This window comes from Ochotona curzoniae, unplaced genomic scaffold, assembly GCF_017591425.1.
Source record: "Ochotona curzoniae isolate NIBS_2020 unplaced genomic scaffold, NIBS_Ocur_1.0 contig_3520, whole genome shotgun sequence".
NCBI classification, from domain to species: Eukaryota; Metazoa; Chordata; class Mammalia; order Lagomorpha; family Ochotonidae; genus Ochotona; species Ochotona curzoniae.
In genome coordinates this window covers 3,062,392-3,189,780 of record NW_024465894.1, presented here as the reverse complement: position 1 = coordinate 3,189,780, position 127,389 = coordinate 3,062,392, and the positions used below count along the sequence as shown (strand labels likewise).

The 127,389-nt window shown below is 48.5% G+C and overlaps 1 protein-coding gene across 4 annotated transcripts; it reads right to left on the bottom strand.

The window, feature by feature from the left end:
- Positions 1 to 5,964: 5,964 nt before the first annotated feature.
- ZFP64 (ZFP64 zinc finger protein) lies at positions 5,965 to 67,639 on the bottom strand. 4 transcript variants are annotated; one of them, XM_040981294.1, is made up of 9 exons: positions 67,455 to 67,639; positions 63,824 to 64,063; positions 52,570 to 52,731; positions 51,037 to 51,099; positions 48,043 to 48,294; positions 15,731 to 15,883; positions 15,163 to 15,225; positions 9,441 to 9,692; positions 5,965 to 7,131 (listed from the first exon to the last, which is right to left on the bottom strand). In XM_040981294.1, exons 1-9 carry the CDS (start codon positions 67,498 to 67,500, stop codon positions 6,434 to 6,436), a joined length of 1,929 nt encoding a protein of 642 aa, XP_040837228.1. In that variant the 5' UTR covers positions 67,501 to 67,639; the 3' UTR covers positions 5,965 to 6,433. The 4 variants fall into 4 exon arrangements, with proteins under 4 accessions (XP_040837228.1, XP_040837230.1, XP_040837227.1 ...); XM_040981293.1 differs by lacking the exons at positions 5,965 to 7,131; positions 9,441 to 9,692; positions 15,163 to 15,225; positions 15,731 to 15,883 and adding an exon at positions 41,450 to 43,405; XM_040981296.1 differs by lacking the exons at positions 48,043 to 48,294; positions 51,037 to 51,099; positions 52,570 to 52,731; positions 63,824 to 64,063; positions 67,455 to 67,639 and adding an exon at positions 20,151 to 20,253.
- Positions 67,640 to 127,389: the final 59,750 nt, after the last annotated feature.

Below are 127,389 nucleotides of genomic sequence, written 5' to 3'. Positions count from 1 at the left end.
GACAACCCAAAGCCTTGGGACCCTGCATCTGCGTGGGAGACCTGGAAGAGGCTCCTGGCTCCTGGCCTCGGATTGGCACAGCTCTGGCCGTTGCGGCCGCTTAAGGAGTGAATCAGCAGATGGAAGATCTTTTTTGTCTTTCCCCCTCTCTACATCTGACTTTGCAATAAAAATAAAGAAATCTATTTTTTAAAAGATGTATTTACTCATTAGAAAGGTACAGCAACAGAGAGGAGGAAGAGAGAATCTTGCCATTTGTTGCTTCATTCCCCAAACAGTTGCAGCAACCAGATGTGGGCCAGGCTGAAGCCAGGAGCCTGCCTTCCATCAGGGTGTTCCCTGCGGGTGGTAGGGGCTCAAGCATTTGGGCCATCTCCTGCTGCTTTCCCAGGTAGATTAGCAGGAACTTGAATGGAAATGGAGCAGACTTGAACAGGTGTCCATATGAGACCCAGTATGTTGATCCACACTCAGCTATTCTGCATAGAGGAACTGAAGCCACATGACTATGAAAACAGGCAGCAGGCCAGCTGGTGGACCCTGGCTTAGACGGTTGGGCTCCAGGTCCCTCCTTCCCTGCCATGGGGCTGTAGAGTCATGAGATCATGCTAACCCTTAACCCAAGCAGGATGTGCAGATTCATGGAACAGATTTGGGCTCAATCTAAAGCCTGGAGTCAAGCCCAGTTAACCAGAAACTTGCTGAGTCCCCTAGATAACCATAAGTGAGAAAAATAGCCACCTGTTGTAAGATCCTCAGATTTGGGGGCTGGTAATTCATGCAACATTATCTCAGCAATAGTTGACTCATCAACCATCTGACTCTCTTAGCCAACAAGCGTAAGAGCATGGCACTGCACAGCTGGAGCAGCTCCTCCAGAGCATTTCAGGGCTGGTGCACCCCTCTGCAGTTCCAGGAGGAGGACTGCTAGCTTGTTGCAAATAGTCTGACAAAACCAATATCTGTGTTTTTAAAAAGTGCTTTTTCATTCAAATGGAAAGGCAGAGTAATGGAGAATAAGACACAGACATCTTGCAAATGTGGGTTCACTCCTCAAATGCTCTCAACAGCCATGGCTGGGCCAGGCTATAACCAGGAGCCTGAAGCTCCATCCAAATCTCCGCTGTGGGGCAGGTAACCATCTGCTGGCTAATGGGGCATGTACTGCTGTGTAGATGGGGTCAAAGTGGAGCTGGGACTAGAGGACAGCACTATAGCATGGGTGCTGGTGCTCCAGGCAGCCAAGCAAACACTGGGCCCGAGTGGGATTGTGCTAACAATCATGCCCACAGGAGGATGGGGGAGGGGGAGATTTACTGCTTCTTGGCTTTCCCAAGAACAATTTTTAACCTCCAAGTGACTGTCAGTGTATCTACTTGTCTCGGGGTGATCACACATGTAGGACCATGTCTCCAAAGAAACCGCTAGGACTCTCACAGGAGCCTAATATTGCAAGTCCATGTCAGACGGAGCAAAAGGAAGGGAGGAGAGTGAAAAGCTTTCCAGTACAAGATGGAGTGTGCGTGTAGCAAGTCGGGGTTGCTAGAGCATGGGCCTTGCGGCATGTGGGAGGGACCCTCCCCGCAGGCAATGGGAAGCCCTAGCGAGGCGTGCTTGGGAGCACACCCTACTGATGTCTGCTGACTCTGCCTTCAGGAATCTGAGCTGCAAGGTGGACCCAGCATTCCCTAGTGCACAAAGTTGGCGGATGGAGTCAAGGTGTTTGGGAACAACAAGAACTACTATTTTTGGCAGCTAACTTGAGAAAGCCACCCATGATGAGAAATATTAGTAAGACCTTGTTAGTTTTTTTAAAAGATGCACATACAAGGCCCAGGACTATTTCCCCATTATTTAATGACACCTATGATTGAAGTTTTCTTCTCATTCAACAAGAGACCTCCTTGTTCTTGGGGAAAGAAAGAAAAAGAAAACCTTGGACTCGGCATGATAACCTTGTGGGGCTAAATCCTCACCTTGCATGCCTGGGATCCTATACCGGCACAAGTTCATACTTAGCTGCTTCACTTCCGTCCAGCTCCCTGCCTGGCGGCCTGGGAAAGCCGTAGAGAATGGCCCAAGGCTTTGGAACCCTGCACCCATGTGGGAGACCTGGAAGCAGGTTCCCTTTTCCTGCCAGCACAGAGGCAGTTCTTGCTTTGTTAGTTCTGAGCGGCCTGCTGGAGGAGATGGGACGTTTGAACGGGAGTGATTCCCATTGCTGGTTCCTCCTAACCCAGAGCCTGGCAGTTTCATCTCAGCAGGAGTCCCTGTTGCATTCTTTTCCATAGCTTACAAGTGAGGCAGCAAAACCTGTTTTTTTAGGGAGGGTCTTTCCTTCCCTGTCAAACATGGCTGCACTGGGGTGGTTGTTGTGGGGCAGTACATGTGTCATGTAGCTACTTGGGACACTTGCATTCCTTCTCAGAGTGCCCAGGATGGAGTCCCACCTGCACTTTCAACCCAGCTTCCTGATAATGCATCTGAGAGACAGCAAATAGTGACCCAGTACTTGGCTTCCCACCATGGGAGCTCCGGACTTCAAACTGGCCCAGTTTTGGCTGTTGTAGGCATTCGGGGATGGACGATCTCCTCTGATAAACATATTTTCTAAACTACTGACTGCATAGTTTGTGGGGCCTGGTGCAAAATCAGAGTGCAGGACCTCCTCATTTAGAAAGCACAGATTTCGCAACAGGGACAGCAGAGCATACAACCAAGCAAGAGGTCCGCATGGCAGCTTGGGTCAATTGCCCAGGAAGACAGGCCTGCTCCTCCCACTGGTGTAGGCCTTGCCCAAGTTACACCACAGTCACCTGCACAACTGCAGGAAGTGGGGATGCAAGGGCCTTTTCCCCAGAGGCAGATTCCACATCTAAGAGCATCTTAGGGTCCACACAAGTGTGCTTGGCTGTATACCACCTGGGAAGAGCACAGGTAAGACCCTGCTAAGACACCAACACTGATGGGCAGAACACACTGGGGCCAGGGATGCCCCAGCAGAGCATCTCCAGCCACTCCATGCCTGCTCACCGAGTCAGCATCTCAGCTGCTAGGAAGTAACCGCAGGCCTGCTTTCCAGCACGCTATGCAAACAGGTGGCTGTGGCCCTGAGCCGGGTGGAGTGCTGGAAGGTGTGGGGGAAGAGGGGTGGGGGGAGGTCTCACGCTTGGTCATTCTCACCCCCTCTACAAGAACAACAAGAAAAATTGAGGGGGCGGGGAGGGGACTCTTTGAAGCCAGATGTTGTCTTTAAGCCAGATTCCTGACACAGCCCACTTTACAGATAGGCAAATCTGCAGCTCAAAGTCAGACAGTATTACCCCAAGCAAGGTCTTCCTAGTGCCCTCTTCAACCTCATCAGCGTGTAACACAAAATGGTTTTCCCCAACAGGGGTTGAGGGGGACGTGGGAGCCCCATTGGTTAAAAGGTACAGAGTCTCAGTGTAAGTTCTGGAATTGTTGGGCACAGCATGGCACACAGCCTGGCAGGGTTCACTGGCACCCATCATGAGATTTACATGTGCAGGCGAAAATCAGAGTCACCAGATCAAATGAAAGCTTTCAATATTAAAGGTAGTATGGCTTCTCTAGGGTGGTCTGCTATTCCTCTCCAGACTATGGGCCCTGGGGCTACATGGCCCAGGCTGGGACCTGTTCTTCCAGGAAGCTGCTGCACTCCCACCCTTCAGTGTCCACCTGCCACAGCCCTGGGGGACAGGGAAGAGGCAAGGCGAGGCCAGGCAAAAGCCTCAGGCACATATTTAAGGCAGGGCTCCAATCTCAGGGATCAAGCTGAAGCAGGTTGTTAAAAGGACCCAGGGGAATTAAATGAAGACCAGACCCCACTCACCTCCCCTGGCCCCAATCCTAGCCAGCCCACTTCCTATCCAACTCGGTTTAGACAAAGTGGCTAATCCACTGGATCACTGTTCACTTTGATTTTTAAAAACCGAGCCTTAAGATGTTACAGCTTGTGCCCAAGGCAGGTGTCTCACTTGTGGGACCCTACCGCCAGTCCTAAGTGATCCTGGGGACTAACACGCCTGGCTCCAGCAGGAACCAGGGACCATCCTTGTCCCTGGAAGGACACTGAGGGACATGTTTCCACTGACTGTGTTGGACAGTGTCTGGAAGCCAGCAGATGTGAGCATGGGAGCTAGGGGCTGTCGCCAGTCTCACTGCAGACGGCACAGCTGGTTTTTATCTAAGCGAAGATAATGATGATGCAGTTTTCCCTCTGCCTGACCAGGAACTCCTCTGCAACCTGGCATGAAGCAACACCTCCTTCCCCTGGCCTCAGGAAGCAGTTCTTGGTTCTTGCCCCTCTTGCCTTTTATGGCTGCCACTTACCCAGGGCATGGCAGCCCAGCGTGCCTTGCACCTTCCACAAGGCAGCTTCTCCAACCCCTTCTCACAGCTGTCTCATTCCCTGGTTCGGTGGAGCTAGCCAGAGCTGAGCGGTCCTGCCTCTAGGCGAGTCTGCATGGCTCCTTGGTCCTACCCAGAAAGCCTGCCGATGTGTTCTGGTGAATCTGACCTGCACACTTGCTCGGCAGCGCTGCCCAGGGCAGTTTCCTGGCTTATTTTAAATCTAATCACAAAGGTGCAGCCAGTCCACCCTGCAGTTTCTGGATTTCATTCAACTCCATCACTTTCTCATTTTCTTGCTAAAAATGGGGCAAAAAGGGCAAGTTTCCTGGGACCAGACTTCTCTCATGACACCAGACCTCCACCTCCCAGTCCCCTTATTATGATTAAACAATTCATCCTCCTGCTGATAGCCTTATTCCCCGAACCACCCTTTCGGCTCCATGAGAATCCGGTCTACAACACGGCTCCATCACCAAGTTTGAGGAATCACGCCTGTCCGCTCCGACCAACGTGTCCAAAGGTGAGCAGCAGTGGATGACAGAACTGCAAGTTCATGGCAATGCAGTGAACCTCAAAACCCAGACCCTGCTTTCATTGGATGCACGTCTTCCAGGTTCCTGAAGACCTCAGCTCATGGGATGCACCTGACCTCCACCTGTTTTACTGGCTGCAGAGCTGAGCGATCAGATACACTCCATGGCCCTGTTAACGCCTGTGATACTCAACAAGTGGTCCCAAACCCTCCACTCACCTCTGTTGACCGGTGGTCCACACCAGCTGGGCGCCAGCTACCATGCTGATTCCAAGATCCTGGGATCCACAACCTGCTCCTTCCACAGAGGCCGCGGTCATCCCTGCCAGCTGGCTGCGCTATGACAGCACAGCACTAGGGCCAGCGTGTGACTCCCACCTGCGCATTACCCTGGAGACTGGCCCTTCTGCCACGCACATGCACAGAAACCTGAGTAAGACCAAGGCAGAGAGGTAGCAATGGGGACTCTAACAGCACCGCCAGCTAGGAGCCAAATCCTTCCACCATCCAAACCCCATCTCCCCATAAATAGCTAAGGGCCCCCTGCTGCTTCATGAACCAAACAGCGCCCTGCGTACTGCCTGCAAAATGTGCTATACCCTTGTTCTTATTTGCTAAGGATGGGTCTACTTTATTCCTTCTGAAAACATCTCGGTTTAGCTTGGCGAGGGCATAGATTTACGCTAAATGAAGGCAGCCTTGGAGGAGCAGAACAACTCCGGACAAGCATACAGCCACTATGGTTCCACAGCCTCCTGAACTCCAGCCGGGAAGATGGTTGCACTGTTATGTGTGTGCTGGCTTGGCAAATGCTAAATGCAATCCAGAATGAAAAAGATGCTGGCCCCACACATCGCATCTCTCAAAACCAAGCCCAGGATCCACAGGCCTTATAGGCTTTTTCTAATAGTTGGTGGTAGCTTAATCTTTAGCGCCATCTTTGGATCACTTCACGTTACTGGCAGTAACCCACTGAGAAGGCATTGGGGTGTGCTGAGGGGGCGGGTGTTGAAGGGGATGGAGAGCTGACCCCCGTTTGCCCTGAAGAACCATTTTATAGATGTCTGTCTTTATTGTCAGACAGCAGGTGAAAGAAACCACACAGAGGTTTAAGGCGAACCCTTAACTACCACCCAGGTTAGGGGATACAACTCTTTTCGGTCCTAGGGACCCCCTTTCATGCCCCCTTCTTTGTGCTAACTCTTCCTGAATAGACACGTTGGTGAAGTTCTGGTTCCCCCGGCATCTAACAGGTGTAACAGTTGCATGAGTTTAAAATGGAAACCCATCACACTGAAGCTGTCCCCGTCAGATGCAGGTAATCCAAACATCGATGGCACAGTCGGCTGCTTGGGGAAGTCACGCAGGGAGCTGGATCCATGAAGTGCCAGCACTGTGTGGCACTGGCGCCCATCCTTAGACCAGAGCTCTGACTCTGGCCTGGGAGTCAGAGCAGCCAGCCCTTGACCCGGCTGGTCACCGGCACTCTGCTGGGGTTGCTGGTAGCTGCCAACTCTCTAAGGTTGCCTAGAGGTCCTGGCCGGGCTCCGGCGGGGTCTCGAGCTGCCCCACAGACACCAGGAGGCCTGGGGTGGAGTTGTCTGGAGGGAAGGTGACCAGCCCCGAGTTCTTGCTCTCGCCCTGCTCTCCATGTTGCTTCCTGTGGCACCTCAGAGAGTCGTCCCTGACGAAGGAGGCACCACAGGTCTCACAGCGGAAGGCCCGCTGGGTCACTATCTTGGCCATGTGGGTGCCGCTGTCGTGGGGCCCTTCCTGGCCCTGCGGGGCCCGGTTCTCAGTCTTGGCCTCGTCCCTGTGCACCCTGTCCAGGTGTTTGGCCAGGCTGCTGGGCCGCTTGGTGTCGAAGCTACAGAAGTCGCACTTGAAGGGACGGTCCTTGGAGTGCACCCTGCTGTGCACGCGCAGGGCGGCGGCGCTGGAACAGGAGTAGCTGCATTCGGGGCACTTCTCGGGGTGGGCGGCCTGGTGCAGCCGGCTGTGCCCCAGCAGGTCAGCACGGTCGCGGCCCTGGAAGGCGCAGTGCAGACACTTGAAGGTGTGCTTGATGCGCACGTGTGCCTTGAGGTTGGCCTTCATGGTGCAGCGCACGTCACAGAACTCACACTTGAAGGGCTTCTCCCCTGAGTGCACGATCATGTGCCGCTTCAAGTCCGAGCTGATTTTGAACTTGGCGCTACAGAGCCAGCACTGGAAGGGGGTGTCCCCTAGCAAGGGAAGGCGTGTTTCCATTAGAGCAGGTAGGCAACACAGAATGCCCCCCAGACACATGCCAGCACCCCCGGTTGCAGCAAGGTGATCCAGTCTTTTCAAGCTCCTGGCATCTACCACCTCCTGTCTCATCAGCTCAATCGTATTGAGTCGGTACTGGTACTCCCATTTCCCAGATGGGGCAACTGAGGCCCAGAGAGGTCACTATGGGACCTAGCTCATTCTGGTGGTCAAGTCCACATGCAACTGCTTCAAACAATGCTGAGATGCAAGGACACATGCCTGGCTCTGCTACAGGCACCTCGGTCCTCTGTCTGTGGGCTGAATTTTATTTATAAAATGCACAGAGATGGCAGCGGGGGCAAATGCCAGGCTGTGGCCTCCTCTGACTCAGTGCCTTGGTGGCAACTGCTAGGGTTCTGCAGCATTGGCTAACCACTCCAGAAAGCCCCTACACCTGTCCTTGGTCCTGTCCCCTCCGGCATCCGGGTGGTCATGCTGTCCACTCTTCTAGGCTGAGCACTTTCTGAACCGAGGAGTCAGGCCTGTCTGTGCCAGCTGGGCAGCTTGTCTGAGTATCTGCCCCGCCTCTTGCTCCTCCTAGCCACCTCCCGTGTGGCCTAGGTGGCTTCAGTCTTACACTGAGGTCCGACATTTCCTCTCTGTCCTCTGAATGCCTGCATGGGAGTGACCTTCAGATTTCTACTGGAAAATCTCAGCTACCAGTCTACTATTGGGTGTGTGGGGGTCACCGGATGGCATACCGGAATCACAACGACCTCCCTAAAGGGTCATTGCTTGTGTCCACACCGTTTTAGCTTTTTTTTTTCTTTACTACATTGCGCATTTCTTGAGAGAAAGAAAAAAAAATCATCATCTGGCATCATCCAGTTTCTTAATTATGGATCCTTTTACATGGGATCATCAATGGATTTTTCTGCGTTCCTGACTTACTTCTTCTCATGTTATCATGTTCTATGGTCTCATCCAGGTGCTTGTCCCTGATGCAGTCCTAGTTGGCTACACTCTGGTATTCGCACATCAGAGTCCTCATGCCAGACTGCTTTCTCCCTTGTGTTGCTACAGTCTGTCTTCTAGTGCATTCCATCAGCCTGGCATGTGGGAGTAAAGGTGAGTCCTTGTTTGGCCCATTCTGCTCCCATCAGTAAGAGAGCTTAGCCAAGCACAGAATTCTCAAGCCTAGGTCACTTCCCAGTGGCTGAGATGGCCAGACGTTCTCACCGGGGCAGAGCCTCCCTGCCCACTGCCTGATGAAGACTGCCAGAGGTCCTTCCATTTCCTGGTCCCTAGGACTGGACGAGTCTCTTCCTCCCCAGATCTAGCCAGAAGCCACATTTCCGGCTGTTTCTTCTTGGTCCTCTGCTTTCTCTCCTAATTTCCAGAAAAATTCACGAAGTTGCTAAGTAGTGATGCTAGTTTACATTTCCTTTTCTTTGTTTTCAGGATCCCTTCACAGGAGCTACTCCCGCCAGCGGGCAGGCACCCATTAGAATGTAACCATCCTCGTCTTCTATCCAAGTACTCTCCTACTTCTGGGATTGCTTTTTGATAAGACCCAGGGCACTGGACACCACCCATTCTCTGCAAATACCAGAATTGCGGGTGGACTGTGTTCGGGAAGAGCAGATTGGTTTAAGGACCGGATACAGTGCCATGGATTTCACTTGTTACTGCTGGCTGGGCTGTGCGAGGCCCCCAGAGCTCCCAGGGCACGACCCACTGCAACAAAGCCTGGCTCACAGCCCTGTGGCCACCTCCACTTCGTCTGCTGCAGGCCGTATTCAGTTCTGTAAGCCAGCATATTCCAATCTACTTGCCATCTTCCATGATGAACTCACTGAGAATTCTGAGTCTCTAATATTCCAGTCCCCAATTTTTCCACCCCAGGATAGGTTCGTTCTATCATTATTTCAGCTGGGGCCTCACGGCTGGAAAAACCTCAAGGACTACACTTGTGATGACTTGCAACTGAGTTTGTCACATTTCAGAATTAAGCTGGGCAATCATAGTGTGAGCTCCCCAAAGACCCAGTTTACAGCCTTTGCTTCCTGACTTACATGCTGGGTTCATTTTCTGGCTGTGCTCCATGTGGTCAAGCCATAAGCCACACCTGCCGGCTCATCCTGTTCCACCGATGCCCTGTGTCCTGGCTGCAACCAATCAACCCAACAAGCATGAACAGCACTGCACCTTTACTTCTGCCACCAAGTCACTTGTGTTTCAAGGACATGAAAAGCTAAGAAATCAGGGAAGCAGGCCCCGAACTCCCGGGCCAGGGACTCACCAGTGTGTGATCGCAGGTGCACGGTGAGCTGGCTGGAGTTGCGGCTGGCATAGGGGCAGAGCTGGCACTTGTACGGCCGCTCGTCGGAATGTATGCGCAGGTGCTTCTTGAGGCTGCTGCTGTCCACGGCGGCGTAGTCACACAGGTGACACTTGTGTGGTTTCACGCTGGTGTGGCACCGCATGTGCATGGTCAGGTTGTCCTTCCGGCTGAAGCACTTGTCACAGAACTCACACTTGTGTGGCTTGTCTCCTTCAAATGCACAAGGATTTGAGGTTGTAAAGTTTCTCAATCCAGAAGGGCCACACAGAGACTTACCAGATTGACAGCCTGGGCATATGGGTCAGCTCCCTCCAGTCTAAATGCTCAAAGTAGGAAGATACTAAAACTGAGGCTTGACACTGGGGCAAACGAGAAGGAATACCAAATCTCAAGGGCTCAGAAATTCTGAGGAATCCTAAGGAACATGTCAGACAATCAGACTGATGGGTCAACTGTTTTTTGGGAAGATGGATGTGGTCTGAGAAGTATTCGAGGCCACAGATGGCAGGTGTAGGGTGCTTGGACAGTCTTTCCAGTTCTCTAGTCACTGTTGATAAACCACAGAGAACAAGAGTGGGCAACGTCTGGGAAATCACTGGGTCTAGCCCTGCCAAGACTACCGCAGGTGAGATTGAAAATTCATTACCTGTGTAGCAGGCTAATGTCTAAGGTGATTATCTTCTCTGGCCTGAGAACAATGCTATAAATATCCAAATGGTCTTTGGCAGAAGAGAGGCCCAACCCCCAACACAGGTAATGGCAGGCTGACCCTCCTTTGACACTGCCAGGCTGTCAGGGAAGAAAGTGAAGAGGCCACAGGAGTGTGAGGGCACTAGGACTTAGAGGCAACCCAGACAAGAGGATCCCATGCCCAGGTTAGGGCGACCTTGCAGCGTGGTCCTTCTCCATCTCCTGCCACTGTAGGCTTATCCTATCCAGTTTTTTTAAAAAGCAGCATTGGGCACTGCATGTTAAGGTGCTGTGTGTGATGCTGACACCCCATAGGAGCGCTGCTGGCTCAAGTCTTGGTTGCTTCCTTTCCAATCTAGCTATCTCGTAATGAAACTAGGGAAGATGGCCCAAACGCTTGGTCCCTGCACTCACATGAGACACTTTGAAGGAGCTCTTGGCTCCCGGCTTTGGTCTGGCCTAGCCCTGGACACTGTGGCCATCTAGGGAGTAAATCAACGTATGGGAGATTTCTCTAACTCCACTCTTCATATAAATAACCTTAACATTAGAGCACCGGGAAGAATTAAAATTATAAAAAAGGAGAACTGTGGTATCAAAATTAAACTTCTCTATTAAATACAGGCAAGCAGAAGGATGTCCTATAGACGGACGTCGATACTGAGGGAGATGTGTCACACAGCTGCACAGGCTTGCAGGATGGCCAGTGCCAAGAGCGACGCCCTGATGTAAACTATGGACTTGTCACAGTGCTTTCATTCACTGTAACCAGCGTTTCCTCTTCTGGTGGGACATGCGGATAACTGAGAAATGGGGCCAAAGGATGTAAATAAGTCTTTGTATTAGCGTCCGGCGTGGTAATCTATTGGCTAAGAGTCCTCATCTTGCATACACCAGGATCCCGTATGGGAGCCAGTTCATGTCCCAGCTGCTCCACTTCCCATCCAGCTCTCTGCTTGTGGCCTGGGAAAGTAGTCGAGGATGGCCAAAGCCTTGGGACCCTGCATCTCCCCAAATGGTCATAAGGGCCGAAGCTAAGCCAATCTGGAACCAGGAGCCAGGAGCTTCTTCCAGGTTTCCCACACCAACATTAAATCCATGAGCTTTATGGGGCTCAATAAATTAGACCACAGTCAGGAGCCAAACATAGGAAATCCAATCATGTTTTCTGATGATCACCCACACAACCGAAAACCAACCAAGGAAGCCAGGATCAAGCATTTGAGCTCGGGAATTTATCTGGGGGTGCAGCGCAGGGCATCAAATCCCTATGTATGCGAAGACTGGAGTCTTCTCCACACACGAGGGAATTAGGAGCTGTCTCTTTCCACTCTCAGGATCAAGCACATCGGACAGACAGCTCATCCAACAGACTAACAGCAATGTTAGTCTTCCTGACCAACAGGAAGGAACCAACTCGAGCTCCAATACTATAAACAAGAGGAGGGCAGCCAGCAACCCCTCCCTCAAGAATGTTTTCTTCTTTCTGGAAGATTTTATTGGAAAGGCAGAGTTAGAGAGAGAGAGATCTTCCTTCAGCTACTCACTCACTCCCCATAGGACCACAAGCGCCTGGGCTAGGCCAGGAGTTTCTTCTAGGTGCAGTGGCCCAAATGCCTGTCAAATCCCACTGCTTTGCCTAGACGCATTAACAGGGAGCTGAACCAGAAGTGGAGCAGCTGGGGCTCAAACTGCACTCATAGGGATGCTGGTGTCGCAGATAGGAGCTTAACATGCCATGCCACAACGCCCAGCCCCAGGATTCATTTGACAACTGCTTCCACTACATATCAGAGCTCCATAATGACTTAGTCTCCATTCCCAGGATTCTCTCAAGATAAACAATTTATTTTTCTGAATTTGGAGGCAGGGGACAGGGTGTGCCGACAGTAAACTTAGTGGTGATTTGTGACTCAATATTTCAGCCAATTAAAATTGTAGAATTGGGGTTACACTGTAGCATAATGCATAAGAATGCTGCCAGAGGTACTGGCAACCCATGTGGGTGTTGGTGGACTTAGAAGGCAGCAGAGAACGGCCTAAATGCTTAGACCCTTGCACTCATCTGGAGACCTGGAGGAGACTCCTGATTCCTGGCTTTGGACTGGCCTAGTGCTGGCTATCATAGACTTTTGGGGAATGAACCAGTGGATGCAAAATTTGTCCTTTTTCTTTTTTTTGAAGACTTTTTTAAAATTGATTTTTATTGGAAAGTCAGATATACAGAGAGGAGGAGAGAGGAAGATCTTCCCCCCAATGATTCACTCTCCAAGTGGCTGCAATGACCAAAGCTGAGCCAATCCAAAGCCAGGAGCCAGGAGCCTATTCCGGGTCTCTCATACGGGTGCAGGGTCCCAAGGCTTTGGGCTGTCCTCAACTGCTTTGCCAGGCCACAAGCAGGGAGCTGGATGGGAAGTGGGGCTGCCGGTATTAGAACTGGTGCCCATATGAGATCCTGGTGCATGCAAGGTGAGGACTTAAGTTGCTAGGCCACCGTGCTGGGCCGTCTCCCTTATCTCTGTAACTACTTTTCAAGCAAATAAAAAAATAAAAATATTTATATGTGAGATTTAGATTTAATTAGCATTTTATTGCTTTGAGGTTATTTTTAAATGACAGAAATCTATGCATATCATGGGCTGCAGCAGCTGGCACTGGGCTCCAAAGCAGAAAGCAGAAACCCAAGTACATAAGCCATCATGTCCTGGTCCCCAGTGCACCTGCAGGCAGCTGATTCTAAGCGGAAGAGTGAAGCAGCGCTGCCTCTCTGGCTGTCACTCTGACACCAGGTACAGGTGCCAGGTAACTAAAGTCACTGGCCGACAACACCTGCAAATGCTCTTGGGCCTTCCACCTGTTAGGACATATATTTTTGCAGGGACTACCTATGGATATAGTTCTCCAATGGAACCAATGGAACGTCCTTGCTGCTATCTTTGACTTACCATAGTTTTGTGTCTTGAAAATTCTACTCTAGGTTATCAGGTCAGGACTCTAACTGGCACTCCACATGGGGTATTGGGGTCCCAGGTGGTACTTTAACCTGCTGTGCCACAGTGCTTGCCATAGAGAGGACTTAAAAAAATAAATTTTATTTTTGGTGATGTTTTAACATAGTTGAGAAGGAAATATACCATGTAGACCACTGATTAGGTTGGGAAGGTCAAGGTATAGGGGAAAGCGGTTGAGACAGTTACTTCCAATTTTTTTTTTTTCCTTTCTGTTTCTGGGGAAAGGAGGGGGCCACTCCCAGCATACTAACCACTTCAGTACCCAGGGATGGGAGACAGACACTCGATGCCATCCTAGCAGCCCTGATGTGGAACATGTTTCAAGAGGACTTCTTTTTGAAAGGAAACAGTTTTTAAAAATTTCACTCAGAAGGCAGCAGGATACAGAATCAGATACACAGATTCCCCACTTGCGGATTCACTCCTCAAATGCCTTCAAGCAGCTGGGGCTGGGCCGGGCTGAAGCCAGGAGCCTGGAAGTCAGCCAGGAACCCCCCTGAGGGTGGCAGGACCCAAGCACGCATGCCATCAGCTGCTGCAGTTCCCAGGGTCTGCATGAGCAGGAAATAGGATCAGAAGCAGAGCTGGGACCAAAGGGGTAGACAGGCATCTGCAGCAATGTCCCCTTCACTGCACTTGTCGTGAAAATGACTATTTAATACTGATAACATGAGAAACCCATCTGCTGCCACCCAAGGTGTCTGGCCATCCCCAAAGCATGCACTGATGACCACATGGCGAGTTCAATGGGGCCCTTTTCTCGTGAGGCACCACCTGGATTAAGAACTCACACTCCATTTGTGTTTTCTCTGTATTTGCATTTATCAGATACTTACTCAAAAATGAACTGCACACAGGCTGTTACTCAAGGAGAACAATGTGAATACTGACACAGTAACATGTGGGCTGCCTAGGACAGGTTTTCTGGCATCCCTGCTGCCCGAGCCTTGCCTGAGAGGTAGCCCAGTTTCCACAATGACCCATCCCCTGTCTGCATTCCATGGCAAGGCTCCCCTCACACCTGATGCGACCTGCTAGTGCTGTGTAGTGCTTCAGTAGAACATGTAACACAATACCTGCCCATCTCTGGGTCAAGCACAGCACTGTGGGCTCTTGGAATCTGATAGATCCTGGCTGCGGGGCTACCCCATGGGCTGCAGGATTCTGGAACTCTTTTGCCATCACCTAGCAGATGGCAGCAGCACGGCCCCCATGGAGAATGGTTACCTGTCACCCCAAAGTCACGGCTATCCACTTGCAAGTTTTCCAGCCCACCACATTGGTAAAAAACTTGTCTTTTGCCAAACAGCTCCTGACACCTGCACACAGCTTGCCAGCATCACCATCCCGGAGCCTTTGTGGGTCAAAGAAAGGATCAACTGTTTCCTCGCTGAAGTACCTTGCACGACATGCCCACCCTTCTCCTGTTTCTATAGCAACATGCCTACTTCCAGCAAAGGCTTCTCCATTGCACAGGAAGCTCTATCCCTCTCAGCGACAGGGCACCAAGGTTTTAATCAAGACAGCAGAGCCATTCCAGCACCTGCAGCTGCTCCCTTCCTAAGCAGTACTTGAGGAATAACCCAGCGACATTTAAGCCCTCGATCTGATGCTCTGAGAGCCAACACCCAATGCTCTTGCTCGCAGAGGGCAAGTGCAGGAGGGTGGGTGGCAGTGGGTGCAGAAGCTGGGCGATGCAGATCCCGGCTACACACCAGGACAGCCCTCTGCTACAGCACGGCTTGTTTCCCACACTCGGGCATCTTTCTGAAGCAACTTTTGGCTCTCCTCTCGGACTGCGAGAGCCACAGGCCTCTGGGTGGCCCATCTTCATCTCCTAGCCTTCGTACCCCCCTCACCTATGCCGAGCCCACTAGACCTGGTGCCTGTGTTGGTCCAAGCCCTCTACACCCAGCAATTTCTTCACAGCCATTCCCTGGCTTCTCCCTTGGCCATCGAGCCATGGGACAGACACCTACCAGTGTGGATTCTCAGGTGACGATCCAAGTCCTTCATGCCATGAACTGTTTTGAAGTGGCAACCTGGGGTGGGGAGAGGGCAACAGAAAATATTGCTCTGAAACACCCAGACTACTTCTGACTTACAAGGGTTCAAGGCTGGACTTTGTGGTAGGGCTTTTCCGTTTTCTTTCAGCATGGCATTCACTCCTGTACATCAGCTTTTGAACACTTTAAAGCTGGCTTTATAGTAAAGATCATATTCCACAACCTTGCCCAGTTGCAGGCCAGCACAGGTGCCCTGTGTATGTTTACGGTGGTCTGGGCTAAGCTACTCAGGTCAGGTGTATTCATTGCGTTTTTAACAGGTATTTTCAGCTCAGGATGGGTTTACTGGGAGGTGACCCTTGTAGAAGCTAAGGAGATAAGGAGTCTCCACTGGGAGAAATTGGATCTGTTGTCCTAATGGGTGTCAGGCAGACATCTGGAAGCTGGGAAGAGCTAGAGGCTGTGTGATGCCCACAGGGACACATGACGCCCACATACCAGTGCGCAGTCCTGGGCAGCGGTTGGCCCCTCAGCTCCTTACCTGGGTAGCAGCAGTTAAACGTCCTTTCTCCAAGGGTCATGGTCTGCTCTCTCGACTCCACAGCCACAGCAGCAGCGGGAGGGGCCTTCTCTGTCTTGCTGCTGTCTGCAGAGGGGCAAGCTGACTTCGGGCCATCACCGTCCATTTCTGAAGCTGAAATTGAGGCGTCAGATTTTACTTCACTTCTTCAGCTGAACTACCACGCAAGTTTTAGAATATGTAGGTCAAAGGTTATCTTCTGCTCCCCATCCACCCATCCTCAAAAAAAAAAAAAAAAAAAAAACTGTAAAAACCGAAGGGACACGTAAGAGACTGTCATCCAGCTGTGAGGATACAATGCAGTAAGCATCTCTACTTCCAGACAAAGATGGACTCCCAATGAAACTGTTTACTATATCTTGACAATAGGATACTGGACTGCCATTGTCTATGCCCACAATGATGGACATATGACTGTGTATGAAGAACTATACTATTTCAATAATATTTGAGAACTCAATGAAGGTGGGAAGGAATTGGGGAGGGAAATCCCAGGCCAATGAAACTGTATCATAAACTGACAATAATAGCACTTCCTAAAGCACACAAACACCTGGCTTTTAAAAATGGTGCCCAGGGCCCAGCAAGATAGACTAGAGGCTAAAGTCCTCGCCTTGCACGTGCTGGGATCCCATATGGGCATTGGTTCTAATCCCGGCAGCCCCACTTCCCATCCAGTTCCCTGCTTGTGGCCTGGGAAAGCAGTTGAGGACAGCCCAAAGCCTTGGGACGCTGTGCCCACGTGGGAGACCAGGAAGAGGCTCCGGGTTCCTGGCTTCAGATTGGCTCAATTCCAGCCATTGCAGCCACTTGGGGAGTGAATTATCAGATGAAAGATCTTCCTCTCTGTCTCTCCTCCTCTCTGTATATCTGACTTTCCAATAAAAATAAATAAATCTTTAAAACAAAACAAAAACAAACAAACAAACAAAAAAACGCTGCCCAACCCATCACAGGCAAGTGTGCTCATAAAACAAAACAGGTGAAGAGGAATCCCAGAGCTGCCCTCAGTATCAGGTAAGGCAGAAAGCGGCTGTCGTGGCACTCAGCACAACACGAGGCTATGGGAATGTCGGTGCTCCGTGTCTGATCGGCTCTGCTGCAGTTCAAGGACAGGCAGGAGACTGTGCAGAGACAGGAAAGGAATCCCAGAGATGTACAGATAGCTCCCTGCACGACCGGGGCTCATCTGGCTCTCGTTTCAAGTACAGTCAAGACCATTTGAGCAACGAAAACCATCAGCCAGGCGAAGAAGCCACCTGGGCATCTTAGGAAGAACTGGCCCCTGGATTATAGAAGCTCAACAACAATCCAATGACCCGTCCGGGCGCGCGTCTTTGCGCGTTCGCGCCCCGGGGACGCGTGCCCCGGCGGGCGACCCGCGGGACGCCGCGGTGTCGTCCGCCGTCGCCCAGAAAAAATAAAATAAATAAATAAATAAATAAATATAAAACAATCCAATGACCCAATTAAGAAATGGGCAAAGAAAATGAAGATGCATTTTTCAAAGGAAAAAATATCAATGGCTAATAAACACTTGAAAAAATGCTCAGGATTGAGCTCGCTAGCCATTAGGGGAATGCAAGCAAAAAAAAAAAAAAAAATCGCCCAGAGGAACTATTTCACTCCTACTGAAATGGCTGTTACCCCAAAATAAAAAAATAAGCACTGGTGAAAGCACAGAGAAAATGGTACTCTACGCCACTGCTGGGGGGGATGCACAGCAATATACCCATTATGGAAGACAGTATGGAGATGGCTCAAAAAAACAAAAAACAGACCTACAAGTGACCCAGGTACCCCCTCCCCCTTGGGACAACATCCAAAGGAAATGAAATGAGCATATGAGAGAGAATTGCATCCCCACGTGTACCACGGCCTGGTTCACAAGCAAGGACACAAAACCAACCCAGGCACTCACTGAGGACTGAATCAAGAACACGTGGTATGTCTAGGTGAGGAATAGCACGCAGCCCTAAGAGTGAAATCCCGACACTTGGAGCTGGAAACCATTATGCCAGGTGACATAAGCCAGACTCAAACACCTCACTCTCTTACCAGTGGGTTCTATGTCAAGTATAAAAATGGTGGATATTTTTTACATATATATAAAAGCATACTTCAGTACAAGACAATTCTACACACTTTCCCACACAGCTGCGATGAGCTCAGGGAACCCCCTACCCCATCTAGATTGTGCTTCAAAATAACCCAGAGTTGGGGAAGTAGTTGGTGCCAGGAGAAACAGGGGTCTGAGCTCAGGTCAGCTCAGCTCCAACCATTTGAGGCGTGAACCAGTTGATAGAAGATCTGTCTCTCCTTCTCTCTGTAAAATCTGATCTGCCTTTCCAATAAAAATAAATAAGTCTTTTAAAAAAAAAGCTACTAGATTCTCGGTGAGGGGAATGTGTGCTTCTACTGCAGCGTTAACACAGGCAAAAGGGAGGGTGGGGGCTAAAGTCATGAGAAGCACAGCCAGCAAGAAGGACTGACCCAGACCCACCAGGGACAGCTGGACAGGAGCATCCCACAAACTTCCTGTACCTTAGGCAGAGGCTAGGGAACAGACTGGAAGTGAGGCTAGGCCACACTAGGAGACCCTGGAATCTGGCTGAGCAGCTGGCTTGAGAATCCTGGTTCCTTTCCTGCCCTTTTTAAATCAGTGCTGGTAAGTCACTCCTAACCACTTCCCTCCCAACTCGGGCTACAGATGATGTGCAATTGGAGGCGGCGGGGTGCTCAGCCAGGGAACTAGCATTGTACACATCGGTGGGGAGACGGCTCCCTTCAGGCTGAGGGCCCCGAGAGCACACCCGCTGGGTGACGTGGCTTGCATCCTGTTCCCAAACCTCACATTCTCCCAAACACCAGCACCCCTCTCACCACCAGGAGCCACTGGGCGCTGCCAAACCAGAATTCTTCCCATGTTGCCTGAACAGAAATGAGAGGCTCGGTGATTTCAAACTAGTCCAGGATTATTCCATTCTGTGGCTACCAGGACTTCAACACCTCCCCAAGCCCAGGACGGGCCCATGACGTCCACCTATGCCATATTCCTGGCCTGTGCCACTGCCTTCCTGGGGGCTTTCACACCAGCAAGCTTTACTCTTACTATAAATGGTTAATTTGGGAAAACCTGCATTCAACCACAGCCTCCCACCACTTCCGGGGGCGGTGTGGACCCAAGTCCTCCGAGCTGGCAAGCTGGTCCAGAAGAGGGTGGTCTGCAGAGTGAGCCCGGGCGGAAGATGTCTCTCCCTTTCCGTGCCAGCAAAATACAGGCAAGCCAGGTTAAAGAGCTCCTCTCCAACTCTCCCCCTCGCCCCCCACCTCTGCAGAAAAGGGCATCCTCCAGGCAGGAGGGAATCTCCCTTCTCTGAGTGCAGAGCAGAATGGGAAGGGCCCTCCAAGTGCAGGTGCCCCGCCCTCCCAGGGATTCCGACTGGGGTGCGGAGAGGGAGCACCCCAGGAGACAACGCGCCCCTCCCACTCGCTCTGGCTAACAGGAGGCTCTGCAGCCACGCGGGAAATGTGGCTGGAGGGTGGGGGCGCGGTGGAGGACTCCTGTAGTTTCCCCTTCCTGTGCCCACCCTCCTCGGCTTGGGACCACGTGGCATTCAGGATGAGTCCGTTAGTTAGGTCGGGCAGCGTCCTAGCCCCTCCCGTTGCCCACGGCTCCGGCCTCACCAAGAACCAGGCCCCCCGCACAGCCTGGTCGCCCTCCATGTCTCGGGCCACTAAGCCCACTTCTGGGCTGCGGTCCCGCGGTCCCCTAGTCTGGGGATGCCCAGGCTCCACCACCTCTTCTCGCTTGCTGGCCCACCCACACCCTCGCTGAGTGCCCGCTGCAGAAGCCTCTCCCAGCTCCCTCTCCCCCAAGCCTCCTCGGCTTTACGACGTTTTCCCCTCCAGTAAACTCTGCGCTTCGTCTTTCTCCCGCCCACTGGACCGGAAGCTCCAGGAGGGCTGAGACTGGGTCCTGGTCACCCATTGCGGCGTCCTCCCCAGAACCCACCCCGGGCTGGCACCCGCTGGGAACTCGGGCATTTTGCCTCTAACCCCATCCCTGGCCAAGGCGCCCAAGGCGCCCAAGACGCAGCGCCCGCGTACCCCGAAAACAACCGAGGGGGGGGCGGGTCTCCGAGCATCCTTGCCGCGTGTTAGGAGGGCAACTTCAACAGTGCCTGGGAGTAGTGGCTCGAGATACCCACGAGGGGAACGACACCATTGCCCTAGAACAGTTGAGGACAGTTGAGGGAAGGCCCCCGGGCGCCGTGGCAGACTCCCCAAACCTGAGTTGGGGGCATCGCTCGCCCTCCCCACACCCCTGGCTCGCCCCATGTACTCGCGGGTTCCGGGGAGAGCCCGCTGAGCCACTCACCCGGCTCCCCCGTCACCTGCGGGGCCACTTGAGCGTCCTGGCGCGCAAACCGCGGCTGCTCAGAGTCGAGGTGCTGGGGCTTGGCTTGCTTGCGGCGCGACATGGCGCGAGGCCGGAGTCGGCGAGTCCCTGCGAGTGGCCTACTTCACGCCGCCAATTCCCGGAGTTGGGAAATTAACACTCCCCCCCTGCGTCCCAGAACGCGCACGTCCCGGCAGTGGCGCTCGGCCCCGGCGCAGGGCCATTTATCCCGAGTCCTGACGGCTGATTGGCCCGGAGCCAAGACCTCCGGGGTCCCGTGCCCGGGCGGCCCGCGCTGCACCCCCGCCTGCCGGGAGCTCGTTACGAATGCAGACGCTCGGGCTCCGCCCCAGTCCCGCTGCATCAGAATCTGCATTTTTAACCATCTCCCCAGGTGACTTGCCTGCACATTAAAGTTGGAGAGAACGTGTCTGCATTTTAACGAGATCCCCAGGTGATTCGTTTGCCCATTAAAATTTCAGAAGCGCAGCGCTCCTCCAACTTTCAAGTGAGCACGGGTCCCCCCGGGAACTCGTTAAAATGCAGATTCTGCCTCCGCGGGTCCGGGGTGCGGCCCGAGCGTCTGTATTTCTAACGAGCTCCCAGGTGCCGCAGCAGCTGTGCAGGCCGCGCCTTTGCGTTCGGATTTAATTGGTCTGGGCCTGGCCCTGCGCCCCCGGGTTAATTCGGATGCGCTTGCCTGGGCGGGAGATGCTATACCTCTGCTGGCTTGCGGTTCTCTGCCTCAGCCGAATTTAAAATATAAAGGAGGCTAGAACTGCCCCAGCTTGCTGGAGGCTGCGGGAACCCTTGTGCCAGGAGCAGATTGGAAAGTTCTGGAATCTGCATTTTTCATTCCGCGCCCTCCCCCGCCCCCCATGACTTGGCAGCACGGAGTCCGTGGGGCACTCCGAGTGCCTGAGGCGTGGACCTGGGGAACCGAGCTAACTGGCCCTCGTGCTCAGACTCGCCAGGGCTCTGATGAGACCCGAGGGGGCCTCTCCTTGCTCCGCGTGAGCGACGCCCAACGGGGCGCAAGGGAGGCCACCTGCTTTCCCAGGTGTTTGCTTTCTTCAAAGGAAACCCGGGTGTGCCCCAAGCTTGCCTGAACCTGATAATCACGTGGGGTACCCGGTCGGGGTCAGCCCTGAGCCCGTGGGGCGAGGCCTGGGAAGCTGCATTTTGAACCGCGACGCAGGGGAGTTTTGAGGGAGGCGGGTGCAGAACTCGTGGGGTCGTGCTGCGTCTAGAAAACGCCGTCTGAGGGTAAGGGTGGGGGGCTCCTGAGGTGCCAAGCCCCAGCTCGGGGCCCACAAGAAGTGCCTTTTGCCTTGCTCGATAGCCAAGCGTTTCCCCCCAACGTAGGGACGTCGGCTAAACGGCGCAGGGTGGAAGGGGATTTCTTTAAGAACGTGTAGGGGCTCTTTGGGGGAAGGGCAGGGAGGGAGGGCTGGGCTGCAACTACGGGTATCCCTAAGATCTGAAAACAGGCCAAAGGCTTGTGTCCTTGGGGGCTCCCTTTGATAATGTCCCACAAGGGCGCTGAATAAACTGCAGACTAGGGCTCCGAAAGAGGGGCTGTCCCCGGGACCCTCCTTCGCGCATGGCGTGTGCGTGCCTTCATGTTAAAGCAGGTGCACGGTTCCTCACCTGCGAGCACGCAGTGGATGCACGGCCCGTCCCGCCCCCTGCCTGGCGCCACACCATTGCAGCGCTCTCACAGGGCTGCACCTGCGAGCTGGACGGCTTAGGTACCAAGTAGCCCCTTCCACCAGGACCTTAACCGCAGCCTGCCTCTCTACCCAGGGCACCTCTTCCCCTGCCTCTTCCTATAATTAAACTTCTCCTTTTTTGTTTTGTATCTACGCACATTCCTTTAAAATTATAATTCTAGGGACCTGCATTTTGGGGTCGTGGGTTAACGCCACAGTCTGTGACACTGACAACCCACATGGGCCATCATTCCAGCTCTGCCTGTGCCACTTGGTCTTCTGCTACTGATGGGCAGTGAAGGCAGCAGCAGATGGCCTAAGAGCTGGCGCTGGAGGATGCAGCCACCTGGGGAGTGAATCAACTGATGGAAGATCCCTGTCTCTGTTGGTCTGCCACTCAGATAAATAACTCTGGTTTTTAAAAAGGTTATTTTAGGGCCCGGGGCAGAAACCTAGCAGCTAAAGTCCTCCAGTGCACACGCTGGGATTCCATATGGGCGCCGGTTCTAATCCCGGCAGCCCTGCTTCCCATCCAGCTCCCTGCTTGTGGCCTGGGAAAGCAGTCGAGGATGGCCCAAAGCTTTGGGACCCTGCACCTGCGTGGGAGACCTGGAAGAGCTCCTGGCTTTGGTTTGGCTCAGCTCCAGCTGTTGCGGCTGCCTAGGGAGTGAACCATTGAATGGAAGGTCTTCCTCTCTGTGTATCTGACTTTGCAATAAAAATAAATAAATCTTTTTTTAAAAAAAGTGTCTGGTGGTTCCCTTCCTGAGGATTAACCCAGATGCTGCAAAGTAATCACACCAAGTGAGCTTTGTCCGCACTGCACACTATCAGACACTTCAGTGTCGCTGCCTGCATTGATATAAAGCTGCATCTCACTCTTTGCACTTGCCCTGCACGTGAAGTCTCCAGCAAAGAAACATGAAAATAACGTTTGCCACGAGTAAATACAGTATGCTTTCCCACGAATGCACAGTTCTACTTTTGAAAGGATTATTTCGTCCAATATCTAGTGCAAGTTTGGGTCCTAAAATAAGTTTATTACCAAGTTATGTTGTGATGATCTAAATTCAGGGACCACGGCTGAGGAACCAGAAAAACACAGACGGCTGACACGCCATGCGGATCGCAGGGAAAGAGGACTATGGCTAAGCTTCCCAAGTCCTGATCCAAACCATTCCTGAACTCTCCGAGTGGGCTGGCCTTTTCATTGAAATCCAACTTCAGGAAGTTTAGAGAGAATGTGTACTAAGAAAGAAGATTTCAAAACTTATTTTGCATCAAAGCAGGCGGGGAGGACTCCTTCCACAAATTTTTCGAAGTACCTGTGTGAGATTTCATCTTTCCTGAGCCTAAGCCAGTTGGTTTTTGTCCAAAATAAACTGAAGCGCATGCCTCACCGTATCCTAACAGTGGATTCCAAGCCCACAGAAGCTCGCTCTGAAGTTGTTCAGGCAGATTAGAACATTTTGCTGCTCAGTCTAAACTTGCAGCAAGCGTTTCTGGGAGATGACAGATAGCTTTCCCTCAGCACGGATCCCACACCCCAGAGAACCCTGGCCCAGCAGGCCTTTCACACAGCCTTCTCCACGGGTCTCACACCCCAGAGAACCCTGGCCCGACAGGCCTTTCACACAGCCTTCTCCACGGATCTCACACCCCAGAGAACCCTGGCCCAACAGGCCTTTCACACAGCCTTCTCCACAGGATGTTCCTCTTGGAAATTGGTTACTCCCTTACTATTATTATTGTTTAACCTACTGACTTCATTTGTTTTTCCATGTGGTGGTTATGGAATTGCTTTCTTCATAGAGAAAATGAGATTTTTTTTGGAGCCCTGCATGGTAGCCTAGTGGCTGAAGTCCTCACCTTGCACGCACCAGGATCCCACATGGGTGCCAGTTTGTGTCCCAACAACCCCTGCTTCCCATCCAGCTCCCTGCTTGTGGCCTAGGAAAGCAGTGCTGGAAGGTGCAAAGCCTTGGGTCCCTGTACCCTTGTGGGAGACCTGGAGGAGGCTCCTGACTCCTGGCTTCAGATCGGCTCAGTTCTAGCTGTTGTGGCCACTTGTGGGGTAAACCAGCAGATGGAAGACCTTTCTGTATCTCCTTCTCTCTGTAAATCTGACTTTCCAAGAAAAATAATAAACTAAATCTTTCAAAAAGAAAATGAAATTTTTCAATTGTTGTTCTTATGTGGAAAAAAAAAAAGAATCTCTGTTTTTCCTAAGTCTTTAAGTATTCTGCCGAGAGCGAAACCACGCACCTCTGCACTACACAAAGCTCCCTCCTGGCAAGTCTCCCACGATGTCAGCTAACAGCGTGGATGGGACGTGGCCAGCTCTGCGACCTGCTGTGTGCTCATCATTGTTAGGACCAGAGGGCGAGTGTTCTTGTTGTCTCTCACAACCCACCACTGGTGGTTCTCTAACTAGGCACATGGAGAAACTGAACGCGAAGCCAACTGGCCTGTAGGACATGACTCGGTTCTCCCGAGCCGCAGAACTCCCCTCCCTGAGGTGGCTCCCATCAATCCATGCAGTAAAGGAGTCCAGCTTGCTTGCTGGATTCTTATAGAGAAAGAAATAGATGCAAATACAAAAGCCATCCTGGTCCCGGGTCCCGGGCCTTGGGGTGTGGGCACCTGCTCTTGGCCTATTTGTCCAAGCTGTGTTGTCTAACTCCTGTCATGACCAGTACTGCTCTTCACTGGGCAATACCGCAAAGAACAAACGAACGTTTCTCAGGGTATAAAGGCTTGGCAAGCAAGGAGGGAGCAAATCTATTTCACTTTAAGCTTTGCCAGCATGCATTTATCTGTTCATCTGATAATTTCTTGAGCCCACACAACTACCTAACTCTACGGTATCTGCTAGAAACAGAACCCTGTCCAAGATGAGCAGGGCCTGGCAGTGCAGACCCAGATGTGACCAAAGACTAAACACACAAGGTCATTTCAGACAGGAGGAGACGCTGTGACCAGCACAGCATAGGGCCACGATAGCACAAGTGACCGGGCAGCCGTGAAGTTACCTGAGGGTGGCCAGAAGTAAGCTATTTACTAGAACATGAATGCAGTAGGCAGCCATGGACAGAACCAGGACGAGGGCATCCTGGGCAGCAGATGGCAAGATGGGGATTCAGATTCAGTGACTCCAGAAAAGAGAAATAAGGTCTATGAAAATCAGAGAATGTTCCAGCTCATTTAGGATTACGGAAATGCAAGTTGAAATAAACGGAACCTCTGTTTTTCACCTATGTGATGCGAAAGGATTAACCACACACACAGACATGCTGAGCTGAACCCAATTATTCCATGCTTACACTGCACATCTCAAACCCACTGTGGCTAACGATCACCGAGGGATCTTGTTAAATGCAGATTCTGGGCAACAAATATGAGAGGGATCCAGCCTCACTCATTATAAAGGAATTATAAAGGAATGAGTAGAAGAATTTCTTTTATCATCTGTCAGTTCAATAAAATCTAAGAATGCTGCCAGTATCTATTGCTAGCAAGAAGGTAGGGAGCTGGTGTTTTAATGCATTACTAGAGGGAGTGTGAATGTTGACAGCCTCTATGGAGGACAATTTGGCAACTCATCTTTCTTCCCTATCAATGACCTGTCAATTCCACTTTCTGTCTATTCTCCAGAGAAACACGTGCAGATGCACAGAAGGAAACGGAGGACGTCGGTGACAATACCACCCCTGCCAAAACACCAGGAACAACCTTGGAGCTGCCACTGTGGCAGTGTCACCTGCTCACCGGCATCCCACCTGCTGCTGCTCCACTTCCAATCCAGCTCCCTGCTAATGTGCCTGGGACAGCAGAAGACCACAGGCCCCTGCCACCCACATGGGAGACCCAGATGATGCTCCCAGCACGTGGTTTCAGTCTGGTGCAGCTGTAGCAGCTGTGACCATTAAGGGAGTGAATCAGTGGATGGAAGAATCTCTCTCTGTAACCACCTTTTCAAGAAACAAACCAAAGTGTCCAACAGTAGGGGAATGGCTAAAACAGGCCAAGTCATACTGTTGAATGCCAGGCAAGGGAAAATCACCAACCACACGCACAGCAGCACAGCTAGAGCTCCAAAATATACTGCAGGAAAGAAAAAAAAAAGCAAGCCCCACATGGACATAGAAACACACATTTGGATCCAGTTATGTTTCTGATGATAAAATATTTATGCACGCAAATTTGGTGATAAAAGTACTAGAAGACTATATTCCAGTTACAACTTATGCAAGGTTGGGGAGGGGAATGGATTGGGGGGAGAACAGATAGAAAACCTAAATTTTCTCTCTCTATATGTATGTATGTGAATATAATCCGTACAACTATTAAAACAATTTTTTGAGATTTATTTCACTTATTTGAAAGGCAGAGCGATAATGACAAAGAGACGGAGGAGATCTTCCATCTCCTGGTTCACTTCCCCAAAAGACCACAATGGCTGGGGTTGGGCCAACCCAAGTCAGAAACTAGAAACTCCATCTGGATCAGCCACATGGGTGGCAGGAGTTTAAGCACTCAAGCCACCTTCTGGTGCCTTCCCACGCATATTAGCGAGAGACTGTATCAGAAGTGGAGCAGGTAGGACTTGAAGAGGTGCTTATGTGGGAAGTCCTGTTGCAGCTTAACCCGGTCTACCATAACAGGCTTGGTCTTTTTGTTGTTGTTGTTTTAAAATAGGCAATGTGATGAGCATTTGGCACCGTGGTTAAATCCCCACTCGGAACACTTGCACTCCATATCGGAATGTCGGCTTTGAGTCCCAGCTATTCTGCTTCCCCTCCAGCTTCTTGAATGTGCAGAAGACGGCTCAAGTAGTGGAGTCCCCGGATGGAGTTCTATGCTGGTGGCCGCAGCCTAGCCCAGGGCTGGAGAGTGAAACAGCAGATGCCAGCTCTCTATTTCTCTGCCTTTCAAATGAAAACTTTAAGAAACAGCAAATGCATTTACATATTACTTCATAGTTAAAAAGTCAGAAAATCCATAACTAAATCATGATACTTTCTTGCAGTGGATTAAATTCTATGCAACCACCAGAAAGAATGGCATAGGGGCAGGGGTCTGGCCTAGCAGTCAAGACAATGATAAGACAGTTGCGTAGCACCTTGGTGTGCTGGGTTGTCAACTCTAGCTTCCGTCTATGTGCACCGAGGGAGGTGCTGGTGAGCCTGGGGGTTCCTGTCCTCCGCAAGGCAGATCTGGACTGAGTTCTCAGTGCCCACCCCAGGCTCTGTGGTCTGCAGGCATTTGGGGTGGGAAGAAAAGCATGGGAGTTCTCTCTCTCAAATAAGTAAATTAAATAATGTATTTCTTCTGTATGCAGTGATACAGAATATCCTTCAAGATATATGCTTTGAACTACCCTCAGGATAATGTACAAATAATGCTGTTTTGTGTATGGAGCATACATACAAGTATGTATAATACATATGCATGTATGCCTATATAAATTCCATACATACAACATATGTGTGTATGCAAATACCGACACAAATATGAGGACAGCATCATCCTCCTATATGGATTTTAATATAAATTATCCACTCACAGACATGAACCTGGGAAACAGGTTGTCCCTGAGTGAGTTTGAACGCTGATATCCTGCTGTAGACCTTTCTGAAATCTTAGAACATTTAACCTAAATACAAGAATGTGTGGGCTCAGTATGGTAGCCCAGTGGCTAAAGTCCTTGCTGTGCATGCGCTGGGATCCCATATGGGTGCCAGTTCATGTCCCGGCTAATCTAATTCCCATCCAGCTCCCTGCCTGTGGCCTGGGAAAGCAGTAGAGGATGACCCAAAACCTTGGGACTCTGCACCCGTGTGGGAGACCCAGAAGAAGTTACTGGCTCCTGGCTTTGGTTTGGCTCAGCTCTGGCCATTGTGGCCACTTGGAGAGTGAATCAGCGGATGGAAGATCTTCCTGTCTGTCTCTCCTTCTCTTTGTATATCTGACTTTCCAATAAAAATATAAATCTTAAAAAGAATGTGTAAGACACAACTATAAGAGACTAGACAGATAGCCGTGCTACCATGTGACCTAAGATCTAGAACACAGAAACCCGTCACATGCTGATCCTTCCCTGCCAGCTCTATACTTGTGTATGATTATTGAAAAGTTGCTTTTTCACCAAACAATCAATTGCTAGGTTTTGTCAGCCTTGAACATTTTCCTTCCCTTGTTTCTGTGAGAGTCCATCTCACAGAACATCATGAGAAGAGCTGAAGTCTGTGGCTGCTCTCATGTGGCTTTCACAATCATTTCTACCCTCTAAGGTCAATGTGCAACCTCTTGCATAGAATTCCTGACTCACGCACGAGACGCCCTGGGTCCAGAATCAGCCTTTAACTAGGTCCCCAGGGGATCCCCTGCAGATTCAGGCCTGAGAAGAGCAGGAATCAGCAACTGCCTTGCAACAAGGTCCCTGGGGGATCCTATTCTGGGTGTTTGGGATGAGTGATGTGGGCGTGCCAGAGCGGTGTTACATCACAGGTTTCCACTGAGCTTTCTAAGGACCTGCCTAACCATGCCCACTCCCACTTCCAGTAGCATCCATTACTCTTCAAATGAAAAAGAAAGCCAGTGAGAAAGTCACCTGGGCACAGTCTTTGCAGAAAGGGAAGCTATGGCTACACCAATGCTAGCTCCTTCCTCCACATGTTGGTCACCTCACACACAAAACTTTCCTTATTGGGAGAATCTGTTGCACCAGAATTCTGCACCAGAATCTGTTGGACAACACGGACTTGGCCCTGTGTTGATAGAGGGAATAGCCTCCTATGTTATCTCTGCTTCCCACACATCTGGAAGGCCCTGAATCATGAAGGCATGGTCCCATGGGCAGGTCTCCTGAGCTTCCTGGCCCAGGCCAGTGCATGGCCTACCTGAGCTGGTCAGGCATCCGAGCTACTCCTCAGGCAGGGAGTTTCCTAACCTTTGTGGCAAAAGTGGATTCACTGGGTCCAACTTCAAGCCAGGTAACATCTCTCTGGGTGCCATTTTTCCCAGGGACACCCCAGAGCCATGAGTTAATTTGCTTAACAAATATGACTGTACTTGTCCTAAGAGTTAGGGTGTGTTAACTTTTAGTAGTGGGATAGGATAGCAGGATGGCGAGCAAACAGTGATAACTCAGTGTGATAGGGACAACTTCCTGCAGAGGCGCGGTCTGTCACCTTGGAGGTGAGGATATCTTGGGCAGGTAAGGAAGTGAGGTGGTGCTGTAATATTGCAGGTTTTGAAACTGGATCAGTCCTCTGCCTGCAATGCTTGAGTCCTGTGTGCACATTGGTTGGAGTCCCAGCTACTCCACTACCCATCCAGCTCCCTGTTAATACAGCAAGAGAGCAGTGGAGCATGGACCAAGTGCTTGGGCCCCGCCACCTACACAGGAAACCTGGAGGCTTTGGACCAGCTCAGCTCTGGCTATTGTGGCCATCTGCGGGGTGAGCCAGTGGATGGAAGAGCTCTCCCTCTGCCTCTCCCCCTGCCCCATTCTCTGTAACTCTTTCAAATAAAATAAATCTTTACAAAAAGAAAAGAAAGGCCAAGAATGTTTCCGGTGAGGGTGGAAAAGCCAGGCGGTAGATGATGGAGGTTGGTAAACTGGAGACTAGGTGGAATTGGGGGTCCTGCTGGTGAGGGAGCTGAAAGCAGCGATGGGATGAACAGGGAGCTCGCTTCAGGCACTGGGGCGGGAAGTGAGCGAGGCAGGCCAGGTAGCTGGCATGGTGCTCATGGTTCCCTGTGAACGTAGGTGGCATCTCTGGAACCCCTACTTGCACTCCTCTGCCACCTTGCAGCCTTCTCAGTCTCTCACTGTGGGTTTGGTGTGCTTGCTAGGTTGTGGGCATGAGTATCTGCTTGACCATGCCTAGTTCATGTGTGTGTCCTCCAGCTGCCAGGCTGTGGGGGAACAGCAGGTGCTGCCACTGCCCCAACAGACACAGTGAGTGAGACCCTGTGCACAGGAAGTGGTTGGGGCCTGAGCAGTCCTAACAATGACGACTGTAGGCTGCCAATGGCTTAAAGTGAATATACACACAGAAGAAAAAAAAAAAACAAAACAAAACAGAGCTGCCACTGAATAGCTGACACCAGGCTATGTTGCGTGTGCTAATTCATTCTTCCTTCTGTCACAAGCAAGGCACTGTTATCCCATTACACAAGAGAAACAGGATCAGAGAGGTGAGGTCAGCCACCTGGGAAAACCTGGAGCCGTGATTCGAGCTCAATTCCAAAGGGGTAGGCATGGGGGCACAGTGGGGTCATGTCACTGGTTGGGATATCCACATCCAGGCATTCCGCTTTCCAATCTAATCTCCTTTCAATGTGCCCGAGAGGCAGCAGATGATGATCAGGAGTCCCGCAGGGAACAGGGTGCATCCCACAAGTTTATAAGGGAACGAGAGGGCAGTCACTCATGCACAGTGAACTAAGCTGCTGCTGGGCATGCTCATTGCCTGTATCTCAGTGTTAATCTACATCTAATGCAACCTTTTGTGAAGGCACACCCTGGCAGAGAGCAGAACAGGGCTCAAGTACTCACGTTCCTGCTACCCCCTTGGAAGACTCCTGTGGAGTTCCCGGCACTGGCTGTGGCCTGGCCCAACCCTGGTTGTTGTGAGCATCTGGGGAGTGAAACACTAGATAGAATATTCTCTATCACTAGATAGAATATGTTCTTTCTTAGTTACTTTGCTTTTAAAATAAGATTAAAAAACAATTAAGGGTCTTGTGCAATAGTCTGGTAGCTAAAGTCCTTGCCTTGATCACGCCGGGATCCCATATGGGCCCTGGTTCTAATCCTAGCAGCCCTGCTTCCCATCTAGCTCCCTGCTTGTGGCCTGGGAAAGCAGTCGAGGACGATCCAAAGCCTTGGGACTCTGCACCCACGTGGGAGACCTGGAAGAGCCTCCAGGCTCAGGCTTCAGAAGGCCTCTTGGGGAGTGAACCGGTGGATGAAAGATCTTCCTCTCTGTCTCTTCTCCTCTGTATATCTGACATCTTTTTCAAAAATTAAAACAAATACATCTTTTTTAAAAAATAAAAAAGGAAAAGAAATCGACAAAAAAGGAAGAAATTGAGGGTAAGTGTTGTGGCATAGCACGTTTTGCTGCTGCTTGGGACAATCAAATCCCACATCAGACCGCTAACTGAGTCCCAGCTACTTTGCATCCAATCCAACCCCACTACTGTACCTAGGAGACTGCACTCAGAGGCTCGCCGCCACAGGAGAAGCTGCCGCTGGAGCCGCGCACAGCCATGGCCGAGAACCCTGGCTTGGAAAACCACCGCATCAAGAGCTTCAAGAACAAGGGCCGCGATGTGCAAACAATGCGAAGACACAGAAATGAAGTGACAGTTGAATTGCGAAAGAACAAACGAGATGAACATTTACTGAAAAAGAGAAATGTTCCTCAGGAAGAACATTTAGAAAGTTCAGATGTTGATGTTAAATCACAAAATGTAACACTAGAAACTACATTGCAGAACGTCACGAGTGACAGTCCAGTTGAGTGTGTCCAGGCAGCAAAAAAACTCTTATCCACTGACAGAAACCCACCAACTGATTACCTAATAAAATCTGGGATTTTACCAATTCTAGTCAAATGTCTAGAAAGGGATGACAATCACCATTACAATTTGAAGCTGCTTGGGCACTAACAAATGAGCTCCAGGAACCTCTGCACACACTCAGGCTTGTACAGTCTAACGCTGTACCTCTTTTCCTGAGACTTCTCCATTCCCACGTCCAAATATGAGGTAGCACTCAAGTCCCTGCCACTTCCATGGAAACCTGGCTGGAGTTACTGCCTTCCGGCTGTTGCACCCACCCAGGAAATGAACCAGCAGATGAAACATCTCTCCCTCCCTCCCCTCACTTTGCCTCAAAAATGAGTGAATATATAAACTAGCAAGAAACATTCCAAGCACAAATATTTTCCCCATCATATCTGTGTTGAAAGTCAACTGAAAGAAGCGTTGTAGGAAAAACATGACTAAATCTAAACACTGAGAACAGCGACTCACTAGGAAACCATAAACGGAGGGCGTGTGCTAGAGTCCACTGGGCTAGCCAGCATTCCACGCATGCGCCCAGAGTCCACTGGGCCAGCCAGCGTTACACGCATGCGCCCAGAAACCACCAGGCTAGCCAGCATTACACGCATGCGCTCTTACTCCACCGTGCCAGCCGGCATTACGCGCATCCACTCTGAGTCCACTGGGTTAGCCAACATTCCACGCATGCGCTCCTACTCCTTGGATCTAGCAATAATTCACTACGCAAGCGCTGAGTCCCCGGTTCTAGCCAGTACTCCCTACGTATGAACGTTTGGTCCACTGGGCAAGCCAACATTGTCTACGCATGCGCTCAGGGTCTACCTGGTGTCTGGTCTAGCCAGCACTCTGCGCATGCGCTCTGAATCCATTAGCATCAGCGATCCCTACGCATGCATTCTTGGTCCAGTGGGCTAACCAGCATTCCCTACGCATGCGCTCTAGGCCCACCAGGGCCATACAGCATTGTAGACCCGACAGGGTCTAGCCAGGTGCGCTACACATACGTTCCGAGTCCACTGGGCTGGCCAACGTTCACTATGCATGCTCTCGGAATCCAGGCGAGGGGTGCGGCTAGCCGCATTCCCTACACATGCGCTCTGTGCCGGGGGTGTCTAGTCAGCATGTTCTACGCATGCGTTCTGAGTCGGGAGGGGGGTGTCTTAACAAGCATGCTCTACGCATGCGCTCTGGGTCGGAACGGGAGGTGTCTAGCCAGCATGCCCTACGCATGCGCTCTGAGTCGGGAGCGGGGTGTGTAGCCAGCATGCTCTACGCATGCACTCAGAGCCGGAAGGGGGGTGTCTAGCCAGCATTCTCTACGCATGCGCTCTGAGTCGGGAGGGGGTGTGTGTGTGGGGGGGTGTAGCCAGCATGCTCTACGCATGCACTCCGAGCCGGAAGGGGGGTGTCCAGCCAGCATTCTCTACGCATGCACTCTTGAGTCGGGAGGGGGTTTCTAGCCAGCATGCTCTACGCATGCACTCCGAGCCGGAAGGGGGGTGTCTAGCCAGCATTCTCTACGCATGCGCTCTGAGTTGGTGTGTGTGGGGGTCTTAGCCAGCATTCTCTACGCATGCGCTCCGAGTCCAGGGTGCGGGAGGTCTGACAGACTAACGTACGCATGAGCTTGGAATCTGGTGTGGGAAGGTGGTTAACCAACGTTCCTCACACATTCGCTCTGGGTCCACCAAGTCCATACAGCATTCCCTACGTATATGCTCAGAGCTGACCGTGTCTAGCCAAGTGCGCCACACATACGTTCCCAGTCCACTGGGCTGGCCAACGTTCACTACGCATGCTCTCAGTCACCAGGGCTAGCCAGCATTCCCTACGCATGCACTCTGGGTGGGGGTGGCGCGGCGTCTAGCCAGCATGCCCTACGCATGCGCTCTGATTCAGGAGTGTCTGGCTAGCATGCCTTACGCATGCGCTCTGGGGGGGGGAGGGAGCGGTGTCTAACCAGCATATTCTACGCATGCGCTCTTGAGTCGGGGGCGGCATGGTGTCTAGCCAGTATTCACTACGCATGCGCTCTGGGGTGGGGCATGGTGTCTAGCCAGTATTTCCTACGCATGCGCTCTGAGGGGGGCGGCATGGAGGTAAGCCAGTATTTCCTACGCATGCGCTCTGAGGGGGGCAGCATGGAGGTAAGCCAGTATTTCCTACGCATGCGCTCTGAGGGGGGCAGCATGGAGGTAAGCCAGAATTAACTACGCATGCGCTCTGGGGGGGGCAGTCTAGCTAGCATGCCCTACGCATGCGCTCCGAGTTGGGAGGGGTGTGTCTAGCCAGCATGCCCTACGCATGCGCTCTAAGTCGGGAGGGGGACGGCATGGTGTTTAGCCAGCATGTCCTACGCATGCGCTCTGAGTCTGGGGGGGGGTGGTGGTGTAGAGCCAGCATGCCCTACGCATGCGCTCTGAGTTGGAGGAGGCGGTGTCTAGCCAGCATTCTCTACGCGTGTGCTCCATGTCTAGTGTTTTCTATGCATACCAACCGGGTCATCTGGATTAAGTCAATATTCTCTGCGCATGCGCTCAGTCACCTGGGCTAGTGAGCGTTCCCTACGCATGCGCTCTGAGTGTACCGAGCTAGCTGGCATTCCCTACGCATGCGCTCTGTGTTCACTGGGCTAGCTTGCATTCTCTACAAAGCAGCCTCAAAGGCTTTGGGGTTTGCACACGGCCCTCTACCGGTCACCGCACCCCGTGCGGCAGAGAGGTCCATCCTGTGCAGGTTCATTTCTCCGTGGCTGTCAGCTGTCCAGGGCATGTTCTTCCATTGGCAGACCCCTGGAGTGCAAGGAGATGCACTACATCTTAACTGCACCTCAGAGCCCCTCCTTCCACCACTGGCCAAAGTGTGGCACAGCTTTGCCCCAGATCAGCTGAGGCAGGGAGGCCAACGGACGGGGAGCTGGTAGCGGGCATAGTTCCCAACATCCTGGCCATCTACAGGCTATTGTCACCGAGATGCAGCCCAACGCGTGCATGTCCAGCCACAGTGAGGTCTTCTAAGGTGTTGTAGGGAGAATCCAGGCTGTGGCATGGCACACGCTGTTTTTCTGAAAAATCAATGTGAGCTGGGGATGGTGTGGGGCTGTGGGCTACCTGTACCCTTGAGGGAGACCAGGGTCTTGGGTATGGCCCAGCTCCAGCTAGTCGGGGAGTGAGTTGCTTCACTTCCTCCTTCCCCTCAGCTCTGCCTTTAAAATAAAGAAATATTTTCAAAAGCGATAGACGGAATTGGTGCCATCCTGGGCTCCCCTGTGTGGTGTAGTGACAGTGTTGTTTGCACCTTTTGCACTCTTGGTTGGTGACAGTGGAGCCAAGCCGGTGTCTCCTGGTCATCAGTGGAACCATGCCACTCTCCAGAGTGCCCCATTTGGATGCCGAGCGGGGTTTGCTCCCCACAAGGTGGCCTCTCGCCTTCCCCGAGGAGTACTGTCTTTAACTCTGGCCTTTCCTGACCAGCAGGATGCCCCAACGACAGTGAACTCCATACCTCCGACTGCCGTGAGGGCTCCTGCTCCCAGCAGCCCACTGTGCCACTGCTGCAGGGTCCCAACAACCTGCTGGTCTACCTTGTTGGGTAGTGTGTCCCTGTCCTCTGCAAGCTGTGAGTCCTGAACTAATGTGACTGCCGCTTAGGGTTGTGACTGTGATTGTGGAGGGTGTAAGGGCGAACAAGACTCCGGGGTGGGGGCTCCTGTGGGGCCCACTGCCTTCCTATCCCTGCTCATTCCTCTGCTCCAAGTCGCCATCCTGTCGGAGCCTTGGAGCTTCCTGGCTCTTCCCTCTGCCAGCCTTCCCCCGCTCTGAGCATCACACAGCTCTCCCATGCCCCCTTTCCTGTCTGTTCCAAATAGAACTCTTTAGGCAGACCTCTCTGGTCACCATGTTTACGTATGCAACCCTCAGCCTGCCCAGCAGCCCAGCCTTCCCCTCCAGCAGAATCCCTTCACTCAGAGGTAGACTCCACAGGGCAACATGGTCTCCTGCTTCCTTGGAGAAATACCCTGGGTTCCCACACATAGTAGGTATTCAAGAAACTGTGGTGCTTAGGGAATTTTCCAGGTTTCTGAATATGGGAGGTGCTCACTTAAGTTTCTGGGCTTCCGTACATAGTGGGTGCACTGAGGCAGCAAATGAAGTCAGCAAACCTTCCCTGTGCTCATTGGTCCAGGGGTGGCGCAGGCAGAATGAACGTCATCCCTCAGGGTCCCAGTTTTGGTAAAGGAAATGACAACAGAGCAGTCAGCACACAGGGGCTGATCAGGGTTGTAGGGCAGTGGCTCAAAAGAGGGAGGAGTGTGGGGTAGGGTGCAAGTCAGTTGGAAAAACTGGCAGATGGTGGCTGGGTGTCCCTTGAGTTGGAATCAGGTGGAACTCACGGTGCAGGGGGGAGGGTCCCCACTGGGGCTGGGCACTGAGGTCTCTGGTGCTGTGGGCTGCTGAGGGCCAAGGGGCTGCTGCTAGCACTGCTAAAAGTAGGGGCGGTTCATGGGTGCAGAGTGAGCTGGGGGCAGGCTGTTTGTGCTATGTCTCTATGTCTCCATTTCCCTATCTCGCTGGAGGGCACGAGGAGGTCCTGATAGCATCTTATAGAGCTGGAAGCTGCTCCTCTGAGGTCTCCTCTTACCTCCAGGGTGCTACCCTGAGACTTGTAGGAAATTAGGAAGCTTAGTGGGGAAAAGCCTGAGGGAGCTCAAATCAAGGAACCTCAAATAACCTCTGACTGCAGGAGAGGACAGGATCTCAGTGGCAGCAAAGCAAGCAAGGAGGACAGAGAGAAAAGCTATTACAGTTGTTATTTCAGATCCTCAACCAAAGTCCTTCCAGAAGATTCCATTTTGGCTAACGAATCAAAAATTTCCATTACAAGCATTATATTCATCTCCTAGAAAATTCTTTTGAAGCCATCACCAAGAAAGTCTGAATTTACAAAAACACAACACAAAAAGCAAAACAAAGTTACTGGCTTCCAGGACACAACCTTGAGAACCACATGCCAGCAGCCCCAAGAGCAGCTCAGCTAGATCTGCCACAGTGGAATCCTGTGAGACCGAACTATGCTGGTGTATGTAAGAGGCTCCCGGATTTTAACCGGAAGCCCAAGTGTAACTGAATTTGTCACTTGCCCACACTTACAGGCAGGTGCAGCTGTGACACGACAAAGCTGCCTGGGCCAGCCTCCTAGCCCATCTACCACAAAGATGGCAGGAATGGGCTGGAATCGAGAGGCAGACTCCTATAAGGAAGCCCGGATGAAGGCAGCACCTGTCGGCATAGAATATGTGAAAGCTGGTCTGGGGGTGGGTTGGGCTGAACTGAACTCCCATATCCATGGGTGCTCATGAGAGCAAGATGGGATGTGGGATGGGATGAACTAGGCCTCAGCAGAGACTGGCGTGTGCAAAAACCAGGGCTGGGAGTGGGTCTGATGGGGATTATTGGGGGTCACCTTGAAGTTGATCCCCTTGACTAGGCTGCAGCACCATCTGGTATGCGTGAAGACTGAGCCTGTGGCGGGCTGGCTGGCCTGGGCTACAACCCTTGTCATTTCGCATGAGATGGGGCTGGGGCTGACCTGACCTACTGGCATGTGTTGGCTGACGCAGGTGACCCGAACCTGACCCTGCATTGGCTGGCACACACGGGAGTCAGACCTGAGGTCACCCCAGGGGAGGTTTCTTGGGGGATTCAGACTGTTGGACTCAGAGCCTGGCCACAGGCAAAAACAGGATGTGTGGTCTGACACTGGACTGCAGGTGCTGCAACTGGGCCTCAGTTGCTGATGCCTGTGCAGTGGACAGCATGCCCAGAGGCACATGGCAACATGACAGTCAGATCTTGGGCAGCAGGGAACACTGACTGCTTCGTCAGAACAAGGAAAACAAAGCAGGCTGGATGAGTTTCCCATCCCAGCTCTGCAGTGCCTTCCCGGGTCTGTGGATACACTCAAGTGAACTTTGACAACCAATAGACTGTGAAAGGATTTCCTCAAAACTACTTGGGTACCATCCTCAGACCACTCTTCCCTGTATCAGGTCTCTATGATGGCATCAAAGGATTGTCCGTCTGGAATGTGACAGTAGATAAGACCCAGAGTTCCTACCCTCAGGAGTGTGTCCCCTGCAGCACAAGAGATGGACAGAAGCAAACATGTAAACACAGCTGCAACGCAAACCTAACAGAACCAGGGTCCTCTGAAGGTAAGGACCAGCTCTCAAGGGCGCACAGGGCAAGGGAAGAAATCAGCAGGAGTGTGTGAGAGGACAGCGAGGATGCTGTCCACCTGCACTCCACGTCCTCCCAAGCCCAGCAGCTTGGGCCATCTGGGCAAATCTGATTCCTGTGCTTTTGTGTTTGTGGTTCCCTACTGTCCCAAGATGTGACACATGCTCTAAACCCCAAAAAGGGATTGAGGGATCAGCCAGGGTGGTAACCCAGGGAACCCTGGCCACACTTCTAGTACACACTCAGACTCGTGCAGCCGCCCAACCCCAAAGCTGCTTTAGTCGCAGATTTAACCAGGGCATAATCAATACAGTTAAAATAAAATTGCGCTTTGCAGTTTAAAAAAATGATGGGAAACAAGGTGAATTATAATGAAAATTACAGGCACAACAAGAGAACTCAGCAAAGGGGAGATGAGAAGGACAGACTACATCATTCGCTATGACACACAGGAAGCGACCTTGTAATCAGAGACAGCACAAAAGAGAAAACGAGAGACGAAAGGACCTGACTCGGACTCTTGCACAAATTGCAAACAATGCCAGGAAGTGGAACCCAATGGTGCGTTGGAAGAACAATCCAGCATCATCAAGAAGCCTAACTCCAGGAACGCAGGTAGCTCACGGTCAGGCGAGGTCCTACACTGATTCACTGCACTAACACGCACAAGTGCAAACGCCGAAGAATCAAGGCAGGACACACGGAAAGCACACCGCTTAGAACTCAGCAGCCCATCTTCAGGAAGACTGCACACAAAAACTGGCATAGGAGAAAATGCCCCAAAGGAAAGTACGCACGGTGCTAAACAGAAATTCTAAAGCCAGTCCAGTTAACATGCCGGTGGTGTCAACACTGTTTGCATATTCTGCTTCATGCAACAGGATAAAAAACAAAGAGCAACGCAAACGGGATAAACATTGTCAGGGAAGAGATGAGATGATGGTGTCCCATGACTCGCTAGTCATCGCAGGCAAGTACAGATAAACATATGAAAAAGAGCTTTTTGACATGCTTATGACAAATAATTACTTAAAACACTTCTTTGGGGAATGAACCAGTGCATGAAAGATTTCTCTCTGCTTTTTCCCCTTTCTCTGTAACTCTCACTTCCAATTAAAATAAGCAAATATTAAACAAACAAACAAAAAACAACAGTTATGCTTTGGGGTAGGTGCTGAGGTACAGTGGGTTAACTGCCTCTTGTGCTGCCAGCATTCCATCTTGGGGTACTGGGTGGCATTCTGGCTATGCCACCTCTGTTCCAGCTCCCAGATAATATGGTTAGTTAGTTGGTAGAAGATGGTCCAAGTGCTGGGTGCCTGCCACCCACAGGGGAGGCCATGCTGGAGCTCCTGGCTCCTGGCTTCAGCCTTGTCCTGACCTGGCTGTTGTGGCCTTGTGGGGAGGAATCCACAGGATGGGGTCTTTCCCTATCTGCACCATCATTCTGCCTTTCAAATAAGTAAATAAACCAATCGTTCTTTGAAAGACATTCTTTTTCATAAGTACATATCTCGCATCAATGCAATTCCAATAAACTTTTCTACAAGGTTGTTTTTATAGGGGTGAGCAGCAGTGAGATTGATAGTAGTTGAACCAATTTCATTTGGAAGAATGACTATCTAAGATTTGCTGAGAAAAATTAAAAAAAAAAAAGCTAGTGTAAAAGATGAATGTTTATGTTAATACCACTATCATTCAACCGTTGATACTGTAAGTCAGGGCCACAAGGATCAGCAACAAACTCAAGAAATAGATCCTAGTGGACTTGGGAATTTCATTTATGTTAAAGGTGAAATGGAAGAAGTGCTATGGCATAAGTGGGCAGTCACACCCACTATCATATATACCTTACATGTAGAAACATAGATTTTGGCTGTGGTAGGTACTAAGTAAACACAAATGAGCAAGCAGTAAAATGATCAAAGAAATTCAATCTCAGGATCCAGGGGGACAATCTTAAAAAGCAAAGAAGTCACAGACGAAGCAACACACACAGAGACACGTAAGAAAAGTCATTTCTAGATGGTCACTGAGCCACACGAAAAAGCAGAAGCCAAGACATGAAGAGCAAGGAAACCCAGCGAGCCTGTCCCGTTCCCCACAGCCCGGGGGACAGTGAAAGAGGACTGGCAGCTGTCACTACGGCAGCTGGACAGCAGCTGGGGAGGCCCTGTCGCTCAGCACGCGGACCACACTCACCCACAGCACAGGGAAAGCCACTACTTTGAAAACAAACTGAATCTTTGCAAGTAGAAATCTTGAGAACTTGCTGAAACTCACTTTTGGGAAGCACACCTGCAGAGGAAGAAAATGCAACCGAAAAGGATGCTGGCCCTTTTCCTAGCGCACGGCGCGGTCTCAGAAATGTGGACTTAGCATGACTCAGGAAGAACCTTCTCCATGCTGCCTTGGGCACCCATGTTGTGCTGGTGGGACCTCGAGTGGGCATGTGAAGGTCTACAGAAAGCTCATGTGAAGAGCACAGAATGAAGACGCATACCAGGAAACTCTCCACATGGTTTTCAAATATTTTTTTTGTACTAAAATAGGCATCTCATATAAACGCCACTTTGAGTCCTGGCTACTCCAGTTCCCACGTGGCTTCCTGTGAACAGCCCGAGAAAGTGGCAGCAGATGGCCTAAGTGCCTGGGCTCCGGTACCCAGGCAGAAGGCCTGGACGAAGCTCCCGGCTACGGCTCTGGCCTAGCCCAGTCCTGGCTGAGCTAGTCATTGGAGAGACTGAACCAGCAAATAGAAGATCTCTCCTCTCTCTGTAACTCTTTCAAATAAATAAATCTTTAAAAAACTACAACGTTATAGCTTGGCTTGGAAAGACACAAATAGTAGCAGAGAAGGCCAGAGAGGAGCCTACCTGAAGAGCTGTGATGTGTCTTAAGATGATGGTTGACTGCAATTTTCTGAATAAAATGGCCTCTCAAATTTATATCTGAAATATATATCACTTATAATCAGGAAAAAATTATTTAAAAGTTGGCACTCTGGGGGAAAAAAAAAGATAAAGATGCAGAGGGCAGGTTCGGCCAGCACAAGTTCCCCTGCTCAGCTTTAACTACGGAAAAGCTTTTTCTATTGCTTACAAGGCCATACTTAATAGTTACTACCTATGACTGATACAAAAATAAGTAACCTCTGGCAAAACAAAACAAACAAACAAACAAACAAAACAAACGAAAAGCACAGTGAGGCCTCAGCATTGTGTTCAGATATTCAGGATTAAAGAACCAAAAGACAATGAGATACCAGCACAGCCCAGAGCAGAACTCTCCAAGGTACCTTTCCCTGGCTTGGTATTATCAAGACCAAAAATCACATCTTACAATAACAGTAAGATGATGCTTGTGAGTAAACAGGCTTATAGGGAAGAATGAAGGTGGTGGAAATGAATTCTCAGATGTTCTAAATAGGCTTCTCACAGGAGGAACCGCCCCTGGCGGGACAGGTGCGGATGCGGAGTCCGGGCTACTCGCTCCAGCCCCGCGAGTGCAGGCATTAACCTGGAGATTCTAGCTTGCTCTCTGGCGCCACCTCCTGATCAACCAGCATGTCAATTCAAAACTACACAACTTGGTATTTCCTCTCATTGCGGCTCCCCCTTGGGAAGACACTTAGATGCTTTTTCCAGCTTCAGCTGCAGCCTGACGTTAACTCTGAGCACCCATTAACATTTAAGAAAGACAGCATCCTAGAAAACGATCTCTCATATTACTTAAAACTTGCCTCACAGTTGGACCCTTTCCGGAAGTCTCAGTGCACAAGTCATATGGCTTCAGCAATCCACAGATTGAACCGTGAAGGAGGCGACGGCACACTCAACTCTACAGCCACGTCCACCGCCCCTCAACCATCTCATCATGCAGCAAGTTAGGAGGGAACCTAACCCAGGCCCAGGGACGCAGATCTCCACATGGAGAGCCACACAGCTCTTCAGCGACACCCAGACACCCTACTAGCGGATTTGGGCACTTCGTTTAAATTAAAGGTGAAACTGAAGAAATGCTATGGCATAAGTGGGCAGTCACACCCCTTATCATATGTACCTTCCATGTACATGTTCAGCAGCATGGATTCAGAAGGGGGTATGGGCGCCACTTCCCACCCCAACCTGCAACAGAGCTGGAAACCCCAGGGGATACCCTCAACCCTGGCCCCTGCTCGGGGGCCCATCACTTTGGCCACTATGCAAGACCGCCAGCCACCATCACCGGGAACACCACTCCAGAGAACTGCAAGGTCTCCAGGCCACAACTGTCAGGAAATCATAATAATCAAATATAAAACCCCCCCACAATTTATTCACAGCCTTCGTTGGGGATGGGAGCCCACGGGGATTCCCTCTAGGTATGCCCACCCACCTCCCGGGCGTCCTCGCATCCTAGTCTGGGATGGAATCAGCCGGGCAGAGCGCAGCTGTGTGAGCCGCTTCTGGGAGGATAGAGAAAGCTGGCTTGGGCAGCTCCTGCTGCGAGGAAGAGGAGGCTGAGGAAGAGGAGGAGGAAGAGGAAGAAGAGGAGGAGAACATGGGCGGGGCTGTAGATGCTACCGCCAAGTTCTGGTCTCCGTCGCTCACCACGGTCACTTCGGTTGCACCCTCCTGGATGAGGGCGTTGAGGCCTTCGAAGTCAGTGCAGGTAATACCCGAGCTGGCGATGAAGGTCTGGCCGCCAGCGCCTTCCGCGGGCCCGGCCGGCGCCGCAGGGATGAGCGTGTGGTCATGTGCAGCCAACAGGACCGTGGGCTGCGCCAGGGCACCCGCCTCGGACGCGCAGCCCGTGGCCTGACCCGGGGCGATCAGGTTGACCTGGCGCAGGATCTGCAGCCGCTGCCCACTGCCCGATAGCTCATCCGGGCTCTGTGCCACCAGGGCTGGCGGCACGATACTGACGGCGGTGGCAGTGGCGGTTTCAGTGGCCTGGACGATGCTGTTGGCCTGGGGCACCTGGCCCACGATGATCTTGACTTGGCCCTCTCCGAACTGGGGCACCTGGCTGGGCTGCAGCGGCACCTGCAGCTGGCCCACGGTGAGGGGCGCGGCGGGCGGCTTGCCCGGGGTAATCTGAAACTGCAGGACTGTCAGGTTGGAATTCTTGCTCTCCTGGTACTCACTGTGCTGCCGCTTGTGGCTGCGGAGGGAGTCCTCGCGCATGAAGGAGGCGTCGCACAAGTCACAGTGGAACGTCTTCTTGGCGTCCAGCTTGGCCAGCTGGCGGCCTCCCTGCCTGCCCACGTCCTTCCTGTCTGAGGCCTCGGCCTTGTCTGCATGGAACTTCTTCACGTGCTTGCTGAGGTTGCTGGGCTGCTTGGTGTCGAAGCTGCAGTAGCTGCACTTGAAGGGGCGCTCGGCGCAGTGGATGCGCTCGTGCACGCGCAGGGCCGCCTTGCTGGAGCAGGCGTAGCTGCACTGGCTGCACTTCTCGGGGTGCTCGGCCTGGTGCAGGCGGCTGTGCTTGCGGAGGGTGGCCTTGCTGTCACCCACGAAGTCGCAGTGCGGACATTTGAAGTTGTTCCCACTGTGCTTGATGCGCACATGCGACTTGAGGTTCCCCTTCATGGTGCAGCGCACGTCGCAGAACTCGCACTTGAAGGGCTTCTCCCCCGAGTGCACCCGCATGTGCCGCTTCAAGTCCGAGCTGATTTTGAACTTGGAGCTACAGAGCCAGCACTGGAAGGGGGCGTCCCCTGTCAACACAAGGTGAGTTTCCATAAGAACAGGCAGGTAACAACTGCAGCCGATTCCCCCTGAAGCGCACACCCGGGAAAGCGACGCGGAACTCTTGAATCCCGTTCCTAGGGGCGAGGGGTTCGCTTCTCTCCCCCAGCCTAAACTACCACCTCTGATATCAAACCCGGAAGGAAAAACACAGCCTAAAGCCGAAACAAAACTGGGAGATGGAAGACAGCTACCTAATTGTCCCCGACAAAATATGATTTGTGAACATACTTAGGTTGCTTAAGACAGTTAAGCTTAGAGGGTGCCCATTTGGCGGGCCAGAGGTTCACCGATGTACACTTTCGCAGGATCCGTTGCTTCTGCTTGACTTATAGGACACAGATTTGGCAAGGCATTTTCAAATGGGTCAGCTCCAAGTGCCCCGCAAAGGCTGGGCTGGGACACCCAGCTTACACGCTGCACATTTTTATTAATCAAGATGTGTTTATTGCACACAATTTGTTTATCCCACATTTGCCAGCTGCCTTCTTCATTTGTGAGGTTACAAAATCCAGCTGCTTGATTAAAAATAATAACAAAAGAAACCAACATTCGTATTTGCCGAGAGACGAGCAGGGAAGGCGGAGTTGCAAACATGTGAACGGCTCTCAGTTCCGCTCATGGAGCGCCAAGTCCACATTATCTAAGGCACAGATGATGCTAGTCACAGGTGGGTGCGAAAGCAAGTGAAAGAGCAGCAGCTATGGCCTTCTATTGCTCGTGGGGTGGCAGGTGCCACCAGGTGGGACGGTCTGCTGGGATGCTGGCACCAGCCCTTGAGGTGGGTGCTCTGGTCCAGAAGATACTGTGGCCCACAGCACTAAAAAACTTGCTCATGGTCACCCAGGAGGAGGTGGCAGGCAGGGCCACGATTCCAAAGCTGCCATTCTTGGATGCTACGTAATTATCTGCACAACTGGCTCACATCCTCCTCCTTAGGTCATAAACGTAAAACACTGGGCTTGCATTCCAGGGTTCTGGCTGTGATCACCGGCTTCTTAAAAAATACAATGACAGACAGTAGGGAGTGACTGAAGAAGCTTCTGGAAACGATGCCTACATCTAAAACAATGGCTTAAATGATCAAACTACCAAGGTCTTCTAGACTCTAGAACAAGGAATCAATAGTCTGATGGCAAATTCCTGTCCCCCGGCCTTTTTTAAATAAATAAACCTTTTATTGGGACCAGCCACGACCGTTTCTTGACACATGGTTACTCTGATGTTTTACCAGCAGAGGTGAGTACTGGCAGGTCTAGGCTCCAAAGCCCAAGACATCTACCTTCTGCCCGACGCCTGTTCTCTTCAATGCTATCACCCCTTTGGGACAGGTTTGTGAATCATGTTTCAAATGCACAAAATAAGCTCGAATGAAGCTCACAGACATACCAGAGCAACCAGTTTTACTGAAACAGTCACTAAGCTACTAAAAGGCAGGATGTGCTGTCCGGCCATGTGTGTTTCCCGTGCCATGAGTAACAGGATCTGGTGGCAGGAACAGTAAGCACGGACTTGACACTGAAGAACGTAGAATGGTCCGCCCATTCACCACCACTGCTGACGACACCTGAGGCTTCCTCTGGCGGCGAGTTACACACACCGTTCCTAGACTGGCCGCCTGTTTTTATAATCGAAGGACACGTCCAATTTCGTACAAGTGAAGATGTGACTTCTTTTCCCAATCAGGTTCACAGACCTGATGAATTCTACTCATGCATTCCTGGAAGAATTTATCTGTAGATCCAGAGTAAGAATCTAGAATGTTCCCCAACTGTCTACAAAAGCCAGGGCTGGGCCAGGTTCAGGGTTGGAGCCATGTGGACGGCATGGACCTAAGCAGTCCAGCCATCATGCAGTGCCTCCCCAGGATGCATTAGCAGGAAGGTGGATTGAAAACGGAGGAGACAGGACTTGAACTTGCATTCTGATATGGGATGTGGGCAACCCAAGAGGCAGTTTAGCCTTCTTCATTGAGGTGTATTAATCAGACAGCCCCCTAAGACTGTAGCTCCCCAAGACCAAGGACTGTGTTTGGTCCTGCTTACTCCCTCCCCTCCAGTGTCCAGTGCGTGGACAGACTCAAGGAATGTTGTTGAATGAGTGTGTGATGGATATTTTTAAGCTGACAGATCTTTCTAGACCTGACATTGCCTCTACAATGTCTGATGTTTGAGCTCATCAAGCCAGTGGAAAGAGAACAAAATCTGATGAATTCTAAAATTTTACAAGTGTCCCTGATTTCCAAAAAAAAGAACACGAATGTTTTATGGAAACAAGGCCTTAAATGGCACACATTTAAAGTTTTAGAAAAATATGACTGTTCTAGACCAATTTAAAGATGCCACTACAAGCAGGAAGTTCATTCTGAGAAGTCGAAATGAACCTATTTCATAAATGAATCCTTCCATGTCTCTGATGAGGGCGTGGAGAATTTCTGAGGAAACCATTCAGGCACCAGCTACTGCTACAAAATGCCCCGGATGTCCCTAACTCTCACTCTTCCCAGGGCTTCTGCCCTCTCCCATCAACAATGCCATGACTGCCATGACAGGCCCTATCATGTCACTGCGTTTGCCCAACAGTGGTTTAAACGGCTTGAAATGCCCTATTTGCTCATTTACTCCCACCTGGGTCATTGCCACGGTCAATAGAGCTAGACTATCCCAGCCAAGCCAGTGAGCGGCCAGCAGACTGGCAGACTCACAGGTGAGCCCGGTCAGGGTCAGCAGAACTGTAGTACTCAAAAAGGTTTTGTAAGTTTTTTTTTTACACCGTTATCGCTGTGACAATACGCAGTCAATACACACATTGATATCTAGAAATGGGGTGTTGTCACAACATGGAAGCGAAACCTGCATTTCTTTTGGATTGAGATGCAGGTCAGGGTTGGAGAAACCCCAAGTCGCAGCATGCAAAGGCAAATATTTGATCAGAACTGTCATATGCAGTAAGTTAGAAGACAGAAAATGCACAGAACCAGTTTTAGATTTGAGAAGGAGGCAAATGCTAAGTAAAACAGTGCAAATATTTTATCAGTCACCTATGATAAGGCACTGTAAAAGGGAACCAGCTATTTTCAAAGCAGAATTTCAAGACAATAAGAAAGTCGAAGAGTTGCAGAATGAAGCGACTCCTCAGCCATCACAGCCAGCCAGAGTTCCAAGGGCACCGCCCAAGGACTCCTGAAGTAAGACAAAATCCCAGGGACAAAGACCACATTCCAGGAACTGATCTGTAAGAAATGCGGGATCTGAGTGTCAAAATCTTCAAAAGGATTAAGTTGGTGTCAAGCGGATTCTCCAAGTCAGACAAATGAACTCCTAGCTCCCACAGAAAGCTATGTGTCCTCAGTGCCTACGTGATGAGTTTAAAAGAAAAGCAAGACCCTCAGAGAGCTGTGGGTGTGGGTCTTGGCATATGGACGTATGAGACTCACAAGGCTTTGGAGAGTTTTACTGTGTTACTCGCCAACGGTTTGGTAAAACGTAAAACAGAAAAGACCTCTGGCTTTCAGCAGGTGAGAAACTCCATCCAGAGTAGATTTCCAATTATTTTGCAAAGCAGCTAAGGAAGGTGATGGAAGGATGCTCCCATAGGCAGAGGCAGAACCAGGCCGCTGAGCCGAGGCCTAATCCAGAAATACGGCCTGGTGGACGCTGGGACCTCCTGCCCAGCATGAGTGACTGCCAAGTGTGCCTGCCACCCTCCCTCTTCAAACCGGATCATCACAAGGGTTCTGTCATACATGTGGTGTGCAAACAAGGAGCCTGTCTTCTCATCTCAACTGACCCCAGATGAAGAGGAACATGGGGCACCCGAGGGAGACCCCATGGCTCAGGCCCTGAAGCCCTAGTGCGTGAGGGGTCCTGGGAAGAGGTGAGCACGTGTTGTCTGACAGAGATGTGACTGATGGAAGAGGGATACAGGCGATTGTGGTCATGCCCCCAGTTTTCCACTTTCTCCTTTAACCGCTGCCTTTCCCGTGTAACCTTTGGATGCTTCTTCCCGTCCCTGACCCCAGTTTCAACCAGATGACTTGCTTTAGCCACGGAGAGGCTTACAGATGGACACAAGCAGAGGCCTGAGCAGGGCTGACTGGCTGGCTTGTGCTGGTCATAGAAGAACAAACTTAGGTTGGATTAGAAACGCACAGAGAAGCCCACGGCCAAAGCTGGGGGGCCCCTGGCCTCCCCAACACCACACCGGAAGGAAAGCACGCATCTGTCTTTCTCTGCTGACTGCCACGTGTTCGGATCGTGCTGTTCCTGCTGAGTATATAGACTACTGACATGTCTAAGTGCACGCAGGAGTACATTCACGACGCACTCCTTAGAGCTCTGCTTCATCTAGTGGATCCAGACTGCACACTTCACTCAGAATGTACTATAGTCCTGAACTTAGAGAAAGATGCACATAAGTTACACACACTGTGTCTCCCCCATGCTGCTGACAAGGGCAGCTTCATCTGGGCGAAGGAAAGCAGATGGGCACACCTTGGGAAGATCAAACGCTTCTGTGTGTTTTCTCATGGGGTGGGCACACCCTCCAAGGTGCATGTGCTGCTGTAAGCGAGGCCTGCAGAGCGGGAGCGACAGGTGGCACTCACCGGTGTGCGATCGCAGGTGCACAGTGAGCTGGCTGGAGTTGCGGCTGGCGTAGGGGCAGAGCTGGCACTTGAAGGGGCGCTCGTCGGAATGTATGCGCAGGTGCTTGTTGAGGCTGCTGCTGTCGGCCGCCGCGTAGTCGCACGTCTTGCACTTGTAGGGCTTCACGCCCGTGTGGCACCGCATGTGGGTCTTCAGCTTGTCCTTCCGGCTAAAGCACTTGCCACACACTTCACACTTGTGGGGTTTGTCTCCTTCAAACACACACAGATGGCAGCAGGAAACGAGATTAAACGGGAACAGGTTTACGGCTCATGATCTTGGGACAAAAGTAAAATGCGTCCTTAGAAAAAAAATCCCCCAAAGTGGAACAGATAATTGGCAAAGAGAATCTTGTGTTGCTCGGGGGCAGGGAGGGAAGAGGAGGAAGCTCTTCATTCTACTTTGCTTATTGGCATTTTCTTTTTTCCCCCCTCTCAATGAAGATGAATTCTTCATTTATTAAAAGCAGACGTCTACTAAAGTAACATTTTGAAGTATAGCTGAGTAAAATAAGAAGCTGCTAACTGCTGCTTGCAGTAAGTCTCCCCTTTTCCCCTTGCAGAGAAGCACTCAAAAACTAGGACCCAGAAGGCAGCATTTCGCAGCCTCACTTGTAGCAAGGTAGATTCCTGTGACAAGTCTTGGTCAATATCACAGCAGAGACTAAATAAAGTGTGTCCCTGTGAAAACAGGCAATCGCTCCCCTTCTGAACAGCTGCCTCTGCCTTCTTGCTAGCTGTAACTCAGCTCCAGGCAAGAGAAAGCAGGTGAGGCCAAGGGCAGGTAGGTAGGCTGCCAGCATTTAGGGAGAGGATGCGACATACTGCAATGGGAAGGACTTGGGATCCTCTGGGATCTCCTGGCACAGATGTGCCACTTGCCCCCCTCCAGATGGCGATGTGAGCGAGACTCAAAGCCGGGCCTGCCTTGAGCTGCTGTCTGGCCGTCCTCCTGACTTCACTACACACACACCACCTCGCCACCTGTGAACAACGCGAACTATCCGACACAGGTTTTCTGATTTATTGCTGGCAGCAAGCAAACCAACCCTCTCAGGTAACACAAATTTAAACACTTTTGGCTAATGAAAGAATGCAGTAGATATACACACACTGACATGAAAAGATCTTCAATATTAACTGAAGAAAGCATGTTGTAGTTGATAGCATATAATGTGGTACCTACATAATATATAAAGCGACAGTATACAATGTGGCATTGTGTTAACTTGGGAAGAGATGGGAAACAGATTCTGTATGCTTTAATTCTAGACTGCTGCACCACAGCTGACTTTTGGCCAAGGGAGGAGCAGGTGGGCGACCACCTGAGATTTTTGCTTCTTACTTCACATGCCAACCATGTATTTTGGCCAAATCCTAAATAGCCAAGCGCTAAAATTAACTGTCAAAACAGATCACCATCAACTCAGGGGAAAGAAGGATGTATCGGGGAAATGTGTTAAAGGTTTTCACAAGGAAGAGGAAAAGTCAAACCCAGCAACTTCACTTCCCAGCACTGGGGGCCACAACAGCACCCCTGGAGCCACTCTGCCTATGAGCACAAGGGCGAGATGGCGGGGGTGGATGGGGTGGGCAGCTTCAGCCAGTTCTGCTGGGAAGGAGCCCTGGAGCTGCCGTGGCTGCAGCCCCAGTCTCCAGGGGCTAAGGTTCAGGTCACTGCTGTCCTCTCTGGACACCTTCTTGTTAACCTTGAAGATGTCAATGGAAACACATCAGTCTGACAGACACTGACGCGGGACACAGCCTGGCTGCCGAGCTGCTGCCCTCACCTGTGCTTCTGCCATGCTTTCCACAACATCCACCGTTCTCCAAGCACCTGGCTCTTACGATGTCAAACATGGCTAGTGCAGCCTCCGAGTGTGAAACCCACATAGAGAGGCTCATTGCCGTAATGTTTAGAAACTTAACATCTGGGCAATTGGAATAAATCCAAATGACATGCCAGACATGTTACTCTCTGACAGTAACTCTAAAAGCACTAAGGCCCTCACTGCTCTGCACCAAAGAATATAGTCAACAATCATTGGCTGAACAGCAGATGTGGGCCAGATGAAGCCAAAGTCAGATTCCAGTGTGGTAGCCCTCACTCACGCATGTTGATGCTTCCGAATGGCTACATGTCTGCAGCATTTAAGGAGGAACACAGAACCCTCTGCTAAAGAAGGCTTTCTGTGCTCGCTGGGCGGCACATTGCTGACACTGGAACAACACAGGGAAGATGAGCACGGCTCAATGATGACAGACAAAGTCACAAAGTGATCCGTTTAAGGAAGGAGGAGGGTGGGTGGGGAATGCAGGCAGGTGGAGGGAAGCGTGGGAAGAATCAGTGGGTGCCTAAATCTGTACTGTGATATATGTGAAATTTGTCCATTTTCTATGAATAAATACGTTTAAAGAATTATAAAAAGCAAGGCCTAAAAGTATTTCCCCATTGTTACAAAATCAAGAAATCACAAAGATAATTTAAAAAGGGAAATCACCAGAAAGAATCAACTCTCCTCCTTGCATTGATCTTGTTCTCCCCTTTAAAAAAAAAGTACTTTTCAAAGTCACAAAATAACACATACTATATCCACTGCATCCGATGACGCCACAGAAAGATATACATGTCATTATCCTTTGCCCTTATTCCTACACACACACGCACACATGCACACACACCTCACAGAGACAACGACACTGCATTCTAGTTTCTATGAATTTGGCTGATTTTCATGCAACGGCGGCAGCAGCTTGAATTCCTATTTGCGAGGCTGGCTCACATTCTTTTCTTCCATGCTTTAAACATTTTCTGCCAAAACGACATGCACAAACATTTGTATTCTTGTGACACCCAGTGAGGCTCTGGGTCAGGCCCCAGTCCAAGTTAGCCAGAACCCCAGCCCTGGGCATAGAGCAGGTGTTCGGGGCACATGGCCCAGGAGCATCTCATACCTGTGTGGATTTTCAGGTGCCGCTCCATGTCCTTCATGCCGTAGGCAGTCTTGAATTGGCAACCTAAAAACAGGAAGGAGCGATAAATTAGAAAAGCACTGAGGTGTGTCATGATACAGCAGAGGTCAAAGCTGCTGCGGACACAGCTTGGATCACGGCTGTTCTACTTTCCATCCAGCTCACTGGGAAAGTAGCGGAGGGATGGTCCAAGTCTTTGGGCCCCTGCACCCATGTGGGAGACCTGGAAGCAGCTCTGGTCCCTGCCTTCAGGACTGCTCGGTTCTGGTCACTGTGGCCTCTTGGGGAGCGAACCAATGGATGGAGACCCTTCTCGCTGTCTCTCCCTCTTTGTCTCTGAACTCTGCTTTTCAAATAAAGTAATTCTTAGAAAAGAAGTAAAGTGAACATAGACTTTAGGGTATTAAAAACGAACAGAAACTTCTTTAGCTAAGTGACAAAAGTTAACACCTATAAATAGGATGAACACATCTGGGCCTGTGGATGCAACGCCCCAGGGAGAACACAGCTTCGGTCTTAGATTTCTACTACAACCCCCCAATCACAAACAAGCTGGGCACTTTCAGCCCAGGTGACTGTCGGCTCACACAAGGCAACAGCTTCGCCATTCCTCATGAAAGGACACCAAGGACACAGAGCCACTGCAAGCAGGGAGCCTGGCTACAGCCTGGACCGGGAGCGGGATTTTATTTTTGGACAGGTCAGGACAGGATAGTTGGTGACCACAGAAGAAAGCTTCAGATTTGGGAAATGTTAACATGTGGGCCGTAGATGAAGGCCACATGGGCAAGTTTTGGTCTTGTTCTTGCAACTGTTCCATGAGTCTGAAACAATTTCCAAATAAAAAGTATAAAACAAAAGTAAGGAGAAAAAAAATAATCATGGATGTCTCCCTAAATTGTAGCATGGGAAAAGAAATTCCCAGTGTCCTGGAGTTTTCAGTTCATTCTTTTTTTCTAATGATTTATTTTATTTGGAAGGCAGAGTCGTGGAGAGGAGAGATAGAGAAAGATCTTCCATTCTCTGTTTCATTCCCCAAATGGCCACAGTGGCTGGGGATGAGCCAAGCTGAAACCAGGAACTCCGTCAAGAGCTTCCACATGGGTGCAAGGGCCTAGGCACTCAAGCCACCTTCTGTTACTTCCCCACGTGTATTAACAGGAAGCTGGAATGCACATGGAGCAGCCAGGATTTGAATCGGTACCCACATGGGATGTGAGCATGGTAGGAGGGAGCTTAACTTGCTATGTCACAACGGCAGTTCCCTCAGTTTCATTTCTAAGCCTATGACTGTGAAGGCCTGGGAACACCTAGGCATGATGAGTAGAATGAGTAGTAGCAGGTTTTACGGGCTAATGGCAATGCCCTGAGGCTCAGGTTTTGGGCCAGTTGACATGGAGCACATCTATATCCAGTTGCAGGAACTCAGGAGCATGAGCCTTGGAACCTGGCTCAACAGCAAGCCTTCTACCCTGGCCACGGGATGTGACCACAGGACATCACTACACACGTTACCTGGATAGCAACAGCTGAGCCTCCGCTGAGCAGTTACGGCTGCTGGCTTTTTGGTGCGTGTCTTGGTAGGGAGAGAGATGACAGTGGCCGTCTGGTTTTCATTACTTTCCGCAGGAAGATAGGTTTGATAGCCATGTTCAAACACAAACTCTGGAGCTGAAACTAAAAGATGCTGCGGTTACTAATTTTTCGTAACACAAAGATCCAATAGCTACTTCTTTAACTTTTTTAGAAGATTTATTCATTTGAAAAGCAGATTCACACACACACACACAAATACACAAAGAAAAAAGATCTTCCATCTGCTGACCCACTCCCTAAATGCTCATAACAGGTTGGCTGAAACTGGGTCACCCATGTGGGTGGTATTCCCTATGTTCAAGGTGCTGTGAATTCTCTTAAAACAGTGACACTATTTCTTTTTACCTAACATGCTATAGATCGAAAGATGCACTATTATTTTATATTTGAGAAAAAAGCTGCCCAAATAAGCCTATCATGGCAGAAAATGTTCTTTTTAAAATTTTAAAGATTTATTTATTTTTATTGGAAAGTCAGATATACAGAGAGGAGGAGAGACAGAGAGGAAGATCTTTCATCCAATGGTTCACTCGCCAAGTGGTCACAATGGCTGGAGCTGAGCCAATCTGAAGCCAGGAGCTTCTTCTGGGTCTCCCATGTGGGTGGCAGGGTCCCAAGGCTTTGGGCCATCCTTAACTGCTTTCTCAGGCCACAAGCAGGGAGCTAGATGGCAAATGGAGCAGTCAGGATACAAACTGGTACCCATATGGGATGACATCACTTGCAAGGTGAGGACTTTAGCTGCGAGGCTACCCCACCAGGCCCAGCAGAAAGCGTTCTTAACCCATCATGTTCTTTAAGACATCTTGGGACACTGGACATCCAGGTGTCTGGTCGCCATCACGCCGACGTCTGGCAAACCACACCTGGGTTATGTTTCTGATGTCTGAGTCAAGTTTCAAGTTCCATTTTTCCCCATGGAACAGTGCTGAGGGAAGCGAAGAGGCAGTGGTTTAACATCAGCAGGAAGGGTCCGATATACCGTCTCCCGTCCTCACACCAAGCCTCGCTGCAGCTGCACCTGCCCCTCATGGAGATGCGTTCACTTTCTCGGTGGCACTGGCTCGGCTTTCGCTCATTCTAAGTCCTCCAAATGTGGTCTCCAGCCAGCAGCATGGCAATGACCAGGGAACCTGCCACCGGGGCAGATCCTCAGGCAGCAGAGTCAGATGCCCTGTGGTGCCAGGCACATGACTGCCTGCCCTCCTTCTCCATGGACCTCAGCTGCAGAACACGACCTACAGAAGGAATGTGCTCCTCTGTGCGTTGCATTCAAGCACGTGGAACTGTCTTCATCGCTCCAACAACAGACATTTTTTCTCCTGGTATCAAAGTCACCCCTTGGGGTTGTTTGCAGACTGATCTAAATCATCACGCAGGGTCTTGGAGGACATGTTAAACAGCATATACAGTTCCAAAAGTACACAATTTGGCCCAGGTGATGTAAACATGACCAACTGCTATCAAGCTTGGCCCTACTCAGGCCAAGGCAACTTGTGGGGGCCTGCCTGTTGGCAGAAGGCGTCCTCTAAGACATGCTGCTGTTTCAGATATGTTACAACGTGGCCCCTGGACTGATGAGATCACGGTCCAGCCATGGACTCTATGGGTGATCACAGACCAGCCAAACCCTCTCAGCTTTGTCCCTTGCAGATGGCAATGGTCACGGTCACAGGGTTGCTGCCAAGGTTAATGAGAGAATTCAGGAAGGCAGGTTGTGCTGCAGGGAGATCCCAGTGACTTGCTGAACAGGGCTGGACTTGAGCACCAGAGTTTCAGCGGAATGTGCAGGACCCAAGGTGACCAGCTGTCCCTGCTTGTCCGGGACTAGAGGGGTAACCAAGACACAGGTGCTCAATGCTTCACACCGGGCTTACGCGGTCACACTCACCACGGCCTTCCAACTTTGCTCCACACAAGTGACTCCCACATTGGAAAGTGCTTAGTGTGGCAGGAGAGAGGGCGGCCAGTCTTTCCCTGCAAGTCAGTCCAGAGCCCTCCTGGAAAGTAAGTGCTAAGCACCACACCCTCTGCCCTCCCTGGACACTGGCTGGGTCTCTTGTCCCAAGAGCCCTCTGCCCTCCGCCTCCCGGGGCAACTCACAGCAGAGAAAAGCAGCACAGTATCTTGGATCTTAATCTACGCACAGACATGACTTGTAAACGTCTCCTGTCCCGTAGCTTGCCTTGTCATTCTGTGGTTTCCTCTGATGTTCTCATCATTTATCATTTGATGCAAACCCACTTGTCTGTTTCCACTTTTGTTGCTATAGTGCTTTTGATGTCTTGGGGAGGCAGCAGGAACCACCCAGTGAGGGGAGCTTATACACAGCAAAGAGGGGCTGGCACCTAACTGCAGGGATCACCTTTGGGGTGAAATTAATCAAACATAACACAAGAATCATCTGAGAGTAGCCGGCTACTAGCCCAGGCAGGTCCTGCCTACCTGAGCTTCAGGGGACCCACACCCACCCCTATCTTCCAGGACTGCTGAAAGGGTCAGAGACCAGGTAGTCAAAGCTGCTCTTCTCGTTTATTCATGAACTCACCTACCAAACATTTATTAAGCACCTTCTGCATGCCAGGCATTGTTCAAACACAAGAACTGCAGCGGTGAGCTAGGGCTAAAAGCCACCACGGTCCTGGAGCCGACATGCTAGAGGAGAGAAGTACATGCAGTGATGAAACACACAGTCTTTCAGGTGGGCACGCTGCCATGGAGAGCAAGCAGGGGAAGGACGCCTAGAGATTGAGGCATGCAGTCTTTATGTAGGGAGACCAGGAGGAAGGTAGCATTGAATGTGAGACCTGGAAAAAGCTCCTGGCTTTGGACTGGCCCAGTTTCCCTAGTGACAACTCAAGAACAAGACATCCTCAGAGTTGGGCTCACTGCAAGGGCTTGGCAGTGTCAAGCTGATGCTAGTGTCAGCACTTGTAAGGACAGATCATTTGTCCAGGTTCAGGTTTGGTGTAGCAAGTGGCCTTGGCCTCATGGGCTCAGAGCATCCAAATGAAGCCAGTGGGGATCACCCAGACTTCAAATCTACCAGGCTGGAAAGACCCACAGCCGTGCTTGGGAGGCACTTTTTGAAGAGGTGCTACTTGCCCCCAGCGAAGAATGCTCTCCAGTGTTCCCATCATTGAGTCAGCAGCAAAGGCTGCGGCTTTCACTGGGGTCTTGTTTGAGGCTCAGGATCAAATCCCCTGCCAAGATCCCCAGCAGCTCCCGGCCTCATGCACCTGTTGTAGCTTTCGGGTTCTGCCTCCTGGGGATTTCCCCTGCTTTCTCCACGTGCTCAGCTGCACTCCCTTGAGCCCAGGAATGCAGCTAACGGCTTCCCTGTGTGCTGCAACACTGCTTCCCATGCGACACTGCTGCACGATGTCACAAAAAGCCTGTACCTCCTTCTGGGAACTTTTACCCTTTGGCATGCTGGACCTGTTGGGTTCGCATGGACCAATGTCACCCCTTCTCCATGGCATCGCCTGTGAACCACCTAGAGATGCCATTGCTGCCCAGTCCCATTTGTTTCCTCTTCTTGAATTTAAAAATAGATTCCTTTTGTACTATAATTGTTACTATTTTTCCAAAATAAAAAGCAAATGCTCATTATTTAAAATCTGGGAAGTATGCAAGAATGTAGAGAAGGAGGTAAGAGGCACCGGTAGTGTCACAGCCTGTCACATACCCCTTACCGTCCACACTATGGCACATGTGCTTCTCCGTCCAAGCCCCAGTCTGTTGTGACGAGTCACTGCTGCCTGCACAGCCTCCGACTGGCTGAACGAGCCACAAGCAGAGAGAGGCCTGTCTTTCTGCAGCACTCTCTCCTGGCAGCTCGGACAACACCCGCTGCTGTGTACAAGTATCTGTGATATTAACGACGGGCGACACAGCAAATGTGTCCTTTTAGAAAGGTGTTAAAATTGTTCAACTGAAGGCTGGCTGGCGTTGTGGCACAGCATCTTAAGCCTCTGTGACCCCAGCATATCACACGGGTGCCAGTTCATGTCCAAGTGCTTGGGTTCCTGCACCCATGTGAGATCCAGAAGAAGCTCCCAGCTCCTGGCTTTGGATTGGTCCAACTTCAGCCGCTGTGGTCATTTAAGGAATGAATTAACTGATAGAAGACTTCTTTCTCTCTCTCTCTCTAAACTTTGTCTTTCAAACAATTAGATGAATCTTTTAAAAAAAGTATCAAACTGCGATGACAGCCACAATCATTTTCTATTTTCTTTTTAAATGAAACCATTTTTGCCACATTGAGGCTTTTGGTTCTTACCATTTCCCTGAAACATAATTTCTGGTGGCTATATCATATCTTATCATTTCGGTTGCAGAAAAACTTAATCAGTCGTTTTCCTTTCCTGGACACTGAAGACTTTCTATGTATTTACTTCTTTCTTTTTAATAATCTGTCGGGCCAGACTGAAGTCAGCAGGCTAGAACTCCATCCAGGTCTCCAGTGAGCGGCAGGGACTCAGGGACCTGAGCCGCCACCTGCTGCTCTCAGGGTATGTCAGCAGGAGGCTGAGAGAGAAGCAGCGGTAGGACCTGACCCAGATACCACACTATGGAACACGGGTGTACCAAGCAGCATCTTAACTGTGCCAAACACCTGCTCTGGTATTTCCCTTTATAGATAACACCTACGCAGGATTCTTACCTTGGATTTCTTTGGGTCCTTTGCATTCTCCCCATCCCCTTGGCTATCATGGAACAACATGAGGTCATTTTAATTTTGCATTTCTTTTATAATTAGTAGAAATGAAGGGCTTCTCCGCATGTATTTCCCATTCAAACACCTACTTGGGTGAACTGCTCGCATCTGTTGCTAGCTCTCTTTTTCCCACTTGAATTCTGGCTTTCCCCTCACTGACCTGTGCATGTTTTTGCCCGAACGAGCCTATTGCTGCACTGTCCTGCAGCCCGCTCTCCGACTTCTCCCTCTGCTGTTTCCCCCAACTCTGCCCTGTCTTCGGGGGGGCTCTGGACACTAAACTCTCCGACCACACCCCCAGCTCTGCAGATTATTTGGCGGCAGACACCTGGCAGGGGGCTAGTCCAATCAGACTCGGCTGGCCTGGCTTCGATGCTGGAACTAAGATGTTCTGAATTGGTGTGGATTTTGCTGCTGTGAAAGGAAGGCAGTCCAGGGGTCACGTGCACACTTCCGTCAAAGCAGACTCTCCCTCCTGAGGTCTGAGTGTGGAGGAGGTGCCACCATTTCAAAGGCGCCCCCTGGTGGCGGCTGTAGTTCCTCGGACTACCCTTTAAATTGTCGGGGTGCAGCTTTAAAGCCCTGATACATTTCTAGCTTCTATTTCAATCACAGTGTAAGATTTGGCTGCACCCCTGCTCTCAAGTTTTCCATTTGTTCCTATATTGTGAATAAGGTCTTAAACTAATGCTAGAGAATGGGTCTATTGTAAGCAAAAGTCTCAAGTAATAGAAAACCAAGCAGCATGAACTCTGGAATCCAAGGGTGGGCAGGGACCTTCTCCTGCTTGATTCCTCAGGTCTGCCGACACCTGCCATGCCCAGACTGAGTGGCTCTGGGTTTGCTTCCATCCAGGGATTTTTCAAACTTGATGCACACATTTCAGCAATGTCTGGAAATGGCTGTATCTATTTCCTACGTTTCTAGAAAGCTGTCTTGCACATTGGCACCTGAGAATTCAGGCATCAGCCCACTGAAGGGGGCAGGGCAGGAATCTGGCTTTGCAAGGGGGCCCTGGGGATAGGATCTCCTCTTCCTTGTCCCTTGCTGGCCCAGCTGCTTTACTACAAGGTCATTGCGCGAACACATGTGTCTGTTTTGGCCATGGGATTGGGAGTTTGTCAGGCAGTTTCCTCTCCCTGACATGGATCAGGTCACTCTTTCCATGTCTGTGGATGTGGCTGAGAAATCTGAGGTCTACAGTGAGGGCAGACACCTGCAGCCATGGGGGTCAAGGGCAGTGGAGAAGAGCCCACAGCAGAGGATAGCAAGCAGCAAAGAATGCACCACATTTAAGCTGCATGGATTTGAAAGAACATCTTCACCACCCAGCCTGTGTTCAGCTGCAGGCTGGTTCACACTCCCACGAGGAGGGGCCTGGGAACCTACTTTCATGCCAGATCCTCACCTGGACACTCCCCTTGAGAAGCATATTGAGGAAGACCATGGGCTATGCTACATCACAGACCACCAGCCATCTGCAGGGGAATCTGCTGCTAGTCCTAAGAACGCAGCTTCACAGTATGGAATCCTGGAGCACCCGATAACAGGATGGGCTTGGGGCTCACGATAGATGCTTCTGGGGAAGCTTTCAAGAAAACCTGGGCTGACCAGAAGTAAGGGCAATTCCATAACTTGGAATGTTAGTAAGCATCATTCAGAGGGAGAGGAGACAACAGGCTAAGGCTTCAGAAGGTAAAGCAACAGCCAGCACTCAGAGGAGTGAGGACCAGGGATGTGTGATGCTCTGAGCCTCGAGCAATGCACCTGCTGTACCTGGGCTCGGACCAGTACCAATCAGGTTGTCATCTGCCTTGTTCCACCAAGGTGGCCTTGTCCAATGCTGACATTCTGTGACACTGTTCAGGAGGACAGCATGGCCCGGCTGTTGAGAGCCAGCCCAGCTCCTGGTCACACTCTGGCCTAGCTGGTGATGCTCTATGGCTGGCTGGGCTGCTGTCTTCTGTCAGCTCATTGGCCATACACCCTCCTCCCTCTCCACTGTGGTCCCTACTGCTACAGACGGTTGCTGTGACCTTATCTCTAACTACTTCTGAATCTGCTGCTCCAGCTAATTAAACTCTGCATGTCATCAAAAAATGAACTAACCACAACTGCGATACATGTTGCCCGAAAAACAGTAAGAGCCACAACCTCACAGATGGGAAAAAGAGGAAATCAGTGCTGGCTTCTAGGTGGGGACGCCTTTTCAGCTAGGACTTCACGGGTAGGAATGGACTGGAAGTGGTGGGAAAGAGCGTTCTCATTCAAGTCATCAGTTCAACTAATGTGGCCAAGTGCTTGCCACACACCAGGTTCTGTGCTCATGCTTTCTGGGTGCTGTTTCATTGAATTCCCATAACTTTAAGGGTCTTCCACCCAGGAGCTCAACGAAGCCCAGCTAGAATGCTCTGACTTGAATACGATGGTTTTTCCCACTTTACAGCTGGGGAAAAGGAGACGTGACCCTCACACACAGCCTGCCCGGCTGTACTTACACATACACCTCGAGCAAGTGGTGCAGCCAGATTTGAACGTCGGCCTTCTGTCTTGGGACCTTTAACTACCAAATCCTGTCACCTCTCTGTTGGCTTTCACCCCACTTTATAGGGAGACCCTGTGGGCTCTTGTAATTTTCCAGGGTCACATGGTGATGTGGTTCCAAGGCTCTACCTAGCCAAGATTCATACTCAGAAACCCAACTCCAAAGCCGCAGGATGTTAGGCCATGGACTCAGACAACATATGTGGGATGCTAGCGTTCGCCCATCAGCACCTCATTCTACTGCTCTAGTGTGACAGCTCAGAAATCATATGCTAAACAATGGGCAGCTTGCAAAGCCGGCAAGCAGGAAATCCATTTCATTTTACACTCAGATATTACGGAGAGGAGATGCAGGAGCTGAGCCAGTAAGGACTAACAGGAGAAGGACTGCCAGCTTACGGGTAGCTGCAGCCACCTGCTGTGTGGGTGGGGAAGCGGGGATTGGACAGTGGCCTTGGGCCGTCAGTCAGTGACCCTCAGACCTGGTTGACACCTGCAGTCCCCTGGGAGCTTATTATACACTCAGAAGCCTGCACCTCAGCCCCAAGATTCGCCCTTAGGAGGCAGAGACCCGGCCCAGGCGTCTGTAACAAGCTCCTAGGGGAATGTGGCTCACCAGCAGTGTGGGAGCTAGCAGCTAATGGAACACGGACGCCCAGGAAGCCAATCTTGTAAATGGGAAAAGAAAGCAGGACTTGGCTGGACTTGGCACGGATTAGCAACAATTAAGCACAGGAAGATCAAATGACAGAGGGCAGGGGGAACACTACAACGAGGACAGACATCTCTGATGAAGAGCTGGAAAGAGACAAGATGGAGTAGCTGTTTGTGAGGTCAGCTTCAGTGGTGCCACCAGAGCCGAGCAGTCGCTCAAACCCCACAATAACCAATGCCACTGAGTTCTGGATGCTGCGCTGCAGTGAGGGAATAAGCAGGGGTACCTCCTTGGCTTCATGGTACTTCACGGTTAGCGATGGGGACAGACTTCAAGGTCACAGCCTGGTCTAGGAGAACAGCACATGTGAGCACATGGGCATGCTCATGTGTCGGTGGTGTCACGAAGGGCTCTTGGACAAAACGCCTGGGAGCTCAGCTCTGATGCAGTGGGCGCAAGGCAAGAAGGGGCAGCACATACAGGCGCTCGGAGCTGACAGAAGGCATGGCTGCTGCCACACACACAGGGGAGAGCAGTGGCCACAGATGATGAAGATCACAAACCTTCACGTCTTGAGTTGAGCTGTGTCAGGTGGGAGAAGGATCAGGAAAGGGGAGATGCAGAAGCCAAGGCTCAGAATCTAGGTGTCAAGGGCACAGAGCAAGCACAGGGCTTGAATCCTCCTGCACTGGGGTGGGGACGGGGCCTCCCATTCTCCAAGGTGCAGCACCCAGGGTGTTGGTTCCTGGGACTCTGACTTTGAGGCCAGAAGAGAAGACCCTGAGGATAAGAGGTCTTTAAAAAGCTCATGAAAAACAATTACTACGGAAATGTATGCCAAGACCTCAGGTTTTTTTTTGTTTGTTTGTTTGTTTTTGGCACCAAAATTTTATGTTTCAATTGCATTTTCCTTCTTTTTTTTTTTTTTAAAAAAGTTATTTATTATTTTATTCAAAAGGCAGATTTACAGAGAGAAGGCATGACAGAGAAAAAGATTTACCACCCATTGGTTCACTCCCCAAATGGCTGCAACGGTCAGAGTTTAGCTGATCCAGAGCCAGGAACCAGGAGCTTTTCCCAGGTCTCCCAGGCAGGTGCAGGGTCTTGGGGCTTTGGGCCATGCTCTACTGCTTTGCCAGGCCACAAAAAGGGAGCTGGATAGGAACTGGAGCAACCAGGACACAAACTGGTGATCATATGGGTTGCTGGAGCTTGAAGGTGGAGGATTAGCCAGTTGAGCTACTGTTCTGGCCCCTCTTCAGTATTTTTATTTATTTTAAAGACAAACAGATAGATAGCTGGAGAGAGTAAGAGTGTGTGATCTTTCGTTTGCTGGTTCACTCTGGCTGAAGCCGGGAGCTGGGAACTGCAACCTGGTCTACCTCAGAGACAGCCAGGGTCCAAGCACGTGGGCCATTGCTCACTGCCTTCCAAGTTCTATCAATGGAACACTAGACTGGAAATGGAGCAGCCAAGACTGTACATGGGATGCCAGGATCACATGTGAAGAAGAACCTGCTGTGCCAATGCCCCCTTAGCTCCTTTAAAGTACATTTTCCAATGAACTTTTGGAAGTACCATGGTCTGGCCCAGGACCTCCATGACCTTGTGATGGGACCCTACCTTTGTCTCATTTTAAATGCAGTCTCATTCTGTCCAATCATAAAGCAACAAGATGGCACCAAACCCTTCTTCAATATTCTCATGTTTTTTTGGCAACTTCCTTTAAGATGAGATTTAAGAAACACCAGGAGAGGACCTAGCTTGGTGGCCTACTGGCTAAACTCCTCGCCTTAAACACGCCGTCATCCCATAGGATGCCAGTTCTAATCCCGGCAGCCCCGCTTCCCATCCAGCTCCCTGCTTGTGGCCTGGGAAAGCAGTCGAGAACGGCCCAAAGCCTTGGGACCCTTCACCCATGTGGGAGACCTGGAGGAAGTTCCTGGCTCCTGGCTTTGGATCGGCACAGCACCAACTGTTCGGTCACTTGGGGAGTGAATCATCGGATGGAAGATCTTCCTCGCTGTGTCTCCTCCTCTCTGTATATCTGACTTTCCAATAAAAACAAAATAAATCTTTGAAAAAAAAAAAGAAAATAACCACCAGGAAAGTGGGAAGATGTGTAAAGTGACTGGCTTATTTTATTCTAATGTTCTAGAATCTCAGAAGGAATGTTCTTTCACATGTATTAAGAAAACAAAAACTTTGCTGATTGCCAAAAAGCTCAAACAGCACAGCAAACGCTCAGTTCAGACAGTGTAAATGACTCCCCGGGCTCTGATGCTTTTCCCAAATGCTTTTTGAAGTATCCTCATACAGAGTGCACACCCTTTTCCCTCCCCTCAAAACCCCAGTTGTGGGTTTGGCTTTAGACTTGGTTCCTAGTTTGTTTTAACTTTGGAAAACTGTAACTTTATCTGCAATGGCATTTATCACTGTCCCTTTCGGGGTGAGAAGAATCCTGAATGGGCCTTCCGTGGAAGGAGTGTTGGGGTGTCCGGAAGCCAGCTGCAATGCCCCCACAGGACTGTCCATACTCTGTCACATGGGTGGCTCCGTGCTCTTAGCCGTCTCTGTGGAGCCTGAGAAGGCAGTGCCCACGGCGTAAGTGTAGGGGTGTGCATGCAGGAATTTGTGCAATGCTTACTCCCAGAGCTTTCACACACATGTCGTTACACATCTGATGATTGTGACCCGCCTGAACTATCCTTCCTGGAGTGTGTGGTTGCGATCTCAAGGAGGGGGATGGTTTTCCTGTTTTCTCTGTGGTAGCATCAGGGAGGGGAGACCTGTGCCCGCCTGCAGAGTCTGTTTTTCTGTCTGTTCACACCAGTCACACCAAGCGCAGGAATCATTCTCCCACCATCTAAACAAGCACCCTCACAGCAGCACCGTGCTTCCTGCAAGTATTGCTTCTAGCATCAAGTTTTTGTTTAGAAGCCTGACATGTAACAACATCTATAAGGACATACCGATTTCCTTTTTATGGCACCAACGTAACCCTACCTCGTAAGACCACTGTGCACCAACTTTTTGTAGCATGGGAGTATAAGAGCTAACATCACAAATGCACAGCTCCCAGACCGGCTGAACAGCTGGCTTCCCAGTGGAGCTTGACAGGAAGTATCAGCAGGCCCAGGGGGTGGGCACTGGGCATCCCCGGGTCTGTGCTTTTCATGAGCTCCCCATGTTTCCCAGAGGGCCTGGGGCCCAGCCAGCACTGGCTCCCTGCCTTCCTGCCCCCAGAGCTGTACCTGTGATGGTCTGGGTCTCTGAAGTGATGGTCCTGGTGGTCGTCTGAGCCTGCGCAGAAGGCACCGTTTCCTCTGACACAAACTGGACCGTGCTGGGGGTGGCCCCAGCCGTGCTGGTCAGCTGGCAGCCGCTCTGCTTGTGAGCTACAAAGGCATCCAGGTTGTTGAACTGATGCTTGCAGATCCCGCAGATGTGGATGTCGGGAGTCAGCTCCACCAGCACTGTCGCACCACCCGGAACTCCATGGAACAAAGGAGAGGTGGCAGGTTAATCCCACATACCTGCCTCGACATGTACAGGTGCTTGTACCACCACTCACAGGTCTTGCACATTCCTGGATGTCCATGGTTGCCCTGCTCGGTGCAGTAGTAGTCATCTCTTATGCAACGCAGAGGTCACTGTATAAACCTGTCCCGCCACATTTCCCAACAAAGGGCAGATCAGATTTACAGAGAGAAGGAGAGACAGAGATTTTCCATGCACTGGTTCACTCTGGTTCACTCTCCAAGTGGCTGCAATGGCTGGTGCTAAGCCGATGCAAAGCCAGAAGCTAAGAGCTTCTTCTGGGTTTCCCATGTGGGTGCAGGGTCCCAAGAGTTTGGGCCGTCCTCGACTGCTTTCCCAGGCCACAAGCAGGGAGCTGAAAGGGAAGTGGAGCAGCCAGGACATGAACCGGCGCCCATATGGGATCCCAGTGCTTGTGAGGTGAGGATTTTGCCACTGAACCATCATGCCAGGCCTGACATCACTACTTTAAGTCGTCTTGGTTTCCTACACACTGGGACATTCCTACAGCACAGTGCTGCAGGACGGAGAGGCTTGGCATTCATAGCAGAAAGAGAACACACATGACCAGCACCGTCCGTGTCATCAGGCTTTCAATGCAGATATGAAAACAGGGGCTTGGGCCCGGTGCGACAGCATAATGGTTAAGGTTCTCACCTTGAACATGCCTTGGGATCCCATATGGGCGCCGGTTCTAATCCCAGCTGATCCACTTCCCATCCAGCTCCCTGCTGGTGGCCTGGAAAAATGGCCTAAAACCTTGGGACCCTGCACCTGCGTGGGAGACCTGGAAAGAAGTTCCTGGATCCTGGCTTTGCATTGGCGTGGCACCGGCCGTTGCGGCCATTTGGGGAGAGAATCATCGGACAGAAGGTCTTCCTCTCTGCCTCTCCTCCTCTCTGTATACCTGCCTTTCCAATAACATAAGTACATCTTTAAAAGAAACAAAAAACAAAAAACCAGGGGCTTCTGCAGCTACGTTGGGACGATGAGGAAAAGATGAAGATCCCTAAGGATTCCAGTGCTTACATTAGTCCCCTGAATCAATGCTGCAAACAATTCCAGATTTCTGGTTAGGCCAGCACACTTGGGGTTTTCGTTACCTGCAAGCAAATTGTTGACAGGGCTATTGTTTCTAATGCTGTGTTAATATTTGCAAAAATACTCAGCATGGTACCTGGCCCTTTCTTTCAGAAGAAAGAACTGTGCATAGGTTTGTTAAATAACAAACACAATTAATAAATTTCTAATTAATATGCCTACCTTCATTTTCACTTTAAAAATGTCCTTTGCATTACTATAAGAAAGTTCATGTTACTAACAGGAAGTTGGAAGAATCAGCTGAAGAAGTGGGAGGAGGGGGCCATGGAGACTATTCCCAGTAACACGTCCCATGAACACCAGGTCTTCGTCCACTCACGCTCCGTACACAGCTGTGTGAGACGATGACGCACGGGGGCCAGCCTTGGGGCCAGGTGGGCTAACTCACTGTTAGTCATGCCAGCATCCGTATCTAAGGGCTGCTTCAAGGCCTGGCTGCTCTGCTTCCTCTCCAGCTCCCCGCTCACGTGCCTGGGGAAGCGCTGGAAGACGGCGCGAGTATTTGTGCTCCTGCCGCCCACATGGGACATGAGGTTGCTGGCTCCTGGCTTCAGCCTGGTCCAGCCCTGGACACTGCGGCCACTTGGGGGGGCGGTGAACCAGCAAATAGAAGCTCTCTACGCCCCTTCGTGTGTCATCTGCTTTCCAAATAAATACTACATTTTGTAAAACTGATGCTTGCTAAATTACGGCGAGTAAGCATTATGCTGCAGTGTTCAATCCTCCTAATTATGTACTGGCCACACACATCATGGCACAGAACCCACAGCTCTCATCTCAGCAAAGGTGAGGTACTCACCTTATTTCCAATTTCCCCCATGATCTATGCTAGGAGACTGTATTTATGCATCTCCAGGGGTTCTTCAAAGGATTTGTGTTAAATGAAATTAAGATAAGCTACCTTGGTGTAAAAAAAAGTTTTAAATCCATGCGTTGCATACAAAACATATTTAAGAAATTCGCGGAAATGCATATTCTGAACAAAATTTGCATGCATTTCAAAGTTTTGGCATCAAAGCCGACTTAACTTTTCATCCCTCTCTCCATGGACTTTCTGGACGGCCTTTGGATCACGTCCATGCATCATAATCTTCTGAAAATATTTAACAAGACATCGACATCACAGCCAGTCTTCCCCAGGCACCCGAGCGTAAGCAGAAGCTGCTTGGTTGCCCAGGAGGGTTTGCAAGGGTTAACAGAGGCTTTGCAAGGGGGATTTGGTGGCTAAAGTGGAAACAGAAAAAGAGAAAGGCCTTTCAGGGGCAAGGCCTGCCGTTAGTAGCCTAAGGAGTGCACAAACTGTGGCAGTCTCAGCGCTGTCACTTTCCAACAGGGCTGTGGCCTTGGTTTTCTTATCCGTGCTATGGGGACAAGAATGGCGGCCGGGACCAAGAGGGGACCGGGTGGGTTCCGGAAATGGAGTCGCACTGGGGCGGGTGAGGAAGCCTGTCCCAACTTAATGCTAGGAGTACCCAGGCCAGCCGGGGGGCTGCTGTCCGCGACACTGTCCACGCCAACCGCCCACAAGCACGCAGGCGTGGCAGGGACCCTCGGGTGGCCCTGCTCCACCTCTCCAGACCGGCGAGATGAGGCCAAGAAAGCTTTTTTTTTTTCTTTCTCGCGCCATGTCCCAAGTGTGCCTGGACCACACTTCGGGAAACAATGCATCGGGTGAAGCCGGAGACTTGAAAAACGCCAGGGCCCTTGTCTGGAGAATCAGAATCAGCCACCCCCCAAAACTCCAAGGAAGCCACTGCAGCCCCACTTCCAGCCAGGTCCCCACTTCTCCCGCGCCGGGCGCTGGCGAGACCACGAGAACCCGGCCGTCTCCCACCCGCTGCAAATCCAAAGCCGCGGGAGCCGCAGTTTCCCCATCTGCGTTGCCCGGGTGACCCCAGATTTACGCTCCCTCTCCGCCCCAAACTCCGCCCGGCGGGGCGGGAGCACCCCAAGGAGGCGGCAACGGTGTGCCCGGCTGCGTCCTCCCCAACGGCCCCCTGTGCGGGGGTCTCCCAGCCTCGAGGCGCGCCCCTCGTTCTGGTGCCGCATCAGGGGCTCCCGGGCGCCAGCCCACCCGGGGGTCCCCCTGCACCGCGCGCCCACTCAGATTCCCTCCTCCACCACCACGCGAGACGCGGCTGGCGGCCGTCACCCCGATTTCGGGGCTGCGGGCCTGCTGGCTGCAGCGCGGACGAGGTTGGGCCCGGGCCCTGGAGCGCGCACTGCGCCCGGAAAAGCACTTACTTTGCACCGAGCCGGGGAAGCTGTCGCTCTCGCCGTTCGCGTTCATGGCCGCAGGCTGGGAGGTCCCCCGGGTGGCCGCGGCTCCTGAGCGGGGGGCGCTGGTCTACATGATGCCCGGACTTTTCCCTTTTATTTTTCCACACACACACACACCCCCCGCCTGCCGTCTCCCAACTCTGCGAGGCGGGGAGGACGGATGTAAAGCAAGCTCCACTTCCGCTGCCTAGAGGGCGCTGCCCGAGCCCGCCGCCCCGGCCGGTTTTGCAGCAGCCGCGAGTCCCCAGGCCCGGGCGGCGAGGAATTGTGCCCCGGGGCGCAGGCGGTTCTCCGCCGCCAGGATTACCACCCACACCCCCACACCCCACACCCCCGGCCCTGGGTGCCCATGCACCTGCCGCCCCGGGGTTGTCTGGCTACCCCCACCGGCCGAGAGCCGGGGAGCAGCCGTATGGCGCCCAGACTCCTGGGAGAGACCCGAGCCGGGTTGTGGGGATCCGGGAGCGGCGCCGAGCGCGCGGGCTCTGCAGCAAAGCCCCGGAGGCGTCCCCTCCCCAAGTTTTGGAATACCGAGAGCCGCCGACCGCGTGGGAGATAGGAAGATGACTGGCGTGGGGACGCTGAAGGGGGCCCCCCTCCAGGACCCTCCCACTTGGTCTCGAGTCGGTCGCCGGGAGTGTTAGGGTGTTAGGACATGCGGGACCCGCCCCAGGGTCCTTGATTAAGAAGTTTGGGTGGGGAGAGGCCCCGACAACAAGCATTTACGAGCTCCCCGGGGCTGCTCCTGGCGTCAGCCGGAGTCTCCTCTCTGAGGACAGCCTGTCTGGTCCGCCGCCCCTCGCCTGCACGCTGGGAGATAAGGACTCCGCCTTTCCGGGTTGCTTCCGCCCCACTGTCTACTGCAGAGTGGCAGTTTGTTAACTAATGTACTAGCTAATGAATTAATTTGAGGGGAGCAAAGAGAAAAAGCGTGCTCCCATCTGCCTGGCTCGCTCCCCACAGGTCCGTGGCTGCTACTGCAGGAATTCACCACCAGGCCTTCCCTGGCTCCCCATTCTGACATTGCGAGGCCCTCTTCCCCCTGGCAGCTGTGCCTCTATCTCAGCAATATTGTCCCCAGGATCTGCACGTATGTGCACATCCATCTGCAGGATGTTTGCTTGCGTATTCTTTCTCCACAAATAATGCCTGGTCACCTGAGATTCCGCTGATCCCAAAAACCAGAGAAAGTTGGTGTTTACGTCTCTGCTATTTTCGTTTTCCTTTTATCTGAGAGGCAGGGAGAGCTCTCACGACTTGGTTCCTGCTTCATTCCCACTCAACCTGGTCTGCCTTATGGGTTGCAGGAAGCCAATCACTTGAACCATCACGACTGCCTCCAGCATCTGCGTAGGCAGGAGGCAGGAGCCACTACGGGGGATTGAACCCAGGTGTGTGATACAGGGCACAAGTGACCTAACCACCAGGGTAAACACCTGCCCCTGTAACTACAACTTTAATGCTGTAAATTTTGTTGGGCTTTTTTTTTTTTTTTAAAGAGTTGTTTATTTTTATTGAAAAGTCAGATATACAGAGAGGAGGAGAGATAGAGAGGAAGATCTTCCGTCCGATGATTCACTCCTCAAGTGACCACAACAGCCGCTGCTGCATCCATCCAAAACCAGGAGCCAGGAGCCTCTTCCGGGTCTCTCAAGCGGGTGCAGGGTCCCAAGGCTTTGGGCCGTCCTTGACTGCTTTCTCAGGCCACAAGCAGGGAACTGGATGAAAAGTGGGGCTGCCGGGATTAGAACTGGTGCCCATATGGGATGACGCCTTGTTTAAGGCGAGGAGTTTACCCACTATGCCACTGCACTGGGCCCTGGGCTTCTTTTTCTAAAGAAATATAGACTGCACCTCATGGATTGCTGATATTTGTTCTTAGAAGTGACAATTTCATTGGGTTTGATAGTGATAATCTACTTGTGGCCACTGCTGCTCATGTGCCCAATGTCAATCTTTCAAATTTCTTAGTACTGGACCTCCTGGTTGACAGCTGACCATGTGGCTTCCTAGAAAATGGCCATTCCCTCCCTTCCCTCAGCCCCAGGAAAATGAGCGTTCCCGGCTTCCTTTATAAAAGGCATGCATACTGGTGATTTCTAAAAGGTAAATAAAATATTGCAATACAACAGATCAGAAATCTCCTAAAAATAACAACCCTCACATACAGCTTGACTTTTTAAAAATCTCTTCCTTGTTTGCTTGGAATGAGGATGTAACGGCTGGGAAGATGTGGGAGATATTGCCCAGAGTTTCCGTTGGCTGTTACTGGACACAGCTCTTTTAAATGATGTGGGCTTCCTTGCTACTCCCGTCCCCACACCTTCTTTTCAAGTTCTTATAGCTCATTACCTTCGAGGCAAGGATTTCAATGTATGCAAAATTTCCAACATGTTTTAGACTGAAAAAGGATGTCTCTCTTCCTGTGTTTTGGATTTCTGTAATAAAGCCTTTTTTGCTGTGGCTTGATGGGCCAGTTAACCTCCAAGTTCCAGTCGTAGGGTCCCCCTGAGGGTAATAGCTTAAGCCAAGCATGGAGTGCAGCTGGGGACCTGGAGGGGTGGTTCGTGGGGAGGGGGAAGCGGGGCGTGGCCCGGGAAGGGAATTCTCGCGAGAAGCTGGGTTCTAGAAGCCGCAGCGACCCCGGTGCCCTCTTGGCTTCTGGGCTGGCCTCCTGGGTCTTGGAGGACTTTAGCACCCGCTGGCCCGGCCGTGGTCGCTGCCTGTGCCAGGACTGCCCGCGAGAGGGGCGACCCCGTGGGGCCCCCGGTTCTGGAAGGTGAGTCCCTCACCGTCCACCGCGTCCTGAGCTCAACGGCACCCGTGGGTCCCAGAGTGTCCTGTGTCACTCTGGGAACCACCATGTGGTTCGTGAGAGTGAGCGTTTGCTCCTGTCGGAGCTCAATGAGCAGTTCAGAATCTGTAAGGTGAGGTAACAAACGAGAAGGGATGTTCGCGGCCTTTCCCTCCCTACAGTGCACAGCCCCTTCGTCCGCCGACTCCCCGTACGTTCTAAAATGACTAAGAGAATGTTTTCCTGGTAAGAGCAGTCAGGAGGCTGTGACTGCATTACCTCACGTTGGTGAGCCCGTGCCCCTTCACTTAGCCAAGTAGCCTCCGCCATAAGTGAAGGCCATTTTCCCCACGGTAAGCATTTGAACAAACGTGGTTCCTAACAGCGTCCCCCCCCACCTCCCGTAGTCCACTAAAATGTAAGTTGTCAAGGCAAGAATGCGGTTTTTCCTCTTTGCTTCAACACGTACAACAGTGCTAAGCAGATAGGAATGAGGAAGGGGTGAAGACTCCTCACCCAGGTTATGTTGGAAGGTAACAGTGAAACCAAACCTTTGACTCACAAGAAAGCTTTTTTTTTCGCTTTTCAACAGAGACAAAAATATGCTAGAATGCAGAATAGTTGGAGAGTTCTTGTTTTAAAACTCCCTTGATCTCTTAGAGCAAGCCCAAAGGTGATGTCTGAGGCCCGGCTTTGCCTTCCCCAAAGTGCTCAGAAGTTCGGCAGAGGCTCTGGCCAGCATCTCAGCTGCGCGTTGGCTGGGGCGGTGGCCTGGCCCTGCAGCTGCAGCTCTTGCACCTTTCCCTTGCCTTGCCCCACCCCCCAAGCTGGCCTCTGTTTCCCCATTTTCTCTCGGGTTTAGCCACTATGCATTCTTCCTTTTCCTCTCTCCCTGTCTTGGTGTCTGCCTCCAAGCCTCCTCAACTCCTGGGGAACCCTTGGGGTGTCAGCTTTTAACAGATGACACAGTCTCTGCGCTTTCTCCCTCCTAGTTCCCGTCCCTGGGGGAAGCACAGTGTGGCTTCTATGAGTTGTTAACAGGTAAATCCTAGTGGCTAAAGTCCTTGCCTTCCACAAGCCGGGATCCCATATGGGCATGAGTTCTAATCCCAGCAGCCTCGCTTCCCATCCAGCTCCCTGCTCTGGCCTGGGAAACCAGTCAAGGATGGCCCAAGGCCTTGGGACCCTACATGCTCATGGGAAACCCAGAAGAGGCTCCTGGCTCCTGGTTTTGGATTGGCTCAGCTCTGGCTGTTGTGGTCAATTGGGGAATGAATCGGTGGATAGAATAACTTCCTCTCTGTCTCTCCTCCTCTCTGTATATCTGACTTTGCAATAAAAATAAGTACATCTTTAAAAAAAGACAGATCTAGCAGGCTCCTCCTGTTGTTTGCAAGGTGAGGATAAAGCAACTGAGCCATCTTGCTGGACCCAGGAATGGACTCTCGGTTGCTTTGAGAATCCCAGACACCATGTGCCAGTGTCAAAGGGTTCCACACCATGTGTACCCTTGTGGAGGGCATCTGTAGGAGACACAAATGACTGGGGACAGGCAGAGCTGTGGTATCTGGGCCCTTGAGGGGCAGAGAGGCTCTGACTACAAAGGGAGAGGTTCTGGAGTGGTGGAGACATCTGGCTCTTGAGGGCGTATACCTGTCAGAACTGAATGCACAGTCGCTGTATGTTGTAAATGCAGAACAATACTTGGTTGCAAGTCCTGTGGTTTTTATATGTGTATTTGGAAGTCAGCAGGAAGGAGAGATCTTCCATCTATTGTTTGGCTTCCTGTATGCCCATGAAAGCTGGGGCTAGGCTAGACTGAAGCAAGGAGCAGAAACTCCAGCCTGGTCTCCCGTGTGGAGGCAGGGATTCACATATTGGAGCCATCACGTGTTGCCTGCCAGAGTATGCAGTGTCAGGAAGCTGGAATAGGAATGGAACTGGCACCTGCACACAGGCACTTTGATGTGGGGTGCCAGCGTCCCAAGAGGCAGCTCACTTGCTTGCACCACGTGTTTGCCACAGCACAGTTGATTCTTGTGATTCGTGAACATTCAGTCAGCCAGTACTGAACCACAGCTCCTAGGGGAAATACAAAGTCATGTACCTATGCATCCTGGTCAGAACATTTTGTTCAACTGATCAATGTATAGCCTTGTTTTATGTGTGCCTTTGAAAGATACCTTATTGAAGGTGCATTGTTAATTCGTTAGCGTTGAACTCATGGCCCATGATGCTGATGCATATAAGTGAGGGAAGCTTATCTAGTATAGCCAGTGTTGTCCGTATGCCCACCGCAGCTTTCCTGCAGCATCAAGCCTGGTGGGCGTTCTGAGTGGTGAGTTCAGCAACGAGGAGCACAGAAGTGCAAACAAGGTGGTACCACATAGTGTGCGGGAAGATCTGCTTCACCATGAGAGCTGACACAAGGCAGACTGTCCCCTGGCTCCTCCCCAGCTGGGACATGCACGTGGACTCACCCAGACTTGGTTGCGCTGTCCTCCGTGGAAGGACTGCGGTGTGGACACAGATACGTTTCAGAGAGGAGGAGGTGAATTCGCAAATGCCGAATCTATGAGTGGTGAGAACTCACTGTTCCTCACAAGTTCAGACGTGTCCTTGATCCTGACGTTGCTGATGCTGCTAGTCTGATGCTCTTCGGTTGTTGTCTTCTGATGAAAACGGCTCATTTTTCCTTAAAAAGCTCTCAACTGTGCTTCCTTGTTCCTTAGTAATCTGAAGTGTAGTGGTGATTCCTGTAGAAGCTGTCCGTTTCCATGCCTGGAGAGCTGTTCTCCCAGGGTCCCCGCTCGGCAAACCCTCCGTTCTCAACACTGCTGGGTCCTCTCTTCTCTCAAACTTCCATCATTTGGAATCGAAACTCCTGCACTGTGTCTGGAATTTTCCCTTGATCATTTCTTTCCAGTTGCCATGTCTTGATCATCTTACTCTTCTTTTATCTGTATCTTTCATGTTTTTTACTGAAAACTCAGCACCTTGGGGCCAGCATTGTGGCGCAGACAGGTTAAAGCCACTGTCTGCAATGCATGACATACCGTGTGAGTGTCGATTCCTGGCTGCTGCCCCTCAGATCAGCAAGCTGCTCATGCCCTTGGTCAGGCAGTGGAAGGTGGCCCAAGTACCTGTGACCCTGCTGCTCACATGCGAGACCTGGATGGAGTTGCAGCCTCCTGACTTCCACAGGGTCAGCAGCGGGGGCAGGGTGGCCTTGCTGGACTTTGTCACATCCCCTTTCCTCTCTCCTGTGCCGGTGTTTGGTTTGCTTTGCTCTGCACTGTGCACGTTTCCTACAGCGAGCTTGCTGTGCATCTGCCTGGAGGATCTCATTCTTCCTGATTGTGTTCTTGGAGCATGACAGGGGAGGAAGGTTGGGGGTCTTGGTGATCAGGACCTGAGCTTCCCACCACCCACCCAGTTATTCCATGTGCCTGAGGCTCCCTACCCAGGGGCCCTCTGCTTTATCCTCTCGTTGTCTGAACTGATGCCACAGACAAATACCCAGCAGGTGTCATAAGGGAAGAGGTTGGGGCTTGCAGAGATTTTTTTCCACGCATTATTTGCTCATTTTTGCATTTTAAAAAGTTGTGCTTTTCTCTGGACTGCAGTGGGATATTCCAAGTGTGTGTACTGTGAACTGACCACGTCAAGGACATCAGCATCTTTGACAATACTTTGTGATTGGCACTTTCGCGCTTCTTTCTTCTATTTACTTATGAAATATGTAGTAGTTAACTGTGAACTGGACTTAGATTTCCAAATACTCTTTGCATTTCTTGGCTCAGTTTCGCTCCTAACTGGTAGAGGTGGCTGGTGCCATTAATTCCTGGCAGTCACGGGCTCTGCAGGACACGTAGGCTTCTGGCTGGTATTGCCCGCAGCCAGCTCAGGCTCCATGTCTCCTGAGTCGGCTGCTTCAGTCACAAGCTTTCCAGTGTTAAAAGGTAATTTTCTTAAGAAGATGAAATCTTGACTCTGATTCAGGAAGCTAAGGTTTCACACTGGTGAGTGTGAGGGCCAGTTCAAAGGAGATTGCGAAGAACAGGCACGTATACTAAGAGCTGTTGGACCAGAAGCTCTGGGGTGGGGCCGGCATTCCGAGTGTTGAGAAGCTGTTGGGGACATTCCAAGCGTGCTAGGGCGAGAGGCCCCCGCCACTGCCTTGCCCTGTCCTCTTGTCAGGCTGGAGCACTGTAGATGCTATCAGTTCCAGGTGGGTCCTGCTCTGAAATGTGGACCCTTCCTTGCCCTGGTCTGGCACAGCCAGTGCTGGCTCATACAGGTGTACGCTTCCTTGGGGGCAGGCATGAATGGCCAGCATGGGGCCTGGGGCTCCCTGGGATGTCCAGCCGACCCAGGAGTCTGGCCAAGGCACAGCCTCACAGTGATCTGCAGCTGCTGTGTCATGCAAGCCTGAGGCCTCTTGCTTGGCAGCTGTCCTTCAATAAAGCACTTTCTACTAGCAGGCTCTGCTTCCAGAAACCTATCCTATGACAAACGAGTGCCGGGAGAGCCTGACCTTGGGGGGTTTACATCAGCATTCTCAAAAACATGAGACTGTGGAGGCTGTGATATGGCCTAGCCGGTTAAGCTGTACCCTGCAATGCTGCCATTCCACAGGAGTGCTGGTTCAAGTCCTGCCCGCTCTACTTCTGATCCAGCTCCCTATTATGGCTTGGGAAAATGGGCCCCTGCACTTAGGTGGGAGACGTGGATGAAGTTCCTGGCTTTGGCTTGAGCCTGCCACTGCTGTTACAATCATTTGGGGAGTGAACCAGTGGATGGGACATCTGTTTCTCTCCTCTGTCTCTCTGTAGCTCTTTCAAGTAAAATCTTTTCAAAAAGGTAGACTCCCATGATAACTAAGAGATCAGGGGCCACCGTGGCGTAAGTGTTGGGGGATGGGGCTAGGTTTGGGGTGCTGGAAACTTTGTGAACGTTGAATGTGGCTCTCTGCATGTTACTGCTCATAGAACTATATGCCTACAAATAAGAGGTCAAGGTATCTGTATTTTAAACTTTAGAAATTTTAATTAAATGGGCTAGCACAGTGGCTCAACAGGCTAATCCTCTGCTTATAGTGCTGGCACCCCATATGGGTGCCTGTTCTAGTCCTGGATGCTTCACTTTCTGTCCAGCTGCTTGATAATGGCCTGGCAGACCAACGGACGGCTCAAGTCCCTGGCCCCTGCATCTGTGTGGGAGATCCAGAAGAAGCTTCTGACTCTTAGTTTTGGATTGACTCAGCTCTGGCTGTTGTGGTACTTTGGGGAGTGAGCCAGTGTAAATCTAACTTTAAAAAAATAGAGATAAACATTAAAAATGTTTGATTATAAATGTGAAACATTCTATCCTTGCAAAATGTGTAATATGAACAGAACTGAGCTCTGGAGGTGAAATGGGGAGTCCGGGAGGGAGGAGGCTGTTCAGAGACATGTACGTATGTACACACACACACACACACACACACACACACACACGACCTTCTCTCGGGTCCTGCCTCCTCTCCTCTGCTGTCAGAATGATCCCTTCCTTCATCTGCCACGCTCCCACCACATGCCCACCCACCACGCTCCCACCACGCGCCCACCGTGCCCCACCGCGCGCCCACCACGCTCCCACCATGCTCCCACCACGCTCCCACAGCAGATGTCTTAGCCCCAGAGCCGATGAGCAGACCATTTTCCTACACAGCAAAAGGGCCTCTACAGGTGCAATCACATTAATGATCATGTACTGGGGAGAGCACCTGCTCATCAGGTGAGACCAACATCGTCTTGAGTGCTTGTGAACGCAAGAGGGAGGAGGAAGGCTCCTAAATAGAGCAGGGGACGCGATGGCCATGCAGGAGACAGAACAGAAAGGAGAGATAGATTGAAGACAAAGGAAGTGGCCATGAGCCACGGCCTGCAGGCAGCCGTGACAAGCTTCTCTGCAGCACTGGCAGGACACTGGCCCACCCAGCCCTGGGCTTACGAGTGCTGACCTCCAGGACTGTAAGCTAAGCCACCTGCTTTGCCTTTTTAAGAACTTTTGCTCTTCTGTTTTAAAGATAAGATTTCAAAAACTTTTAAATTTTATCTACATTTTATTTGAAAGCCAGAGACAGAGATCCTTCATCCACTGGTTCCTTTTCCAAGAGCCTGTAACAAACGGGGCTGGACCAGATGGAAGCCAGGAACCGAAAGCTCAGTGTGAGTCCCCCAACTGAGTGTGAGGGCCCCAGGAACTCGAACCCTTGTCTGCTGCCTCCCCCAAGTGAGCGTTAGGGACCCGGGTACTAGAGCCCTGTCTGTTGCCTCTCAGGGTTTGAGTTTTGTAGGAGGTCAAACTGGAAGCAGAGCTGGGACTTGGCGGAGGCTCTCCCATGTGGTACTTGGGTATCCAATATGGCAACCGAAGCCAGTGTACCAAATGCCTCTTCCAACATTTCCCGTTTTAAGGCACTAAATTTCTGGGAGCTGATTTGAACACCAGTAAAAAACAAACCAATGTCACCCACACATTTGTTTTCCCACGCCTATTTTATGAGCCTGTCCTTTACATTCCCCTTTGAACTGATTCTGACACCTCAAGCAGAAACCAGCACAGCTCACACTTTGACTTCTGCCCCCGAGACTGACTGATGGACTTCTGACCTCCAGGGCTGGAAGAAAATAAACGTGTGTTGCTTCAGGCTACCACATCTGTGGTCACTTTTGACAGTAGACAGAGGAAATGAATGTACTCTGCTTTGGGACACAAAGGGAATTTTAGTCCTAGTCCCTAAGATGGAAAAACGTGGAAAAAAGCTTGAGTCATCCACTAGCTTAGTAAATTTCTCACAGGGAAACCTGTGGGCACAATTCACATGAGCTTTATCCTATCACAATCACTTCTGTCTTCGAAATGTGTTCAGGTTCCCTAACTCCTATTAATGTAACAGGAGTTTCACTACAAGCATGGGAAACGGAGATCTCACTGGGTCAGCTTTTGACCACCTGCGGTATAGGTAGTTGAGGCGATGTTCCTGAGGCCGTATCCGGAAGGTGTCAGAGATGGAGCTGGACTCACCTGTGACAGTGGCTGCCCTCTCTCTGTTTCCTCATGTTGCAAAAATGGTTTCATGGTTGAATCATCATGGCCAACTCCCTTTTGACTGTTATCAGTGATTTTGTTTCTTGCTGCTGCTGCTGCTGTTTTTTTGTTTTTGGCTGTTGACATATGCTGCATTTTTCCCCTTTAAAACTTACTCAACTCCTTACGTTAGTATTGTGTCCTAGTGTTACTGAAGATAAAAGTAAGAAGGAATTGGGGTCAGTGCTGCAGCACGGCATGTCGTATTGGAGTTCCGATTCATCTTGGCGGTTCTGCTTCTCGTTCAGTTTGGAGAGTGAACCAGCAGATGGAAGATCTGTGTTTCTTCCTCTCTGTCAGTCTGCATTTAAATGATTTTAAAAAATGGAATCAGTTTAGTCTGATGAGGCCAATTAACCAAAGGGCAGCAGAAAAAAAAATGACAGAATTTGCCAGTAGAAAACTCTGATGAGGACCCAGGGCCATAGGTTTCTCCATCTGCCCTGTGTTTTTACTGTTTATTCTTTGTTTGTTGTCTCCTACCTGGGAAATGCTAGGGGAGACACAGAAGTCACCTGGTTAGGTTGGTTGTTCTGTTGTAAATTGACCTGCGGTCCTCAGAAGGCATCCTGGAGAAGGACATTTTGAAGTCTCAAAATCTTGGTGCCCGAATGTGACCTTGTTTGGGGAGGCAGGGTGTTTGCAGATTTCACTGAAGTGTAAAGTAAAATGAAGCTATCTTGAGCAGGAACAGCCATGATGCACTGCGACTCATGTCATAATTTATAAAGAGAAGAAAAGAAAGGGACAAACACATAAGGATTTTTCCAAGTGATGTGCTTTGGCTTTTATTTTTTCGGAGTCTATTTCCTATAGTTATTTTCCTGTGGTTTCCATAGGGATTATGTAATAGAACAATATTTTAAACTGTTAACTTTAGCTACATATATAGAATCTTTTATGTTTCCTTCCCGATTTATGTTAGTATTGTCACAAATTATATCTTTTTGCATTTGTATGTGTTAATGTAGTTTTGTAGTTATGTTTATTTTTATGCTTTTGTCTTTTAAATTGTATACCAGAATTACAGCATCCTGTAATTGTGCGTTTCCCTTCTCCAGTGAGTTTTGTTTTTGTATTGACTTCTCGCATCCTGTCATTTCAACTTGGAAGACTCCCTCCAGCACTTCCTGTAAGACAGTTCAAGTGGTAACTGCTTCTTGAGTTTGTATCTGGAAATACGCTTCTTTCTTACTTACTTTTGCAGAGCAGGTTAGTGGGATGTAGTATCCTTGGCTGAAGTTCCTCTTTTCTTTCAGCCTTGGAAAAGATCATTCCATTCTCTCCTAGCCTGCAGAGCCTCTGAGAAATTATTAATCATATTATAAGAGCTCTCTTGTATGTGACAAATTAATTTTCTCATGCTACTTTTTGTGTTTATGCATTTTCTTTTTCTTCTTCCTGTATCTTGGGGATGCAGGGATACAAGGAGAAAAGCCACACCCTGCCTCCCAACTGCCTCAGATGGGGAACAGCCACCTGATGTAATCCCGGAATCTCTGTGGTAGAGCATTTTCTGAGGGTTCTGGTTAAGTGGTTTTGATAGTTCTGAGATGCTACTATTGATATGGCTGCTCCAAGGATGAGGAAATCCTTTCGAAGTCAATTGGCTGACATAGTCCACCTCAGAGTCTCCGTTCGCCCATAAGTTTGCTGTCAAGCTTTGCTGGAGTAGTTGATCAATTTGTTTTGCCCTCCTTCCTATGTAAGCCGGTGGGTGCTGTAACCTAGCTCAGCCCTGCCCACCACACTTGGCCCCTATCAACCCTCCTCTCCCCCGTCCCACCTCTTGCTGGTGAGTGAGACAGCCTGGCCCTGACTCATGCAGATTGGTAGGTATGATAGCTTAGCCCACATGCCCCACATTCCAGCCCAGATCCTGCATTTGCCAGTGAGGTAAGGGTGGCCTGGCCCTGCCTGATCCACCCCCTTCCAAAACCAACCCACACAGTTGCCAATGGGTGGAGCTACTCTGCTTGGTCTGACCAACACTCAGGCCTGAATCCAATGCTCATCAGTAGGAGCTTCCCATCAGGGGAGTTTCCCAAGTTCCCCCAGCAACCCCACCCCCAAACCCAGATCTCACATGTGTTAGCAGGTGCTAGGCCCATCCTGGCCTATGTATGAGCAGTGGATGTTGGGGCCATACCTACCCCACACTGTATTTTTGGATGTGTGTGCAGGTGTCACACCTGGAGCAGCCCAGCCTATACCTAACCCCAGTACCCATGAGTGTTGGAGGGTTCCGTGGTCAGGCTTAGCTCAGCCTGTCACCACCCCTCACCTCCCAAGCAAACTGGAAGAAATTGCAGATCCCCAGGAGTGGGCTCACATATCCTCCACAGAACCCGTCCTCAGACCCAGTTGTCTCATGTACTGGTTTACGCCTTGGCCCAGCCTGGCATTTCCTGTCCCCGGTTTTGACTCTCACTGACCAGTACTGTGATCTAACTCTGTGAGGTAAGCCCTCAGCCATGGCTTTCTCCTCTTCTTCCTCCTCCTCCCTCCCTCTTCTTCCCTTCTTCTTCCTCCTTCCTGCTTGTTATCCTCATTTTGTTCCTGTACCATTAAAAGTTTTTTCTAGTTGATTGTGTTGTCTTATGTTATGTTGAACATCCTTAAGATGATTCTTTAGAGTGAATCATAAAATAATACATAGCTCCATGTTATGTTGGTGTTGGGTTTCGAAAGTTTCTTTTGTTGGAAAGTCAGATATACAGAGAGGAGGAGAGACAGTGAGAGAGATCTTCCACCTGATGATTCACTCTCCAAGTGAGCGCAACGGCTGATGCTATGCCGATCTGAAGCCAGGATCCAGGAACCTCTTCTGGGTATCCCACACGGGTGCAGGGTCCCAAGGCTTTGGGCCTTTCTTCACTGCTTTCCCAGGCCACAAGCAGGGAGCTGGAATGGGAAGTGGAGCTGCCGGGATTAGAACCGGCGCCCATATGGGATCCTGGTGCATTCAAGGCAAGGACTTTAGCCACTAGGCCATGCCGCCGGGCCCTGAACGTTTCTTTTGTTTCTATGATCAAGCCATGTTTCCCTGTTATTTGTTTGCCTTGTTTGTTTTCTTTCTGTTTTGAGTGCTCCAGAAGTCTTTCCTGGTCTTTATTGATTGAGGATTTAAAGGGGAAGACCTTCACCCATCAGCCCACGATGCCTCTTCTCTAAGTGTATCATGAAATTTTTCCATGAGAGAGACTTGTCAGTTTTTGTTTCAGGGCCTTGCAATGTCTTGTTGCCACTGGGATCTGTCTAACTTACTATAAGTTGTCTGGGTTGGAAGAGGCCACCGCACTCTGATTTGTTTGCAGCATCTCCTGTGTCAGTCCCCGTCAGCATTCGGAGTCAGATGAGACAGAAATCGGAGCTGCAGGACGTCCGCTAGATGCACTCCGCACACTTTTCTTTCCCTCATAAGGGAGAAGCTATATATTATGTTTTTCTCCCCTTTGCACTGAACTGTGCTGGATTCAGGAAATGAAATGGGAAGCTTTTTCTTATCTCTTTAAAAAAAAAAGGGTTATTTATCCATTCATTCAAAATATAGAGTTCTAGAGGAGGGAAAGGCTTATAGAGACAACTTCCAACTGCTCACTCCTCAGATGGCCATAATAGCCAGTTTTGGGCCAGACCAAAGCCAGGGGCTGGAAGCTCTGTATTGGTCTTCCTCATGGATGTTAGGGAGCCAGATAATCGGACCCTCATCCTCTGTATTCCCAGGCACATTAGTAGGACGTTAGGTTGGAAGCATGGAGCAGTGGTTCTTGAGATGCCACTGTGATACAGGATGCTGCTATTCCAAAACTGCAGTTGGACATGTTGCACTGACACTGTCACCTGTTTCAGTGCATCACTTCCTGGCTTGGAGCTTGTCTGGGCTGCTGCTTTCTTATTTCGCTTCTGGACTGCTCCTGGAGGAATCCTTAGCACTCCATGTCGCTGTCAAGTGAAGAAATGAGGTTTAGGGTTTTAGTATGCAGCCTTGCTGATGGCATTACATCGATAGTTGTTCCTGCGCTTCATATACGTTAAAGAGAAATTTCTGGCTACACTTTAAAGTTGACTGTATTTTTAAAAAACTCACACAAATATATTATAAACTCTGCAAAATGTCTATATTAACACAATCCAATAATGTTCAGAGCTGCATTCTGAGTGCTTGATCAGTGTCAGACTTGGAAATAATTTCTCTGGATATGGAGTTGATGAGCTGGACATCAGGATTCAGGATGTGTGCACTGCCTCTTCTCATGACCTACTACTTTCTGTCTGAGCTCTTGTAAAACAGAGAGGATAATGTGACCATCCTCCCCGGGTCTGAAGATGCAGCTAACGGGATGGGCAATACAGTACAGCAGATTGGAGTCCTAGCTGCTGTACTTCTGATCCAGTTTTCTCCAGCCACTGCTGGGAAGGCCTTGAATGCTGGACCAAGTACTTGGGTTTCTCCTATCTGTGTGGGAGACCTGGATGGAGTTCCTGGCTCCTGGCTTTGGCCTGGCCCAGCCCTGTCTGTTGTGACCATTTAGGGAGTGAACCAGCAGGTGGAATATTTCTCTGTAGCTCTGCCTTTGAAGTAAATAAATAAATCTTTTAAAAGTGGCGATTAAAAAGGGAAAGCAAATTCAAGGTGTTTTTTAAAACTAGTTTTTAATTATTTTAATAAATAGTTAAATATTTATTGGATAGGAATAGTTTGAGAGGAGAGACAGAGAGTGATCATTCATCTGTTGGGTTTGAATGGCCTCAATGGCTGGAGCTGAGCTGATCCAAAGCCAGATGCCATGAATTTCTTCTGGGCCTCCCACTTTGGTGCTTGGCACAAAAACTTAGGCAAGCCTCCACTGCTTTCCTGGGCCATTAATGGGGAGCTGAACTGGAAGTGGAGCAGCTGGGACCACTGCCTGCATGGGATACTGGCACTGTAGGTAGAGGATTAGCATGCTACACCACTGGGCTGGCTCCAACAGTCCTCTTTCTTATTGGCAATTCTACCTTCCTCAAAGCACTAGACTAGATGCAGGGGTGGATTCTGAGCTCTGAAGCCAGGGACTGTGTCGGCAGAGCTTGTTGAGGTGACCACCTCATTCTGGGTTTAAAATGGAAAGTTTCCTAAATAACATTCAGCTGTTCACTGAAACAACACTCTGTTGGCCCTGTTAGCGCCTGCTGTACTCCCCTCGCTTCGTTGTCACAGGCACGAAGTAGTTACTGTTGTTATCGCCATGTTGCAGATGACAAAGTGAGGTCTTGAAAGACTGAGCAACTTGTTCCAAGTAGAATCAGCAGACATCAGAGACTAAAGGCATCATTTCAGAAACATCTCTGCAAATCTTGGACATTTCCTGTACGTTTTTTCCCCCTGAAGTTTGTCTAAAAATATGGTCATGAGTTAAAAGAGATGATGGTGCAGTGCTAGAGAAAAGTGTTTTCCAAAGTCTACTTAGCATGTGTCGTTTCGGTTATGCTGAAGTGTGGGTCCTGGGGCTAGTGTCGCAGCACAGTGGGGTAGCATTCACTTGTGATACAGCATCCCACATCAGTGTGCCAGTTCAAGTTCTGGCTGCCTATAATATAACATGGCTTCCTGCTAGTGTGTCTGCGAAGGCAGCAGATGTTGGCTCAAGTGCTTGACCCTTGATATCACAGTGGGAGATCAGGATGGAATTCTGGGCTCCTGGTACCAGCCTGGCTCAACCCTAACTGTTGTGGCCCTTTTATTTTTTCTTAAATTAAACATTTGGTTCAATTTTTAGTTCCATTTTTATTGGAAAGGCAGATTTACAGAGATGGAGGGTTGCAGAGAGAAAGATCATCCATCCACTGGTTCACTCCCCAGGTAGCTGCAATAGTCGGAACTGAGCCTATCTGAAGCCAGGAGCTTTGTAATTTTTAAAGGAGTCTTAGATATACAGATACTGGCAAATGATCTTAGTGTTTTGTCATTTGCATATTAATTTGTGTGTATTAATTTCACATTTAAAATGAAGATTTATTTTTCTTTGAAAGGAAGAATTATGAAAAGAAAAGGAGAGAGAGAAAGGGATCCATTTACTAGTTCACTTTGCAAATGGCCTCAGTGGTGGAACTGGGCCTGTCCGAAGCCAGGATCCAGGAGCTGCATCTGGGTCTCCCTCATGGGTGCAGGGGCCCAAGGACCTGGGCCGTCCTTCTCTGCTTTCACAGGTTGTTAGCAGGGAGCTGGATGGGAAGTAGAGCAGTCTCAGGCGGAGGCTTAGTCTGCCATGCAGTGACACCAGCCTCTACTTTCACATTTTTTTCTGTGTCCTTGACTTGAGTGGACCCCCTCAGAAACAGAACCGGAGGCCAAGAGTGATGAGAGGAACACAGTCCCCGTGGGGGGGGGGGTAGGGTGAGAGGATGTGCAGAGTGGTACCCAAGTTCCACGAAGGTGGCTTTGGCCGAATCTCTCAGGGAGCTGTGCAGACTGTGGGAGCCTTCCTCACCTTTTGTCTGAGTCGCTTCAGGCTGCAGTGGCAACACCACAGGCTGGGTGGCTTCAAGAACAGAAATCTATTTTATGTTTTGGTTCCATGATCAATGGCTGTTGCCTGGGAAGGGTCTCCTTCACATGTCCTCAGAGGATGGAGAGAGAACCTTCCTCATGTCTTCTTGGGTCCACCTAGGAGACTTCACTGAGTGAGCTGATGACCTCACCCCCATCGCCGTCGGGGCTGGGGCCTCAGTCCATCCACAGTGCCCATGCAGAGCTGAGACAGCAGTCCCAAGCCTCTGTAGCCACTGACCCCCAAAGGCAGGGAGGCTGTTATTGTCAATATAAACTAGGCTTTGAGGACTTGGTGTAGGAAATGAAACGTGAAGTATCTCAAAACTGAATTTTTAATATTATAGATTGAAATGATATTTGGACTGCAATGGGTTAAACAAAATGCTTAACAAGAATAATTTCAGCTATTATTTTTGACTGCCTAAATCATAAAGCTACTAGAAAATGTAAAATCACTGGGGCAAATGGCCTTATTATTTCTACCGGACAGTTCATCCATCAGCCATTGGCCAAGGCACTTTAGGCTTTTGTTGAACCCTGAAACAACTGGCTTCACTGCCAGGAGATGGACAAGGGCCATAGGTCCCTTACTGCGGGGGGCAGGGGCACCCTGGGAGGCTGTGTGCAGCAAAACGGGGAGAGATCCCCTGGGGACATGGTGGCACATGACCTTCCCTGTTACAGTCTCTAATGCTTGCACTAAGACTTTGTGGTCCTTTCGTCTATGAAGAAAACTTCATCACACACAATAATATTGGTGGCATCTCTGGCTTGATGTGCTTGATATTTATTTCTAAGATGTATTAATATAATCACATGGCTATTAAAATAGAATTGTATTTATCTTCTGTCCACAAATGGTGCACATTTTGGAATGTTCTGGCAAAAGCAGTGTTCATTCATCTTCAGCAAAGGAATGCTGTTGAAAGAATAGTCAGTCATATTCTGATATGTGTAATTATAATTCTCCTTCCTTCCGATTTTATGAAGCCATGTGAATTCCACCAATGTGTTACTTTGACACTTAATGCAGTGTTTATACAAGCATCATAAAAATTAATAGTGTTCCTTTTTGAAGCTATTTAAAATCTCCTTTGCTGCATCCCTTATTGACTTGTGCACATTAAAGTATGACTATGTGACAATAATAATTTTACAACAAAATATAAATGTCATTAATTATGTCAAAATAGTAATTTATTTTCTTTTATATACATGTAATTGTTAATTTTGGAGAAGTGTACAGAAAATATTAAATATAATCTCAGACATGAGGCTGAACCTCTGAATGGAAGTTTACTGTCTTGAAATCTGTACTCTTGGGAATGTAGTTTTTGGCAGGATCTGTTACTTGGTGGGAAATCCTAGACTACATCTCAGATTGCAAACCAACATATATAACCAGTCACTAACAAGTGCCAATAGAAATTGGAGCTTCCCATTTGTGAAAGGAGTGTGAAGTTTTTCTTTTTACTCTTCTGGGCTATCATAAGCATTACATTGTCTTCTACTTCTGTTTGCTGGAATAACTCTCCAGCTAAAAATAGGAAATGCACTGCTTCTTTTCATTCTTTAGATATTATTTTTATTTTTTTTAAAGATTTATTTTTATTATTTTTTCATTGGAAAGGCGGATATACAGAGAGGAGAGACAGAGAGGAAGATCTTCCGTCTGATGATTCACTCCCCAAGTGAGCGCAACGGGCCGATACTATGCCGATCCGAAGCCAGGAGCCCCTTCCGGGTCTCCCACGCGGTGCAGGGTCCCAAAGCTTTGGGCCGTCCTCGACTGCTTTCCCAGGCCACAGGCAGGGAGCTGGAAGGGAAGCGGGGCTGCCGGGATTAGAACCGGCGCCCATATGGGATCCCGGGCGTGCTAGGCGAGGACCTTTAACCACTTGCGCCACCGCGCCGGGCCCTAGATATTATTTTTAATATACATTCTCAGAGCATCCTTATCATTTTGGTTGAGTGTTTTGATGTTTTTTTTTCTGCTGTCATTTCAGATGGTATAAAGAGAGACATTATTTTTTGTATGTTTTGTTAACTACGCATGCTTCACTTATGACGTTTACACACATATTTGCAGTTATGCTTTCTTTTAGTCCTCCACATTTACAGTGAATTCAATGCTACAAGTTTAGTCCCTTACTTCCTCACTGCTGCTAGATTTAGGAAATCACAGGGCACATCTTTCCATGTCCCTGGAAGGGCAGGACTATCAGAAGTGGTATATGGGACTGCTGCAGAATCCGTAGAACCAAATCTGTCTTCGGAGTTCACCCTTGCTTACTCTTAGAAAGCCAGTGCTTCTAGAATGTTCTGGGGGTACTGTGGGAAAACCAGTCTCTTCCCTTCCAGGTTAGGATCACTTGATTCTCTCTCTGTCTTCTTTCTTGCTCTCATATTATTTTTCCACCCTTCTTCCCCTTTCCTCCTCTTCCTTTTTCTCCACTTACATTATGCTTTTTTAGAGTGTAGAACATGATGAGTCATGCAGTCCAGAGGCAATGAACATTTTGACAACAGTAAGTTCCACAGCCAGGCCGTAAAGCTGGGGCATGGTCAGCCCATTAGTGATGAACACCTAGCTGTTCCAGTGCCTTACTGTTATGAACTGAGTGTGTACCTTCAACCTCAAGTGCAAAGGCATTTGTTAGATGAGAAGTTTGCCTCTTCTTGCCCCTAGAGGGGCATTTTTCCCATGCACGGAAGTTGATCCCTGGATCTGGGAAGTAGGAGGTTGAATTCCCTTTTCTCATCATTGCTTTTCTTAAATTCATAAATTTTATTGTATGTATTTAAGGTATACAAGTTGATGTCATGAAATACATACAGATAGTAAAGTGGTTATTATGGTGAAGCAAATTAACAGTTCACTATTTCACAGTTACTGACTTTATGTGTGTGTCAGGAACAGCCAAGATCTACTGACTCAATAAAAAATATTGACTCCCCTCCTAGGCTGGTGCTCCCACTGTTGAGCATGAGAGCTGGGAGTGGGGGCAGACCAGGCTGGGCAGGACTGCAACACCATTGGCCTGTATGTAAGCTGGTTTTGAGGCTGAGGGAGGGCAGGCTAGACTAGGCCACCACATCCACTGGTATATGCAAGAACCAGAATAAGTGTGGACCAGCTGGGCTTCACTGCCTTCTTTGTTGGTAAGTGCTGGATTGGGTACAAGTCATGTCAGGCTGGACCCACAATACCCCCTGGCAAGTGCAAGATCTGGTGCTGGCAGTGGGGCTAGTAGGGGAACTGTAGGCACTCCTCTGTTGGTGAGCATGAGAGCCAGGACTGAGGGCAGGCTGGACCGGACATGGTGACAGTATCCATTGGCATAAGTGTGGGCTGGGTCAGAGGGTGGGTCATGTTGAGCTAAGCCACCTCACCTATGGGTGTGTATGAGAGCTGGATGGAATAGGGGATGTCAGACTAGATTGGTACACATTCTGGTACATGCAAGAACTGGAACTGGGGGTAGGTCTGATGGGGATTATTGGGAGTTACTTTGACTAAGTTGCAGTTCCTGCTGATGTGCATAAGGGCTGGGTTAGTGATAGGTTGGGTTGGGTTAGGTTGTAGCACCTGCTGGTTTGTGTGGAAGATGGGACTCAGGGCAGAACTGACCAGGCAACTGTATTCACTTGTATGTATGTAGGCTGATGCTGGTGACAGGTTGAACCGAACCCCAAACTAGGGTTGTTACCCAGAATAAGGAGTGAATGTTGGAGCAGTGGAACAGTGGAGCATAGCCCTGGAACTGAAAAAGGACTCCTAAGGATAAGCCAGACACAAATCTCTTGCTAGGTGTCCACGTTGTCTTACATTCTGCTTAAAACATTTACATATGTATTTTCATTTATTTATTTGAAGGGTGGAGAGACAAACAGGGTGTCCATTGGTTCACTCTCCAAATGCCCACATCAGCCGGAGCTGGACTAGGTGGGAGCCAGGAGCCTGGAGCTCAGCTGGGTCTGCCCCGTGACCCACAGGGATCCAAGTCTGGAGGCGATCACCCCTGCCTCCTAGGGTGCACACCAGCAGGCAGCTGGGCTGTCGACTCAGGGTGTATACCAGGCTCTGTGCTGTAAGCTGCGGGCACCACAAGGACAGCTGAACCTCCACCCTCTGGCTTTGTGAATGATTCTATAAGCATCACTCTTTTCCCAGGCTAAGTTCTGTGACATGGAAACACTGCATTCAAGAACACAAATGTTTGTGTAGCTCATGGTACATACGGCAGAGGTGTTTTTGGGAAAACCAGAGCCTCTTCCGGGTCTCTAGTGAGGGTGCAGGGTCCCAAGGCTTTGGGCCGTCCTCGACTGCTTTCCAGGGCACAAGCAGGGAGCTGGATGGGAAGTGGGGCTGCCGGGATTAGAACTGGCGCCCATATGGGATCCTGGCGTGTTCAAGGCGAGAACTTCAGCTGCTAGGCCACCACACTGCGCCTTATTTACCCTTCTTTCAGTATATCTCCCTACACCCCACACAATGGTAAACATGTTTTTTATTCTCGACTGGAACAATAGGTGAAGAAAGTGAATATTGTTGAAAGCAGAAAAGCGTATCTACGGGAAAGGAGAGAATATTCTTCCTCACCTGTCCTGCTCAGCACAGTAACCATCACCAGCTACTTGGCTGCCCTGCTGGACCCTTGGAATCCTTTATGAATGATATGGGGAGTAACTAAGCATACTGTTACTCTGTGCAGATTAAAAAATACAGATGCAGTTAGCAAACAGAGAGGTAAACAGGCGAGACTATGTGGTGAGAATGCATCTCTAGCCGCCCACAGCAGTTGTCTGATTAGCAGAACTAATTAATTAAGGTGCTGTGTTCAAAACAAAAATTAACCAAAGCTACTTCTACCTAAACTGAAGTTTTGAATCCTTATTTGGAAACATTGTTTTTCCTGCCTTGCCACGAACTTTATTTTTCAGCTGTAACCTAAACCACCTTTACAACAAATCATTTATTCCAAAGGTTTGCTGTGTCATAATTGCATGGTTCTTTGGGTGACGGATGTGTCTTATCGGAGAACAAACTAGTTGTCTTTGGAGATTTATTTCAACATATATTATCTAAACCACCAAAGGTGAGAACACTGCATGGATAAATATGATAAAAAATATGATGGATTTAGAAGCACGGTGCTCAGGCTTAGTATTTAGTCATTTTGATTATATTAGTGGGTCGACGAAGGAAAGGAAGCCCTGTTAACACTGCTTGGAGTCTTTCTTGTTCTCTCGCTCAGGGTGGAGGCCAGTGCTTTACCAGTAATGGAAACCAAGTGGGAAAAGCATGTTGTATATTTTAATGCTGACATCCTTATAGGAAAAAAAAAATTAAAGATTCAGAATACTTGGCCGTGATTCAGTGCCTAAACACTTGCTGGTGTTTTTCAAAAGTCCCCGGAGACTCATGAATGCCTCTGTGCTGGAGGTGCCCATTGTGGCGGCACACTTAGGCCCGTTTATCAAACTAACGAGCTCCGGAGTGATGCTATTTCCAGGTCCAACCCCACCAGGGAGGGACAGAGAGAAAACAAAACCAAGATTCAGACAGAAGAGTAATCCTCACAGCCAGCCTGACAAAAAATTTATTAATTCATATACACCAAAATCTCACCCGCTGTAATATTCTTTGTGCAGATTTCACTCTACAAATCTTAGGCTGGCTCCTCAAGTCCAGGGCTTACAGATAAGGCAGTGCCGGTCTCACACTGGTGATGTTTATTGATCGAGACTTAAAAAACAGTGCCGCAGGGCTTTTTTCCCCCACTAACACAATATTTGCGAATAACTATGGAATGGATAGAATGTATTTTTCTCTCGTTAGGGGCCTACTGCCTCCTTTTAAATTAGCAGGAGGAGGAGGCTTTAAAATTCATTCAGAGGAACTTTTCACTCTGGAATTTGAATGGTGGGTGATGGGGGGAAGTGAGTTTCTGTGTGACCTGCTTCCAAACACCCTTGTTAGTGAAGGAAGCACAAGATGAAAGATAATGAGAAGCGAAAGTGGAATGTGTAGACGTGCCTTTCTAAAAAGCCTTTGTTCCCTGTTGTTCTCTAGCTTGCACGCGAGGGCTGGACTCCTGTGTTGGTCACACTTGGGTTTTAGTAGCCTATCGTGTGATTTAGCACCGGAGTCCAGTCCCCAAATTTGGGGGGTTTGTAAAGTTCCTTTTTTATTCTTATTATTTTAAAAAAAATTTTATTATATTTTGACAATCTTTACATAGTTAATTGGGGTAAAAAGATTCAGGGGCTATAAGAAAGTGGGCAAGACCATCGTTTCCATATTGCTTCCTTCATGTTTAAAAGCGGGGTATTAAGGAAGAAGGCCCACCCAGTCTCCCACCCTCCCCAGGTCCTGCATGTAGGGTATGCTCCGAGGTTCTTTCTTTTTTTAAAGATGTATTTATTTATTGGAAAGTCAGATATACAGAGAGGAGGAGAGACAGAGGAAGATCTTCCATCCGATGATTCATTCCCCAAGTGAGTGCAACGGCCAATACTATGCTGATCCGAAGCCAGGATCCAGGAACTTCTTCCGGGTATCCCACACGGGTGCAGGATCCCAAGGCTTTGGGCCGTCCTTGACTGCTTTCCCAGGCTACAAGCAAGGAGTTGGATGGGAAGTGGAGCTGCCAGGATTAGAATCGGTGCCCATATGGGATCCCGGCTTGTTCAAGGTGAGGAGTTTACCCGCTAGGCCACTGCACTGGGCCCATGCTCTGAGGTTTTTACTCAAGTGGTTTTGACAGTTCACCAGTTATAAATTGCTGCCAATCTTGCCACTCCAAGCACTATGAGGTCTTTGAAGAATCCACCGATTGACATAGTCCATCATGGAGTCTCCGTTTGCCTTGTATTTCACTGCCACATATAGCTGAGATGGTTGATTGACTTACATATTTGAAAGAGTTAGAGAAAGGGAAAGACAGGTGTGAGAGCGAGGAGCACAGGGCTGCGAGATCTTCCCTTTGCAGGTTCACTCCTCAGGTGGCTATGGTGGCCAAGGCTGGGCGAGGGAGCTTCATTTGCATGTCCCACGGGAGGAGGCAGGGACCCAACACATGATCCGTCTTCTGCTTTTCCCAGGCCGTTTGCAGGGAGCTGGATCAGACGGTAACAGTTGGAAATGAGCCCCACGAGGGGTGCTGGTGTTGGGGCGATCACGTAGCCTGCTGTGTGATAACACTGCTCTCCTCCCTCCTTGGCCTTGCCCCGCCTCCGGCTCCTCCTCCCTGGCCCTGCCCCGCCTCCGGCTCCTCCTCCTCCCTGGCCCCGCCTCTGGCTCCTCCTCCTCCCTGGCCCTGCCCCGCCTCCGGCTCCTCCTCCTCCCTGGCCCCGCCTCTGGCTCCTCCTCCCCGGCCCTGCCCCGCCTCTGGCTCCTCCTCTTCCCTTCCTGCCTTACCCTTGTCCTTTCTTGTTCAGTGAATCCAGGGAAGGATTAACTTTATTGCTGGTTTATTTTAAGAAATTATCTCTCAGGGATATTTCAACATTATAATCCTGATGAAACATGGTGGTTTTTAATTTCTTTTTTAAATTTCTTGGTAGGAAAATGAAACAAATATGAATAAATAATCTATTATTTCCTAACCTTTATATTGTGTCCATGAAAACATATTTTTCTTGAATTGGATTTTTTTTAAAGATTTATTTTATTTCTTTCAAAGACAGAATTGCAGACAAGGGAACTAGAGAAATCTCATCACTGGTTCACTCTCCAAATGGCCACAATGCTGGGTGGGATTGGCCGGGCTGAAGCCAGGAGCTTCTGGCTCTCCATGCGTGTGGCACTCGGGCCGTCTTACTCTGCTTCCTCAGGGGCTCCAGCGAGGGCTCTCCATGCGTGTGGCACTCGGGCGGTCTTACTCTGCTTCCTCGGGGGCACCAGCGAGGGCCGGGGCACCAGTGGTCACAGGGCTGCTGAGACTGCAGCCGGCCTAACTCACTGTACCACAGAGCTGGCTCCGCGTTGCATTTTTTATTATGTAGAACTCCTTGCATTCTTGATGAGATTTTTGAACTTTGATATTATTGATATCAATATTGGAAATGTTTTTTTTTTTTCTCAAGAGGCTATCTGTTTCTCGCACAAATAACCCACTTCTTGATGAGAGCATTTTGTAAATGGAAATAGTTAAATTTGCACTCCTGGGCCTTCAAGCCTTGATTAGTTCTGTTTTAAACCCTAAGGAGAATGTTCTCCTTTCTTGTGTTTTTCAGCTGTAGGGCGTGGCTCCCATTCACTCTAGCCAGTGATCTGCTGTTTTTGCTGATTAAGGCATACTTGTTAGATTGTGTTTTATGCTGTGATTGATTTCATGGGCAGTTGTGGAGCCCATGGCTTTCCTCAGACTTGAACATACTGATTTATTTCTCGTTTTGTTTTATGTGGTTGGTACTTTGGGGGAAGGGACCTTGAATTTCAGGCTAAGGTTTGCCATGAAGTCAGTTTTTCTGTTGTTGTTCTGGAAACGACGTGTGAATGAACTCTGCCCACAGCATACAGAGCAGGTGTCCTAAGCCAGTGGCTATGGGGCATCCTGGGCCCGGCACATCCCACAGCGGTGCCTGGGCCTGAGCAGCATTGTGCCATCTGGCAGCAGGGCGCACCCCGAGAGACAGCAGTCTGCGCCCTGTGTGTGGGACGTGGCGTCGCTTCCTGGCTCCTAACCATGGTGGACGTTTGCGAAGAGAGCCAGGTGATGGGAGCTCTGTCTCCGCCTTTCTAATAAATACAGAGCACCTGCTTCAGGGCCGGTCTTGAGAGAGCGTGTTTCAGCAGGCTTGGAGCGGATGCGTAGGTGTCAGTCAAGGACTCAAGCCGAGAAGCGCTCCCCAAGCCGATAGGATCAGCCATACTTGGAAATCATGCCCGCCCGGTGGGGTGTGGAGGAGAAGGAAAATTCACCATCACGGAGGAGGTGTCTTATACAGTCACTTTGCCAATATTTTGGATAGTTTTTATTTTCGATTTGATAAAAATTGCCCAAGTTTATAGTGTACCATATGCTATCTACACATGGTGGGAATGGCTAAATCGGCTCATTAACTTATGTATTACCTCTCACACTTTCCGTGTCTTTGGTCTGATGATACCTCGCACCTACTCTGCTGGCCCTTTTCAATGCTTTGTTGACTGTGGTCTCTGTTGACCCGCCTCCGGAGTGCTTGGGAGCCATCCTCCTCTCTGCTTTTCGGCTCAGCCTCTGAAGATTCTGAACATAGGAGATGCTGGGACGTTTGTGTTTTTGTGCCTGGATCATTTCACTTAGCATAATGTCCTACAGGTTCTTTCATGTGGCTCTGTGCATTTCCTGCATTTTAAAAAAGATTTATTATTATTACTGTTTTTTTTTTGAAAGTCAGACGTACAGAGAGGAGGAGAGACAGAGATGAAGAGCCTCTGTCTGTTGATTTACTCCCCAAGCAGCCGCAATGGCCAGAGCTGAGACAAACTGAAGCCAGAAGCCCAGAATCTCTTCTGGGTCTCCCATGAGGGTGCAGGGTCCCTAGGCTTTGGACCGCCCTTGACTGATATCCTAGGTCACAAGCAGGGAGCTGGAGGAAGCAGGGATGCTGGAACTGGGAACTGGATCTCATATGGGATCCTGGCATGTTCAAGGCGAGCACTTTAGCCGTTAGGCTACCACACTGGGCCCAGATTTCATTTTAAAGGCTTTCATTGCATTGTACACACTGTGTTTTTTCAATTCATTCATCCGTTGGTGGATGCTTGGTTCCATGTCTGTTGTGGATAATGTTGCAGTGACCATTGGCGTGCGGGTGCTGCTCTTAGACTAATTTCTTCTTTGTGCTGGGATGGGTGGATCACTATGATGGTTTATACACATATGATCCAACGGAGAAAGCCCATGGATGTCACCGTGCCAGAGGCAGGCGAGGGTGTCCACTGGGAAGCCCCACCTGCGGTGAGAGCAATGGCCCTGAAGGGTCTTACGGGAGAGAGGCCTGGGCACCTGTGAGGAAACTCAATGTCCTGGGTGGCCCTGCTGGAGATACCCAGCATCGGGCAAGGCTGCCATCCCTGCTGTCCTTGAGTCCTGTAGAGCACGGGTGACACTGAATGGGGCACAGAGGCCGGGGAGCTTGGCATGAGCCAGGACTTTCCAGGTAGTTAGTCTGGAACCTTGTTACCTTGTGTCTGGTGTGAGTGAGAGTCTTCAAGAATGGCTCACTAGCCGCTTTCCGTGGCTGGGCCGTCCGCAGTCGCGTCGGTGAAGAGCCGTGCCGTGTGCAGGGAGCCATCCGCTCGTCTGCTGGCCTCTCAGACCTGGGACCTGTGCGGGACAGCATGCAGGAGGTGCAGAGACCCCACTGTGCTCGCTGACACCGTGGGTGGAATCCAGTGCTGAGGGAAAAGCCTAGCAGTGCTGGGTGGCCTGTGAGACCCAGGTTGGCCCTGTTGCTGTGTGGGCCCTGAGCTCCCGTGGAGGGGACCGGAGGCCTGGAGGATGCGTGCTTGCGTGTCAAAGGGTGGGCCTGGCTTTCACTCAGTGCCCCGCAGAGCTGTGAGCACTTCACGCTTGCTAACTCCTTCAGCGCTGCTGCTGCCCGAGGGGCACCGCTCTCCTCTTCCTCACTGGCTCATAGCTGTGGACGCTGCGGGGCAGAGAGCTGGGGTGGTGCCAGGTGAGCTGCTCCCAAGGAGCGGACTGGAATTTCAACCTGGAGAGTTCCATCCTGGCTGTCCTCACAGTGTTTGGAATATAATGATATGACTTAATGTTTATGTTTACTTATTTAAAAATATTTATTTATTTGTTCATGGAAAGGCAGATCACAGAGAGAAGAGAGCCAGAGCTCTTCCGTCTGCTGGTTCACTCCCCAAGTGGCCTCAATGATCAGCCAAGCCAAAGCCAGGAGCCAGGAGCCTCTTCCGGGTCTCCCACGCAGGTGCAGGGTGCCAAGGCTTTGGGCTGTCCTCCACTGCTTTTCCAGGCCACAAGCCAGGAGCTGGGTGGGATTAGAACCGGCGCTCATATGCTGATGCATGCAAAGTGAGGACTTAGCCACCAGGCTACTGTGCTGGACCCAATATTGTTTATTTTAAATCTTTGTTGATTATGTATGATCTTGGTCTTCCTTTATTTAAATACAAATCAAGCTGTTTAAAGGCAAAATTAGGTAAATCACTGGACCAAAGGCATGTTAAAATACAGTTAAGACTGTGACAGTGAGATGTGGGTAATTTGAGCTTTAAATTGTTTTCTAGCTAAGAAGTTCCAGTCCCACGTCCCCCCACCCCCCTTTCCTGCAGCGTGCTCCAGCAGGCTTTGCTGAGCTTCCTCAGTTCTGGCCATCATCGTGGCATCAGGCCACGAAATGACATTGGCAGAGAGGCATCCAGGAGGGGAGAACGTGCCCCCAATTTACTCTCCTTTGCAGCCATGCTTGCATTTGATTTCTAGACAAAGGAGATTATTTTAGTAAAAAAGTGGTGACTTCCAGCCTGATGTATTTTGAAAAGAAAAATGGAAAGACTACCCAATTGCGTGGAGGTAGTTGAAGAGAGAAAGCATTAGAAAAGCACATGGTTTTAGCAAATAAAGCTTTAGGTGCTTTAAAGCATTGTATTCAAAGCATAGTCTGTTTTACCCACAGCAAGTCCAAGATGTCCTGTTTTCTGGAAATAGGTCAAATTCTGAGTGTTTTGTATACATTCTGTACCCCACTAGAGGGCGCTATTTAGCTGCACATTTAACATTTCCTTTTCATAAAAATCGTAAAAGAATGACTAGAGCTGTGGATTCTGATACAATTCTTGTTGAACATGTTATGAAATTTCCTCCAAGACATTGTTTTATTTTCATCTTATATGTGTGAAATTCCACTTTTAGAAGTATAACATGACCCTGAATCTTTCAATATGCATGAAGTCCCAATGGTATTAGGGCATGACAGAAGCAAAAGACATACATTTAAATTACTGCAATCCCATAGGTATTTTGACTATTGTTTCTCTCTATATGTTACCGCACAAAGAAAATTTATTGTAAATACTAACACTGTCTGCTTAGATCTTTTCAGAAGACAAAGAGAGGCGTGCGGTCTAGATATGTGTTTTTGTCAGTATTTCCAAGATGACTTTTGTTATCTGGAAGCAATTTCCAGGATGGTCTTTTGTTTTTTGGTTTGGTTTTTTTTTTTTAGTTTCAATGTCTTCAGCTCATTATTGTCTCCACAATAATCAGGGACAATTTTTCTCTTTTTTAATTTTAATTCTTCTGGATTCTTTAGAATGAAGAATGATGTGCTATTTGTAAAACCACACCAAATTTGCCACCTTTAAAAAATGAGCTAGGAATCCTCCTCTTCCAGATTTTCAGAAAAATATTAGCAGGATTCTCTTGATTTATTTTACTGTGTTATATTTTCTTACATCTGTTATAATTTATGGCTAAAGTTAAACATACTTATGTAGTGATGCATGTAAAATTTAGTGTATAAAGCTTAATAATTGGATTACCATGTGGTACAAAAGCCTTAATCCAAATATGTGTTGAAATTCTAACTTTGTCCTGAAAATGACCACTCTTTTTTTTTATTTTTGTAGCTGCATTATTTAGTGTGAGATACATTAAAAAGTCCATTAAAAATGGAGCTGAAAGATTAATTTTAGGGGAGAATTTTTTCAAACTCCGTGCATATGACCTACAAAACATTTGTGGTGAAAAATCTCGGTATATATTTTACAGTGTTTTGTAGGAAATATCTTTTAACCCAAATTTTCTCCTGAAAGTTTTGAGGTTCCTTCATATGCACACATATTGTATTGTGAAAATTCAAACAAAACCGTTTTATGCAGTACCCTTTAGCATGGAGGAGGAGTGGACGTCTTCCTCTTGAACGGCTCCCGAGGCCTCTCCTTCCCGGTCGCAGCAGTCGGGGTTTCAGAGTGCGTTCTCCAGACATTTCCGTTCATGTGTGTGCTCTTAGTAGGAACTCTCCGTGCGTAGCACGCTTAGCCGATGGCGTTATAGTTTCCGTATTGGTCCACTGCTCTTCCCAGTTAACGTTGTGTCTGGGCTGGCTCTTCATTCTGTGCAGGTCTGTGGCGTTCTCTGCAACTAGTGAAGATTAGCGTATGTTCTGTAGCACTTCCAGTGGATGCTCTCATAGCTTCATGGATTTGTTCTCTTGTTTCTTTAACCGGAGGCTGAGGTTGAGTCCACTTTAAAATAGTCCTGCAGGCGGGATCCTTGCTTGCAGGGCTCTGGGTGCCTGTGTGGGGGTTCCTGGAGAAACCTTAACGGGGTCTCTCCGTCCCAGGCAGAGAGAGGCGGAGACAGCTAGAGGGGATGCCCGCCTGCTGCTTCATTCTGCAAATGTTTGTGTTAGCCTGGGCTGAGCCAGGCCCAAGGCAGGAGTCTGGAGCTTGATCCAGGTCTTGCACTGGCGGCTCAAGTCCTTTAGCTGACACCTGCCGACTTCCAGGGTATGCAGTAGCAGGAAGCTGAGCAGGAGCTGGCTTTGAACCCAGCTTTCTGATTTGGGATGTGGGCATTCGACGTGGAAGTGCTTGTCTTGAGTTTACATTCTTCTTCTTTTTTTAAGATTTATTTTTTATTGCAAAGTCAGATACACAGAGAGGAGGACAGAGAGGAAGATCTTCCGTCCAATGATTCACTCCCCAAGTGAGGCAACGGCCGGTGTCAGGATCCCTGAACCTCCTCCAGGTCTCCCACGCAGGTGCAGTGTCCCAAGGCTGTGGGCCGTCCTCGACTGCTTTCCCAGGCCACAGGCAGGGAGCTGGATGGGAAGCGGGGCTGCTGGGATTAGAACCGGCGCCCATCTGGGATCCCAGTGTGTTCAAGGCGAGGACTTTAGCCACTGGGCCCTTGAGTTTACATTCTTGCCAGCACCTCTCCCCTCAGGATCACAGTTGGTCTTCCATATCTTGACCCAGGGGGGTCACCTGTTGAAACACAAATTTGCAAAGTGTGGAAGTTTCTACACCTCCCCATGTGGATTCCGTGAAAACCCCATCCTCCTGTCGTTCAGTTGAAGCCAATTAAATTTCTTAGAAGAGGCAGTGGAGACTGGACTTCTGATAAGTAAATCTTCAAAAAGGAAAATGAAGAAGTCAATTGTATGAACATTTGTTGATTATCTATCTTGTGCAAGCTACAGTGTCAATCCTAGGTTGGAATGAATAATGAGTTTAAGGTAAGGACGGCAACAACTGGGGAAAAGATGGGTCCATAATGAAATCTAGTCCCAGGCCAGCAAAGAAGAGAGAATGACGCTAGTAGAGGGGCCGTCTGTGTTGCCAAGGAGTGGGCAAGGAATGGGAATGACTGAGAAGGAGAGCAGGGACAGCTGTTGGTAGCCGAAGGGAAAGACTGAAGGACAGAGAGATGGATGAGATGGGTCTTCAATGATGGGCAGATCTTCCTCTGGTGATAGTGAAGGAAGGGGGATAGTGAACAGTTCAAGGTTTAAAAACACTGAAGGGCATGCATATGATAGCAAATTAGAGAAGAAAAGTTATAGAATAGAAATGTTGAGGAAAATTCTGTTTATTCAACCTCACAGAGACGACTACTACTATAATCCTGATGTATCAATTTAGCTATTTTTCCAATAAATATTTCATAACAGCAAGGTCCCTGCATCTGAATTTTGGGGTTCTTCAGTGTGTTTGACTCACATGACAGCAGGGCTTTTTGGCAAGTGTGTGTTTGCCCCTTGGGGAGCAGCTCTGACCACAAACACTGGGTCTTCCATCCTCAAGAGCAGGGGAGCTCAGTCCCTTGGCTGCACAGCTGCTTTGTCACCACCTCCAGACGGTGCCATGCAGTGGGGCAGAGGACACTGAGCTTGTGAAATATGCCTGTCACAGCATATCCCCATCTGCCTCCACCTGTCAAGCTGCCAGTCACACCCAGGGGGCCGGACTCCCCAGGGCTCTGTGGTTTGGGCAGGGCTGTGGTGGGGGTAATTAAAGAATCCACCTGAGGGCAGCCATCTCTTTTGATTCAGATGCTGTGTGGGTACCAGGAGGCAAGAGCGCTAAGCCTTCCAGAGTGTCTACCTGTGTGCTGGAGAGAATCCCTCTCTCCCACACAATGGATCAGACATCTTCCTCGATGTAGCAAGAAGGAAGCAGAAGATACATTCATTTTGTTTTCATTAGAGATGATTTGAACTTTCAGATTTTTCAATGTATGTTAAATGCAGTTTTTGATAGAGTGTAGTATTGGCCTGTATATTGGCAGGCAGAAAAGAGGGGGTATCCTAGGAGGCAGAATCGGCAGGCATGGGTAACAGGTGCAGTGTATGCTGGAGACCCTGTATCACCTGGCTTATGCAAAGCACAAAGAAGCTTCTGAAGTCATAGACGTGGGTTTGAGCCTTAAAAATCGGGGTGAATTCATCACGTTTTTCACTGCTCAGTCCCTCGTAGACATTTTTTTCCTGAGCTTGTAGATGATCCAATATTCTGTAAACTTTTGCAGAAAGCCAGGGCTTGCCCAGACGCTGGCTTCTCTTGCAGCTATGTTGTAGCTCCACATCCTGAGACTGCTACCAGTGGGCTGAAGCAGGGACCACGTGAAATCTACTCCAAAACAGAGCAGCAGCGCCATTCAGGTTCTGGAACCGGTTGCATGGCCTGCCCTGGTGGGTTCATGGTGGACAGTTGAAGGGGTGCAAGTTAGAGTCAGTGGTGCCACCATCGGCATTTCTGCAGTGCACCTGTGGATGTTCTTGGCTGAACTGCCGTTATGTCTGCATCATGTCCTTCACAAAGACACAGACACACAGCCAGCTCGACCATAGACTAGCCTTCCTTAAGTGCTGCTTCCACTCAGAGGGGCCAGAGTGGCTCTATTGCTTGAAATCTGAATCCTGACTTTAGGCATTGTGGATTGGAGACATGGTTGGAGAGGATGATGTGCAGGACATTTGACACTGAACAAATGTCTATGGAAATTGACTATAGGTATAATATGTAATATCCTCATGTGATTTATGGAGAAACACACCAAATTTGTGAAAGATTATGCAGTCTTAGTAACAAAAAACATTGCAAATAAGATCAGATGCAGTCAGTCATCTAGCAATAATTTAAAATATATGAGAGGATGTGCCTTGCTTATACACAAATACTCTGTTATTCGGACACATGTGCCAGTGTGGGGTGGCCTCAATTTACATTCACACTCCATGGAAACTCCAGCCTAGGCCAGAGACCTGGGACTCTGAACCATGTCTGCTGGAGAGGCTAGACTGGCTGGAATGAGACATGGACTCGGGGGACCTGGGAGGCTCAGAGAAGCTAAATCAGCTTTGTTGTAATTTAATTTTTTTAAATAAAAAAAGATTTAACAAATAGTATGCTATTTTATGTAAAAATGGATTTTGATTCTCTTAGGACCTCTTACTACCCTCCTCAGGTAATAAGGGGTGAGGATTCTGTTTTACTTCCAATAGATACTAAAGATAAAAAAGGAAATGACCAAACCTGATAAATAATGTGGGAAGGAGGGCACTGGAGGTTCCATGAATAAGCGCTTTGTGGAAGGACATTTGGCATTATGGGCCATGCCAAAACTTTATATGTCCTCATGTCTTGATCCCGCAGTTTCACTTGTGGGAATGTACATAAGAAAATACCGAGATAAATACATTAAGATAAAGCTGCTAGCATGTTCATTGTACTGTTTATGTTAATGAGAAAGTGAAAGCAGCTAGCTGTCAATAGGGAGTAGACTGATCGATTGTTCTACAGCGGATCTGTTCAGATGGACAAAGGTAATCTTTATTTATGTAGAAGTATGTTCATAAAATACGATTGCAGAACAGTGTTAGCAATCAGCATGTGCTGCCATTTGAGGGGCACCTATCAAAGGAACATCCAACTTCCTAATCTAAGTTCTGGATCAGTGGAGAGACAGCCACAGATGTCCGACAGACGGCTTCAGTATTGATTGATGGAAATTTTATCAGAGGTAGTGACTTTGGCATGCAGCCATATGGGCTTGACCTAGCCCAGCCAGGGAAACTGCAACTAGTCCTTTAATACGTTAACCTATCCAGTTGGGAAACGTGGACCAATGACTATCACCCATCACCCGGTTAACTTCCTCTCTTGTGGGGTGGGAGCCAGACTGTCACTGTGGGAGTAGAGTACGTGTTCCCAGCCGTAGCATGATGATGGGATTCTAGTTTTGATTTAGGAATGTGTATATATTTTCATGAATTGACCCAAAAACAGTCCAGAGATGGGTGTGTGAGAAGTAATTTTCTACATGGTTTGGGACTATGAAGGAGGGAAGTTTCAATGCCTTTTCATTATGTGACTTTGAATAATAAACAATTATTAGTTCTCATGAGAAAGAGTTGAAACAGAGGAGTAGTTCCTTAGAAAATGAAGTTTCTGCTCATATTGTGTTTCACTCTTTATGTGTAAATGACATTTGCTCCAACAGAAAGTGTCTTTCATGCTTAGCCAAATCTGGAAAGTTAGTAGATGCGAGTTCCATATGAAAATAACCCCTGGGTTCTTGTACTCTGCGCTGTCCTTCCCGTGTCTGGGTGGACCAAGGTCCTTCCTGCTCTCCATCCCTTCCCGTGTCTGGGTGGACCAAGGTCCTTCCCGCTCTCCATCCCTCCACTAGTTCCTGCTTTTCCAGGAGTTGTCCTCAGCACATTGATTACCGAATAGATGCGGGAGTTACAGGGTGGCATCAGCCTTGAAAAATGAAGCTATTTACAAATAATTACTCCTTGTGGGGGTGGGCTGAAGACAGCCCAGCTGGAATCTAGTTAAATTTGCTGCTTTTGTTAGGGTAGGGGACCATTTCAGACAGTTCAGCCAAATTCCGAAAAAGATTTGAGAAGGGAAGGCCAATGATTGGCCTGAGGGGATTGTTAATCTTTGCTTTTGTGTTCCCCTTGCTCGACCAGCGTGTGTTTAAGGCTAGAGATGAACTGGTGTTACCCGCACCTGAAGAGCATCAGGGGGCTTCTGGAGGTGACGGTGAACCTGCTTCTTCCACTGCTCGTGGTTGAAGTTCTCTGTTGCCCCAGGCACTTGGCGACCATGCCAGCCGTGTGCGCAGTGTCTGCCCCCTTGTCGTGCTCATGGGCAGCAGCCCAGGGCTGTGGAACTCATTGTGTGTCCATAGAGTGGGCACCTTCTTCCTCCATCCCCCCTGCACCCAGGAGTGGCGGTCGGGCGCACGGCAGTCAGGCCGAGTGAGGCTTGCTGTGAACGCTTCTCTCCTCATGTGTGCAAGTGTGATCCCTTGCTGCTCTCCCACGCTCCCTGAAGCTTCTGTTTCCTCCTTCCCACCTGGATGTGGATGTGAGGCCTGCAGAGAGGCAGCCGTGCTGTGACCATGGGGATGGGCGCCTTGTGACCAGGGTGGTGGATCAGAAAGAAGGATGGGTCTGGGTTCTGGAGGTCACACAGTCTCTTGTAGCAGACAAAACCAAAACAAAACACACAAAATACCAAACCCTGGTTTTAAAAGTATTTTTTTTTTTTTTAGGTGAGGTGAAGGAAAAATGGAGATGGGGAGAAGAGAGATCTGTTAGCTGGCTTACCCCTCATCCGCTTTGAACAGCCAGCACTAGGCCAGATGGGGGCCAAGGATCAGGGACTCCGTCTCCCAGGTGGGAGTCAGTCCCCTGCTCTCTCCCAGGGAGTGTATAACAGGAAGCTGGAGCTGAGTGGGCCCAAGGCCCACCCTCCATACTGTTGCTTAAGTTTTTTTTTTAACTTAACCGTTTTAAATCAAATAATTGAGTTACATTTCGTCCAGTCATAATGTTTTGGAACTACTACAGCCCCACATCTACCTTGTTCCAAAATATTGAAGTCCCCAAAGCAAAAAAATTCTTAGCTAACACAAATGTCATCCCGTGGTGTCTTCTCAGGCCCTCTGAGAGGCTCTGCCCCTGGTTCAGTCTCCCTGGTCTAGGAAGTGGGCCCGTTACCCTCGCGGGAGCTCCCTCTTGGTCACAGCGTGTCCCTGTGGCTTGAGCAGCATTGGCTGCAGGCACAGCTCTGCCATGGGCCTGTGGACCAGCAGAGGGACATCACAGGTGACAGGTGCGTGGTGGATGGACTGGTATCACAGCTCGGGTTAATGTATGAATGGCTGGTAGGGGCGCTGGTCTCTAGCGAAATAACTAGCTGTCTTCCCACAAGGCTAGTCAGCCTGGGCGGGAGCTGCTGTTAAGGAGAGCTGAGCTGGATTTTCGTGAGATTTGTGAAAATAAAGGCTTCAGTATTTTCGAATATTTGAGTCAGTTAATCTCTTTCTTTTTAAAGTCAGTATGAATTCAGTTTTTTTTTTTTTTACTTAAAAAGGGTATTAACACTCAGAATAGTGATAGTAACAGTATTGTCCATTTTTTAAAATATATATATATATTTATTGTTTCCTTCATATATCTGATGTAAAAGGGGATTTTAAGGGAGAAGACCCACCCAGTCTCCCACCCATCCCAGGTGTATTGTCCGTTTTTAAAAATGTGAAACCTGACTTCTGTGATTTTGAAAACTGCCTAAGATCAACTGGCTTTGAACTCAAGCCAGTGTCACTCCAGGCCTGGTAACCATGACTCCTGGGAAAGACTTAACTAACTTATTTTCTTTCTTTTCTTTTCTTTTTCCTTTCTTTCTTTCTTCCTTCCTTCCTTCCTTCCTTCCTTTCTTTCTTTCTTTCTTTCTTTCTTTCTTTCTTTCTTTCTTTCTTTCTTTTTCTCTTTCTCTCTTTTTTTCCTTTCTCTCTTTCTCTAAAAGTACTTTTTTTTTACTTTTACTTTCTATAAAAGTAAAAGGTTTATTTACTTTTATTGGAAAGGCAGATTTTATAGAGAGAAGCAGATACAGAGAGAAATATCTTTTGTCCTCTGGTTCACTCCCCAAGTGGCCGCAACAGCCAGAGCTGAGCTGATTTGAAGCCAGGAGCCAGGAGCTTCTTCTGGCTCTCCCTTGTGGGTGTACCATCCCAAGGCTTTGGGCTGTCCTTGACTGCTTTCCCAGGCCACAAGCAGGGGGGAGTTGGATGGGAAGTGGAGCAGCTGGGACATGAATTGGTGCCCATACGGGAAGGTGAGGATTTAGCCACCGAGCCATTGTGTTGGGCCCAGAAAAACATGCTTCTGTTTCTGTTCCAGGTTGGCCGTGTCCAAAGATGACAAAACAGCTCCATCATCTTGTTAATGAATGTGGTTCTGGTCATTGTTAGATCCCATATTGAGTATGTTTGTGGGACTTAGGCAAGAGGGAAAGAATTGGGTCCATCAAGAGAGTCATTTTTGGTCAAGGTAGTTATAATTAGCTCTTTTTGAGTAGGTGACAGTCCCTCTTTGGGTTATTTATTTGATCTTACATGGCTCTGATGCAAGGTGGCTTTGATTTGGTTTCCCTGTGACCCACAGGAAGTATGTCACTAGGCACAGTAGAGGTGTGACTAATTACACAAAATTAAAAGCAAAGCCCAGCACTGTTCTGCTTCCGGAACGTTCTCCGTGGAACATGCTTTGCTGGGTCCCGGACTGGCTCACAAACACGCGTCACTAACTGAGCAGCAATGAGTCAGAAGAGGCTGATGGCAGCAGTTTTATTGAGTGCCTCGGTGACAAAAATATCTTCAAAGGGAGTTCTATCAATTTTATTAAGCTACATTGTGCACTTTTACATGACAAGCATATCAAGCACAATCGCATTTGAATTAGCAATCACGTTTTAATAGTATTTGACACTTCCCCACCTTGTTCTGGCAGAAGCTGTCTCTCTGAGGAGAGACACCATGCGAGAACAGTCAGCTTGCAAGAGAACTGGGTGCCGTCCAGAAGTTCACGTGTCGTGTCTTGTTTCTCACAACACCTTTTCCCATGGGAAGGATGGTGCTTAGTGTCCTGTGCTGTCATGGGATAGCCGATCGAACACATTTTTTATCCACTTAGAGGCTCTGGTTGTAAATCTCAGAAATGAGTTCTAGTTCGTTTACAGTGAAGAGAAGGTACTGGAAGGCTGTTGGGGACTCTGAGTCAGTGGGGAGGCTGACAGCCCAAACTTTCCAAGAGGTTGCCTAGAGTGCTGCCAGGCGACCGGCACAGGAATGACCGCCATCTTAATCTCTACTGTCACCATGGATACCAAGCACTTGCTCCTTCCTGTGTTTCTACCTTGGTAGATGGGCCCGTGTTTACTCAGTCCTTTGGAAGGGGACTCCGCTACTTTGTTGCCTGCACACTCCACATCCTGCGGTTCAGTAAATTTGGTCGGTTCTATCTTGTAAATACATCTGGAATCTGAACACTTTGCATGACCTCCGTAGTTATAAGCCTGACTCGGGGCATGGCAGTTTCTTTCCTGAAGTATCACCATTGCCTTCTTGCTGCTCTGCCGTGCTGCCCTCCTCTTGACAGACTGTCCCCAGTAGCCAGAGGATTGTGGGAAAACCTAAGGCACAGAGCAACCCTCTCCAACCTAGCCTGGTTCCTGCCAGTGCTCCAACTGCTTCCTCTTCCCTTCTGCTCCAGCCACACTGGCTTGCTCCTCCCTGTTCCTTGATATCCCATGTACACTCCTGTTTCAGGACCTTTGCACTTGCTGCACCTTCTGCCCAGAATATTTTTGGCAGGGTATCCTTGGGAGGTCTTCTCTGTTCTGTGGAACAGAAGGCCCCTGTCCCCTGTTCCTGCTGAAATCTGTGCTCATCACCTACTTTTCCTTCATTGTTCCTGTCACCAGCTGGTGTGACATAAGACACAGCTGCATTTCTTGTATGACTTTTTCTCCTAGGATAGAAGGCTTTTTCCCCCATTATCTTGCAATCCTGAGGTCACTAGTTGTTCAATAAATATGCTTTTGTAGTAAAGGAGTGGACATGTGCATTGATGAAGATGGAAAGAGCTTCCTGGAAGGCGTGAACACTAACCATTTTTCTTTTTGAGTATTCAGATTTCAGAATGGGGTTTGTTATTGTATAGGATGGTTGGTATTGTCTTAATTGGTATTTGTATTCTGTCACTTTAATAAAATACTCCGGACTGGGCTCTTTAAATAGAAGGGAGGTTTATTTAACTCACGGTCTGTTATCAGGGAGTCCTGTAGATTTGACCTCTGCTGAGGACCATGTACAGATGGTATTACAGAGACTGGAGTGTGTGCAGGAGAGATGATGTGGGACAGGGCGTAAGAAGGATTCAGGACTCAGGGTGGCTCTTTTATCTGATTTTTGTAATATCTTACACTAAAAAAGATACTAGGATGGGGGCACCTAGCAAGCTAACTTTTGCTTGTAGTGCTGGCATCTGCTATAGGCTTCGGTTTGTATCCTGGATATTTCAATTTGATCCAGCTCTCTGCTTATGGCCTGGGAAAGCAGCAAAGGATAGCCCAAGTCCTTTGGACTCTGCATCCATGTGGGAGACCCAGAAGAAGCTCCTGGCTCTTGACTTTTGATAGGCTCAGCTTTGGCCGTTTAGGGAGTGAATCAATGGATGGATGATTTCTTTGTTTTTCTTACTCTCTGTTTAAAATCTGCCATTTAAATAAAAATAAATAAATATTCTTTAAAAAAGATACCAGGGACTGGGCCCAGCATCATGGCCTAGTGGCTAAAGATTTAGCCTTGAACGTATTGGGATCCCATATGGGTACAAGTCCTAATCCCTACAGCTCCACTTCCCATCCAGCTCCCTGCTTGTGGCCTGGGAAAGCAGTCGAGGGTGGTCTAAAGCCTTGGGACCCTGCACCCATGTGGGAGACCTGGAAGAGCTCCTGGTTTCAGATTGGTGCAGCTCTGTCCATTGCAACCAGTTGGGGAGTGAATCATCAGCCGGAAGTTCTTCCTCTCTGTGTCTCCTCCTCTCTGTATATTTGACTTTGCAATAAAAATAAATAAATTAAAAAAAAACATACCAGGGATTAAATTAAGATGGCAAAATAGGGTAAGGACACGTTTAAACAGGCAGACATTAGCCAGTTTGAAGCAGAGAGGGCACATTCCAGGAGAGGACAGAAGAGGACAGAATGACAGCAGAGGGGCACCTGGAGACTGACAGACACGGGAAAGCAGCGGAGACGACAGTGCGATGTTGCAGTGACCCAATACACCAGTGCCATTCAACAAGCAGCGATCTGAACTGCAATGGCAGTCAGACCTCCACCTGCAACAAGGCAGGAAGGGGCATCCACCAGGAGCTCAGGAGGTGAACCCAGACAAAGAACTGCCCGTCCTGCTGGGCTGTGTGATTTGACCAGGAGCAGGGACAAAGCGGCAGATCCCAGATGGGCAGTGTGGGAACAGTGTGGATTCATAGCTCATTCTGCCTCTTAGAGTCAAATTAGGTGCCATTTTGTATAGGGAGACAAAGACTATGGGACAGGACTGCACATGCACTGAGCTTGGAGTGAACTCGATTCTGTTTAGTGAACTGCAACAACGTGACATTCTACAGGTCCAGGTGGGCCTCAGACCTGATGGCCAGCAGATCAAGAATGGTAGTAGTGGCACATCAGGTGCCACTTTATACATAGTGACAAAAGCATTAAGACTACAGACAACAGTGTGCTGCGCATGTGCTGAGCTGGGAGTAAACTCACTGAACTCAGTGAATTGCACTGGGGTTCCACAGGGAAAATAATACCGACTTTGGCATCGTATAGGTCAAAATAGGTCTGTGTGGCCCTCAGACCTAACGGCCAACAGGTTCCAGCAAGATCAACATCTCCAACAACCTAGCTATATAGGACTCCTGGTGTCTCCCAAATCCTGGGAACTGCCAGAACTTGAAATGCGATAAAGTTTGTGTGGGCAACGGAACAGCCTCAGCACAGTATCACAGGAGGTAGAGAGTGGTGAGCCAGGAGCTGGGGTTATGGAGAATGTGGTGAAATTTTACAAAAGAACCCAGACCTGGAACTCACTGGAAGTAATTTCCTAATGAGAAAAACTCGCTGGAGGGAGTGGTAAAAGTGATTGTAAACAAAGAACTGTGTGCCAACCACAATAAGTAAAATTGAATTGTAGACCTGTGGATGACATAACTTAGAAACCTGCCCCAAGGAGAAGAATCTGCTCACCAGAAGTACAATGACCAAGAGCAAAAGAAGAGACAGAGGCACAATGCACATTATTGAAGATGCCCCTGCAAAGGAGCAAAAGCCTTTGCCAACTTCTCAGCGTTGACTGTCTGTACATCTGACTTTGTTGGGGATGACAGTTGGTGTAGCCAGTATGGAGAAAAGTATGGATGTTTTCTAAAACCTGAGAACTAAGTTACTGTATAATCTAGTGGTCCCATCTGTGGGAATTTATTCAAAGGAATTGAAATCAAGATCTTGAGGAAGTGTTTTCACCCCTGTGTTCACGTAAGCATTTTTTCACAATAGTCAACAGATGAACCAACCTGAATGCCCATTGAAAGATGAATAGATGAAGGAACTAGAATGTGAACCTGCCTTAAAAGTGAAGGAAATCGTGTCACAGATGACAACGTAGATAAACCTTGAGGACATTAGGTTAAGTGGAATAAGCCAGACACAAAAAGGCAAGAGTATTGTGTGACTCTACCCAGATCAGGAGTGTAAAATAGTGAAACTCAAGAAGCGGAGTGCAAGGGCGGTTGCCAGAGGCCCGGGAAAGGGAGAATTAGGCTGCTGTTCAGTAGGTATCATTTTAGTGAAACAAGATGAAAATGTTTGAGAGATGTGATTTAATATTCTGCCTAGAGCTAAAGTTGTACTGTGCACCTAAAACTTTAAGAAAGTGGATCTATCCCAGTTTCTCACTACAGCAGTTAAAAAGATATTGTGTTTGATATCTCCTTGAGTTCCCAACGTCTCCTGTTGATAAGCTCATCCTAAAGCAAGATAGGACGTTGTTCTCATTATTCTTAAGGACAGTCTACAGCTGAAAGCTGTCAACTGTCAACTGTGGTGAGCAGATGCCTACTCACATTCAAAGAGAAGAACTTTTGAAAATTACCATGTATCTTTATTCCTTCAGCAGGCTTTCAAGATTATTGCTTTCATAAGAGCAAAACATAGGCTAGAGCATGATAATCCGGAAAACAGTAACAGATATCTGTGAATAAGGAGGGATGAGTAGATAAGAACAAACATGCATAGGTTCAGGAGAAAAGTCTTTGTGGACTGCGGGAATGCCCAACTTAAATGCTGATCAGGTGCCAGCCACCAATGCAACAAGCACCCTGCACTGCTTGGGACAGATATTCACTGGGTGGATTCTTGTTTGTTTGTTTAAAACCAATCGCTTGATATGCTCTCATAAGCTAAGGGAGAGATTGCTATCATGGGTAATGAAAGCAAAATGACAGGCAGATAAATTTAGTTGCTGTTGAAGAAATCTTGTAAGGTATTCTCAGTAGTATAAAGATAAGGAAATCACATAATTGGAAGAGCTGAAAACAGCATTAGCATGAGACATGCAAGGAAGAGAGCAAGGAAATCGATTGTGGAAAGTAGGAAAAGAGTTCAGATAAGGGCAAGACACCTTTGGTGACTAAAATGGTCCAGTGTGGACACCAAAGGATCTATCTGACTTTGCAAAACTGAATCTAATGGAGGGGGAGGTTTAACAGCTGTTGATGTCGAGCTGTGTACATCCAGACAGTCTGCACTTGTTGGGGAGGACAAGGTAGAAGTATGTTTTAGTTCCCCAGAGGATGGCATTGTGAGCCCAACAACATCAAAGTTCGGTGCTAGCAATGATTGTGGTACTTGTGGGAAGTAATTTCTTAATGAGAATGACCTTGGAGTAAAAGTTCTTTGATCAGGATTCCCTGGTGTTGGAGCTGGAATATTTGTTTCCATGGAATCAAGTGTGTAGTACCTAAAACTTACGTTACCAGCACTAAGAGGGTAAAGGGTTAGTCCAGCTGTTCAGGAAGATTGCGTTAGCTTAGGCTGTGAGGTGGAGGTCCCACAGTTGAGTCCTGATGGCTTTGTAGGGGATCCTGTAGCTGCAGGCAGACCTGCTCCCTACCTCTTGTCATGTGATACCCTGTGCTGCCTGGGGGTCTCTGCCTGTGGGATGACAGAAGCCAAACCAACGGTCCGGTGTGATCTCGGACCTTGCCCATAACAAAACCATGAGCCAAGAACGATAAACCTTTTTAAAAATGACAAGTTAGACTACCTCAGGTGTTGAATTACAGCAACAAAAGACTGAGTTTTAGCTCATTTCTTCCTGTTTTATTCTCTAGATTATTGCTCAATCTGATTTCCTGTCCAGAAATTTCATTTCTGCAAAGTTGAGCAGAGATGTTTTTGTGATGTTGCAACCAAAAACTTTGAGGATAGATTTGTTAAATATTTTTCTTGAAATCAACATATTAAGACTACTTTTTAAAAGCTTTCCTCTAATATTGCTTTTAGATGTGTTAGAGTTTTCTAGTTATTCATCAAATGCATGTGCAAATATTATGAGTAAAACTATCTTGCATCCACTGGCTCTTGTGCTACTCTTTGGGAAGGGCTGAGTTACAATACTTAGTGCAGTGAACAGAAAACAGATCTGAGTCGCTTAAGCCTAGTAAGGAGTTTACTGAGGTTTCCCGTAAAACTGAGCAAACAGCCAGGGATGTAGTGAGGGATAGAGGTCTTTTCTCTCACCTGTTCCCAAAATATGATCTAATTCCATCATCTTTGAGTTGATACTTGCAAACGTAGAGGAGGAAGAGATTTAGCTGTGACTGGGTGTTGTACGTTAGGGAATGCAGACGTCTGCTGGGAGTCCTGGTCCGCGTCAGGAGGCAGTTCGAGGGAAGAGTCCTTGATTCTACAATATAGAAAAATGTCCATAAACTGGGACAGGCTATAAATCAAGGCAGGATATGTTCAGTTGCAAGTGACCAAACCCAACACAAACTGACTTGCAAAAAAGAACAGTTTTTATTGACTCATTAAATAGGAATGTCTAGAAAGGAGAACCAACTTGAGTCATTGCTGCATCAAGGACCAAAATCATGATGTGAGGACTTGGTCTTCCTTTCTTCTTTGTGTCTCTCTCACTTGTGTTGCTGCAATCTGAGAGTTGCTGCAGTTATGGGATGACCTGCCTCTCTTCAGTAGTTTTCGACATTCCTGGTAGAGGTTCTTACAGGTCAGGCAGAAGTAAGGGCCCCATTTATGAACCAGATGAACCGTTATTGTGGTCATGGGAGGCCTGAGCTGCGTGCTCAGCTGAGGCTGGCTGTGGGCGAGGTCAGTCCCTGTTAGCCCATGTGGGATGAGGTTGTACTTGAACTGATCAATACAGCAGTTGGCTCCAGGTAAGGAGGTAGGGGATATTTTACCATTTGCCAGATTTTGTTTGGAAATATTCCCATCAGGGTCAAATTCAGACTATCCATAGAATGAATTCATTCAAGTGGCTTAGAAATTTAGTCGTGAGCTCTCACAAGCTGGCTGAGACCAAAGGAGATTTTTTTTCTCCCCAAAGAAAATCAGCCACTAGTCCTGGCACCAGGACCGTGGGGGCTAGATGTAGGACAGGCAAACCCAACCAGTGGTGCCTACCAACTGTAAAGAAGTTTGACCTGAAAGAAGTTTGATTTTTTTTTTTTTGGTCAAATACCTATTGAGTGTTCCTCTGAAAGTGCTTGGAAGTAGGTTCTAGAAGATAATTAATTGATTCATATCCATATATATATATATATATATATATTTGCTAGTGTTAAACTTAGTCTATTTTATATTGAAATAAACTGATTACCTTGGATGGGATGCTGACACTCAACAAGGAGTAGAGAATATGGTTAAGTACTACAGTATAGAAAATACGTGAGTGACATAAAGGAGGGAGGGTGCAGGGTAAGTGGGGCAGGGAGGAGTCTGCTGGGCATTGGGAATGGATTACAAAGCAAGACTTAAATTTTTTTTTTTTTTTTTTTTACAAATTCATCATGCTCTGATTTTGTAAAGAGAAAATAAACCATTCATATCTTTTTTATTTTAAGATGCATTTGTTTTTAATTGGAAAGTCAGGCTTACAGGGAGGAGAGACAAAGATCTTCTGTCTGCTAATTCATTCCTCAAGTGTCTGTCATGGCCGGAACTGAGCTGATATGAAGCCAGGAGCCAGCTTCTTCTGGGTCTCCCACTTAGGTGCAGGGCTTTGGCCCATCCTCTACTGCTTTCCCAGGCCACAAGCAGAGAGCTGGATGGGAAGTGGAGCAGCTGGAACATGAACCAGCACCCACATGGGATCTTGGTGCGTGCAAGGCAAGGTCTTTAGCCACTAGGCTGCTGTGCCGGGCCCCATGAAGCAAGACTTTTATGTGTGGATCCCACTGATGGGTGCAGGTAGAGTGAATGAAGCATGCTAGGCTGAGGCACTGCATAGCATTCTCAAAGTCGTGGGGAGGCTAATGGCTCTAAATTATGTCAGGTAGATGTAGGTGGGAGGTGGTCTGGGGCTGAATCTTAAGATGTGTTGGGTTTTATCTTGCTGGCTTTAAGAAAGCAAGCTAAGTGCCTCAAGCAAGGAAAACAGTCATTAGCCTGTTGATATTTTGGAATAATTTCTAGAGGAGTCATGTGGAGGATGGACTCTAGAGCAGGTGCAAAGGCAAGGAGGTGGACCAGAACAACATGGTGAGTAATGGAGCGGAGTACAGAACTCTCTCCGTTCTGTACCAGGAGTAGCCTTGATCCACTGGGTAGGAAGGACTTAGACATGATAAAGAAGGGTAAAAACTGTATTGCAAAGAAGCAAAACTAGAAATAAAAGTGACTCATTGATTGAATATGAATGTAAGCTGATTGAACATAAACAGCTGGAGGCTAGGGAAGAAGCAGAGCAGTACTGATGGGAGCCCGTCATCACCATCATGAAAGGGGCAGAGTGGGAAAGGCGCTTTACCTGCCATAGCACCCCCAGAGTGACCCGAGGGACACCCGCGGTCCTCTGACGTCTGCACCCAGGGCTCAAATGGCCAGCATTCCAGCTGTGCTTCTTGGACTCCCCACCACACCCTTTTCCTCTCTCCATGTTTGGTTTTATTTCCAGGCAGGTATGGATTTCCTTTCTATGAAGAAGAAAAGAAAAATCCCTTCCTATTTCTGGAGAGGGGATTTGACAGTTTCAATTTTGGGACGTTGCAAATTTGAAAGTATGCGTATCCTAACACAGTTGAGCAATAATTATCTGGCTATGGAATTCTTGGTTGAAAGAAATACCTTTGCATGAGCATTCTATTTTGGGTGAAGATTTATTTATTTATTTGGAAGTCAGAATTAGAAATAGAGAGAAGGAGAGAGGGAGACATAGAGATCTTACATTCATTGTTCTGGTACTCACCCGGCTGCCACAACCAGAGCTAGGGTAGGAGCTTCATCTGACTCCAGGAGCTTCATCTGAGTCTCCTGTGTTTGTGGCAGGGATTCAGGCACTTAGGCCACCCTCTGTTACCATCCCAGTTGCGTTAGGGATCTGGATCAGATGTGGAACAGCTGGGAGTTGAACCAGTGCCATTGCTGGTGCTTGCGTGAGAATTCTGAAGGAATGTATTGTCTGCCATGTTGCAGTCTAAGAATGTAAATTGATTGTGATGTATGAAGTGGATTTTGTAATTCCTTTACAGAAATTGCTTCTTTGGAAACATTCTGGAATTTGAGATCTTATGATGATAGAAATTGATGTGGAACTTTTCTTACGACCGGAGTGGGGCCACTGGCTTCTTTAGACTGGAGCATACTTCCTGATTCACTCCCCAAATGGCCAGAGTAGCTGGGTGGGATTGGGGCTGATCCAGGAGCGGGGAGCTTCTCCTGGCTCTCTTCCCCAGGCGCAGGGCCACAAGCACTTGTCCTCTCTTCCACTCCTCCGCTGTTTCCACAGGTGCATCAGTGGGGAGCTGGACTGGAAGCCAGGACTGTGTGGGATGTTATCATTATAGGTTGAAGCTTAACCCATGAAGGTATGCCAGTCCTGAAACTTCTAAACTTTCTGTTGCTACATGATGTCTTTTAACTCCCCAAAGCTAGTTCTATTCTTTAAATGCACCTCATACTTTAAATCTCTCTGAAGATAACTTCACATTTCCTATCCTATTTTTGCTACCCAGCATTACTTGCCTTAGTTACCTGTTTCTTTCCTGTGTTTCTGTCTCTGATTGTGGTCTTCCAGGCTTTGTTCAACTACATGGTGGTGCTTGGCTGCTCTCTTGTGTGTGTTTATGATGTATTTATTTGAAAGGCAGAATTACAAAGAAAGGGAGGAGAGAGGAGAATGAGAAAGAAAGAGAGAGGGATAGAGAGACCTATCTTCTATCTGTGGATTATTCCCGAGATGGCTGTCACCTACGTGAAGCCAGGATCCAGGAACTCTGTCTGTCTCCCATGTGGGCAGCAAGAGCCCAGTACCAGCACCATCTTCTGCTTTCCCAGGTGCATTAGCAGGGAGCCATGTTGGAAGCCAGCTTGCCAGGATTGAGAACTGAGCTGAAGATGGAGGGTGGGATATTGTTTTTGCTGTGAAGACTTGAATTTGACCTGCTTGTGTCAGAAAGACTGCCTTCTTTAAAAAAACTTAAAAAAGATTTATTAATTTTGTTGGAAAGGCAGATATACAGAGAGAAGGAGAGACAGAGAGGAAGTTCTTCTATCTGAAGGTTCACTGCCTAAGCAGCCGCAATGCGATCCGAAGCCAGCAGCCCAGAGCCTCTTCCAGGTCTCCCATGCGGGTGCAGGGGCCTAAGGCTTTGGGCTGTCCTTGACTGCTTTCCCAGGCCATAAGCAGGGAGCTGGATGGGAAGCAGGGTTGTTGGGATTAGAACCAGTGCCCATATGGGATTCTGGCGAGTTCAAGGTGAGGACTTTAGCCACTAGGCTAACTCGCCAAGCCCAGAACGACTTCCTTCTTTCCTTTGTATTTGGTATCTCCTAGTCCTACCTCTAAGTAAGGTTCAAGGCAGCTCTCCTTTCTGTAGGAGAGAAAGGAGAGGAAATCCATTGGATCTCCTGATTTCCTTGCTACTCTGTGTTCCTGACTTCAGATGTAACTGGTGCCTCCTGGTCTCAACGCTTCCACTTACCTGGGGCTTGCTTTGGTCTCACGATGACATCCCCCACTGCGTCCTCAATGGGCGGGAAGGGCAGGAGCCTGTCCCTGACCATTGCTCCTCTCTTTTCCTCTCTCCTGTCTTTGTTTCTCCCATTTTCTTTGTCCTGGTGAGTTCATTTCTTTTTAATTCCTTTGCCATTATTTTAGTAGGATTTTGAGAAGGAGAGATCAACAAATGAATCCAGGCCACCGTTTTTCACCTGAAGTCTTTAGTATCTTTCCTATTCACTTTTTAATGTGTCCATCCATTCTCTCCTTGTTGCTCTGCACTAGTGGGATACCTTGACTGAGCTGTCCTTGCTGACTTCCAAGCCTTTTCTTGTTGAGAATTTCACAAGGTCAGGATTCACTGACGCTAAGGTCAGTCACTCACCTGCACGGTAACACTGGCTTTAGAAGGTCAGCTTCTTCCAGACTATTTGCTCCCTGTCATGTCCTTACTTTGTCTCTTGTCTTACGGAAGCTGGGAGAAGGGGAAATGGAGCATGGAGAAGGGCCAGATCTGTGTGACAGACTCTGTAGTCTCCGAGAAAGTTGCCAGTGGGCTTTCCATTTTGTGATTGTACTTATTTGGAAAGAGTGAAATAGTTTTGGATAAAAGTTTTTGAAAAATCTCTTTCTAAAGATTGTACTAGTCCAGAGGGTCAGCATTAACTCCCCCAGTCTGTGCTCTCAAATGCTGTACCTCCCTCTGAGAGCATGCTGTGTGTCCTTGCAGTCCTCTTAAATGGTGATGATCCAGTTGCTTATCGTTTGCTCTTTCAGCAAGTGGCTGTTGAGTCTTGATGATGTGTCAGGCACTGAGGTTGGTGTATGAGATAGGTTGAATGCTTCCCTAAAGGAGATGTACACTCTACTGATACACAAAGCTTTACCCAATCAATACATGGACACCCACACTCACAAATACACTTGAGCACAGGCATGTATTCACTGACCATATCATGCATAGCTGTTTTGAAAGAATTATTTAGTGGGCTTGGTGTGATAGCCTAGTGGCTAAAGTCCTTGGCTTGCAAACCCATTGATTTTAAAGAATTCCATCTGCTGGCTCACTCCCCAGATGGCTGCAATGGCCGTGGATGGACTAGGCTGAAGTCAGAAACTTCATGCTGATCTCCCCTGTGGGTGGCAGGGTCTTCTGCTGGTTTCTCCAGGACATTATCAGGGAGTTGGATCAGGAGTGGAACAGCTGGGACTTTGACCTGGAGCCCTTATGGGATGCTGTCATAGGCAGCAACTTTACCTGCTATGCCACAAAGCCAGCCTCAGGCTAGTTTGTAAGGCTTTGAAACTGTTTATTGGAAGGCAGGAAGTCAAGTCAGGTAGACACACACACACACACACACATTGAGAGTGAGCTCCCCAAATGCTGCAGCAGTAGAGGCTGGGCCAAGGGCCTGGAATCCATTCTGATCTCCTATACGGGTTCTAAGACCTAAGCAGTAGAGCGATCATCTGCTTCTTCCTAGATGCACGTTAGCAGGAAACTGGAATCTGGGGATAGAGGCAGGACTCTAAGCCAGGGATGTGAGTGTCCCAGTACGTGTCTTCTCTGCTGCAACAAACCTGGACATTTTTGTCATTTATCAACTAATACATGTTGCCATCTTAGAGATCCTTCTCATCAATGTTGTGTTCTTTCATGATATAAGTGCATTGTTCATTCACTTTCTTAGTGTAATGTTCATTTAGGTAATTGCCAATATCCTATATAATATTATAATATAATATAATATAATATAATATAATATAATATAATATAATATAATATAATATAATATTGTTCAAATACTTTTTTATTAGTAAGACTTGAAGTGTTTTTACTGTTTTATTGTACAATCAATTTGGTAAATTGTCTTTAATTTTAAAAATTCATTTTTTTTTTTTAAATTGAAAGGCAGAGAGAGGGAGAGAGACAGAGCAGCTAGCCAGGAAGATGTCTCCTGCCTTGACTCAACACCCAAATGCCCACACAGAAGCGGTGCAGGCCCAAGCCAGGAGCCAGGAACTCAGTCCACGTCTTCCCTGTGGGTGGCAGGGACTCAGATACCTGGGCCTCCACCTGCTGCTTCCCAGGGTACACATGAGCAGGAAGTGGAATCGGGAGCAAGGAAGCTCAAATAGCGTCTTGACCGCTAGGCCCAGTGTCTGCTCTGTATGTGCCGCTTTGGACTCACCTGTCTGACTTGCTGTATCAACACCTCTAAGTGGATTGTTAGGGTCAGAAGCAATGATGTCCTATGTTTTGAAAGCTGTTGCCAGATTGCTCTCGAAAAAGTTGGGACCTGTTTTAAATTCCCACCAGGTGTGAAAGAGTGTGCGTTAGACATGTATTTGAAGGTTTTTCACTTTGTATTTCTCTAGTTAATTTTTGATTTAAATTTGTTGCAAGACTGTATGCTTCCAGACAGTGCCCGATTTTTGTCACCTGGGATTTTTTTTTATCAGCTTCTCTCTCTCTCTCTCTCTCTCTTTTGATGCAGCACTCACTTTCCCCTGAAAGCAATTTGAATATAGAAAACTTATCATCTTCCTCCCTCCAGCTCTGGCATAATCAAGCAAAAGAAAAAAAAAAAAAGCTGATTCCAGACCTATCTTTGAGGCAGTCATTTAATGAAAAAAAAAAAAAAAGAATCTAGGAAAATCCCCAAGTTAAACATCATGTATTATCCCCAAATCAGTCTTAGTTCATAACAAATGCTGTGCATCTGTGCACCGTTAGGAGAGCACAGTGGATGTTATAGATATGTGTAAGGTCTTCTGTGTTCCCTGTATTAGTAGCCTTTTCAAAGGCTGCTCTTCAGGCGGTGGCATGATTTGATTATAAGTGAATGTGCATTATTGGACATGAAGAATCAGAGGCGTCCAGTCTGGTAACAAGGATAGGCAGTGTCAGGCAGCAGTGTATTAATGATGGTCACTCGCAGTTACTTCCAATCAGCTGCTTTCATCTGGAAAAAGACATTTCCTCCAGGTTGCTCATGTTGAACCCTTCCTCCTCTTCTCTCTCCTCTCTTTCTCTCTCTGTAAGCACATGCAAATTGTGCCTGACTTAACCCCGCTCGAGTTTAATTTGTTGGCATGATGTGATGCATAGCCCACATGGGCTCATCGGCGTCCACACTGTGCGGTCCAACAGCAGAGTGACCGTCACAGCTGCTCTGTGCATCTCAGGTCTACAATGTGAGGTCACGGCTGGAAACGCTCACGCCATTTTCCTTTCCTTAGAAGAGAAAACAGCACGCAGCTGGACATGTGCACTAAAATTAGATCCTTAAATAAACAGCACAGATCTTAATAATTCATGGAAAGATGCAGGGAAAAAATGAAGAAAATAATTGAGTAATGGCAGGCAAATATCATGTCGTTTTGTACTGCCTCAAACTAATCATTGGAACTGTATATCTCTGATACACAGGTTTATTAATGAAACAAAAAGGCATCTACCTTGGATAAATAATACATCATATGATATTCACTTACTCTATGTGTAATAGAGACCAGTGACACTTATCAATTCATTTTAAATCAAGTCACAAGCATTTTGCTCAGTATGCAGTTTGTCAATTTCTGCTTTCTACTTAATAGATGTCATGATTTGCTGTGCTTAAAAAAAATGCAATGTCATAAGGAACTAGGTGAAATATAAAAGTCGTTACAAGAAATAAGCAAGACTAACTCTGCTCCCAAACAGGCAGCTTTCACACTCATGTATTTATGCATTTGTCATTACTAACACAGGCTCAGCTTAGAGACCTAGTGGACAAAGACATTTTGAAAACTTCCTCTCTGTGTGTGTCTGTTTAAAAAAAAATTCTGTGAAACAAATAGGATTATTTTTTACCACAGATGAAAAGGAATTAGTATCATCAACATGAAGGTGTTGTCATGGCAGGAGAGGAAGCCAGAGTTTGAGGGGTGGGGCAAGAAAGAAAGGCTAAATCTAAACTACAAAACTGAGTCGATTGAAGATTAAAAAACAAACACACACCCCCCCAAAAATAATTAGCGGTATAACAGAAATAGATGTCATTAGCTGTAGTAATGTCTGTGACAAATAACTAACAGTTGAAAACAATAAAACTGCCGGTAATGTAGTCTGTTGTAATATTGATGGCAGCATGCGGGGAGCATCTGACAGCTGTTAAACAGATGTGGCAATTAGCAAACCTTATGGTCATGCTGGTAAGATTAGTATGCAACACGTTCTTCAGCAAAATTAGACGACTTTCTTCTTTGTGTGGCTTCATCCACGTGGAGAGTTAGTTCAGCTAAGCCTCCATTTGAGCAGCGTCGTTAGCTGATACGCCAAGCTACCTGTGTGTGTACGCATGCGCATATATATATATATACACACACACATATATTTTTGATGTCTTCTGAAAGATTTAGAGAAATTCAGAATTTAAACAAGAACAATATCAGTTCAGCTGTGTAGCAGATACTTCAATTATAATCACTAATGGACAAATTGAGAGATAAAAAGACTTTTCTATCATGTTGAAATTCAATGAACAGTTTTCAATTAGGCTTAAGATAAAAAAGCAAAAAAAGAAAGTGACTTTTCCTTGATGTTAACACTGCTGAGAAAGATGAGAGGAACTTTGCTTTTTCATTATACCGAAGAGATGCATATAATACTGCATATTTAAATTATAAATCAGGTCGCTATCTGCCAACTGAAAGCAATATCAATTAGAACTTAGGTGGATTAAGCTTTAAAATGCCTTATATTTAATGACAAAAGTATGACTGTTAATCTCAGCAGCCATCAAAGAGATAATTTAAGGCAGCAAGAAATCAGAGAATGATGTCACAAAAATAGGCCCTTGCAGCTTTTTGGATAGTATTATTGTAATTAATGTACTTCGGATGACTTTTTTGTGGGTTATAAGCTTTCACAAAAGCATTTATTGTGGGCATAAAATATAAAACTCTAAAGAGTGGGTTTGACTAAGGTTGACTAGAGGATCCCTAGCCTTTCTGCTGCAGTAATTCCTGTAAAATAATAGTTTAATTTACAGGCGCAATTTATAATGTTGAATTTATGCCAGTTCATCTGATATAAATCATGGTAATAGCATGATCTATTGAATGTCACTTGAGCGAATGCAAATTAAATATCGTTAAATTAAAGAAAAACGGTTAAAATAACATTAGGTTGTAACCAGAGCTGGTGGAATAAAGGAAACGAGGGATTAAGGATGAAATTTCACTCCTGTAGGTCTGTGTCTCAGAACACACACACAATGAATGAGTCAAGGTGCAGTCACGTGGGACAGAGCCCTCTCTGCCCCCACGGAGTCCTTTCATTTCCACTCCTAACAGCGATTCTAAAAGTCACACAGCTGTCCTCCAGTTGGCCATTTGCTTCCTACAATTTTTAAATATCTTATTCAGCAATTGGGCATGATGATGATTTTTTTTCTTGATTACATGTGATATTTTTTTCTCCTTAGTCTCGGGCTTTTATTTATTTATTTATTTAGTCATGAATTCTTTCAACAAAGCTATTGTTTATTTACTTCTCCAGGTGCCAGGCACCTTCGTCTCGCAAGCCTGGAGAGCACCCTAGGGTTAAAGGGTCCCACAGATCCTGTGGCTCCTCATCAGTGCCCCTCTGGTGAGCCGTTGCAACTCAGAGTCTGCGGCGCTGGTTACAGCTTTAGTTCTCGAATGTGGTGCTGGGGACTCTGGGTCATTAATAAACAGGCATCATTAAAATGCATCTCTCAGCTAAATCTACTTCCTTCCACAAATCAGAACTCTCTTGCATTTCAGAAGTTGATTGCAGCTCATCCTCAAAGCCAACAAGAACCATTATGCTGAGATACATACACACACACACACACACACACACACGGACTATGCTGAGGGTTATAGGCAATATTATTCCTCTTTTGCATAGACAAAATACTTGCTGTAAACTGTATTACTACCAATGGGTCATATGCAGAAAGAGAGAGATTGGGGTGTGTGTGTGTGTATGCTGTTTCACGTGTAACCTAGCACATTGTCAGAACTCAATAAATGTTGATGGATGACAGGGTGACATACCCATTATAACATCAATTAATTTGCTGTCAAGAAAAAGTGGGCCCTTCAAATTATCCAGCCGTAATTGCCTTGGCTTTACTAACTTTCCCCTTCCAGAACAGGTTATGTGAGTAGTTATCAATGCGGATGCCTCAGAAATATTAAATAAAATGCTATATTTCTGACCCCTACTCCATGCCTGATGGAAAAAAAGATACAATTTATGTTGGCAAATGTAATGTTAGGATGTGAATATGCAGTTGTCCTCATAGGCCCAGGAAGTAGTGTGGGGGGTTGGTTGCACAAGGCCAGGCAGGTATACTGCAGGTTCACTGAATAGGGGATAAGAAAAGATAAGTTATTTTGATACAATATTAAAGATCAAAATTAGTGCTCAAATCTACAGTGACTACAAGAATCTTAAAGACCAGATCAGTAGTAGAGCTGTGTGGAGCCACATCAAAGCCAGAGGTGAAGGAAAAATAAAAAGGTAAGACCCACTTCCCTCCACGTACAGCTTTTATGTGTTTTTTAATGACCAATTTTCCCCTCAGAAAATACAAGAAATTGGAACAAAATATGGAAAAATTGAAAAAAATCAGTGTATTAAGATTCACGTTATCTTATGTTTAATATTTTTACTCTAAGCAGAATTTATTATAATTGCATCTTTTTGGCTTTAATAGAAACAAAATCATGAACAGTATTTTCTGTTTTCATTTTTAGTGTAAAAGTACACATTAAAGGTGTACAGTGTGTTGCTTTGAAGAGAATATTTTTAAAACCTCTTTCTCTAGAAGTTCAGGTATTCAAAAGCACATAAAAACGCATGTTTTATGGAGGTACACAGTTCCCTCTTTGCCTCGGGTGAACAACACTGTGATTGATCCTCTTATTTTAAATTTTGATGTTTCTTTCATTATGGTTTTTAAAAAGCAGCACCACCTTTAAATAATTTTTATTTACTTTGATTTGTTTAAAAGGGAGGGAGAGGGAGAATGCTTCTGCTGGTTTAGTCTTCAGATGCTCGAGATAGTCAGGGACTGGGCCGGGCTGGAGGTAAAATCCCGGGACTCATTCTTACTCTCCCACATGTGTGATAGAGGCCAAGTGCCTGAGCCATTATCTGCTGCTAGGAAGGGTACATGTTAACAGGAAGCTGGAATTGAACCCTGTCGCTCCAATACGGATGTGTCTGTCCCAAAAGGTGTCTTTACTGCTGCTCCACAAACCACCCTTCATTATGGAGTTCCGATATTCATTGTGGTTTGTAAAAACATTGCATCATTTACTTCAGTTTGGTTGCTTCCAAATAATCTCTATTCTCTAGTAGAATTCATCATGTGCTTATGAAGTATATGATGGCACCATTTTTCCCGAGAGACTTCTGTGTTTCCTTTTTCTCATGCATGTGTTGGCTATTCAGTGGTGTTACTTTTTTTCAGGGTGATATACTTTGTTGTCGATGTTGTTGGTGTTGTTGTTGATGTGGTTGTTATGAATTGATGTCAATCTGAAACAGTAATATTATTTCAACCCCAAACAACCTGTATCTCATGCAATAAGATATTGTGAAGTAATCAAGGAATCAATCATCGATATGAGTAGACTGCTTCTGATCTACATCAAAGAATTGTAAAATTGTAAGGCTCTAAACAAGATGGAAGAATCCACCACGGGGGGGGGGAGCGGGTTTTGGGGAGGGGAGGGGGGAATCCCAGTGCCTGTAAAACTGTGTCTCATGATGCAATGTAATAAAATAATAATAATAATTAAAAAAAAAACATTGCATCGAAATGATTTGTCTTGAGTCTTAAGATTTTTGTGTCTCCTAAGATTCCGTGTTCTGGCTGACAAAGCTTTGCTTGCCTCCCCTAGTTCCATGTGCTAAAGAACTGTTCATGTATTCACGTCATTGCAGAAACACACACACACACACACACACACACACACACAGTTCCGGTGTTGGGAACTTGGTCTTCAGAGTGGCTGTGATAGGTAGGGGTGGCCCTTCCTAGGAGGAAGCCTAGTGGGACATCTGCCGATCTGTGGGGCCGTGCCCTCAGAAGAGACTGTGGGAGTCTCAGCCGGTGGGCTTTTCAGTGGGGTCTCTTTCTGCTGCCCGTGCTTCTGCTGTGGCACCTGAGGTTGAACCAGGGGGCTTCCTGGTCTTGGACTTTCAGCCTTCAAAACCTGTGTGCCCAAGTCAAGTCTTTCCTTCAGCAGAAGTCTGCCTCTGTGTTGTAGCCCTCAGTAGGGGACTCACACTCACCCTTCTCAGGGCTTCCTGGGCTCTCTCTACAGTAAGTGACTTTCCTCTACCCGTGCTGTAGGCTGTGGTTCTGCAGAAGCCGGGCTCATAATATGGAAGCACAGAGATGTTTTCACATTGGAGATGTCGTGGGAAGGTAGGGATTCAACCCAGGGGTCGGCTGCAAGAGCTCACATTCTTTCTTACCCGCTCTCTGCTGAGCACTTGATGGATGGTACCTGTGCACGGATTTGTTGGCTGATGTTTCTGTCTGAGCTACACATCATGTTTACACTTTAAATTGTTGAAAAAAAAATACCCCAAATGACTGTATTTTGGACCTTGTAAAAATGATATGAAGTGGAAATATCAGAGTCTGTAAATGTGAATGTACTCTGTGGTTGTTTTTGTGCTAAATGACAGAACTGAGTAGTTGAGGCAGGCTGTCTGACTTGCAAAGCCAGAAATGTTTGCCCTTTACAGAGAAAGTAATCTGAACCCCGGTCTATTTTCTGTTCTACTTTTGTAACTGATTAATAGGGTGACCTAATCCAGCCAAGTCCTTTTGCTAAGGCCTTTGAGTCTCAGCTATGCAAATGTTCTCTCAGTCCTTGTGAGAGGTACTATTTGTGGTAATGTCGCAGATTTCTTAGTGCACAGTTTGCCTCTGGTAAATATAATTTCCATTTTTACCCAAGTAAATTTTATGAAAATATTAAGTTGTTTCTTAGCCTGTGAAAGCCCTATTTGAGAGTCTGGCAGGTTGGCCAGGGATGGTATTTGCATTCTATAGGTAATGGGTAGGCCTAATTGCCTGTTAGTTGCAGATTCCTTTAAAGTTGGGCAAGACATGGAACAGCAGAGAAAACAAATGCATAAAAACAAAGCAGCATGGGAAATGTCAGGGTTAGTATGTGAGAAACTGGAATCAGTATTCAAAATGCATGCATGTCTCAATTTTTCTTTGTTACTGTGTCACTGTTTTGAAAAGTCTAAATTATGCTTGCAAAAACTTAACGTATGCATACATATGTATGAATGAATACGACTTATCAGGGTTGAGACAGACAAGCACAATAGTAGGTTTTGTTTAGAATAAGAGGCAAAAGCAAGGAGTTAAATTCATTTCTAACACGACTGGAGTGGTGGATCATTCTAGCAGTTTCTCAGGGGCATAGAAATAGACCTATGAGAAAGTTAACTAATGTTTGTACATTTCTCTCAAATCCACTTCCTTTGTTTGATTCACAGAGTCTAGGCTGCTTGCATCTCTCCTGGACTGAGCTCCAAAGCCTGACTCCCTCTCTTTCTGCGGTTCTCAGCTGGCGCTGGTTTGCCTGTGTTTCTTGTTGTCATGATTGAGAGAATTCTGCTGCCATGTAGTGGGACAGGTCAGGAATGCTGGTAAAATCCTACAAAGGATAGAATGAGCCTTGACTCCAATAAATACTCCTTCAACTCTTTTTTTTTATTGATTACATTTCGTTTTGTGACACAGTTTCATAGGCTCTGGGATTCCCCTAACCCCTCTCCGCGCCCCGCCCCCATGGTGGATTCCTCCACCTTGTTGCAATACTACAGCTTAAATCCAGATCCTTCAACTCTTAATATCAGTAGGCTCGAGGTTGGGGATCCCTACACTGTTCTTTGACTCCAAAGGGTTGTGATTCAATAGACAGGATAATTTTTCTTCTTTTTTCCTTTTTTAAAAGATTGATTTATTTTTATTAGAAAGGCAGATTTTACAGAGAGGAGAGTCAGAAAGATATTCTGTCCACTGGTTCACTTCTCAAGAGGCTGCAATGGCTGGAACTGAGCTGGTCTGAAGCCAGGAGCTTCCTCTGGGTCTCCCATGAGAATGCAGGGTCTCACGGCTTTCCCAGGCCACAACCAGGGAGCTGGAAGGGAAGTGGAGCAGCCGGGACATGAACCAGTGTCTGCATGGGATCCTGGCACGTGCAAAGTGAGGACTCTAGCCACTAGGCTACCATGCCAGGTTCTATTTTTTGATTTTCTGCAGTGTACATATCTTATTGTCTAAAGTGCACTTCTTTGCATAAGACCTTTTATCACAGTCTCCTTGCCTGTATGGTAAAATCTGAATCCTTACACATGGTCACAAACGCTTCATCTCCTCTTCCTCCTTCCCTCCCTTCATTCTTTCTTTTCTTCCGATTAATTTATTTTTATTGAAAAGGCAGATTTGTAGAGAGACAGAAAGATCTTCCATCTATTGGTTCACTCCTCACATGGCCACAACAGTCAGAGCTGAGCTGATCTGAAGCCAGGAGCCGGGGATTTCTCCTGGGTCTCCCACACAGGTGCAGGTCCCAAGGCTTTGGGCCATCTTCTACTGCTTTCTCAGATCACAGGGAGGGAATTGGATGGGAAGCGGAACAACAGAGACGTGGACTGGTCCCCATATGCGATGCTGCCACTTGCAAGGGGAGTTTTAACCAATTGGCCCATCATGCTGGCCCCCATCTCCTGTTTTTTTGCCTACCTTTCCTTTTGTCTCTCTTCCCTTCCCACTTACATTTCGTTAATGTACAGTGTTGTTGCTCACCTAAAGCATTTGGCATAAACTGTTTCTAGACTCTGAGTCACTCTTTCACAGCTCGCCTCAGGTTTTCTTGATTAACACTTGTGTAAGGGTTGTCAGAGTGGCCCACAGGCACCTGCCTCCTTGGTGGCAGCCCCTTAGCTCTCACATGACACTCCATCCCTTTGTTGTAATTGCTGGCTCATTACTTGCACTCAGGGGGCAGGGACTGTGTCTCTCTGTCTCACTACCACATGCACAGTATAATGGATGTAGAGGATCTTAGAAAATATATGTTGATGAAAAAAAGTATTTGTTGGTGGATGGAGTATACTTGCTCATTTGTGTTTTCCAGATGATTTAGAATGTTGACATTAAAAATGTAGGTAATACCAGTAATTCATATTTCTGGGCTGGGTTAATACCAAGTTGCTGTATAATTATACCAGCAGAAAAATAAGGGAAGGAAGTAGAAATTCAAAATGGTAGGGTCTGAACAATTTCAATTAGTAGTCCATTCTAAACTGTTTAGACAGGTTGAAGGAATATTAGCTAATTTTTAAAATTATTATTTTATGATACAGTTTCATAGGCTCTTGGGTTTCCCATCCGCCTTCCTAAGTCTCCTCCCACCTATTTCTTTTCCCTCCATTATTGCAAGGACTAGTCATTTGAGAGCAGTTGCAAGTCCATCATTCCTCTACTGAAAGCGTTCCCGACATTGTAGGCTTGGGCAGGAATGTTGGTTAACAATACATTTTAAAAAGCAAATTACATAACTGCTAGAAAACAGTATTGTTGTGAGAAGATGGAAGGTCTGAAATTTTGCCTAGCTTGCACGCTGACAATTTCATAGATGCTGGCAGAAGTCGCGAGCTCCCAGCGCCAGGAGCAAAGGACTTTATTACTCAGAGCACGGTGTGAAGCATAAACATCAGGGTTATGCCTGTGTCTTCTGTCTTCACATCTCACTTGGGCAGTAAGAGTAGCTCATAGTAGATGGTGTCCACACAGTGAGCTTGTGTCACAGCTCAACATGCTTGAGCTTCTAAAACTTTCAGCTGTACACGACCGCTACCGGCAGATCTGGGCGAACTTTGACTCATAAGAAGGCACTGTTTTTGTGACTATTTCCTGGAGGGAAGCCCTCTCTTAAAGGCTGTTTGTGATAGAAACCTCCTTGAGAAAATGGTGTGAGATGAACGCAGCTGTGAGGCAGGCAGCCAGGCTCCGGAGACTGAAGTCACTGTGATGCATTGAACTCGAGTGGACACCGAATTCTCTCCTTTCCACCATTTGAGGTTTGAGTTAATGTTTCTTTGTATTCTCTAACGTGCAAGATAGATCAAATGATGAGAGAAGGCAGAAACAAGCTTTGGATTTCCTGCATTGTATTATTCTCATACATGCACTGAATATTTTTGCAAATATTACAAAGACATTGCTCTGGGAATGACACCAGCACCCAACTATGCAGCTATTTCCTGATGTCATTGTCGTCACC

Coding starts and splice junctions, on each gene's coding strand:
- ZFP64 (XM_040981293.1), bottom strand. CDS start 67,500: ATGAACGCGAACGGCGAGAGCGACAGCTTCCCCGGCTCGGTGCAAA. Junction 52,732..63,823: donor AGAGACCCAGACCATCACAG/GTACAGCTCTGG, acceptor AGCATCTTTTAG/TTTCAGCTCCAGAGTTTGTG. Junction 48,295..51,036: donor GCACCTGAAAATCCACACAG/GTATGAGATGCT, acceptor GTGTGTTTGAAG/GAGACAAACCCCACAAGTGT.